The 144179-nt window shown below is 39.8% G+C and overlaps 1 long non-coding RNA gene across 1 annotated transcript; it reads left to right on the top strand.

Annotated features, from left to right (window-relative positions):
• Positions 1 to 35345: 35345 nt before the first annotated feature.
• On the top strand, positions 35346 to 112108 carry LOC140523915 (uncharacterized). The gene is made up of 3 exons (XR_011973507.1): positions 35346 to 35653; positions 96049 to 96174; positions 110990 to 112108. It is a non-coding gene; the product is annotated as an uncharacterized lncRNA (long non-coding RNA).
• The last annotated feature ends 32071 nt before the right edge of the window (positions 112109 to 144179 follow it).

The raw sequence follows: 144179 nt of genomic DNA, 5'->3' as shown, positions 1-144179 counted from the left end.
TATCTTTCCTATGTATTTCTGTCTTCCCTTCTGGGGAAGCTAGGTGATGCCATAGTGGATAGAATGCCTGGCCTGAAGTTAGGAAGACTCAGTTTCCTCATCTGTAAAGTGAGCTGGAGAAGGAAATGGCAAAACACTCCAGCATCTCTGCCAAGAAAATCCCAAATGGGGTCACAAAGAGTTGGATGTGATTGAAAAATGACCAGACAACCATGATTTCCCTTCTGGGTTCTAGTTTTGTTGTTAGTTGGCTATAGCATGATATAGTAAACTAGGAGACTCCAGTTCAGTCCTAACTCTGCAAATGACTAAGTAACTTTGGATGAATGAATCAGTTGACTTCCCTAGACCTCAGTTTTCTAAAAGGAATCTCTAAAAGGAGACCCTGGGCAAGGTACTTAACCTCTTGGCCTTAGTTTCTTCATCTATAAAGTGAGGGTGTAATAGGAGTTAAAAATCTTCCTGCTCACTGAAAGGTCTCAGGTGGGACTATTGAGGAAGGCTTGATAAGGGGAGGCTTGTTTCCTATGAAGGCTCACACCTTTTGCTGATTGCTAATGAGTCACTAGGTTACAAGGGGTTCTGCTCTCTGGCTCTAAAAAGAGTATATATACTCTGAGGGGTGGTTTTGCTTTGGGACTTAGGTTTGGAAGAAGGTTTGTGAGCCAGATGAGACTTTGGGAAGCCACTAAGCAGCCCTCCAGCTTTGAAAACACAGATGTTGGTGCTTCCCTCTCTGGTAGTTATGCATGCATGCATGTATGTATGTAATGGTCAGACAACTGGAAGCCTGTCTTGTTGCTCCCTGTATGTTGAATGTAATTAAAGTGATTGTTGATCCCTCAAAAGTTGCCTTTCCTTTTATAAATGCAGATCTAAGAACCTGTGATAACAGGCCCCTCTGTGTATGTCCAGGTGCTTACTGATACAGAGGGTCAGATTTGATGGACTCTGAGCCTCAGATTCTATGGACTAGGAGACCTTTTAACTGTCCTTTTAAATCCTTTGATCTTATCTTATGGACAGTCTCTTAAACTCTCTTCTGGGTCTAAGATTCTTCTGCTATGATTTTTTTCTTATCCTTGTTTAGACCTTAGGTGATAATTAATGTATTCGCCATGAATAGCTTAGGGTGTGATCCTTCCCAGGAGTGCTCACACTTTAAGAGAACATTTAAAGATGGAAAGTCCTTCTGCTACAAACCTTGGGAGTTCCCTCCCCCACCTCCCCCCACAGAGGGGTGATATTGACCTTTAAGGAGGAATGATGCTGCACCTCCTCATTTTACAAATGAAGGGACTGAAGTTCAGAGAATTTAAGTGACTTGTTCTAAGTCACAGCTGATTAAAAATGTACACTTTCTTATTTGTACCTCACAAAACTCCTTGATATTGGCACCACAGACATTATTAAGTCACTTTACAGATGAGGAAACTGAGGCTCAGACAAACTGAAGACATTCTTCCATGGCTATGTAGCTGGTTAGAGAGACTTGAATCCTTCCAGATGAGTCTACATGATGTTTGTTTCCCTATCGATTGAGCTTCATGTTGTCTCTCCCCACCCAACAATGCAGCCTTTATAAGTGCCTAAGGGGTAGAACTGAATTCTTGATTCAAAGCCCACTGTTTTTCCCATTCTTTCATGTTGTTTTTCCTAATGACTTGGCTTTACTGTCCCCAAACAACCAAAAACTCGGGGTCATGGGAATAGTACACATTTGATCTTTTGTCCCCCTTAACTGTTCTATGACTCTTGGTCAATTGGAAGAAACCAGGGATCATTGTGAACTTTCAGGGTGAAATCAATAGAAGTAATATGTAAAGTCGAAAGAATACTAGAATAGGAGGTGCCTAGAGGTAGCAATTCTAGATTCTGGGATCAAATTTTGTCCTTGCCACTCATTATCTGTGTGCCTTTGGATGAGTCAAATTTGATCCTCTCACTTTTCTGGGCTTCAACTTCTTGGAAGATGAGTGGATGAAACCAGGCAACTTTTATAGCCTTATTAGTTCCAAATCCTATGAAACCTACGGTAATAGGGCTTGCTAACCCTTGGGAGATTTGGAACTTACATATATACAGCATGACACAATGGACAGAGCTGAACTCAGAGGACTTGAGTTCTAATCTCAATTTGGCCATTTACTGTGGTCTCCTCATTTTATGAAAGGGAGAGTTTGGATTAAATGACATCTAAGGTTCTTTCCAACTCTGTAATCCTACGATCTTATAAAACTTTTGTTCTACCATTTTCCACTTGTGTGACCTTGGGCAAACCATTTGATTTCCATGGGTCTTCATGAGGGGGTTAGAACAGATGACCTCTGAGCTCTCTTACGGGTGTAAGATCTGATCCCAGGGGAATGATTATCTGGCAAGTTAGCCCAACCACTGAGATGTAGCTGCTTCCAAAAGTCTGAAGGTGGAATTGGTTTTTAAACATAACAATGGGCCAAACCCAGGGCAAAAGTTTCCCTGAAAAGTCTTGGATTGGGAAAGAGAGGCTTTTTGAAATGGGCTCCCAGTTTGGGTTTTATTTTTGTATGAGTCTTGAAGCCCTATTCACTTGTAGAACAGGGTAACTCCGGCTTGGGAGAGACAAGAAAATGCCATTGTGCCTCCACACTGCCAGGACTCATGGTTAAAAAAAGAAAAAAATTCTCCATTATGCTGATTCTTTGGTTTTGTGAAGACTAATCACTCAAGACTTCAGCTGGTTTTCTTTAGCTCAGTTTAAGTTTTTTTTTTCCTGATTTCAAAGCAGTCTGTGTCTATAGACACGGCCTGAATGAGATCCCACCACGTGATGGGGCCTGGAAGAAAGATGCTGGAAAAAGTCAAGGTCTCCAGCTTTGTTTAATAGGGAGGATCCATTCCTCTGCCTGGAAAAGAGATGAACTTGAGACAAATGCAAGCTCCACATCTGCAGAGGCTGCAGGGAGAGGCCAGGCTGTTCCCTAGCTGAAGCCTGAGGTCCTCTCTCCTCTTCTGCCTTATCTGACAAACTGGAAAAGGTTACCCATGTGAAGCATTGTTGCCTAATCAAGTTGCAGAATGTGGAGACATGTTCAGTGGGGATGAGAGGGCTAGTTGCAGCTCAGAGACCACACACTCCAAGGCTAGGGATGATTTATGAGCGGTGCTCTTCCATCCTTTCGCCTCTTTTCCCTCTGGACCTTTGGGAAAGGTTTGGCCACTCCATTTCAGCTCTAAATCACAACATTCTCCTTGACCCTTGGCAAACTATCCTGGGACTGGAAAGAGGCTGCCTCGGTTTGGCCCAGGACTGATCTATTTATCACAGTGGCCCAGAGGGTTATCAAGGAGGAGTTTGGGGCTGTTTTTGCTCACTCTCCTCTGGCAGCACAATCCTCTGTCCTTCAAGTGCCCTGTCTTCTTGGCTTCCTTTTCTCTCTGACAATGGCTGGACTTAGCCCAGAGGAAGCTGGGGGAGTAAAAAGGGAAGGGGTAGAGGAGAGTCGCATCTTGTCCATAAATAGATGCTTTAGTTTTTCTTCCCCTGAAAATGGTGATGGTATAATGGAGAGAAAGAGAATGTTGAAAGAGGGAAGAGAAGAGAAGGGAGAAGGGAGACAGAGGAGAGAAAAGAAAAGAAAGGAGAGAACAGAGCAAGACACACAGGGTCACAGGATCTGGAAGAGAGCTCTTCAAAGCAATGAATGGTCAGTAAGAACAGAGTGAGTTTTTTAAGTGATGAAAAAAGGAAAGGTTATTTTCATTCATATCAGCCCTTCCCAGAATGACCAAAGAGAGGGAGAGAATAAACTCCTGCTCTCTGTATTCCCAGGTACTGAAGGGTGGGAGTTGGTATGCCAGTGGCGACACCTTTAGGAATGGGCAGTCCTTAAGTATATGGATATGTGCATGACTGAAGGACCAGAGAGGTTAAGTCAATTGCCTAGAGTCACACAGCTATTTACTATTTCAGCATCTGTAAAATATGAGGAGGGCTTGACTTAAATAGATGGCCTTTTGGGTCCCTTCCATCTCTAAATGTACAGTCCCAGGATCCTGTTAAATGAGGAGTAGATTTATTTATTTATATTTTAAATTTGTTCTGTTGCTTCAATCCAGCCTTTGGTTGCAACGTAGAATCATGACAAGGGCAGAGTACCTGGGGCTTTCCCCAGGCACACTATTGCAAAGGCTATGCATTCTCCTTGGGAAGGACACACTCTTTCCTTGAAGTAGACTGGAGATGATCATCCAAGTGCTTTAGGGTCAGGGGTGTTATGAGTCTTAAATAAGATAGTAGATATAAAATACTTCAAAGCACCATATAAATGCCAATTATTATATTATTATCATTATCTATTGTTGCTATTGATGTCGTTAATCTCCAGTGGCCAGGCCTCCAGCCTTTATTCCTGAGCCTTCTACTGCCCCTACTGCTGAGCTTAAGCAATGTTTATGGAGCAAAACAGGGGCTGGCTGATCAATGTTTAAGAACTGGGCTCTCCGAAAAAAAAAGTCATTCATCCACACTTTCCAGTTTAATTCTCATTATGAACGTTTCCTTAAGTTTAGACAATTTACAGAACAATAAATCCAGCCCTGATTTGTAGCAATTGCTATTTTGGAGGCATAAATGCTCACAATGAACATTTAGCAGTAGGTGTCACAAACTGGTTAGAGCTGCCTCCAGCATATCCCTGCTTACAGTTCTCTATTAGTCCATGTTCCAAAAGGGGTTGAGGGAGAAGATAAACCCTGAATTTACCTGAAGAGGGGTCAGTGGATAATGGGGGAGGCTTAGCACAGAAAAGTTAATCACCTCCTCCAACTTGGCATTATTATACCCTTGATTCCATTTTCTCTTTGGGCCAGGCAGTGATGCTGCTAGTCCTTCTTGGATCAATTGAATTTGCCTCAAGGGCTGGTATTTCTAGTTCATAGGTCATAGGATCATACATTTAGAGTTGGAAGTCACTTCAGAGATGTGTTCTCAGAGAAGCCAGAACTCAGAGGTGTTCTACCAATCCAACTCTTTCATTTTATAGATAGGGAAACTGTCACCTAGCAAAGTGACCCACCCAAGATGACCCAGGTAATAAGAAATACAAACAGGATTGGGATCCAAATCTTTAGACTCCAAATCCAGCTCTCTTTCTACTGTACCATACTGCTTCTTTCCTAGTAATGATTGTTGTGTAACTAGGATGGAGAGACTAGAAATTCTCCTAGTGACCTCCAGAGTCTGCTTGACTTGGGAAAATCCTGGGAAGTGACAGTGGCTTGTTGGAAGTGACAGTGGAAGTGATAGATTTCTGTCTGTGGTTTCCTAGGACTGAGTATATATATATATGCATATATACACACGTTCACTTAATGCTTATGTAGTCCAAGTCCTGAATCCCATTGGTATGGGATTCTCTCCTCATTGTTGGAGATCAATGCCCCACACCTTTGTGAGGAGGTGGGAAGGAGTTGGAGAGAAAAGAGGAGAATCTCTTCAGTGTCTTGGTGTCCTGAGTCTCGTTAGGCTCTGTTGTTACTTTGGGACCTTCTGACTTCCAGCTTTAAGAGAGAAGATGGATGATATCAACCTCGCTTCAAGTTGCTGAAGGGAGAGTAAGACTCTGGGAAGAAGCCAACATGGGAGGAGCCGGCAGTCTCCATCATGTCCCTTTCACTGGACTATTTTATGGAGAACTCACACAGGGCAAATGCTCACATGGTGGTCAGAAGAAGTGATAGAAGGATATTTTCAAGGTCTCTCTTAAGAACTTTGAAATTGATTGTGTGACATGGGAGACACTGGCACAGGACCGCTTTGCATGGCATGCCCTCATCAGAAAGGGTACTGTGCTCTATGAACAAAGCAGAATTGAGACAGCACAAAGTAAACATAGGATGCACAAATCTGGAGTATCCACCCCAAATGTTCACATGGACTATCTGTGCCTGACATGTGGTAGAGCATTCTGAGCTCATATTGGTCTGATCAGCCACAGTCGGACACATTGAAACTTGACTCTAGCATAGTAATGTCAGCAAAGGACAACAACCACCCCCAGCTTGCTGAACTAGAGACTTCAGGGAATTTCTGCTTGGGTGAGATCTGGAACTCTTTTGGTTCAAAGCTGTTACCTAGCTCCCATTAGGAGAGCTCCTTCCCTATGTATCATCTAGCACACATTCTCCTACATACATGTTTTCTGATTTCTATTGTACTATTAGCTGGGATAAATGGGCTTCTTTGATTCTTTCTCTTCTTGGTAGGAATTATTGTGGTTGTTCCTCCTTCATTTTCAAAGAGGACCAAGAATATCACCATGGAATGGGCAGGAATTAAAGTCTCCCTTGGAGAATGGTGGGGGAAGGAAGAGGCTAGACAAGTCCACTATTGCCTTCCTTTGAGCCACACAACAATGTGTAGGGGACCTAGAAAAGCTTGGGTTTGCCCTACTATGTTAACTCAAAGGGTTTCTTCAAGTCAGAAAGCATTTATTTAAGCACTTATCCCATTCCAAGCACTATGTTAAACACAAGTAGAAGGACACTTCCTTCCTTTGGGAGATTATTTTCCAATGGGGAAAGATAATACATAAAAGAAAGCTGAAAGGGGGTGGGGGGTAGATACCCCTACAGTAGGTAGGGAAAGTCCAGAGGATTAGGAGTGGAGCCCAAAGAGTACCAAAGACATGCTTTGCCTGGGTGCTTTCTCCCAAATGCAAGTTCTGGGAGGAAAGTGTCATAGAAGCAGATTATATCTTCAGTGTGTGAGGTGAGTGAGGGACAAAGTGAATTTATCGTGTGAGGGGGCTGCTGTGGTAGCGTTGAGAACATCGCAGTCAGAAGGAGAGCCTGGAGAGGATGAGAGCTCCATTTCTGAGCCTGCCTGCCCCAGCAGAGTCTAACAGAAGGAGTGGATGAGAGGGAAGAGGATGAGGAGTAAAGGGCAGGGGCCATTGAGGAATTCAGAGGGAGGGCAAACACAGCCTTTTCCCAAGAGGAAGGAAGTCCGCCATGACTGCTCCGCATTTCTTCAGACTTGAAGTTCTGGGGACATGGAGCCAATTAGAGAGGCAGCCTTTTTCAGGGAACTCCCCTGGCTTTTCCTTGTTTTGAAGATGATGCCAATTATGTCAAATTCTAGTCACTTCTGCCTCTAACAACAACAGCAAAAAGGCAGTTAGTGTCAGCCTGGTTGTCACTGAAACAGTCTGAAAGGCAGAGTTGCCTCAGCCCAAATCCCCCGACAGGGGCTCTGGGTCTGCAAGAAATATTGCTCTCTGGTACAACAAGAAATGACTCCAGGGCCTAAGGAAGATCAGCTGAAGGAACAGAAGTGACAGACCCAGAAGGCAGTGGGGCTTGTGGTCTGTGTCTTGTGAGGTCACCTGGGTAGGCCTGGAGTCAGGAAGACCTGAGTTCAAATCCTGATTCAGATGCTTGCTAGCTATGTGACACTGGGCAAGTCACTTAACTGCTGTCTGACTCAGTTTCCCTATCTGTAAAATGGAGATAATAATAGTACCTATTGCCCAGAGTTCTTGGGAAGACTAAGTGAGATAATAATTGTAAAGTGCTTAGCATAGTATCTGGCACATAGTAAGTAAATGGTAGTTTCTATTATTATTAATTATCATCCCAATTATTGCTATTACATTGGACAATTTTAGGTAGGGGAGAAAGCACAAGGGGCTTGAGTCCTTGCAAGCTCTGTGACTGATTGTGTGTTCTTAGTAAGCAACGTTAATCCTGGAAGGGAGCCTGTCTTATATTTTCCTCATCTATAAAATGAGAGAGTTGGGCAAGACAATCTCTAAGATTCCTTCAAAATCTGGCATTCTGTGGTTCTGGTCAGTTGAGCTACTTATGTACATACAATGTATGTATGCATGTATACATATACATACACATATATGTGTACACATACACACATACATATCTATATCTATGGAGAGAGAGACCAAGAAAAAGACAGAGAGAGAGAGAGAGAGAGAGAGAGAGAGAGAGAGAGAGAGAGAGAGAGAGAGAGAGAGAGAGAGAGAGGAAAGACAGAGAGAAAGATTGAATTTGGCTTTCCCCACCCATTTTTGTAATCACAAAAAAATAAGGGGCATATAACAGAGATGATGAAGTATGATTATTAAGCATTAACACCATGTTATCTCCTTTTGAAGTGTGAAAAAGTTTTCCTTGAAGGAATTAAAGCTGCAACTGAGGTACTTCTCATCCCTTTAAGAAATGTGAAGGAATTTTCTTTGAACTGGAAGGGGCGATGCCATTTACTGGATGAAGATGACATTGGGGTCCTTTAAAAAGCTGAGCTTTACTAGGTCTGATGAATCCAAGCAAGGAAACAGTTTTTAGGAGCATGACCTTTGGCAGCAGGAAAGAAATGTCTACATATTTAAGAGAAGACCAACTTTGAAAGCTATGAATTGGGCTCTAGAGAGGAAATTGATCCAGAGAGGCCAGATGAGTGACCTGCCTAGCAGAGATGCTTTGCTCAAGGAGAATGAGCATGCACAAGAACTCTAAGAAAAGACATCAAAGTCTTGTAGTACTGAGGAGCAAGTTGCCTTGTCCACATGTTACTTACACATATATTTTGCTTGTATTCTGTGTGTGAATTTGAAGCAACATGTACCCTAGGTTTATTATGGAAGAGAGAATGCTTTACCGCTACTGTTCTTATTATATCATCATAGTAAAGTCTTTTCTGTGAGCTAGTTGTGGCTAATTGCTTGTGGGAAACTCAATGCTGGGGCTCATGACCTATAGTTTTAGGAGCGCAGACACACAAGGTGCCACTTGAAATCAGAGATAATACTCATTTTCCAGGGGACCTAATGGGTAAACCTATGATTGCCAAGTTGGGTAATAGCCCAAAGAGTATGATAACACACATATGTTTCTGAATTCTTCAAGTAAGAGATGAGGAATGGGAGATTGGCTCCTTAGGATGACTTTCCCTCTGATACATCGATTCCTGCTTCTTACCTTTTAGGTAAGAGTATCATGTGCATGTACTGTATGGTGACTAGGGATTACATAATCAAAAAGTAGATAACTTGAGAGAGGGGGTGTTAGATTCCACATTAATGAAGTGCCTGTTGTGTGCAAAGCACTGTCCTGGGAGTTGGGGGGTGATATAAAGTTTCATTAGACAGTTCTTATACTCACTGAGCTTGTAGTTGAAGAAAGAGATGGTACAAACACATAATTGTTATGTATAACAGTTATGTAATAAGTGCACTTTAGACTTGCAATGTGCTATCCAGACTGAGGACCAGGAAATTCATTACAGACTGAGGGGCTCTGATGTCCATGGTTTACATTTGTTGGTGGCAAAGCTGAGGACTCAGGTCAGGATTCTTTTCACTCTGCCTCATTGGCTTCTGCTTGTGGGGACCACCTGGAGGAATGGATGAATCTATGAAGGAGACTGTCCCTGCAATGACTAAAGTCTTCAGTGTCTTTTAGAATGTAGCCTATTTGGACTGTTGAGAGGATGCGTTGGCATGTCTTTATCTGGCGCTAATTACTCTGTTTCTCTGTATCCAGTCTTGTATCTAGGCATTTAAAATATCTTCATTATTGGATCATATATGAAAGTTGGAAGGGACCTTAGAGGCCATTGTATCCAACTTCCTTATTATATCTAGGATGAAACTGAGGCACACAGAGGTTAAGTGACTTGCCCAAGGTCACACAACTAGGAAGTATGAAAGGGAGAGATGTGAACCAAGGTCTTCATGACTCTAATTTTAGTGCCAGTCACCACCATGCTCCATAATTTCTGCTACATTGCTTTTCAATAACATCTGTGTCTTCCTGGATATGAATCCAGTTTCCTTGCAATTAACTTGAGATCTTGTTAAGAGCAGGAACAAGCCTCCTTCTTCCTGAGCATTTTCCCTCAGCACTCAGTATAGGATTCTGTATAAAGAGAGTATATTCAGACAGCTTTCCCTAGGAAGAAGAGCCATGGACCCTGACCTTTCCCCATCCTTGATGCTGCTGCTGGCTGTTTAGCAGCTGCAGGAGGGAGACAGCCAGCCTGGGGAGGGGAAGATTTTTCTTCAGTTAATACTGAAGAGACGGGAAACTCAGGTGACTTTAACCCTCCATTGGCATACTTTCTTGCCTCAGCTAGAAGCAAATAAAATGGTCCTTCCTTCCAAGATTCTCCACCCAGTTTATGTGAGCATACGTACACAAACACACACATACACACACATGCACGCACATACACACATGTCTTCTGGTGACTAATTTTTCTTTCCAAGTGTGTCCTTGGTGCTCATTTTAAGCTTGATTCTAGCTGCATACAAATGTTGGAGGTGAGGGTCTCACACTATGTGATTTGCCCCATGCCTGTAGGCCTCTAAAGCTTTCTCTGGGCTCAGTAGAGAGGCCTAACTGAACAACTGTCATGGTAAAGACATACTAGTGTTGTGGAATAGTAATAATTATTGAAGTATCTACACCACAAGGTTTGGATCCAGGAGGAATCGAATTTGAATCCTGCCAAAGGTACATACTAGTCTTATTACCCTGGGCAAGTCACTTAATTTCTGATTTCCTGAGTATGAGCATCTGTAAAATGTGGATAAAAATGACACCTACCTCCCAGGGTTATTTCCCCAGATGGGGAAATAGAAGTAAATTGCTTTGTAAACCTTAACGCACAAAATGTTAGCTATTAGTAGTATTTTGCAAAGTGATTTACACATACATTTCATTTGATCCTCCCAGGATCACATGAGGTAGGAATTACAGAACCAAGACTATTATGGGCATAAACATGGCTCAATTGAAACAAAATAATTGATTAAAAAAAATTGATTTAAAAGCTCCCCTCTGACAGTCACTACCTGCATGACCTCAGGCTAGTCTCTTAATCTCCTTGGGCCTGTAGAGCAAGGGGGCTGGGTCAGATGGCCTCTGAGGCTGTTTCTAGCTCTGGTTCTATTATCCTCATCTTTCAGATGAGGAGACTGAGGGTAAGAGAGATTGCCCATGATCACACAGTAAGTAAGTGATAGGCTGGATTTGAACCCAGGCTGCTAATTCCAAGCCTTTCCATTATATCATGGACCAGAAGGCAAGAGACCTGGACACTTGACTCAGTTTTGGCACATAGTGACTCTGTTATCTTGGAGAAGTCATTTTATCTTTCATGGGCCTCAGCTTCCTCATCTTTCAAATGAGGGGGCTGGGTTACATAGGATTCTAAGTTTCTTCCCAACTTTCACATTCTAGGATTCTGTGACTATGAACCAGTTGGAAGGATAAAAATTGCAGTGAATGAGGGAAGCCTCATGATGATGCTGCCCATGAGAGATTAGAGCTCTTCTCTCAACCAGCTTCAGAATTCACCTATCTACCATCTGCCATCTACTTAACATGGTTTAGAAATGCTACAGTTGAATACTATATCTACATGGGGATTCTGTGTCTGCCTTGTAAGCAGATGACTTTTTGGCTTATGGCAAAAGGCACTATATCAATGACATTTGGGGAGAAAAGAGGGAAGGGATGTGTGACTGTTTCAAGAGGTTGCGTTTACTTTTTGGTATTCTCTTTTAATAGAAAGGCAGTAATGGCCTCAGAGTCAGGAAGACCTGGGTTTGAGAACTGCCTCTGATTCATACTGGCTGTGTGGCATGAGGTGTTATTTAATCTCTCAGTGGTCCAGGAAATTTTCTAAGACCCTAGGTTGTAGAACAGTCACTGAAATGCATGGATAGAAGAAACCATAGATCCTGACCCTCCTCTCTCTACCCTCCCCCTTGCAAATCTTCTTTTAAATATCAGTCTGTGAAAAAAGGAATGATAATTATCTGTCTCAATGATCTATCACTTATCTTCCATTTATTCGTTGATTTTGGCAGTCCCATCCATCCCAGCTAATTACTCATACCCCAGTGGATTCCCTTCTCCTTCATTTCATCCCCTTCTCCTTGTCCATCATTCTTTCCACTTTGGTTCCTCTGCTTTTGCAAGTCATGCTCACTCATTGAAAAATATCAAGAAATACTCATCATGCATCATCTACGTCATGTGTTCTGCATTGTGCTAGGAGCTTTGGGGGGGATATAAAAGAGCGTGAGTTCTGATCCTTATATCCTAGCTTGTTACATAAGGGAAGGGGAAAGTGGAAAGGAATGAAGTTTATTAAGTGCCTACTATGTGCCTGGCACTGTAGTAAGCATTTTTATAAATATTATCTTGTTTGATCCTCATAGAGACCTGGAGAGGTTTTATTATCACAAGAAAAATGGAAAAATACTGACTGTTTTGTATCATTTTTGGTCCAGACGTGCTTCAATCAGTATAATGAGTTCCTGGTACAGATTATATGCTCTCCAATTTACAGCCCCGGAGGGTGTCCTGAGGCCACTGAGAGAGTACATAGTAACAAGCAGTAACTAATATGTGTCATATATATTATCTCATACAACTCTTCTTTGAAGTGTTATTATCCACATTTTATAAATGAGGAAACTGAAGAAGACAGAAGTTAAGTGGCTTGTCTAGGATCACACAACTAGTCAATGTCTAAAGGAAGTCCAGGGCTTTGAAATAAAGTCATTAGGATGCAGCTATGTGACCTGATGTCACATAGTTGCATCTAAAGACTTTTCAATTTTTTAAAAAAATTGATATTTTATTTTTCTCCAATTACATGTGAAACATTTTTTAACATTCATTTAAAAAAATTTCTAAGGACTTTTCTATGACCACATACTTAGAATATGTCAGAAGAAGACTTGAATACAGGTCTTGCACACTTCACTCTGTCAGTCTTTACCTACTTATATCATTGTGACACATAGCTTAGGATACCTCCTACCCCTTTCTGAGCTTTGGGCTCACAGGGAACAGGTTTGATTTTAGGGATTAACTCCAAAGGATCTTATAAGCTTTCTCTCATTATACCCCCCCATCTAGAGTGCACACTGAGTGATCATGTGGGTAGCAGGGGGAGCTACGCACTTGGTTACAAATTCATATTGGGTAGAGAATAAACTTTATTTTACCCCTACAGAAAAATACAGAAGGCACAAAAGAACTGTAGAATCCCTTAAACAGGTACAAAAATCTCATAAAACTTGCCTAGTAGTCCCTCTTGGAACATTATAAATTTGAGATTGCTATCTTGGCAAAAGTCTGATGAAGTCTGGTGAATCTCTTCTTCTTCCACTAAGTCTTAATATGTCCCCTCAAGGCTCATAGTGTCCTATTAGGCTTCAACTCCCCCCAAAAGGCAAATATACTTTGCATCCCTTTCCTATAAAGCCTGGTTTCTGTGATAGCAGGAGGTGACAAGGTTCAGATCCCTCCATGTTATAGCTTTAACTCTCATTGCTTCTTCAATGTAAGGACAAAATGGGTAATCTTCTTTCTTTAAGAGATACATTGTTAATGAAGTCCTCTTCTCCTTCTAAAAGGTCTTATTCTTAAACTTTTAAATTTGGAGCTACCCTTGAAGTAACCTCCAAGGCTTTCACTGCCTCCAAAACTCTCTTCTCTGCCAGAAGGTTAGATTCTGGCATCATGTTGCTTGAGAAAATTTTCTTGCTCTACTTGTGTTCAGGAACATTCAGCCCAATGGACTGCCCTTTCAGGTCAGCTGATCACTTCAGCCAAACCCATATTTCATTATGCTCTATTTCAAAAGAAGGGCATATGTGAAAAGACAAAAAAAGGGTTCTAAAGGATGAATAAATCTGTTTGTTCACTTTTAAGGGCCAGTGAAGAAGGGTGGCTTCTCCAACCAGAGTCCTGGTCAACCAAGTCATTTCAGCAGTAGCCTAAGCTCCTGGAAACCAATGAAAACCATAGCCATGGGAAATTTACCAAAGAATTATCTTTGTCTTCTTAACAAGGTGCCAGTGGAAATGTCTCTACTTTAAGGGAAGAAGCATGCTCAAATGTTTAGACATTGGCAGAACTATAGTCATGAAATAGTCCTTATGTTATCAAAGTTGTATCATTGGCTAAAATGCTACATTATATTACTTCTGACTAAAAGAGTCAAGGAAAGCTTCTTAGAAGAGGCAGAATTGGGGTTGGGTCTTGAAAAATAGGCAGGATTTGGGTAGGTGAAAAGGTTCAGGGAGTATATGAAGGAGGGGCATTCTCCTTACGTTTACATCATTGGACAGGAATCACCAAAGTATTGGAAAGGCATTTGACTTGGAGTCAGAAGAGATCTGAATTTCAGTGGCACCTCTACAACTTGCTACTTATGTGGTTATGGGCAATTTCACTTCAACTCTGTTTTCTCATCTGTAAAATAGGGATAATAATACTTACAGTACCTACTGCTCAGGGTTGTTGTGAGGATCAAATGAAATAAAATATATATAGCATGTTCAAAAAGTCTTAGTGCAGTTTCAAGCTATGAAAGCTTCTTAAATTATATAAAAATAGATTGAAGTAATCCAGCTTTATTAAACTACATTGAGACTTTTGGATCACCATGTATGGAACTTTAAAAAATCTTAAAGGATTATATAATAGTCAGTTATTGTTACCATTACTCTCTCAATCTCTATCTTGTCTTCTATTTTCCTTCTGTCAGTTTTCCATCTGGCTGTTCTGTTCCCATCTTTCTCCATTCATTGCTTTTATTTCTTTAGATCACTGTCCTCTCTTAGTCCTTCTTCATCTATCCCGCTTTCATTTGTTGGTTCTGTCCCTGACTGGTCTGTCTCTATCAGTCAATCTTCACAGCTTACATCTACTTGTCACCTCCTTTTCTTAGGATAAAGTATATATTTGTCACTGTGTGGACCTGGGTTAATAGGAGTCAGACAGACCTGGGATTGTGTATGTGAGTGTGTGTGTACATATATATGTATATATGCATGTATATGTATGTGCATGTATATCTATGTATGTATGCACGTATGTATCTATATTTAGGGCAGCCTATTCTGCTGTTTCCTCACAGCCTCGGGATGGGAAGAGGAGGTGGTAGTACAGAAAAGTACCAGCGTATCTCTGGTCTGGAGCTAATGAAAAGCCTTTGAATTAAATCATAAATAGTATCTTTTATTACCGAACTATTTCTCATTAGTGTGCAGAACTCTTCCCCCTCAGGCATCTGTTATTCAGTCACACCCATCAAGCCTCTTAATAAACTAACTTCTGGGAAAGAAAGCCCTGAGGAAAGTCTTCTACCTGACATGGCTTGAGTCCCTAGAGAGGATGCTGTCCTGGACTTGCTGGTGGAAGATAGAAAGAAATATCTAGGCAAAAGGGTGCTAGCATTCAGTGTCATGCCTAGATTCTCTTCTCAATTTGGAGCCAGAGACCTTGGCTCTGTTGCTTCTACCCTGTGTGACTTTGGGAAAATAACTTTATCTCTCCATACCTTGGTCATCTGTTCTGTAGTACAAGAGGATCAGACTTGATCGCTAAGGTCCGTTCTGGCTTTAAATGCTATGGTTCCATCTGTTTATGTTCATTGATGAGTGCCCCAAAGAGATTGATCCTTCAGAAGCTGTAGTTCTAGGAGATCTTAGATGACATCTTGTCCCACTTTTTCAGGATATAAATGAAGAAATTAAAGTTAAATCACTTGTCTAAAATTATGCACTTAGAAAATAGCAGAACAAAGATTTGAAACTAACTCTTCTGATTCCAAATTCACTGGTTTTTCCTCCATTATACTAGTGGTTGCAAGGGGAGAGCAGAGACTCTTTCTGCTTCTTTCTACTTCTGTTGCTAACACTTGCCAATCCTTTCCTGGGAACCCCTTTCTTTTCTGGAAAGGAATCATTGAAGTATTAGAAAATACTTGACTTGGAGTCTGGAGAGGTTTGAGTTTCAGCTACATCTGTAAAACTTGATCATTCAAGAGGGAGGGTGTGTTTAAAATTGGACTTTATGAAAACTTAAGGGGGAAAAAAATCAAGCAATATAGAACAAATTTACAAGGACCCAAAATGTTGAGTGGAGTGAGAGGCAGAGAGAAAGCAGTAAGCCTTTATATAGGGTCTACTATGTGTCAAGCACTGTGGTAAGCACTTTACAAATATCATCTCATTTGATCCTCACAACAATCCCGGAAAGTAGATGCTGTTAATCTCTATTTTGCTAATGAGGAAACTGAGGCAAACAAAAGCTATGTGATACGCCCAGAGTCACACAGCTAGTAAAGTGTCTGAGGTTGAATTTGAACTCAGGTCTTTTAAGATTTCAGATCCAAAGCTCTGTTCATTAAGGCATCACCTAGTGGCACCACCTACAGTTTCATTTACAAAAGATGGGCTGATATGTAGTCTTGGCTAACTAGACTGTTCACATTATACATTATAACATATATAAACGTAATATTATATAATATATGTTATTATATATCCTAGAATATGTCCGAGGACTAGCCTCTGCCATGTTATTAATTAACCAAAGGATCTGAATTAGAATCTTAGCTTTTTAACTTGGTACTTGAGTAGGGGGTGTTATGAGGCCCAAATGAGATAAAAAATGTGAAACACATTGCAAACCTTGAACAACAAAATAAATGGCAGTTGTTACTATTATTAGATTCCAATCACTAGGTCTTCATTCTAGGAATGACTTCATTTTCTGAGCCTTCTCCTGCACTCCTGCTGAGCTCAAACAGTGTTTATAGAGCAGTACCGGGGTGTACTGGTAAATGTTTAACAACTGGGCTGGGGGTGGTGGTGGTGGTGGTGGGGATGTATGTGCACATATTTTAAAGTTTAATCTGAATTATTAATACTTTCTCAAGTCTAGACAACTAACAAAACAAAAAATCAAGCCCATATTTGTAGTGATGGCCAGTTTCTAGGCATTAACAATCATAGTGGACATTTAACAATTTGTCTCAGCTCCAGCACACCCTTGTACCTGGGTGAACTTAGGCTATTTTTACTTTGTGGAGCTTAATTTATTCATCTATAAAATGAGGAGGTTGGGCTGGATTATCTCTAAGATTCTTTTTCCCTCTAAATTCTATCATCTCCCTATAACCTCTTCGGGGGTGCCAATCAGGGTTGCCTAGGTACAGTATCATAGCATACAGAACTGGAGGGGACTTTAGCAATCACCTGGTATAAAGACCAATGCTAGCATACCAGTCTAGGGCCTGACCTTTTGCTTTTTTAATAGATTGTTTATAGGCTACCTAAGGGTGGGAAGGTAACTGTCAGATAGATACAGCATTTGTGCTTAGCACAAGATGAAAGAAAGACAATCCTTGCCCTCAAGGAGCTTACCTTCTAATGGGGAATGATAACACCCATGGTGCCATGGTTCATAGAGTGACAGGCTTTGCATGAGTCAGGAAGACTCCTCTTCCTGCATTCAAATCTGGCCTCAGACACTTACTAGTTTTGTGACCCAGGGCAAGTTACTTCACCTTGTTTGCCTCAGTTTCCTCACCTGTAAAATGAGTTGGAGAAGGAAATGTCAAACCAGTATCTTTGCCAAGAAAACCCCAAATGGAATCATGAAGAGTCAGATATGACTGAACAATGAAAATACTCATAAAAGGGAGCTGGAAAGGGGAATAATATTAGAAGCATAATGTGGAAATAATGATGACATGGCATGGAGACCCTAGTTCTAGGTAGAATGAGGTGAAAGTTCACCTATCAGAGGTTGGCATACTAAGGGAAGAATGGGGATGAAGATGATAGCCAAAGTACCAACAACATGCTCAAACATGGTGAGAAGGGTTGTTGTCGGTGACCACTGCCTTCTTGTTCCCATAGCTCAACTTCCCTGCCTTTCTGGTGGTGCTTACACCACGTTGCTTCAAAACAGAAGCATTTTCTGGTCCTTCTCACTAACTTCTAGGGCTAGTGTTTCCAGGTGCAATCAGTCTTCCATATTTCAAGAGAGATCAAGACTTTGCCCTGGCCAAAATACAGCATCAGACTAATGAGACTTTGTTGTTGACATATATACATAATAATGTTGGGACTGTTGGTTAGATGGGTAGAGAAAATTCGAAATCTATGAGTTATAGGATCTTAGACTCAGAACTGTAAGAGATCTCAAAAGCTATCTAGTTTTATCCCCTCATTTTTACAGTTGAGGAGACTGAGGTCCAAGAGTGTAAGGGACTTTCCCAAAGTCACTCAAGCAGTATCAAATGAGATTTGAACTCAAATTCTCTAACTTCAGACTCAGTGCTATTTTCCCCCATCACAATTAGCTTTTGTTCTCTCTCAAATTCATTTATAGCAAAGACAGATAGGATCTCAGGATTTATGTAAGAGTAACTACCTGGGATTATGTTAGTTTTCTCTATCAGAAAACTATGCTCTCTGGCCCAGACATAAGGGTCAAAAAGGGCAGAACTAATTTTAGCCTAGGTGCACTCTGCTTTGCTATTGTTAGCTGGATGCAGTGTTCATGACTAAAGAGCTATTACCTGGGTAGGTTCTACTCAACAAAGTCTATCACAATAAAGGCCTAGCAAGGCACTAACTCTATCTCCAATAAGGAAGTTGCTCAGAAAAGATACCATTGCAACCTTATTGATCATCCTTCTTGACCTCTCTGCAGCATTTAATATTTTTGACCATATTCTTTTCCTAAATCTTTTCTCTCTTCTGTGGGTTTTTATGATTTTTTTAAATTTTTAAAAAATTGTCTCCTTATTTTTCTCCTACCTCTTTTGACTATCCATTTTCGATCTCCTTTGCTGGATCCATGCCCTTCTGCGAATTGTAGATGTTACTAAAATTTCTGTTTTGTCCCCTTTTCTTTTCTCTCCTTCTTACCTTGGTAATCTCATCAGTTCTTATGAATCTAGTGATCATTTCTATGCAGATGACTCTCTCTCTTGAGCTCTAATTACAGTTGGACATCTCTACCTAGATGTCCTCTAGCTATCGTAAGCCCAACATGTCCAAAATGGAATTTATTTTCTTCTCCCCAAACCTACTTTTCCAAGCTTTCCTATTCCTACTGAGAGCACCACCAGTCTTCTAGTCACAGAGATTTACAACTTACCAATCATCCTTTATTCATTTCCCCACCTCAGTTCCCTATATCCAATCAGTTGATATATCTAGTTGATTTGACCTTCACCATTCCCCTTCTCTCCTCATACAATGACCACACTAGTGTAGACCCTCATCAACTCTTGCCTGAACAACAGCCTCACAAATGGACTTCTAGTTTCCCCTCTCTCCCAATCTTCCTCCATGTACCTACCAAAATCTTCCTGAAACATGAGCATAACCATATCCCTGCTTTACTCAAAGAACTTCACTGGCTTCTGATTGCTTCTGGATAAAATACAAACTGTTCAGCTTGGCATTTAGTGCCCTTAATGATCTGTCTCCAGGCTATCTTTCCAGGCTAATTGCCCATTACTTCCCTTCATGTATTCTACATTCAAGCCAAACTGAGCCACTTGTTTTCTGAAGTTGGCAACTCTATCTTCTAACTGTTCTTTTGCACAGGCTGGCTCACAATCAGAAGTTAAGCTCTCTTATCACCTCCCTAGGTTCCTTCAAGACTCAGCTCACTTGACATCTGCTATGAAAAAATAATCTTATCTAGATGCTACCATCCTCTTCCTTTTTGAATAGTCATGCATAAACTCATCTGTTTGTATTACACAATATACAATAGAGTATAAGCACCTTGAAGGCAGGAATTATTTTATTTTGTTTAGGTATTTGAACACAAAGCTCCTGGCCCAGATCCATGAACACAGTGTGTGATTAGTAAATGTTTGTTGGATTGGATTAGACTGAAGTTTGGTAGACATTGTTCACAACCAAGATTAGCGTGCTGTTCAAGGATGTTCTTTTGTCTCTTCCTTCCAAAGCTCAGGTGCACAGTGATGCCCTGGGTTACTTAGCCAGGATGACAGTCAACACTGAATAGTATTTTATATGCAAAATCTGCTCTTACTACCAAGGTGAGAGATATAAGTAAAGAGAAAAAGTATAGGTTTTGCCCTAGTCTAATGGGGAGAAAGGGCACATGCAAAAAAAATAACCTATAGAGGAAGAAGAGAACGTAGCACATGTAACCTGAAAAAAAACATAGCTCATGTAATCTGACTCCCAAAGCCCACTCGTATGGGACCCTCTCCTCACTGGAGATTAAAGCATTGCACCTGTGTGAGGCATAGGGTAGTGCTGGAGAGGTCAGGAAGAGGAAAGCTCCAGCATCTTCAGTCTCTTTAGGTTTTGATGTCACATTGGACACATCTGACTTCTACCTCTGAGAGAGAAGATGGATTTTGCCAACACCACTTCAGAGTGCTGAATGGAGAATGAGAATCTGGGAGGAAATCTACAGGAGAGAAGCTGTAAGTCTCCATATGACATTCTCTTGGTTGAGTGGAGTTACCTGGCTTCTGATGACAGAGGTACTTTATATTGTCTAGTATATATTCTCCTACATATACTTTCTCTGATTTCTGTTCTGCCATCAACTTGAATAAATGGATTTCTTTACTACTTTCTATGTGTGTTCATTACGAAAATGGTACTTGGTAGGAAGAGAATCAAGGTTCAAACACAAAGCTTAAGTTCTTCTTTCCCCATCAATTAGAAGTTTAATTTGAATCTTAAAAACTATGTCCCCTAGACAAATACTATTTAAGGGAACAGGTAGATATAATTCCATCCTGGGACTCCTTTTACTTGAGGAGAGCAGAATAGTCAGCATCTGACTCTACCTCTTGTCTCCCTTTCTGGCAGGAATTAAAGTCTTCTTTGAAGAAGGGTGGGGGAAGAAAAGGCTAGAGATATCTATTATTGTCTCCGTGTGAACCATACACAATGCCCCAGAAATAGACTCAGAAGCAAACCTTGTAGAGCAAGAAAAAAAACATAGCACATATTGTGATTATTATCATTAAAAAAGTCTTGAACTATGATTTCCCTGGCAAGGAAACAACCTTTACCAGTGTAGACTGACAACTTCTTCTGTCACTTATTGTCTTAAAGAATTTCCAGGGGGCACTGAGAATTTAAGTGACTTACCCAGGGTCACACAGTCAATATGTAGCAGAAGTAGTACCTGAACCAGCATGCTATTATGTCACATTGTCCTTCCTTGTTATCATTCCTTTCATTCCTATCTTCTATTTGCATAGGCATTTTAAAAACATATTTTAAAGCACTTTCAAATCTATTGTCTCTTTTTATCCTCATAGTAATGTTCTGAATTAGGTAGTACAGGTAATATTGTCTGTTTCCAGATGAGGGAACTAAGTCTCAGAGACGTTGTGACTTACCTAAAGTCACATGGCCAGTGAATGGTAAAATCAGCACTTGGACCCCAACCTAATGATTTAGGATTTATGACTCAGACAAACTGAGTACCTTAAGTTTTGGGGTGGGGGGGAGGTAAGAGAGTAGTGATAGTTAAGTTTTAAATGAAGGAGATATACTTTGACATGAATCACTTTGAGAGGCAGTGAGTTCTTCCTCGCAAGTTGTCTTTAAACAAAGATTGGGTGATCATTTCTCAGACGTGTTGTAGAGGGATTCCTGTATAGGTTAGACGAAAGGGCACCTGAGGTCCCACAAAGCCCTGCTAATCTGGAGAATGTTTCTTAGAGCTCCTAACACAGTGTCTTGAACATAGTAGGTACTTATTAAATTTTGAATCATTGACTCAAACAGCAGAAATGGCCCATGGAAAGGCTAGAATGAGCCATCTTCTTTGGGCCACAATGAGTACAAGTGCTTGGTTGAAATGGAATCTGTAGTAAGGGTATAATAAGAAACTGGGCTATAATATAAGGTCATTGTGAAGAGAGAAATTGTCTGAGGAGCCTTGAAAATAATGCTGACAAGCTTGACTGTCTGGTCTCTGAATCCTGGTAGATGTTGCTTTTAAGACCAAAGTGAAGATGTGAATGATATATCCCGACCTGACATGGGAAGGAAGAGAGGCACCTGTCATTTGTTACATGGTACCTTGACTTGGTCCTTGTGACCAAGGATCTCTTGGTGTCTTGGTCCCATCACCTCACTGGGCTTTTAATGGGTACCTGACATACCCCTTAGTTTTCCTACTGCTGATTTTCATTCTTTTGTAATTATTAAAATTTATTTTTTCAATGAAGAAGTATTTATTTTTTCTCCCCCCCAACCTTCCACTCCTCCCGAAATCCCCAAACCCTTATAACAATCATGCATAATAAGGCAAAACAAATGCCCATATTTGCCACTTCCAAATATGTGCGTCTTATTTCACATATTCAGTTTATCTTCTAGATTTTGGTAGCATTCTTTAGAACTACGACTGGTTATTTCATTGACAAGAGATCTTAAATATTTCAAAAGTATTTATTTTTACATATATATTTGCATATATTTGTTTAGTATAGGGTTTTGCTGCCTTTACTATGTATCAGTTAATTCAAGTCTTACTAAGTTTTTCTGGCCATTCTGTTGTCAGTATTCTGCATTTTGACTCACTTCTCTCTTGTCTACATGGTTTGATCAAACGAGATAATGCATGCAAAGTGCTTTGCAAATCTTAAGGAGCTATAAAAATCCTAGCTATCATTATTGCATTTTTTTTTTTGGTACAGTTAACACACTTTGTGAGAATAAAGATTATTTTATTGACTTTTTAATATCCAGTGCCTAGTACAGTATCTGGCACCTAGTAGGTACTCAATAAATGTCTGACATCTTAACTCCCTGTCTCATTATTAACTTCCTTAATTGCTGATATCCCTCATATTGATTTTGACTGGCCATAGTGGTTAATCATTAATCCTGACAACTGAAAGTGAGACTGGATATTGGATGTGATGAATAGGCAGACAGGGAACCCTCGTAAGATTTGAGAGAAGTCCAGTTAAGATTTTCACTTCTCTTTCTATGTCTCTGAATCTGGCTCCCTGCAGCTATGTAGTGTCCTTATGTTCAGGATGTGTGTTACTAGAAACCCCTTAAGTGTCATTGGGATTTTCCATTCTGAGCCTGTTTAGGTCCCTAAGCCCCTGTTACTAAGATTCATTTGGACTCCTATGCCTTGTGAGACCACAGTCCTCAGAAAGAGAAGACCTTATCTGTTCTTCAGTGCTCTGAGTGTCTAGGACAGTACTTGGTAAAACTGTGGGTTTGGAAAAAACTTGGTTATCTGGCCCTGCCATTATGAGGAAATGCCCTTCTGCTGGTTCCATAGTCCCAGACAGAAAAAGAGGTTCTTAACATTCTTGAAATTTTCCAGTTCTGAAACTGATGATAAATTTTCTATCCTACTCAGAGGTTGCTGCCAAAGAAATTGGTTAAAATCTACATGTGTGGTGCTTAACACCTTCTGAATGAGATGTTGATTAAGGACCATGTTGGGTTCTGATTTTCACAAGTTTCCAAAACTGACAACTTTAAATTGCATGCAAAGGTCAAGACTTCCAACCTAAATCTAGCCATACTTTCCTTGGATGCTGGGGATTGGGAATGTGGCATTTTCACAGTGACTAGTGGAGTTGTGTATTTTACTGGGGAACAGCAGTGGCCCAGTCACTCTTTGAGGCTCTGTCCAGTGGCCTGGCATTCTGGGAGTTGACCTGGCTTATTTAGGGGCTGTATGTCTCTAAGAGTAGGGGCTAGGAGAAAGAAAGTTTGGCAGCAGCTTAAGAAGATGAGATAAGAAATAGCTGGAAAGGAAGAAAAAGTTCTGAGACCCACGATACTAATAGTAGAGGGTCTGCTCCCTTGTTCAGCCCCTCTGCCCCTCCTTTTAGTACCAAGAATCAGTGTAAAAAGAGGCAGCATAGTGTCGTACACTGATGATAAACCTGGAGGCAGAAGGTCAGGTTTTTAATCCTGATAAGATGTTGGTTAAGTGACTTAGCCTCTCTGGGCCTCAGTTTCCTTATCTATAAAATGAGGGGATTGTAATAGAAGATCTCTAAGGTCCCTTCCAGTTCTGTGATCCTATAAATGACTCATTTTGACTCCAACTCCTTGGAGAGGGGAAATAAACTGAGGCACATTTCTCAATCTCACCCATTCATGCTTCCTTATTTTGTGTCCTACTTCTGTCTGATTCTTTTTATTGATTCCATGAGAGCAGATGACGAATAATTACATAAACACATTTATATGCATGTAAGTGTTCAGTTCAATTCAACAAACATTTATTAAATACCTACTATGTGCAAGACATTGTGCTATGTGCCCATACAAAGACAAAAAATAAAACAAAATGATCTGTGCCCTCAGGAGATTTATATTCTAATAGACATACTCAGGGTTTGCACTTGTGTACTGCTTTAGAGTTCATTTATATAGAGAGGTTGTGTAGAAGAGTGGATAAAGAATTAGACAGGGTTAGAAAGACCTGACTTCAAATCCTGGTTCTCCATTTTCCATCAATGCCTCAGCTTGATTTTAACTCCAAGGACATTGAGCCTCTTCTGGGATAAACTTATTGCCTGAAATCTCATTATCATGAAGACTGACTCAGCTTTGATATTGCTGTTGGTTTATCAGTCCTGTCTGACTCTTCAGGACCTTTTTGGAAGGTTTTCTTGGCAAAGATACTGGTTTACCATTTCCTTTTTCAGCTCATTTTACAGATAATGAAACTGAGGTAAGCAGGGTTAAGTGACTCGCCCATGGTCACATAGCTAGTAAGTGTCTGAGACCAAATTTGAACTTAGGTCCTGCTGACTCAAAGGGCCTGCACCTTATCCACTTTTCAGCCTACCTGTCCTTTCTATTTCATAATAAATGGTACAGATGGAAGGACACAAAACTCACAGTCAGGAGACCTAGGCTTAAGTTCTTCCCCTGACACTTATTGCCTGTGTGATGCTGGGCAGGTCCTTTATGGTATTTTAGCCTCAGCTTCCTCATCTATAAAATGGACCAATAATCACTACTTGTTCTACCTACCTCATTGGGTTGTTGGGAGGAATGAATGAGAAAATGTATGCAAAGCACCCTGACAATTGATTTTGGAGATCAGCCAGCCCTTTGGATAACTGGTAAACAATGTTCAGTAATATTAAGTGTAGTTCTTAGTGAAGTATTAGCTGTAACCAAGGCAAAATAATGTGGTTGACAAGAGCATAGAATTTGGAGTCAGAAAACCCTGAGTTCGAATCCTGATTCTGCTTTTTGTTGTTTACTGGCTAGGTCTATAAACAAGTCATTTCATTTCCTCTGAGTCTGAGTTTCTTCACCTATAAAATAAAGGAAAAAAAAAACAATAGCCCTCTTTCCCTCAAGGAGCTTACAAGCTAATGTAAAGAAACTGAAAAGGGAGAGGAGGCCTGCCAGAGGGTACCTGGTGGCACAAGGGCATGATGTTTATGGAGTCAAAACCAAACAAAGCCCTGATGGAAAACAAAGAGTTATTGGGAAGCCCCAAACTCTTTATAAAGGAAGGTTTTGGTAGGAATTTGTTGCTCCATCCTGAAATTAGTGAAGAGAGGCAGCTGAGGGAACTGAGAGGGTGTTGAGTATCAAAAACTGGGGCAGCCAGGTGGCACAGTGGATAGAGCAGGACCTGGAGTCAAAAGGACCTGAGTTCAAATTTGGTCTTACATGCTAATTAGCTATGTTACTTAACCCTGTTTGCCTCAGTTTCATCATCTGTAAAATGAGCTGGAGAAGGAAATGACTAACCACTCCAGGATCTTAGCCAAAAACACTCCCAATGTGGTCATCAAGAGTCAGACATGACTGAAACGACTCACCTTGAGTGGTAGTTTTTAGTATTTTGGTTCATGTTGAAAACTAAACATTCAGTGTTCCCAAGGGTAAGACTGGGCATTAGCTTACTGTGGAGCACCTACAAGTCTATCCTTTCTTATTTCACAGGTATAGCTATTACACACACATGAGAGGCTGCCTGGTATGGTGGATAGAGTCAGAAAGATCTGGGTTTGAATTCTGTCTGACACATTGGCTACATAACTATGGACAAATGATACAACCTCTCAGTGCCCCGGGTTACTCTAAAATTATAAGTTGAAGATGAGTTGCCAGATGAGAGTTTTCTACATTGATGAAACCATAGGAGGCTCTCCCCTTCCCACCCCCAACCCCCACCCCCACCCCTACCCCCAACCAGGTTATCACACAGCGAATTCTGCACAGATACATGCATATATCCACATTCCCCCTCCCTTCAGAGCTAGTTGCTGAGTTTCTGAAAACAGACCCAAGGAAAGTATTGTAATTGCTATTAACCAGAGTGAATTGCTGGGCTGATAGATGCCGGCAACGTGTGACGGCCTGATAATTGTCTTTTCATCCCAGGATGGATGCGACACTCTCGTTCCCTGGCAAAGTATTTATTTGAACGGGATTAGATTTGACTGGGGAATGCTTCTCCCTTTTCTAAATTATTAACGTCTAATAAAAGGTTATAGCCAAATTCCCTGACAGCTTCGCGTGTGGAAATAAAACCATCATTTTTTACGCTGTTGCCACGGCTCCATTTTCCTTCTGTGGCTCAGAAAAATGGGAAGAAAAAAAAGAGGGACTGTGGTTATGCTCGGGTCATTGTGGGGTTACAATCTCCCTTGGTCTTCCGTTTTTTGGGGGTGGGGTACAACATAAGGGTTCCTGGTTTTGTTCTTTTCCCTGTATCTGAATATGGGTTTTTATCCCTTTGTACATCATGGAGACACCTGTCACCAGCCTAGGGCTGATTGTCTAGTGTGGTGAGGTTATGGGGGAAGGGGTTTCTGATGAGAAAGGAACTGATTGGTTCGAAGCAGCCAGTTATTGATTCAACATGGTTCAGACTGTTGTGCAAGATAGCTGAGGTGCATACTAAGTAGCAGACCAGGGGAATGTCATTAGGGAGCTTCAGGTTTGGTTTCATGGGGTGAACACAACCGAGTTCAACTTACATTTGTTTTAACTGACTTGTACAATCATTTGTTTGGATTCAATGAATCAGACACTTAAAAAAAAGTCATTCAGTCCCAATCCTTGCCCTCAGGGTCATGTTCAACAGGAAAACACAGTAGGCATATTCTTAATCAAGGCAGTATGACTGTAAGAAATGATGAACAGGAAAAATTCAGAGAAACCTGGAAACGCGTACAAACTGATGTTAAGGAAAGCAAGCAGGACCAGGAAAACAACATATGTAGTGACCATTACAAAGTCAACGGAAAGGACAACATCAGAAACAAAAAAGGAGGGCAAACCTTGTGGAATTATGATGACCAAGCTTATATTTGCAAATAGGATGAGAAATTATACTTGTCTTTCTTCTTTGTGGAGGTGGTAGGTGGGACTATGGATTTGAAACATTACCTATACTGTTAGCCTCAGTTGAATTCTTGGTCAGTTTGCTGAACCACCTTTTTTCTTCTTTGTTTTGGTTTTTATTTTTCTCTTTTTCCCTCCCTCCCTCCCTCCCTCCCTCCCTCCCTCCCTTCCTTCCTTCCTTCCTTCCTTCCTTTTTTCCATTGTTCAGTCATTTTGTCATATCTGACTCTTCCTGACTCCATTTGTGATTTTCCTGGAAAAGATACTGGAGTGGTTTGCCATTTCCTTCCCCAGTTCATTTTACAAATGAAGAAACTGAAGCCAACAGGGTGAAGTGACTTGCCCAGGGTTTCACAGCTTTGAACTCACAGGAAGATGAGTCTTCCTAATTTCAGGACAGGCACTCTATCTGCTGTGCCTCATAGTGACCCTGTGTGGAAGTTACAAAGAGGAAAATTTGGGTTATGGGTTCCTACACCTTGGTCTTCAAGAAGAGCTGGATGACCACCTGTTAGATATGTCTTACTGGGAATTTCTTTCAGGTATGAGTGGCACTAGGTTGCCACTGAAGTCCCTTCTAAATCTCAATTCTATGATTCCATAAAGAGATTGCTGCTAGAGGGAGGAACATGGCATGGCACCCTGAGGGAGAATTTAGTCCTATTTGGTAATTTCCTATTTTAAGAAATCATTCTTGCTGACTAGGTGCTAAATGGAGTTGTTTCTATCTACTGAAGGAGTATCAGTTTTTCTTTAATTTTCATCTCATCTGTATGTAAAAATTATTTATACCTCTACTAAAGTAACGACTTATACTCAAGAAATCTGGGCTGAGAAGATGTTGTTAAAACAAGACTTACTACATTGAAGGATGAGTTGGAAGGCATAATGGAAAGGACATCTACTCTCTTGAGGCAAGATCACAAAAATAGAACATTTCCACATATAGTGAAGTGAGAGCTAATAAAATTGGAAAAATTGATGCTGATATTTGTGTAGTGCCTGGTAACACATGCAACACTTTATATGTAGTATTTCAGTTGATCTTTACAACAACTCTGTCAGTGCAGGTTATAATCATTCTATTTTACAGATGAGAAAACTGAAACTCAGAGAGGTCATCATTTTCCAAAGGTTACCCAATTAGGAAGTGATGAAGCTAAGACAATTCATGTCTTTTAACTCAATATCCTGTGTTCTTTCCACTATATGGGGGTGTCAAAAGAAGTCAAAGTAATCAAAGGGTGGACTCTTTCCTCCTTTCCCCTGGTCCCAATGCAAACAAATGAACACAGGATAAGGCATGCATACTAGAGACATCAAGACAAGGGAGACATGGGCAGTAAGGGATACCTGACTCTGTCTGAATCATGTGGCTTCTCTACTCTGTACAGTGTCCTTTAGTGGTATAGTAAGTAGGCCACTGGACTTAGATCCAGGAAGAACTGGGTTCAAATCTCGCCCCTCTACTTACAAGCTGTGTGGCTGTAGGCAAGTCATTGGGCCTCTCTGATTCTCAAGTTCCTTATCTATAAAATGAGGGGGTTGGAGGACATAGCCTCTAATGTCCCTTCAGCTATAATTCTATGATCCTATAATCCTCCTTATGGTTTACCTTCCCATGCTGATCATTGATGTGTGCTCAGAGAATAAAAATTCCCTTCAGTATTAGCCCATGGAAAATGTAATTAGGCAGGTTTTTTTGCTACTTCAAGCAAACAAAAAACTAACAGAAAAAAATCACAGAAATAAATATTCCAAAATCAAAATGAAGTTGATTCTTGGGTTATCTACTGATTTGGATTATTGATTCTCTTGCTTCCTTCCTACCTGACATGGACATGGAGCTCCTCCAACTCTACTCTCTAATGTCCACCCCTTTCCTCATTACTAAAACATCCTTGTCCTAGACCCATATTTGATGTGAATTCTTCTCTCTTCGGCAAGGTATTGTTTTGATGTTTCAATTCTGCTCTCTGTATGTCCTGTTCATAGCTGTCTATGCCAATATGCTTGCCTTAGCACAGAGGGCAGGGGTAGTTCTCTATAGTTCTCTCAATAAACTGCTAAGCACAACGCTATGTGAAAGTAGGCGCTTAACCAAGGAGATGATGATGACAATGACATATTAGAGATGAAAGAGGCTCTAGGTCAATCAACTAGCTTTTTTTAGTACTTACCAAGTATCAGGCACTGTGCTAAGCCCTGGGGTACAAGAGTGGTAAAAGGCAGTCTCTGTTCCCAAGAACTCACAACCTAATGAAGGAGACAGTATAAAACAACTATATACAAACAAGATTTAGACACAATGAATTGGAGATAATCTCAGGAACTAGAAGAAGGGGATCACTAAAGGCTCCTTGTAGAAGGTAGAATTCTAGCCAGGACTTGAAAAAAATACAGGGAAATAAGGAGGTGAAGATGAGGAGGGAGAGTGTTTTAGGTGTGGGGGATAGCCAGTTAAAATTCCTGGAGTTGGGACATGGATGCAAGGAATAGCAAGAAGGCCAGTGTCACTGGACTGCAGAAGGAGTGTGTAAAGAAGAATAAAGAATAAGATGATGAAAAGATAGGAGAAGGCCAGGTTATGAAGGACTTTGAATACCAAGTAGAAGATTAGGGATCATATAGTCCAATCAACTCATTACACAAGATCATGTGTGTAGTGAGTAGCAACACTGGTATTTGAACCTCAGAACTCTGACTTCAGAGTCAATATTCTTTTCACTATATCATGCTGCCTTTCTCTGACAATGCTTAGGGTCATCTCTAGGACAAATGAAATGATCTAGACTGTTCATAGAATCATGGGATGGCAGTAAATAACTTGTGGTCACCTGGTTTATGCCTCAACATTTACTGTCAGGACTAGGAAGATTAGTTTGAGTTTGGATGATCCAAATTATTTATCTACATGGGAACACCTATGTACTTCATTGTCCTTTCTTCCCTTTCTTTCAGAAGATAGAGCCACGGGAAGGGTTTTAGAGCTCTGGATCCTTAGGCAAAGAAAGTTCATACAGGCTAATATGAGAAAACACCAGGAAGAACCCAGGAATGGACCCAGATCTTCGGTCTCTGACATCTTCACCAAGCAGGACAGAAGTTGGACATTTTCTCTTAGTCTATGGGGAAGTGATTTTTCCCCATGTTAAAATTTATTCAGGTTTATGAAGCACATAAAGACCCACTAAGTTGGCCTTTTGATGTAGTTATAATAGCTATAAACTTATACAGCTGGAATAATTGTATTTTAATGATTTCTTTATATTCCCATAATTGGTATAGTTAATGATCATGTCAACAGGAAGGAGAGGAAAGAGTATTTTCTGAAGACTCCTCCCCAACCCAGCCTTTTTTAAACCTTCTAGGATTCCAAAAAAGACAAATTTTTGCTTATTTCCCTTTAACAACAAATAATGGACCTGTCTGATCATCTCCCATTATACATCCCCTTACTCTCCTTGGCAATGCCTCCATTTGATCAATATATTGTATTTTTCTTCATTTCATAAGTAAACTTATTTACTGACTGCCTACAGAACAGGACTTGGTTGCGAGGTTGTCTGTTTCTCTTCCTATTGTGGCTACAGCTCAGCTGCACAGTAGTTTTCCATCTCTGACTTCATTATTAGAGAGAAATCTGGGAAGTAAAAGGCCTTTGTGCTTGTGTGTGCACGCACGCTTGTTATTTAATCATGTCCCAAGTGCCAAGAAAAAAGCCCCTGTGAGATCAGAGTGGGATGAAAGATCCCGTTTTTAGCTGGAGGGGAAGAGGGAGGAAAAAAATCAGCTCACCAGAAAATTCTTATAAAATTTGCAAAATCTAAAGAAGAAGGGGAAAGTTCTGCAGTGCGGAGGTGCCCGTCTGTCAATGGTGAGCAGGGTCATTTGCAGGCTCATGTAAATGGGTCGAACTAGTTGTCAGTTATGGGAATATTAGACTGGGGATGGTGGTGGGCGTCGGGGAAGAGTACATGTTGGAAACTTGATCCCCAAACAGAGTTTGGGGGCAAAATTGGAGTAAAAATAAAGCTTCTCTTTAGTGTTTTTTCAATAGTAATAGACCAAATGACCTGTAAGATCCCTCCTAGCTCAAACAGTCTTTGATTCTATGACTTCTACTCATTCCTGTCTACTTTCTGACAAACAGGAATAAAAAGGAGGAAGCATTTAACCGTCTCTGGTATGGATCACAGTGCTGAATTTCTGGACAGCTCCCAGAGAGCTGAAGCTGACTTCCTGGAATAGCGTGTACTCTCTCTTATGCAGTGGACTCTGTCTGTCTCTCTGTCTCTGTCTCTGTCTGTCTCTGTCTCTGTCTCTGTCTGTCTCTCTCTGTCTGTCTCTGTCTGTCTGTCTGTCTGTCTGTCTCTCTCTCTCTCTCTCCTTTTCCTCTCTCCTTTCTCTCCCCTTTCCTTCCTCCCTCTCTTTTTCTCTCTCTTTTCCCTCCCTCCTTTCCTCTCTTCCTCTCTTAGAGGGAGGGAGCATAGGTATAAGGTATTTTAAGAGTGTATAATCAATTCCAGACATACGACTGGTAATAATAATCTCTCTTGTATCTCACATAGATCTTTTCTTTACACCTTTCTAATCCACTTATGGTGTAACATTGTATGTTATAGTTAGCTGCATTTGAATTTTATCCTTCTAGACAGTAAAATCTATGTGGGCAGAGTTTGAAATTTATCTAAATTTTTTATCTTTCACTGTGCTTTGCTCAGAGCACACAGTAGATATGCAACTATATAGGATCAATAGTAGGTCCTTAACAAAAAGCATATTGATTGGTCTTGTAAATTATTTTTGGAATGCATCATATAATTCTAACCCTAACAAACTTCCTATCTTCCTTATGTTTTGCTTAGACTAATCTGAAAAATATTTTTCATTTTCTGAGCATCAGGCAACTTATTCTACTGTTAGAAAATAGTAAGCTGAAATGAGTCTTGCTGTAACTTTTACTTTTTGCTCCTGATTCTGCCTTTTAGGGCCAACCAAATTAAGTCTAATCCTTCTTTCACATGGCAATTCTTTAAATACTTGTAGACAGCTGTCATTCCCCCTCCTCCAATTTAATCTGGTCTCCAGATTAAATATCCTAATCTCCTTCAACCAATCCTCTTGTTGCATCATTTCAAGTCCCTTCTATATCTTGTTCACTTTCCTCTGGATATCTTCTAGTTTATCTGAAGTGCATCCTAAAATGTGTTGTCTAAAATTGAATGCAATACCCCAAATAAACTCTGAGAGTGGCACAGTAAAGCAAGATTACTCCCTCCTTACTCTAGATACTATGCTTTTATTGATGAAGACTAAGATAACATTAGAGTTTTTTTGGCTGCAACATCCAGTGTTGATTCATGTTGAGTTTGTGGCATAAATCCTAATGTTTCATTTCAACAGGTTCTCATTACATGGATAGGTATTATCTTTTCCTGTACAGTTGAGTTTTTGGACCCAAGTATAGGACTTTACATTTATATACATGTACATATACATACATGCACATGTGTGTATACATATATATGCATATATATCTTCACTTTCCTTTACTACAGTTATACTCCAATGCCTGATTGCATTATAGAGTTGACTAATGGAATGTAAATTTTAGCTTGTCCTAGTAAATGCTTCAGGTGTTGAACCAAGTGACAAACCTCTATCTCTACTCTCTAAGACCCAGTCTTAGTATGGAAGGCTCATAACTGCAAAGTTGGACACTAGATGAAAAATTATTTTTAGCCACATCAATTTATAAAACCATCTACTTTGACATGGAAGGTTTGGTATCTGTATCAGAAGATGATTTGCTCATACTAATGAAATTATTGATCCTTGGAGCATTAAAGTAAGTAAAGTCCAAATGTTTTTAGATTTCAATTTTATCATCCATTATAGTAGCTAATCCAAGATTTGTATCAATCCAAGATTTGTATCATGCACACTTTTAAAAAGCAGAGTATCTATGCCTCCATTCAACTAGATGACAAAGAGAGAATTAGTCATCAACCAGAGTGGGCTTTAGTCCATCAGTTCTCCATGTGGTGTGATTGAAGTGGCCCCTGCAGTGCTCTGTGGTCCAAAATATCTCTCACATTGCCTGAATTTTCACCAATTATGGAATAGTTTGGGGGTAAACTGTATCTTTAAAAAAATAGAACTACCACTGGATGAGTTAAGGGAGACAATCAGTCACATTATTAGGGTGGATTAATTTAATCAGATTGTCATTCTAACACTTAGCTTCAAGCACTGAAGGAATGGCAGTTTTGATCAATGAGAGGAGAATAAGGGAGACAGTTTTGGAACATCCTAGAGCCATAACTAGAGCCAGGTGGCAGGGTCTTTCCCTTAAGGCACAGAATTTAAAGGTTATTGGCAATACTTGAATCTTTCAGCAAATAGAAACACTGAGCTTATTAATTAAGAAGACCAGCAAGTAAAATGGGAAACTATCAGATGGCAACCTCCTCTCCAAAAAAGACACACTCTATAGGATCATCTTCTCAATTGGTGGACTCTCTAAGAGCAGCTTCACCATGTCCCAGGGTCTCTTCCTTATGTTTGATATCCCCTTCCCCCAGTGAATTACGGGTGTATTTTGTGGCACTTGCTTTGGATACCAAAATTTCCAGTTACATCTCTGAACATGGATACTGTGAAAGAAAGAGGATAAGTTTAGTGGGGAGCCTCAGGGAGTCAGGGGGAAACATCAGGGTACTGGGTATTTAGGGGGTGGGCAATGAGGGGAAGATTCTAGGAGGTGGGAGGTTTCATATTTGTATGGAAGTCTATTATCTCTGGTACATCTCTGTTCTCTACCCTAGACATCTTCACTTTGATTTAGCAGTAGCTTAATTCTTCTGCTGAAGCTTGAACAGGAAGAAAATGGATTAAAATGCAGCAGGAGGGATTTAGGTTAGATTGGTTGGACAACTTCCTGGCTCTACAGGGTGTCCCATAAGTCTTCATGCAGTTTCAAGGTATTAAAGTTATTAAGCTATTAAAGCTTAAAGTTGCACTTGGACTTTTGGAACACCGTCTATACTTTCTAATTAAATGAGTCATCCAGGAAGATCTTTAAGTCTCTCCCTGGAGTCCTTTCAGAGATGACTAGAAACAAGGGGATAGGCAGAATGGTTAAGGGGAGGGGGACTTGTTTTTTTATTATTATTAGTCATACACTTCTTGGGGACAATATAAGTACGGTCTTGAGAAGGACTATGAGGATTCTATGAATGTAACTGGCAAAAATCTCCAAGAAACCCACAGGGCCACAGTGAAAGGCCAGCCAGGTTCTTATGCACCTCGGACAGGAACGATTTTTAGATCTCTTTCAGATGGACGTGAATTAGTATCAATGATGATAAAGACCTTTCTCCTGTATCCACTTCCCTCTCCAGAGAATATAGTCTATGAATGTGAATGAAATGCCTGTTAGATGAATTAGGACTATTTGCAGTTAATTCTCTCTCCTCCCACCCCCCATATGGGCTAAGGAAGAGATGATGAATGCTGCAAATCAAGCCAGCAGAGACTTTTGCCTTAGTGTTTTTTTCTTCTCTCTCTTTCTCCCTTCTTCTCCTCTCCCTTCCCCTCTTCTCATTCTTCCTCTCTTCCTTCCCTCTTCCATTTCCTTTCCACTACTGTCTCTTCTCCTCTCTCTTCTCTTTCCTTTCTTTTCCAAATATCCCCTTCTTTCACCCTTGTCCCCCATTTTCTTACCTTTCTCCCTTTTTTAAACTCAACTTCCACCTTCTATAAAGACACCTTTCCTGATTTCCCTCAGATAGTAATATTTCCCTTCAGTTGTTGTTGTTGTTTTCAGTCATATCAGACTCTTCATGGCCCCATTTGGGGATTTCTTTTCAAAGATGCTGCAATGATTTGCCATTTCCTTCTCCAGCTCATTTGACAGATGTGGAAACTGAGGCAAATAAGGTTAAGTGACTTTTAGGGTCACACAGGCAGGAAGTGCTTTGGATCGAATCTGAACTCAGGTCTTCCTGACTTCAGGTCTGGTTCTCTAGTCACTGTGCCACCCAGCTGCCCTCCCTCTCTAATTGCTTCGTATTTATTTTGTATATATTTTTCATTTAGTTTTTTTTGTGCCCTTGTTTTCTTCAGTATAAATGTAAGCTTCTTAAGGGAAGAGAGTATGTAATTTCTCATTTTTTTGTGTCTGCACTGTGTAGTTCAGTGTATGTAATGTGTGTGTGTTTGTCCTTCATTGCTGAAGAAGACCATGTCATCAGAGAAATGATGACATGGCTTGCACTTGACTTTGTGTTGAGTGAGGGAGGGCTGTGCAGGTCACCAGCCTCACTTCTCCTCCAGAGTCATCGGAATCCAGTGACCAGATATTATCAGGATGACTGGAAATGACCCAGGATGAGGCAATTGGGGCTAAGTGACTTGTCCAAGGTCACACAGCTAGTGAGTGCCAAATGTCTAAGGTAAGATTTGATCTCAAGTCCTCCTGACTCCCGAACTGGTGCTCTATCCACTGCACCAGCTAACTGCCCCAGTGTGTATGTAATAGGTATTTAATGAATGTTTGTTGAATTGAATTGAATGACACTTTATCACACCTCCCTTCTCTCCTTTCTCTCCTCTCCTCACTCTCCTTTCCTTTTCTCATCTCCTACCTTCTCTTCCTTCTCCTTCTACTCTCTCACTCCTCTTCTTCCCTTTATTCATCTCTTCTCTTCCTTTTCCATCATCTTCCTCCTTCTCCTTCCTCCCCTATTTTTCTTCTCCTCTCCTTTCTTCTCTTCACCTCTTTCTTACCTACCTTCTTTCCCTTTTCCTTTTTCTTGATTTCTTCAAACATCTCCTCTCTTTCCCCCTCTTTGCTTTTTCTTTTGTCTCTTCCTCTTTTCTTTTTCTCCTTTTCTTTCTTCACTTCTTTCTACCCTCCTTCTTTTTCTTCTTCTTGATTCCTTCAATCCTTTTCTTCCTCTCTTCCCCTTTCTCTTTTCTTCTCTATCTTCCTTTCCTCTCTTTATCCCCTCTCCTCCATGTCCTTTTCCTTTCCTCTTCCCTCTTCTCCTCCTCTCTCTTTTATCCATTTATCTCTTCTTTCTTTTCCTTAGTCCCTCCTCTTCTTTCTCCTCTCCCTTTCCCCTCTGCTTTCCCCCACCCCCTCTCCTCCCCTTTCTTTTTCCTGTCTGAAGTATCACTCCAGATACATTCTTCTGTTACTGCCCTCCCCAACTGGCATTATAGGATATCTCTTGAAGTCTTTTCTCTTTCCTCAAAATTAAAACATTCCAAAATAAATCATGAAACAGAATCCCTCTCTTGCTTTAGCATTGCTCCCCAAAGTCAGACACTTGGAGCTGTGCATTAATAATGAATCCAGTGTAAATGAGTTAATACTCTTCCTAAAGTGACCACCTAACAAATAGGCCAATGCAGGTGGTGATGAACAGAGCTCCTGAGAGATAAGATTCTGACTAAATTTATTAGCACACAACACTACAAATAGAAGATACTAGAGAAATGTTTTGGGGGTCATAGAAATAGAAGATCTATGGTTGAAATGGATCTTAGAGATCACCTACTCCAACCATTCCACACCCCCATTTTACAGATGAGAAATAAAGCTTGAGGTAAATGACTTGTCCAAGGTCATAACACAGATAAGATTTGAACCCAGATTCTTTGACTCTAAATCAAGCACTGACAATGTTATAGTAATGAACTTGGAATTAGGGACCACTATGGACACCAGAAAGAGTCAACCTAGTCAACCAAGTATCTCTCATAACCTCAAGACTATTTACAGCATAGGCAGCCCTTGTGTCTGCTTACTAATACTATCCATTTACTCTCCCAAGGTAGGAGTAATGAGCTAAAGAAGAAAGAATACAAAGGAAAACCAGCATTGCCTTCTTAGTCCAGATGAGAGGATGTCAATATCAAGGGGCATTTTTCACTTTTCAGGCTCATTGCTCTGACATATAATAGGAGTGTGGGAACTCCTTTCCTCAAGGCAGAAAGTAACCCATCTATAACTAAGAATCTGAAGCTCTTACTGCTAATGATGATGATGATGATGATGTTAATGACATTTATATAGAGTTTCAAGCTTTGCAAAGCTTTCTTTATAGGTATGTTATCTTATTTGAGTTTCAGAACAACAATGTGAAGCAGGTCCTACTATTATTCTCATTTTAGAGATGAGAAATTGAGACTGAGAGAGGTTAAATGATTTTCTCAGGGTTGTGTCTAACTGGAACTCAAACTCAGGTCTTTCTGTCTCCAAGCCTAGTCTGAGTGACCTTCTTCTGGTTGGAAAGCAGCAAGTGGCAAGCAGGTCTTGCTGCTTTGAAGTGCCCCACATTATCCACTATTCCACATTGCTTTTCTGTTCAGTCATCATTTACCAAAAATGTGTACATACAATTTTCCTAACATGACTCCATACCTATTAAAATTGCAATGACAATGCTCATGCTACCTCCCTTACAGGGTTATGATGAAGAAAGTGCTTTGTAAATTTTAAAACACTTGAGGATATGAGCTGTTACCTCCCTCATTACTGTGCCAGAACACATCCTTCCTGCAATATAAAGTTGGCAACATTTTTGTTCATGTTTCAGAAATAAAGTGTTGTGAAGTCATGTTTAAATTCACCTTAGTTATGCTGAGGTGACAGCCCTTCCCTGACTGTGGGTGGAAATGTTCTATAACCCCTGTCTGTCTAAAATGGCTGTAATATTGTATTGTTGAAAGGTGGAATTTTGTAAAGCTAATTCCCCGGGGGATGGGAGACAATCTCAGGCATGAGTTAATAAGCCAGATTGTAGGTTCAGAATGTGTCTGTCATCTCAGCCCAGCAAAAAGATTCAGAATTGGGGCCTTGGGAAATAGGAGCTTGGTAGGAAGTTCGATCTTGGGTTGGAAACAGGAGGAAATCAGATGAAGGAAGGACTGAAAACATCATGGCAATGGTGATTAAGGACCATGTGGGAAAAGGGCCAACTAGATCTAGACATTAATTAGACATTGTTGAGACATTGTTGGTCCCAATATCCCTTGGTTTTTAGTAAGCCATTCCGCTCCTCCTACCCCCTTTTGATTGGGTGTTGTCTTCTTTTATTGTAGGTACCTTGAGGGTAGGGACTCTGTTTCATGTTTGTATTCCCAGCCCTTAGCACAGTGCCTGTCACATAGTAGGTGCTTAATAAATGTTTAGTGAAAGACTCTACCTCCTACTCAATATATAAGGAAGTCTTATTTATTAACTATTCCCCATTTATCCTTAACAAGCTTTTTATACCCCCTTAGGTATGTATTTCTCAAATTGGGAATTCCTCAATTAGAACAATTAAAATAGTTCACATTTATACTGCTTTATATAATACATATATCAAGTCTCAGCATATTACAATAATTCCTCAATTAGAGTCACAATGACTCACATGAAATTGATGTAACAATCCATACTGGAAGAGCTACATGGATGAATAATGCTATCTGTCCATATTATGATAGTCAGTCAAATGGTCAGTGTTTTTAGGTAGTCATTCATTACCTATATCCAGAAAAGTCATTACAGATGAACTGAACCCAGAGTCGAACAGATGGTAAAGAATGGGTTGGATTGCAATTAGGAAATTAAACAGTGGCTTTAACAATTTCACATTGCTTCTTTAGGGCCCATATTAAACACACACATACATACACACACACACACACGCATACACATGCACACACTATGTTTTCCTGGAAATGGTGCATAATTATGACTCTTGGAGTACTAGAGTTGCAAGGAATCAAAGTTATGGGTGACCCAAAGGGCATCAATTAGGTGTATGGTAGGCATTTCCTTCATCCTGCCCTCTCTTCCTTCCTTCTTTTTTTCTTTCCTTCCTCCCTCCCTTCCTTCCTTCCTTCCTTCCTTCCTTCCTTCCTTCCTTCCTTCCTTCCTTCCTTCCTTCCTTCCTTCCTTCCTTCCTTCCTTCCACTTTGTCTATCTTTCTCGGCTGTTTTCTGTTTTCTTGTTGTAGCCATTCAGGTGGTATATATCTGAGACTTGATATATGTATGAGATATATTGACTATAGCATACAGTATTTTCAATGATGACATACACAAGAAATAAAATGAGGGACAGCATCAAGGAAATATGTGACTGGAAAAGGTGATGGGCTGGTCATGTGTTAAGATGGCCAACATGTTCCTACACCCATGCGTTCCCATAATATGGATAAAATACCTAGAACGAGGCCTTCAGTATACTGCATGGATCCTCTGTGGGGAACTATGAAAGTATACAGGCAAGAGTCTCACAGGATGACAAGGGATAGATATGTCGTACTCTGTCCCAATGGGGAAAATGCCTAAATTAATGAGATTATAGGTCCACTGAAGTGTTTGTAAACATCTCTTTTTATTCTCGAAATAACACTGTGAGAATAGTAGCATAATTCGGAACACTTTCATTCCACAGATATAGATATGTTTTTGTTTTTCCTCCATATTCAGTCCCACTGCATGACTTGCCTTCAGGTCACTGGTCTAGGTATAGAAGTTGATGGATTGGTGGTGATGGTGGAAGTGCAACTTCCAGAGCAGAAGATATGGAGCTGTCCAGGACAAAGACCACAAAGGTCATTGTAAGGTCTGTGCAACTTAGTCTGAGTCCAGGGAAGGAATTTGGAGGATCAGCTATGGAGATGGGACCATCAACTAGGATTCCTCAGACAACATTGAGTCTACTTTATTTTGATAATGGTGGACATGACCTCATTGCACTTTGTCTTGGTCACACTACAGCTAGAATATCATATTCAGATCTTACACTGCATTATAAGAAAGACATCGACAAACTGGAGGATTTCTACATGAGAAAGATCAGGAAGGGAAAAGAACTAGAGCCAATGCCCCATGAAGATCGGCTGAAGTAACTGGGAATGCTTTGCCTTTGTGCTGATTTTATCCTTCAGAAGGTAGAAGAAAAAGTCAATCATTTATTAAGTTCTTTCTGTGTAACTGGCACTGTACTAAGTGCCAGGAATACAAAGAAAGGCAAAAACACTCTCTTTACTTGCATGGAGGCGATTATGCTTATATAAAATATATATATGGAAGATAATATGAGTGGTGAAGGCATTAGTGACTGGGAAGGGCTAAAAACTGGGAAAGGATTCCTCAAAAATGTGGGATTTGAACTGAGTCTTAAAGGAAACCTGAGAAATTAAAAGGGAGAGGTGGGAGAGCAGAATATTACAAGGACAGTCATTACAAAGGTTTGGAGCTGGGACCTGGAGTGTCGCTTTCAAGGAATTGCAAGAAGGTCAGTGATGTTGGATCATAGAGTTAATGAAGGTAAGAGAAGTGACAGGTCATGATGAGTTTTCAATGCCAAATAGAGAACTTTATATTTGATCCTGGAGGTAATAAATAGCCACTGGAATTTATTATGGGGTTAAAGGAGAAGAGAGGAAGTAGAATGAGGAGTAAGAATGGGTGAAAAGGGGACAGGAGTGTGTGTTTGTGTGTGTATGTGTTTGTGTGTGTGCGTGTGTGTATGACATGATCAGGTTTATTCTTGAGAAAAATCACCTTGCCAGCTGAATGGCAGATGAATTGGAGTGGGAAAACACTTGAGGCAGGAGACCAATTAGAACAGCTTTCACAATAGTCTGGATGATGAGGACTAAATTAGGGTTGCACCTGTAAGCATGGATGGAAGGGGGTGAATATGAAATGTTGTCAGTGTAGAAATGATGAGATTTCATAATAGATACATGGGGTAAGTGAGACTGAGGAATCATGGAAGAGGTTAGAATCAGGGAGTGTTTCTAGATCAAATTTTCACCAATAAGGAGGAGCTAATTGCTAGGGTCCTTTGTAAATAGAGAGGGTTGGATTAGTGACCCTCTAAGATTCCTTCCAATTTTAAATGTGACCCTATGATGATAATATGATAACACAATCAGATGGATTCATAACTGATTGGATGACTGGATTCAAAGAGTAGTTGTTAATGGCTTAATGGCAGGAGGTCTCTACTGGAGTATTCCATAATTTTGTGCTATTTTAACTTTTCTTCCTTCCTTCCTTTCCCTTCCTTTCTTTCTTTCTTTTCTCTTTTCTTCCCTTCTTTCTTTCCTTCTTCCCTTTCTTCCTTCTCTTTCTTTCTTCCTTTCTTTTCTTTCCTCCCTCCCTCCCTTCCTTCCTTCCTTCCTGTTTGTCTATCTTTCTCTGCTGTTTTCTGTTTTCTTGTTATGGCCATTCAGGAGGTTAGAGGCAGGCAAAGTGGTGAAGTCAGCCTGTACCTGGATGCTGCCAGGATAATAATGTGGAAGCAGGCTCTTTAAAAAACAAACCTATTACATTGTGAAATCTGTCTTGAGGGGGAGTCCAGGCAGGATATGTGCACCATATCTGAATCCAAGAGACATCCAAAGGGCATGAGCCCTTGCATGTCTTTTCACTCTCCCATATATACGTGTAGTACCCAGTCTGGCTTCTAATTACCTCAAAGTCACAGACATTTAGAGTCAGAAGATTCTTTACACCATAATGCATTGGAAAGAGGACAGAATTTCTCAAGTGAGTACCAGTCCAGGGTTCTATCCATTAGATTCCACTGCCTCTGTGTAAGCATGGTATTGACGCAGGCAAGGGTAAGGATGCCACTTCCTCAGAGGTCTCTTCCATGTCAGGCAGAGGGGCAGCAGAGGATAATCTGGCCATTGGAGACATAGAGGGGAGAAGGGGATTGAATTCAGTGATGCCCTAGCTAATGCAGACTCCATCCATCTTTCTTCCTGGGTGAGAGGGTGTGGAAAACAGTGATGCAGTGGTTTCCATTTCAATTAGCTCCAAGAACTTCTGATCATGGTCTCTCAGGCATGTGTACCCAATCACACCTGGGCTCATCAGGCCCATAGTCTATACTTGGTTTTGCTTTTTTATGTCAATGCTGTTCCTCCTGCAATATCATTACTGTTTGAGGACAGCCTTTCCAATCACGTTGCTTTCTGAGTAATACTAGTTTCTTGCCAGGAATGACAAACCAAGCTCCAAAGATTCTCTCTCTCTCTCTCTCTCTCTCTCTCTCTCTCTCTCTCTCTCTCTCTCTCTCTCTCTCTCTCTCTCTCTCTCTCTCTCTCTCCCCGCCCCATCTCTGTCTCTGTCTGTCTCTCATTTTTAACTACCTGACCTCAAAACACAGAAGTTTTCACCCTCTCCTTTAATGCAGTCCCTGTCTCCTACCATCCCGCCAGGCATTGTTCTACAATGGCAATAACCCTGGTTCTAGAGCCAGAGAATCTGAGTTCAAATCCTGTTTCAAATTCTTACTAGCTATGTGACTCTAGGAAATTCATTTAACTTTTCTGGAGCCTGATTCAGATTCTTCATCTGTAAAATCAGGTGAGATTTGTGTGGACCAAATGCCCTGAGAGTCCCTTCCAACTCTAGATCTAAGATCATTCTCCATCCTAGGATCTCTGGTTTGGGGAGGGCTGTTAGAGATCAGACTTAGGTGAAGGTGGCAGGCATAGGAAGGGGTCATTGATTTGGTATGGATAGATGAGGACTGGGAAAGGATTATCTCAGAAAGGATCATTAGACTGAGGCTAGTACACATGGCCAATGCTGATTAGATAGATGTGTGTGCGTGTGCGTGTGCGTGTGCGTGTGCGTGTGTGTGTGTAATAGACTTAACTAAAGGTATTAGGGTCTCTATTGCTTTTGCAAACTACCTCTTCTTCCCTGAACATTTTACTTCTGTCCTTTTCTTTTTTTGGGGGGAGGGGGACAAGATTTATGACCACTACCAATGAGTAACTTCTCTCTACCATTGCAGACTGGCACCTCCTCTTCCATTTGTAATGTTAGAGAGTTTCCTGGGAGGGGGGAGAGAGAGAGAGAGAGAGAGAGAGAGAGAGAGAGAGAGAGAGAGAGAGAGAGAGAGAGAGAGAGAGAGAGAGAGAGAGAGAGAGAGTGATGACTTCACTTGTTCGGGCTTGCCTAGTAGCAGCTTCACCAATTACTTAAAAGTTTACAAGGCACTTTTCCTATATTATTTCATCTGATCTTCACAGCAATCCTTGGAGGTAGGCGCCAGTATTGGCCCTGCACAGATGAAGAAGATGAGGATGAAAAAGGTTAAGTCCCTTGCTCAGGAGCCAACCCCATAAGTGGCAGAGACAGAATTTGAACCCAGGTCTTCTTGATTCCAAGTCTATATCTCTTCCACTGCTTAACATACTTCAGAGGTGGGGCTTCCTTGCCCTGAAACTGAATCTCTTTCTCCCTCTCTCTTTCTCTCCTCGCTGTCTCCACAAATACAGGATGTTCTAAAAGTCTTAGTGCAGTTTTAAGCTTTAGTAGTATAAAATTGCACTAAGACTTTTGGGATACCCCATATAAAAAAGAAAGTAAGAAGTAAAAAGAAAAGATGATTTTTTTCCCCCAATCATTATTTGTGTGACTGAGGTTCCTTAGAATGAGGGAAAAGCAGGACTCAGGTCAGATGCCATCTCCTTTGAAAAGCTATCAATGCTACAGTCATCTTCAAATTGCTTTGGATGTATGTGTCCTACCCATTTTCCTAGGCCAATGTAGTTTCCTTGAGACATGGGGGTTCATTTTTGTCTTTCTATCTATAAGTACCCTGCGTGATGCCTACAACAGGAGCTTGGTGAATGCTTGTTGCATTGCATTGCATTGTGTGTGTGTGTATGGGGGCATCAGTGAGGGGTTGAAGCAGTAGTACAGATAATCACTCTTGTAACTTGCAAATACTCAAATAAAGAATAACTTGATTTGAAAACAAATATCCAACAACCAAGGCATCTAGGTGGCACTGAGGATAGAGCTCCAGACCTGGAGTCAGGAAGACCTGAGTTAAAATCAGGCCTCAGACATTTACTAGCTGTGTAACCCTGGGCAAGTCATTTAAACCTGTTAGCTTCCATTTCCTTATCTGTAAAATGAGCTGCAGAAGGAAAGGATTAATCACTGAAGTATCTTTGCCAAGAAAACCCCAAATGGGGTCAAGAAGAGTCAGACACAACTGAACAACAACAAACTCCAACAACCAAGAATTTAAAATGACTCAGCCAACCAGCCTTAGGCCTCCCCTACAACTGAGTATAAATGTACAGTATCAGATCATTGCGACTCAGACAAATGTCTATGACAGGGTAGGGAACCTCTGACCTCAAGGACACATGTGGCCTTCTAGGTTTTTGGGTGTGGCCTTTTGACTGAGTCCAAGTTTTACAGAACAAATCCTTTTATTAAAGGAATTTGTTTTGTGAAGTTTGGATTCAGTCAAAGGGCTGCCCTTGAGGACCTAGAAGGCCACAGTTTCCTTGACCCTAGTCTATGGGCTTCTAAATTATGGGAAATCAAAGTCTTTGTGTAAGTGTGCACAACCAGGAAACCAATTTATGTAATTACAACAACATTGTAAAGACAAACAACTTTGAAAAACTGAATATCTCCAATTGATACAATGACTAGCCATGATTCTATAGGATAGAGGATGTAGCATGTTACCACCTTCTGACAGAGCGATGAAGGACTTAGGTTGCAGAATGAGACACCCATTTGTAGACACAACCAGCGTGGGAATAGGTTTTGCTTGATCATGCGTATTTATTGAAAGGGCTTTTTTCTTCTTTTTTCTATTAAGTTGGAGTGGGTAGGAGGGAAAGAAAATGAATGCTTGTTAACTGAAAAATAAAATAGAATGAACCCCCCCAACCCCCCAAAAATCTTTCACTGAAGTGTTTGGATTTGAATGACCATATTTAGCTGGATTTATAAGTGATGGGACCTATAGATATGAGCAGGAAGATTATTTCAGTTTGCTTGCTTGTAGTTCAAATACTTTGGGCTCTTGAAGATCAGTCTATATGTATTAACATAACAATGACAACAGGCATGTGTGAAACACTTGGAGGTTTGTGAAGTAATTTAATAAGTTATATTATTTGATGATAACAAATCATATTAATATAACACTTTGAGAAACAGGTTGGCATAGCGCATAGAGAGTTGACTTCAGCATCAGGAAGGCTCATTGAAAACATCTGAAGGACTAATCTCCTTTGAACCCTGATAATTCACGGCTATATGGAGTCATGTAGGTTTCATGCCTACTGACTGAGCCAATCAGGAGTCAAGTCTTTGTTATATATTTTGCTTTGGGGTTTTGCTTATGAGAAGGACATTTTGATTCTCTGAACTAGTGAATGACATATATATATATATATGAAATTAAAGAAGGATTGTTAACCCTTTGAAGTTGTCTTTCCTTTATAAAGCAGATCAAAGAACCTGTGCTAGCTGGCCACCTTGAGTGTGCTAGGGTGCTTGCTAATATACTAACACAAGGTTAGACTTTCTCTTCCTAAATGTATTTGAATTTTAATCCTAGTCTCTCAATGTGGAAGAAAAGGTCATATCAACTTCATAAAGTGATTCCTGACATTGTCAAGCATGAAGAAAGAGACATTGGGTGCCCATGTGTAGAAAGCCTGTAGCTAAGACTTGTAGGCTTCAATTTCACCATAAAGTTTCTTTACATGTTGCAAACACACTACTTGGAAGGGCTTGCCTGAAGCAGTCCTGGGTTTGGGGCTCACCTCCTGTAATACAGGAGCTTCTGAGGTCTGGAGTCTAGCAGGTTCACTCTGGATCCAGGCAGCCAGAAGGACAGTAGTGGAGAAAATTTACTTTATTCTTTCCAACGGTGGTGAGTCAGGAGTTTGTGGGGGAACACCAGCTCCTACAGCATCCCCCTAAGCCTTGATAGGGGCAGGTCGAGACAAGCACAGCATTCATATTCCCCACTTACTGATGAGTGCTTGCTTGATTTATAGAGGAGAATACGAAGGCATTTTGACAGCAGTAGGTTCACAAGTTTACATTAACTTTAGTAATATCATGGTGATTCAGCATAGCACAGGTATAGTAGGCTGTTTACAACTTAAGCTCAAGTGTTTATATTATTTTTGATATGTAAGTGCAATGAGATTGTTTACAGGTCATGATGCTAGGAACTCTTACCTTAAAAAAGAAAATAAATCAACCTTGCATACACCCTCCTTGCTTCTTTCCCCAGAGTCACAAATTTCAGTACACAACCAATTTGCTGATGTTTCTTCTTTTCTGGGCTCCAGTTTTTCTCTAAAGTTAGTGGAATTAACCCTGCTGAACTGGACATTGCTTCATTGCCATTCCCAGACTAGTATTTGGAATCTGGTCAGTTATAAGCATTTCCAGGCTATTTGATGAATGAATTCTTTAGAAGTACGATAGTGAGTAGCCTACTGGGCTTGGAACTATGTTGCCTCCTGTGTCTTTCCCCTCACTAGGACTTGGGGAAAATTCTTCCTTGATGGATTTTGAGGTGGTGCAGCGGATAGACTGCTGTGACTGTAGTAAGAAAGACCTGAGTTCAAATCTGGCTTCAGATACTTATTAGCTGTGTGACCCTAGGAAGCTGCTTAAACTCTGTCTGCCTCAGTTTCTTCAGCTGCAAAATGGGGATAATAATAGCACCTCTCTCCCAGGATTGTAGGGAGGATCAAAATAGATAATATTTGTCAAGTGTTTAGCACAATGCCTGGCACATAGTAGGTACTATATAAATTTTGGCTCTTATCGTAGTTATATTTTTTACTTCTTATTCTCTCCTCCACAAGAAACAACTTGCTGACTCTCCAAAATAGTATTTACCCTAATTCCCAGCATGTGGTTTGATATGAACTCTGTATGTCTGTGATTTACAAATATTATGTCATTCTATTCTCCCAATAACCCTGGGAGATAGGTGCTATTGTTAATTCCCATTTTATAGATGAGGAAACTGAGGCAGACAGATTAAATGACTTGCTCAGGGTCACAGGGTCAGTGGGTGTCTGAGGTCAGATTTGAGCTTATATCTTTCTGGCTACAGGCCCTGTGTGTGTGCACGTGCATGTGTGTGTGCATGTGCATGTGTGTGCGTGCCTGTGCGTGTGCGTATAAGGAGAATAGAAGGGAATTAGGTGATAGGTGCTGATGTCTATGTATGAGTAATGCACAGGAAAGGGATGTATGGAATTGCAAATCTCCAGGATTAGAGACTATATTCTAGAGAGATGGCTTTGGGAATGTCTGAGACAGTAAGATAGAATTTTTTGGCTGCATCTTTACTAGTCAAAAATTTCTTTGTATGGCTATATGTTGCCTATAACATTTTGTTCCTCAGACTGGGGTCTTGGAGCGCTGCCTTTCCTACCTCTAGATTTCTAGGAGGTAGTATTTTCCCCTGATAATGGCAGTCCATTAATGCATTGGAAGTCACTTGTTGTTCCAGAAGGATCCAAGTTTATCTTGGTATCTGTTTCTAAATTATTGGAGCTGATCTTTTCCAGACAAAAACCTCACCCAAAAATGATTTGCTAATAAACACTCTCTTCCATTCCCATTTGGAATGGAAACCAAGTAAGAAGGCATCTTGCCCAAATGCCATCCACTCTGGGCCAATGTAGCCGAGAAGCAGACATTGGCAGGACAGCTGAGCAAATTCTCCCTTGGCTTGGAGCCTCCATACACGACTGCTTCCACCTGCTGATATTGGTCTCTGGGGATTATTTGGAATTCAGTGAAGACCACTCAGGAGATTTTCAAAAACCATTTCACCAGAGAATTTTAAAACCATAGAATTACCTAAGAATTTTAGAAGCATAGACTTCCATAGAATATTGGATGGGGCTATCTAATTCCTTTTGCAGGGAAAAATATCAAGTACTTCCCTTCAATTGAGTTCAATAAGCATTTATTTAGCACATGTTATGTGGTAAGTGCTGTTGGAACAAGGACCAAGACAAATAATCCCTGTCTTCAAGGAGCTTACATTTTACTCTGTACAGAAAATAATCATACAGAGAAATAATTACAAAATATGGACGAGGTCAATACAATATAATTTTAGGGTGGAGGGAGGAAGCACCAACTAGTAGTAGGGGAGGGAGGCTGAGGAAAGGTAATTCTTTCAAGAGTTGTTGGGAGGGATCTGACAGTGGATGAGATTTGGATGGGTAGCTCTTGTTCTTCAGTTTCAACTAGGGAAGACTGAATGGAATATCTGAAATTCTCCTTATCTCCATCCCCAGTATCCTTCCTACTCAGTGAGTTGAAGGAACAGAAAGTTTCTCTCTTCTCGGGATTCCCAACAAATTTTGCTGAGATGTAATTAAGTTCCAAGTCCCTGGAAATCAATCACACTCTCAAGAACTAATACCTTGGCTTGGTGATTAAGAGTAAGGGGAAAATGTTCAGTTCCTGAAGCTAATTGTCAAAGGATCTATCTTAGGCTTTCCAAGGGGATGGGCAAAAGTAGTCACTGGGAGCCATGATTAATCAAGCATGACCTATTGGCCTTCTTCCTTCCTTCCTTCCTTCCTTCCTTCCTTCCTTCCTTCCTTCCTTCCTTCCTTCCTTCCTTCCTTCCTTCCTTCCTTCCTTCCTTCCTTCTTTCCTTCCTTCCTTCCTTCCTTCCTTTCTCTCTCCCTCTCTCTTTCTTCCCTTCTTTCCCCCTCTCTTTTTTTCTTTCATTTTAGAGTCTATAATCAGGTGAAGATCTCATTTCTGGACTCAGACAATTTACTGTGGAGTGGTATAGTCTCATAGGCATTATTGAGACTTGGTGGGATAGACCAGGAGAGGAACTGACAAATTATAAAGCAGACCTAAAGATTGGAGACCAAGATGGTGGGAGAACTGCAGACCCATACCATGTGATCATTGACTGAGGAACTGGGGATGATTAGCCTGAAGAAGAGAAGTCATGTTAACTATTGGAAAGTTTGTAAAGTCTAAGAGGGACTCAATTTGTTTTATTTAGCCCTCAATGGCAGAGCTTGGAGTTAACTAGGTGGTTCTAGGGAGGCAGAGTTTGGATCAGTATAAGGAAATATTTAATAATTAGATTTGTTTAGAATTAGAATGGACTATGGAGCTCCCCTTCACTAAAAATCTTCAAACAAAAGGTAGATGGCTGCTTTTTTGGAATGTTCCAGGTGGCATTCATTTCTTAGTTTGGGATTAGGAAGATGACCTTTAAGGAAGACGGTATGATATGGTAGAAAGGACTCTGGATTTGGAGTCAGGGGACCTGGGTTTGAATATTTGCTTTATCATTTATAATCTGTGTGACCCAGGGCAAGCCTCTTAACCTAAACACTCAGCTTCCTCATCTATAAAGTGAGGGTGTTAGAATAAATGCCCTTTGAGCCCTTTCTAGCTCTAATTCTATGATCCTATAAAGTGGCTTGAAAAGAGAGTCCTTTGTAATCCTGAGATTCCCTGATTATATTAATTATTCAGACTTTAGACCCAGAGACATCTGTGATTTCAAACTGCAGAAAAACCAAGCAGAGGTTTGGATAAAATTCCAGTGTTGAAAGTAACCTAATCCAGACATAATCTAGTTAATTGCCCTGCTTACAGACAAGGCTATTTCTAAAGCTTGGTTGACAAATATAGAATTATGTAAAAGAGAGAGACTTAAATTTGGAGTCAGAGTGCCTGTATGTGAATCTTTGTTCTGTACTTTATAATCTGAGGGACTTTGAATAAAACCCTCACTTCTCTGTGCCTTTGGTTTTTTGACTATAAAATAGATTAGATAAATTTTAAGGTTCTTGCCACCTTTGAATTCATAGTCAATGTCATTTCTGGTTATCTTAAATAATAATCATAATAATAATAGGTAGCATTTAAAAAATCCTTTAAGGTGGGTGGGCAGCTAAGGGGTGCAGTGGATAAAGTGCTGGTCCTAGAGTCAGGAAGACCTGAGTTCAAATCAGGCTTCAGACACCTAATAACTGCGTGACTAGGAGCAAATCACATAACCATGTTTGCCTCAGTTTCCTCATCTGTAAAATGAGCTGGAGAAGGAGATGGCAAACCATTCCAATCATCTCTGCCAAGAAAACCCTTAAATGGGGTTACAAAGAGTCAGACATGACTTAACAACAACAAAGTGCTTTACAAACATTGTTTCATTTTATCATCACAATAACCCTGGGAGATAGGTGCTCCTATTATCCCCCATTTTATAGATGAGGAAACTGAGGCATACGGAGGCTAAATGTCTCACCCAGGGTCACAGGGCTAGTGTCTGAGGCCAGATTTGAACTTACATGTTTCTGATTCTAGGTGTAATACTCTATCCTTTTTAATAGGTAGCTCGGATAGTGACCACACTTACCAGTGTCCCATGGTGCTCCCAGAAGTCCACCTTAATTTCTAACTTCATGCAACTCTCTCCTTTCCTCTGTTTCAATAAATGATTGCTTCTTTGGTCCCATGGCCACCACTCTTTTTTATAAAGGAAATGGAAGTATGGTTACTACATCACTCTTTTCTATGTTTTTTCCCCCCAAAACAATAAAGTGCAGATGATATATTATGCAATTGCTATACTTAGCCACAAAGAAAACAATCAGTCCAGAATGATGAGAGTTAATGGGACACAATCAAGTGAATTGATTTCAGAAAGGTAAGATATTGCATTAAATACGGAATGTCCTTTGTCATTAGGGAGGAATCAAATGGTAGTAAAAGTCATTTTATCAGATGGAGAGCTAAGTAGAGAGGATCAGGTGAGAGAAGTGGTCCAGTCTAGTCCTCCATGTCTGCTCCTGTGGCCTCAGTGGTCAGCACAATCAGTCACTTGGATCCTTGTCTCATCTTTCTTCTCCTTTTGAATTTCAGTGTACATGCACATACGCTCGCATGTATGTATGTGTATATATGTATGTATATGTATGCACACATATATATATGTGCATATATATGAATATGTATAGACACACACACTTGCACACATATACACACATTTTTGTTGTGCCATTTTTTAGTTGTGTCTGACTCTTTGTGACCCCATTTGAGATTTTCTTGGCAGAGATACCAGAATGGTTTTCCATTTCCTTCTTCAGCTCATTTTGCAGATGAGGAAACTGAGACAAACAGTGTTAAGTGACTTGCCCAGGGTCACACAACCAGTAAGACTTTGATTACAGATTTTAATTCAAGAAGATGAGTCTTTATGACTCAGGTCCACCATTCTATTCACTGCACCATCTAGCTGCCCCCACCTCCTCCATATTTCCTCTGTTTATTATTTCCAGCATATTGTATATTGTTTGTTTGTGTGTAGCTGTTTGCATGTTATCTCCTGCATTGAACTGTGTGCTCCTCTAGGGCAGGGCTTCTTCAATATTTTGCACTCATGACTCCTTTTATCCTGAGAAATTTTTACATGACCCTGGGTATATAGGCATATAAAATTGGTATACAAATCAAACATTTACTGATAATAAATCATAAAGAAATATATTTTAAAACAATTTTGGCATGCATATAATTTTACTATTCATTAAAGATGAAAGCAAATTTGCATACTAATGAGAAAGCTGTGCTTATTTATTTTTTAATTTAATTTTTAAATTTAAATTTAATTTTTATGTTTATTTTTACATAAAGCATTAAATCTTGGTGTAATATTTGATACTGTAGGATGTAGAGCATTTTCAACATTTTTCAGAGCTGGTTGATATTTGGATTTCATAATCATCAATAGTGAGTATGCAGCTTCACATGAATATGTAGTACAAAATGGTAGAAGTATGTTTAGGGCCATTTCAGAAATTGCTGAAAACTCTGTCTCAAGTCAAAATTCATTTAATGACTTATTTTAGGAAGCTCAGGTTTTAAACTTCTGTCACCTGATAACTCAGCAACTTGTGTGTTCAGAACCAAGGCTGCAGTGAAGTTGTGCATGTGAAGGGCAAGGGCTTCCAGAAACACCTCAGATTCAGTAAGGGTATGTTTTGAACTAATTTTTGGTTGTTGCATGTTTAGAAATCTTTGATTGTTGCCAGATATTTTGTGAACTTCACATCCAGTTGCTAACCCATTTGGGATCATGACCCACAGTTTAAGAAGCTCAGTGCTAGGGCAAGGATTATCTCTTACTTTTCTTTGTATCTGAAGGGCTTAGCACAGTGCCTGAAGCACAGTAGGTGCTTAATCAATGTTTATTGATCGACTGATTAACTTCTTCCTCCACTCTTGCTCTCCCAGTGGGGTGGAAGCTGTGGATAGAGAAGTAAATAGTAAAGTGAGTCAGGGGAGGATATGGAAGCACACACCAAGCTTGGATAGCAATGGGTAATACCCCTTGATAGGCATCAGGTAGTTGGAAGTGGTGGAAATTTCCCTGGTGGAAAATTATTGCAGTCATATAGCTGCTAGAAGGAAGAGGCAGTTTCCATTTTTCTTGTCTAGTCTGTCTTTCAAGCCTAACTTACCTTCTTTCAGACCCAGAGCCTGTATACTGTGTTCTGTTCACTTTGCAGCTGCCCTTACATCTAACTCTGACGTCAATGCTTCTCATTTGTCCAGGGGAGTCAGTAGGAAGGTTGTGGGTATGAGGACTTGGTAGATCTGATGATATACCCTTTAAGAAACAATCCTTTTCCTGGTTTGGTTTCTTGTCTTCCTTTAGTACAGCCAACTTCGGGGCAGGTAAGCTGACCAAAAGTCAGGCTAATTGAACATGTCAGACAGGGCTGTATGCAGGACTTTTGTACTAATGGGGTCCCAGAAATAGCTGTAGGATCCATAAAAATGCACACACATGCCCTAGATGCCAATCTGAGCTGTCTGCAATGGACAAAATGGATTGTTATTGGTTAATTGGTTGTTATACTGTTGCTGACTAGTCTGATAATGATTGACAGCTCAGTTAGCCAGTGTCCAAGAATGTAGGAATACTGTTTTCCTTACCTCCCCTTGGCTGATTCAACACAAGAAGAAGGTCTAGGAAGAAATCAGAGAGTGAAAATTGTCTCCTTGTGCTCTGGAAATGGCCAGACAGAAATAAACACAGTCTGACAATGGTTTGGAACCATTACAGCTGGGGCAGGTATCTCTGCAGTTGAAGGTGAAAATCACCTACTAGGGTGCCTTGCACATAGTCAGCACTTAATAAATATTGTTTGTTTGTTTGGATTTCATCATATAGTATATAGAGAGCTAGACCTAGATTCATATCACACCTCAAACGCTTACTAGCTGTGTAACTCTAGGAAATTCATTGAATCGCTTTTGAACCTTGGTTTTCTCATCTGTAAAATGGGGGAAGGCTTGGATTAAATGGCCTCTGAGGTCTCCCTCCTAGGTCTAGATATCAATGAGTTTGTGATCCAGAAACAATTGTAAAAATTTATAATGACTGCTGCTGATGCCCATAGGGAATATGCCTTAAGAAGTAATGGAAGGAAGCTATGCCTTCCAGCCAGAACTTGCTATGATTATAAGAACCACTAGGCTACTTTCTGCAAAGGTGGGGCTGGCGATCACCTAAAAGTTCAGACTTTTGGGAGAGGAAGATTCATACTTTCCTAGGGCAGGAGAGGCAGAGTTCAAAGTGGGAGGAACAATAAGCGTAGGCTATAGCTGGGTTAGACTGGTAGCTGTGTCTGTGGAGCTGAGAAGGAAGCTTCAAGAATAAGGAATCAAGGTAGGGAACTTGGTATTATTTCAGGAAGTCAAAGTAAATGACTATCTGAAAACCTGATTTCCCAAAGCTGTGGTCCTTCAATGTCAACTTGCTTTCCTTACCCTTGACTGGTAATGATATAAAATGTTGTCAAAGGTAGGATCGATCAAGCCTCCTCCTGTCTTACCCACCCCACCAGTCTCATACATATCACTTGACTGTGCTGGCTGTAAAGAATTTAATCCTTCATTGGATGGAGAGAATATTATAGATTTGTCTCTCTGAGAGAGAAAGCCCAGAGGCCTTGCATGAGGGGTTGGTAGACCTGATGATCCCTTTGAAGAAACAGTCCTTTTCCTGGTTTGGTTTCTTATCTTCCTTTATTGACCAGGAGGAGATTATTCCACCTTGCTAGGAAGGTAATATGCAAAGGATAGCAGCGCTCACTACCAACCTAATCTTTCCTCATATACCCCCCTGAAATGAATAAACAACCTTGGACCTCCTACACAATCGTGCCATGTGGAGGGAGGTAGGCTATGTGACCTCTAGAAAGATTTACAGATTAGTCTTTTGTCCTCATGCCAGCTCTACTGGTTGGCCCCCACTTCATATAATTTAAAGTTGAAATTAGATCTTTGGTACATTTTAGATGGGGAAATTGAGGCCTGGATAAGAGAAGTACTTGATTTGCCCAAGATCATACAAGCAGTTGGTAGCAGTACTAAAATTCCAATACAGATCTTTTCATTCCATTTCCAATGCCTTTTCCACTATACCCCAACTGCACTGATTCCTTTGTACCTGGCAATGCTTTATATCATGTAGTAGCTTCCCGTCATGACTAATCCTTTAAAATTTTTTAGTCTGTTCCCCATAATGCCAACTTTGTTGTACTTGTCCATTATTCATTATTATTATTTTTACCCCAGGCCTTGCCTCTTTCAGGGATTCAGGATAAAACCTTTAAGGGTACAAAGATTCCAATCACTTTTCTTTAGTTTTGTATTTATTTGGCTGAATGGAGTAGTGACTTTAAAAAACAGTAATACACAATACCTATCACTTTAACTTGTTGGAAATAAACCAGGGGAAGGAAAAATCTTTCTTCTGGATATCAGGCTTCATGCTCTTGACCAATCAAATCAATCAATGGTATCTGTTGTCCTCTTTATGCTCTCCATAGCTTCTCCCTACCTCTGTCCCTCAACTTTTACTTTCTTAATTTCTATTCTATGTCATTTATTAACTGTCATTTTCTAAATTAATTTCTTTCAATAAAAGGAAAGAAGAGCTGCAAAAGAAATAAACAAACCACTTGGCTGACTGTGGACTTAAATCACCACTGTTACCTTCTTAATTGACTTGAGTGGGTCAACTTCAAAAATCCAAAGAAGGCAGTTAAGTGATATAATGGATAGACACCATACTTAAACTATAGAAGACCTGGGTGCCAATATTGTTTTTGATAGATACGTGACCCTGGGGCAAGTCACTTATCTCATTCAGCCTCAGTTCCCTCATTTGTAAAATGGGGATAATAATAGTACCTACCTCTCAAAGTTGTACCTAGATTGTATCTGATATTCTAGTTTTGAAGATCAAGTGAAAATACACATGTAAACACTTTGATTTGGAAATCTTGAAGTACTATATAAAGGCTAGCTATTAAGAAGATTGGAAGGAAAGGGATTAAATGAGACATTTTAAGCCTCCTCCCCTTTCTCCTAACTCCTGCCATTCAGGAACACGTGACCTTCTTGTCCCCTTTCCTGTCCCTGCCCCCACAACACTCTGTCAGTGGTTTTCTTCCCAGCCCTGGTATGTGCTAGGTATGTTTGCTTTTCATGTTTTGGCAGCTAATGATTCATTTTCCTCAAATCATCTTGCCCCATTAGGTTGGATGATGAAGCATGGATAGGTTGATTCTGTTGGCTTAGCACATTCTGACATCTGGTTGGGCCTTCCCCCTGCCCCACAGCAGCAGGACTCAATGTCATAGGGCACATTGTCCTGGTAGTAGCAGCCCAAGCCTAGTGGGAAGAGCACAGGACTTGGAATCAGAGGGCCTGGGTTCAGAACTTGGCTCTGCTACATATTATCTGTATGACCTTGAACAAGTCCTTTACATCTCTGCAAAATGCTCATCTGTAAAATGAGCAATTGCGTTCTAGGTGGGGAACCTGCCTCCTCGAGGCCACACATGGCCCTCTAGGTCCTTGGGTGCGGCCTTTTGACTGAGTCCAAGTTTTACAGAACAAATCTTTTTATTAAGGGGATTTGTTCTGTGAAGTTTGGATACAGTCCAAGGGCTGCACTTGTTGATCCAGAAGGCCACATGAGTGACCTCTAAGGTACCTTTTATCTGCAAACATATGAGCTATGCCTGGAGTTATGAAATGTCTCTCCTCACAAGGATTTCAAAACTACTAAGGAAGGCAGAATGGTGGAAGAAGTGGAAAGAGGACTTGGAATCAAGGATCCTGGGTTAAAATCCTGCCTCTCATCCCATATAACATGTGTAACTTTAAACCAGTTTTCTTATCTATAAAATGATTGGACTAGTTGACCTCCAAGGCACAGTCCAGCTCCAAATCTATGATCCATTTAATATTCTACTGTCATCCTATGTTATTTTCTAGTCACTTTGCCCTCTTTTCTGTAGTGTTATATAAATAGGTTAGGGGCTAAACTTGTGGTTTCATTACTATAAGGAACTCCCAGGGGAGGAAAATCATTCTAACAATACAGGTTCGTCCCTTCTCTGAAACATTGTCTTAGAGTAACTGTCCTCAAACTTTTTGTTCCCTTTACCCTCTTAAAAATTATTGAGGACCCCAAAGAGCTTTTGTTAATGAGGGGGTTATCTGTCAATACTTATCATATTAGAATAAAAACTGATAAATGTTTAAAATATTTATTTACTAATTCATTTAAAATAAGAATAAACTCACTACATGTTCTTGTAAGTAACATTTTTAATGAAACTAGCTATGTTTTCCAAAACAAAAAATTTAGTGAGAAGATGGCATTGTTTTGCAGATTGTTGCAGATTTCTTTAATGTCTGGTTTAATAGAAGACAACTAGATTCTCCCATCTGCTTCTGCATTCAATCTGCTGTATGTTGTTTTGGCTGAAGAATATGAAGAAAATCTGTTCTTACACATATATGTAGTTGGAAGAGGGAGGAGTATTTTAATAGGCAAATAATGTCTTAGTATTATTATGAAAATAATTTTGACATTGCAGATTTCCTTAAGGGTCTTTGGGATTAGTGATTTCAAAACCAAATGAAAAACTGGCCACTGAACATTACATCAGAATCCCTGCAGGTATACATTGACTTAGAAAACCACATATTAACATTATCTATGTTTTATTGTATTTTATCTATTTTGTTAATTATTTCCCAATTACATTTTAATCTGGTTCAAGCCACACTAGGGAATGTTGAATTTGACCAGGGCAGTGAATTTGACACCTTTGGCTTAAAGCACTGAGACATTAAATGACTAACCCAGGTCCTATAGCCAATATATGTCATTTAAATACAGAGATGCCCTTGAATCCAGGCTTTCCTGTCTTATAGGCCAGCTCTCTACACCACATTGTTTCTTAGTAATAATAGCTTATGTAATTACTGACCACAGTGCTGACCTTCCAAGAAACCTGTTCCCTAAGCTTGATATATTGTTTTTTAAAAAATTTATTTGTTTTCAACATTCATTTCCACAAAAGTTTGAGTTCTAAATTTTCTCCCCATCTCTTCCCTCCCACACCCCAAAGTGCCGAGCATTCTAATTACCCCTACCACCAATCTGCCCTCCCTTCTAACATCCTTCCCTTCCCTTATCCCCATCTTTTCTTTTGTCCTGTAGGGCAAGATAAATTTCTATACCCCATTACCTGTATTTCTTGTTTCCCAGTTGTATGCAAGAATAATACTCAACAGTTGTTCCTAAAACTTTGAGTTCCAACTTCTCCTCCCTCCTCCCTCCCCACCCATCCCCATTGAAAAGGTAAGCAATTCAATATAGGCTATATATGTGTGCCAGGCCTAGAGGCCTGAGGGCTACCTGAGTCTTCCCTTACCTGTCCCAGGTCTTCAGTTGGCCAAACCGGATAAACGTATGAGAGAAGAGACTTTCTGGAGTCGAACAAGGGTTAGGCTTTATTCAGGGTCCTGGTTACATGTGCAGGGGGAGCTCTTCCTTAGGAGGGAGAGAGAAATCTCCCAAGGAGGCAAAGATCTTACGGTAAGAGATTGGAAGTAGAAGTGTAAGTGGGGAGAGAGGGGGAGGGGAGAGCAAAGAGAGGAAAAACAGAGCCTTCTGTCCTGTCAGGGCCCCTCCTAGCTAAGAGTGCCTTCAGGCTTTCCTGACCCTAATTAAGCTCTCTGGCTGTGTAGTTTGCACCTGAATACCGTGCCTGTTAGATAACAATAGGTGTGCCCAGATCCGGGACAGTCTCGAGGGCGGGGATGCTCCTCCCATCACGTTTCTCATGGGAAGAGGCGGAAATACACGAGATAGCTCGGTCTCACTCCTCGATTCCCTGGTATTTCATGGGGGGCCTCATGAGAACTCTAAGATTTAGAAGTTCCCACCTTTACCCGCCCGAGACTGTCCACATGGAATTGAGCTTCCATCCCCAACATATGTGTAGTTTTGCAAATGACTTCCATAATAGTCATGTTGTGTAAGACTAACTATGTTTCCCTCCATCCTATCCTGCCCCCCATTTCTTCTGTTCTCTCTTTTGACCTTGTCCCTCCCCAAGAGTGTTGACTTCTAATTGCTCCCTCCTCCCATTGCCCTCCCTTCCATTATCCCCCCTAACCTGCTTATCTCCTTCTCCCCCACTTTCCTATATTGTAAGATAGGTCTTCATACCAAAATGAGTATGCATTTTTTCCTTCCTTGAGTCAAATGTGATGAGAGTAAGTTTCACTTTTTTCCCCTCACTTCCTCCCTTTTTCTCTCCATTGAAAAGTCTTTTTCTTGCCTCTTTTATGAGAGATAATTTGCCCCATTCCATTTCTCCCTTTCTCCTCCCAATATATTCCTCTCTCACCCCTTAATTTCATTATTTTAGATATGATCCCTTCCTATTCAACTCACCCTATGCTCTTTCTCTCTCTCTCTCTCTCTCTCTCTCTCTCTCTGTCTGTGTGTGTGTATGTGTGTATAATCCCACCAACTACTCAGATACTGAAAAAGGTTTCAAGAGTTACAAATATTGTCTTTCAATGTAGGAATGTAAACAGTTCAACTTTAGTGAGTCCTTTATGACTTCTCTTTGCTGTTTACCTTTTCATGCTTCTCTTGATTCTTGTGTTTGAAAGTCAAATTTTCTTTTCAGCTCTGGTCTTTTCATCAAGAATGTTTGAAATTCCTCTATTTCATTGAAAGACCATTTTTTCCCCTGAAGTATTATACTCAGTTTTGCTGGGTAGGTGATTCTTGGTTTCAGTCCTTGTTCCTTTGACTTCTAGAATATCATATTCCAAGCCCTTTGATCCCATAATGTAGAAGCTGCTAGATCCTGTGTTATCCTGATTGTATTTCTACAATACTCAAATTGTTTCTTTCTAGCTGCTTGCAATATTTTCTCCTTGACTTGGTAACTCTGGAATTTGGCTACAATGTTCCTAGGAGTTTATCTTCTTGGATCTCTTTCAGGAGGTGATTGGTAGATTCTTTCAATATTTATTTTGGCCTCTGGTTCTAGAATCTCAGGGCAGTTTTCCTTGATAATTTCATGAAAGATGATGTGTAGGTTCTTGTTTTGGTCATGGCTTTCAGGTAGTCCCATAATTTTTAAATTTTCTCTCCTGGATCTATTTTCCAGGTCAGTTGTTTTTCCAATGAGATACTTCACATTATCTTCCATTTTTTTCACTCTTTTGGTTTTGTTTTGTGATTTCTTGGTTTCTCATAAAGTCATTAGCCTCCATCTGTTCCATTCTAATTTTTAAAGAACTATTTTGTTCAATGAGCTTTTGGACCTCCTTTTCCATTTGGCTAATTTTGCTTTTTAAAGCATTCTTCTCCTCATTGGCTTTTTGAACCTCTTTTGTCAATTGAGTTAGCCTATTTTTAAAGGTATTATTTTCTTCAGCCTTTTTGTGGGTCTCCTTTAGCAAGTTGTTGACTTGCTTTTCATGCTTTTCTTGCATCTCTCTCATTTCTCTTCCCAAGTTTTCCTCCACCTCTCTTACTTGATTTTCAAAATCCTTTTTGAGCTCTTCCATGGCCTGAGCCCATTGAATATTTATTTTGGATGTTTGGGATACAGAAGCCTTGACTTTTATGTCTTTCCCTGATGGTAAGCGTTGTTCCTCTTCATCTGAAAGGATGGGAGAAGACATCTGTTCACCAAGAAAGTAACCTTTTATAGACTTATTTTTCCCCCCTTTTTTGGGCATTTTCCCAACTCGTTACTTGACTTTTGGGTTCTTTGTCAAGAGTAGGGTATACTCTGGGGATATGCAAGATCTCAGTTCCTCCAAGGTGGCACAATGAAGCATGTACACTGATCTGGGAACAACCAGAAACTTTTGTGCCCAGAACTGTGAGTAGTAGAATTTCCTCTCCACAACCACCTGGTCTCCAGTTCCACCAAGCCAGCACTGGGGGCTGAGATTCAGATAAGCTGCTCAATTCCCCCAGGGGCTTTAGGTGGGGGTAGGGCCATCATTCAGTATGAGATAAAGATCAGCTACTCAATTCCTCCAGGAGCATTAGGTGGGGGCAGGGCCGCCACACAGGGCTGAGGTAAGGATCAGCTGTTCAGTTCCCCCAGGGGTTTTGTGATCCAATAATGGATACAGGCTTCTGTGGGAGCTGCTGCTACCCCATCCCATGCAGCCTCTTCCTGCACTGCCATCTGAGGCCAAAGCTATGGGAAGACCCTGCTCCCTTTCCAGACAGCTGAAAAAACCCTCTCACTGACCTTTGGTGCCTGTGGGTTGAGGGATCTGCAAATCGCAGCTGCTGTCACTGGGGATTCTGTCCCTGAAGCCTGCTCATGTCCTCCTCCCATGCTGTTCCAGGCAGCCAAGGCTGGGCTGGACTCTTCTCTGCATACAATGCTACAAACCTTTCCCTTTGGCCTTTCAGGTCACCCTGGGCTGGAAATCTCCTCCACTCCACTTTTCTGTGGCTTCTTCTCCTCTAGAATTTATTGAGAGTCTTTCTTTACAGGTATTTTATGGGCTGTGGGGGAAGAGCTAGTGTGTATATATCTTTCTACTCCACCATCTTGGCTCCGTCCCAGCTTGATATATTGTTAAACCAAGCTTTTGCTTGGATGCCTGGTTCCCTCTTTGCTCCAAGTGGCAGGCCAACTTAGGTGTTTTAAGGAGAGTAGTAGGGAGTCCTTCTCAGGTGAATCTGATTGGTTTCCCAACTTTGAGCTGAAAAGCAACGGTGTGTAATCAGCCAGAAAATTGCAAGATTCTAGTCTAGAAGTTTCTAACATTCAGATATAGAGAGTTCAAGAAAAAGGGCAGGGCAAGGAAGAGGAGTTTTGGCTAGGGCATTGGCAGTTTCTTAAAAAGAGAAAGACTAGACCTTGTTGTTTTTCCCCCAGACTATAGCACTAATAATGGCCACAAAGCTTATAAGCCAGAGGGAACCTTAGAACTCAGGTCTTTCGACCTCAGAACCAGTGCTTATTTTATATAATAATTGTACTAATAGCTAACATTTATCTCACTTTGTTAGTTTTGCCAAGTGCTTTACATAAATTAACTCATTTGATCCTCACAACAACTCTATGAGGTTCATTCTATGATCATCCTCATTTTATAGATGAATAAACTGAGGATTACAGAATTTAGGTGACATTTCCCAAGGTCATACAGCTAAGTGAGACAACATTTGAACAATTGTTTTCCTATCTCTAAATCTAGTGCTCTTTTCACCATGCCACTTAAGTTTATATATCATTAAAGAAGGAGCAAAAGTGATTTAAGAAGGAGTCGGATCTAATGACCTCACTGCCCTGACCTGCTACAGCCTTACAAATTGCCGATAATCATTGCTGTTGCTAGGAAGCATCTACAAGCATGAGGAATCAAAAGGTGGTCATGAGACATCAACTGGAATTGAATAGGTTAAGATGTCTAGTGTTAGTCCCATGTGCTTACTGCAGGTTCTCTGAATTGAATGTAAATGATTTGCATTGGGGGATTAGTAGAAGGCCTTCACTCGTCTCTCTCCCTCAAATATTCTCCCAGCATATTGTAAATTTTGCAATGTGTTGCATTTTCATATTGCTTTATGGTTTAAGAAATATATTCTTTGTAGCCATGCTGAGGTAGGTATTGTAAACATTAGTGTTATCATCTCTATTTTATAGCTGAGGAAACAGAGACTCAGAGAAATCAGTAGCCCAGGATCACACAGCTACTATGTGCCCATATTGGGACTTAGAACCAGATCTTTTGACTCTATGTCTGCTCTCATAGGAGAGGTCATCTAATCTAGACATTCTTTTTCTGGGGTCCCTTGAACTATTTAAAAAAATTTTTTAATAACTATATTTCAATATAATTTGTTTCCTTTGGAATCCCATATATCTTATTTTATGCATTTGAAAACATTATTGTGAGAAGTGGCCTATATACTTCACCAGATTGCCAAAAGGGTCAATGATACAGAAAGGTTAAGAACCCTGATCTAGTCTAATGCCCTCATTTTATAGATGAGGAAATGGAGGTCTAGGGAATCTAAATGACCATTCCAAGGTCACATAGATTCTAAGTAGCAGAGGTAAGGGGTTTGTGCCCAAGTGAACTCCACATCCAGTATTCCTTTCTGATATACTATACTTCTTTGCATTATGTAGCAGGAAAATGGAAATTCTTTATTTTCCTATTAATAGTGGATTAAATTGGAGCCCAGTGATGGCCATGTAAGAAAATCACAGTTCGGTCAATTCATTCCTGGCTCAACTCATATTCTAAATTTCTCTACTTCCTTACCAACTACTTCTTGAGGGAAAACAAACAGCAAAAAAACAGCCTTAACACTAAAGCTGGTTCTAATTCAGACTGGCAGCTTCCTCTCTTGGACCATTATTTCTTAAGGGACCCTGATAATGCTCACTTTACTCTTGGTGCAACTCATTTTCTGTACTCCCTCCTCTTTCCAGTGCCCTTTTAGTTTTTGTTCTCCCCAATTAGAATATAAATTCCTGGAGAATAAGTATTATCTTGTTTATGTTTTATCTCCAGCACTTAGCACAGTGCCTGGCAAATCCATCCATCCATCCACCCATCAATCCATCCATCCATCCATCCATCCATCCATCCATCCATCCATCCATCCATCCATCCATCCATCCATCCATCCATCTATCTATCTATCTATCTATCTATCTATCTATCTATCTATCTATCTATCTATCTATCTATCATCTAACTATCCATCTATCTCTATCTATCTATTCATTTCTATCTATCATCTATCAGTCATCTATCTTTCTTTTTCATTGTCTATCTCAAAAATAAAATTCTTATAGGATAAATGTTCTTAATCCAGAGCCATTTAGAAATTACTTTGGAAAAACCTATTATTTTTAGAATATTCATCATCCCATCCATTAGGGTAAATTGTCTCAGATTTCATTACTTCTTCATGCCTAATTTGATCTAATAGCTATTTCCTAAGTGAGTTTGGGGAGCATAAGATGCCAGACATCAAGGGAGATACATAGCTGAACAAGGCACAGCACCTGCCTTCATGGAGTTTACAGTCTAGCTGAAGGGCACAAAACAAACACAACAGAGAATGATATAAAATGAAACATGCTAAGAGCATTCCAGAAGCACAAACAGAAGGTGATGGGAATACTGAGGGTAGAAAGATAATTTCACAAGAGAGTGGAGACCAAGGAAGGCTTCCTGACACCTGAGTTGGGTCTTGAAAGATCAGTTGGAATTAAACAGACTTCAGTAGCAATGGGTAGGAAGAGTTTTCCAGTCTCAGAAATAGAATTAGCAAAGAGACCAAGGTGGAAAAGTGGGATGTATCAGGGGGATCATGAATCCTGGGCTATAGAGTGTATGGAAGGGAATAGTGTCAGGTAAGACTAGGAAGGTAAAAAAAGTACTATTTTGGGGAAAACTTTAAAGGTCAAGATGTTTAGATTTGGGGGCAGAATGGTTGAATGAAAAATTCATATTGATTTTGTAGTTGGAAGACATCTACCTGTTTGACTTTGGCCAAGTCACTTACCCTCTCTAGGCCTCAGTTTCTTCTTTTGTAAAATTAAAGGGTTGAACTTGATAACTTCTAAAATCCTCTCTAGCCCTCAACCAATAATCCTATGACCCCACTCTGGTCAACCATAAGGAGATATTGAAAGGGTTTGAACTGAGAAGCAACAGGCCAAACCTGTGTTTAGGGAGGATAAGTCTAAATGTGGTGTAAGTTAACCAGCAGTTTTGGACAACAAATCAGTTTGTGATGAGGAGATCTTGCTTCTCCCTGAAAAATAGTCTTCATTTCAAATGATTCTTGCTTCCAGGCAAGAGAGCTGACAAGAAAGCAGAACAAAGCTATGGATACATGGTCCTGCTTTCAGCTGTGCCTCATTCTTTTATTTTCAATTCTCTTTGTGTCTCCTGCTTCAGGGGAAGTTCCGAGCATGAAGGAACAGAGGTGTCCAGTCTTGTGGCCAATTTCAAAATTATGAATGAGCTTTCCTGTCACCCATCTGAAGGCATTTACTCCTTACAGGAGACATTTTTCTGCTTCCCAAAATGGGGTCATATCAGAGAGTCTGCCAAGTGGATAGAGGTACCCAACCAGTACTTTCTTTGTCAGACCCCCCTAATGTGAGTGAATGTATGTGTCTCTTAGGGGTGGGGTTGGATAGACAGGTTATCTATCTAATCTGTCATCTATCTATCTATCTATCTATCCATCATCTATCTATCTATCATCTATCTATCTATCTATCTATCTATCTATCTATCTATCTATCTATCCATCCATCTACTTATTTTCTGATTCACTAACCATTTCTTATTTTCTGTTTGGAATAAAATTCAGAGTATTGGGAACCCTCACTGATCCCTTTACTTTTTCAGAGATAAAGAAAATTATGAAGGAAACAAGTTTAAGAATGTATCCGCTGATCTACTTTTATCAAAGAGTACTTCCCTAAACGTGTGGAGGAAATCAGAAGTCTCCTATCACAAACATATCCTGTCTCTGCCTCACCTCTGTGATCTGGGGAACGAACTCAACAACTCAGCCTCTAGTTAGCTGGAAGGGTTATAGCATATTTTACTCCTTGATATCATCTCTGTTTTTCCATTTGATCTCAACCCAAATGTTCTCCATCATGTTTCTTTTGCAGAATATCTTCTTGATATATTATGCTAACTTGTCTTCCATTCCATAGGATCTGTTCCTTTGGAACAATGAATATACTTCCATACCATACAACATGCCATTGATGAAACTCTCACACAATTCTTAATTATACCTGTGAGATCCTATTTAGCCAAGACAAGCCAACAAACACTCCCAGGATGCTCTCCATCAGCACCTCCACCCTTGGATGCTCTACTTCCATTCAAGTTTCATTTCAAGTGTCACCATCTACACAAAACCTTCCATGATTATCCCAGTTTTTAGTGCCTCCCTGCAGATTTGGGAGGGTTGGCCAATGTGCTGGATGTCGGGATCCTTTAATTTCTAACACATTGGAGGGGTTAGTCCATGCAGTAATGACATTATATAAATGATTTAGTTATTTTAACTTGGCATTTCAAGCAACTACAAGCCAGCTGTATATGGGCTTTCTACTTTTTTTTATGGCCTGGACATATTATCTCATTGTGCTAGGTATGTTCTGTGTGGAAACACCCAAATAGTCTAAAAATGAATACTGGTAACTCCTCTTCAGTTGAGTCTTACAGAATTTTCTGTAGCCCCATAAGGTTACCAATGATTTACACAGGGTCTCACAGCTAGTGTGTGTCAGTGGGGGAACTTGAACCCAGTAGACCAGACTAAAATCTGGTTCTGTCCACTTTACTGAGGAAGACAAAATACCTCCCACCCTCCACTTCCTATATCATTTGGAATTACAGAAAATTTGATGACAGAACTAAAGCTCTGTTTAACTAAGTTTGTATAAAAAGCAATAACCTTTTACTTTCTGCTAGACTTTAGAAGCAGCCAGGTGTTATCACCAGGACTGGAGTCAGAAAGACATGAGTTCAAATTAGACTTCTGATACTTACTAGCTGTTTGACCTTGGCCATGTCGCTTAACCTCTATCGGCCTCAGTCTCTACCTGTCTCTTTATCTGTATATCTGCACCTCACAGAAGGTCTCCCATTGCATCCTGGACCATCTCCAGTCATCCTGATGAATATCTTGGCACTGAATCCAGAGGATTCAGGAGGAGAAACTGAGGCTGGTGACCTTGCACAGCCCTCCCTCACTCAAAACAAAGTCAAGTGCATTTCTTTGATGTCATGGTCTTCTTTGAAAATGAAGGATCAGCATAACCTGTGAGTAGGCCAAACCTTAAACCCACTGCACTCTGAAGCCCATAGACTGGACAACAAGAGGTCCCTGCCCAAGCTCTACTTAATGACTGTTTTCTGGACCCTCCTGGCTTAGAGTGATTATCGATAGTAACTGTTTCTCTTTCCCTCCCTGTTTGATTTAGTTATTTTTTTATTTCACTCATTAAAGGGGCCATTCCCTGACAACTTCTTAAACAGGCCTATTCACTGAATGGGCATTACCTCACTCTAACTGAGTACCTGAAAAGACCTTAGCCAAAAAAGGCTAAGATCTTCCGTTGCATCCTGGGCCATCTCCATGACAATTCTGATGAATATCTGGTCACAGATCCAGATGGCTCAGGAGAAGAAAGTGAGGTTGGTGACCTTGCACAGCCTTCCCTCACTCAAAACAAAGTCAAGTGCAAGTCATGTCATCATTTCTCTGATGTCATGGTCTTCTTTGAAAATGAAGGACCAGCACAGCCTGTGAGTAGACCAAGCTGCCTGAATGGGGACCCAGCTAGCTGGGTAAATCAGTGCATCCTCTCCCTTTTGTCTCCCTCTCCCCTTCCTTCTCCTCTCCAAAGGAAGGTAAATTTGGATGACCAGAGGCTGCCCAATTAACTTGGGGCTTACTGAAATAAGAAATACTGAAAAAGAAATACATTTTATTTTAGTAAAAGAAAATCATTTTCTTTTACTGAAAAAGAAATACATTTCTTTTTTCTTTCTTTCTTCCTTTCTTTCCCTTCCTTCCTTTCTTTCTTTCTCACTCTCTCTCTCCTTCCCTCCCTCCCTCCCTTCCTTCCTTCCTTCCTTCCTTCCTTCCTTCCTTCCTTCCTTCCTTCCTTCCTTCCTTCCTTCCTTCCTTCCTTCCTTCCTTCATTCCTTCCTTCCTTCCTTCCTTCCTTCTTTTCTTCCTTCCTTCCTCTTGTCTTTCCCAAAACCTTAAATCCAGTGCACTCTGAAGTCTATACATTGGACAACAATAGGTCCCTGCCCAAGCTTCACTTAATGGCTGTTTTCTGGACCCTCCTGGCTTACAGTGATTATCAATAGTAACTGTTTCTCTTTCCCTCCCAGCTTGATTTAGTTATTTTTTTTTCACTCATTAAAGGGGCCATGACCTCACTACTTGTTAAACAGTTCTTCTTAAACTACTTCTTCTGTTCACTGAATGGGCGTTACCTCACTCTAAGTGAGTACCTGAAAAGGTCTTAGCCAAAAAAGGCCAAGATCTTTCATTGCATCCTGGGCCATCTCCACTCATCCTGATAAATATCTGATCACTGGATCCAGATGGCTTAGGAGGAAAAAGTGAGGCTGCTGACCTTGCATGGTCCTCCCTCACTCAAAACAAAGTCAAGTGCAAGTCATGTCATCATTTCTCTGATGTCATGGTCTTCCTCAAAAACAAAGGATGAACACAACAGCAGGATGTCAGGATCCAAAGGAATTTTGTATTTTGTATTTCTTTTACATATTCTGATCTGTGCACTCATTATTTCCCCTGAATGAATATAAGCTCTCTGAGGGAAGAGATTTTAATTCTTTTGTCTTTATCTCCACAACATCTAGGGCAGTGTCTGTTACAAAGAAGGCATTTAATAAATGCTTGTGAGATTGAATTGAATGCAAAATCTATCTTGGTTTTTTTTAGGTGAATAAATTTCTATGAAAGCCTCTCAATTACATTTTTGTGAAGTTCATTTTTTTGAACTCAAAGATAAATGTTTTTCAGGTAATATAAAACTGGAAGGATAGAAAACACAGTGACAGAATATAACCTGTTTATTCCTAGAAATTTAAATGTCTTAATGAAGTCCAAAACCACGAGTTTTTTTGTTTTTTGCCCACTTAACACTGCTGCTTCATTGAAATCCCCTGAAACCTTAAATGGTTTGTAGGCAAATTACTATCTAACTATGACTTCCCTATCTTGTATTGTCAAGTTGAGTTTTTGAACCCAAAAGTGAGATGTTACATTTGTCTCTACATAATTTAATCTCATTAGATTCAACCAAATGCTCTAGACTGCTAAGATCTCTTTGGATTCTGATGTCCAGCACATTGGCCAACCCTCCCAGATCTGCAGGACCCACAAATTAGGTAACAATAAATTAACAAGCATTTGTAAAGCTCTTGATGTGTGCCAGGTGCTAAGGATATAGTCCCTATTCTCAATCAATTTATATCCTGTCTGAAGAGTTAATGTATAAATATGCAAATATATGTAAAATAGGGTCAGCTAGGTGGTGCAGTGGATAGAATACCGGTCCTAGAGTCAGGAAGAATCATCTTTGTGAGTTCAAATCTGGCCTCACTTACTAGCTGTGTGATCCTGGACAAAGCACTTAACCTTGTTTGCCTTAGTTTCCTCTCCTGTGAAATGAGCTGGAGAAGGAAATGGCAAACCACTTCAGTATCAGTTTTCAGCTCAAAAAATCCCAAACAGGTTCATGAGAAGTCGGACGTGATTGAAAACAACTGACCAACAACAATATATGAAATATGTACAAACTGAATGAATGGTTCAGTTTTCAGGGAGTGGCATTAGCTGCTATGGGAATCAGGAAAATCTTCATGCAGACGGAGGGGCTTGAGTGTAGTCTTGAAAGAGACAGGATTCTGATCAGTATAAAGGTACAGAAATGGGAGGTAGAGTACTGTGTCTAAGAAACAATAAGAAGATTCTTTTGGCTGCACTACAGAGTGCAGGTAATAGGTAATAAAACTGTAAATGAAGGCTATGGCCAGTTTGGGAAAGGCTTTAAATTACAAAAAGAGGAGTGTATATTTGATCCTAGAAATAATAGGAAGCTACTGGACTTTATAGAGTAGGTGAGTGACATGCTTATAACGTTGGCTCAAGAAATTCCTTTGGCAGTTGTTTGGAGGATGGATTGGAATGAAGAAAGACTTGGAACCAATCAAGAAACTATTGCAATAAGTGAATAGTGAATTGCAGTAATTGATGCGAGCCTGAACTGGAGGGGTTCTGTGACTGTGTGAGATTTGTGTAGCTGAAAGAAATGTGGAAGTAGAACTGAATGTGAGTGAAAACTAGGAGTCAAGGTTAGATAGACAGAACACTTTTTTTTTGAGACAATCAGAGTTAGGTGACTTATCCAGGGTCACACAGCTACTAAATGTCCAAGGTGGGAATTGAACTCATGTCCTCTTGGCTCCAGGGCCAGTGTTCTAGTCATACTGCCACCTAACTGCCCCAGATAGAACATTCATTATGTGCTTACTGTATACCAGGCAGTGTACTAAGTTGTGAGAATACAAAGACAAGTAAATAAGAGAGTCCTTATTCTCAAGAAACTTACATTTTAATAGAAGTGGTAGCCAGGAAAGGGAATTTTGGTCTGGGGAATCCAGGGATTCATAAAAAATGTTAGTCAATAATCATGGAGGATTTATTAAGTACCTACTATGTGGCAGACACTGTGCTAAATGCTGTCAATTGTTTCCATAGGTAATAGTGTAGTTAATTTAATTACTATGTCCAGAACTAGAGTTGGAAAGCAGGAAGTGACTGGGATGGTGGTAGTCAAATAGGAAAATGGCCTTGATGGTATGGCATTTGGCATGGAAAGGTGAAGTATAGTCTAGAGTTTGGGGCCTGCTAGTGGATTGGGTAAATTTATATTCAATCAGTTACCAATCAAGATAGGTAAGTCTTAGGCCAAGAGTTCTAAAGATGAATGGACTAAATTCATGAACGTGCTAAATAAGTCTATGGGAATTCATGAGTTCACCAAATGAGGGATTATAGAGGGAGAAGAAGAGTCTATGACAAAATCTTGAAGTTTCTTTATAACAAGTAATGGGATATGGGTTATGAACTAATAAGAGATAGGGAAGGAGTAGACAGAGACATAGGAGGATAGCCAAGAGAGTATAGTGTCAATAAATAAAATAAAAATAAAAAATAAAAATAAAGGAGAGAGAATCCAGGGAGAAAGGATAGTCCATTATTTCAAATGCTTTGGAGAAATCAAAGATGGGTATCAAGAGAAACTCATCAGATATGTCACTATTCAGGCTAAATATCTCCTATAATTCAAAGAATCTCTGGACTTTCTCCAGAAAACATTGAACCAAAATTGAGATGGAAGAGATGAGTACTGTGGAATCAAGTTGTCACCAATATATGTTCGACTCTACCATGTGACTGACACTCAAATTTTCCTTTCTCATGCTCCTAGAGGGTTGATAATATTGTTAATCTTAAGACAAGGGTAGACAAACTTCACTTTCAATCCCGAATCTCCTGTGGCAGTTCTCTAATGGGCAGAAAATTGTGCATCTTAGTCTGCCCCTCACTATGATCAGATCTGTTCACTGCTACAATTCATTGGAAGAAGAGCAGGATAAGATTATCTGTGATTTACTAGGCATCCACAAGGCAATAAGATTTGGAAATATCCAGTTGTCCAACTATCACTATTGGTTATTTTCTCTTACAATGTGCTCGAGGAGCATGGGCCAAGAATCTCACTATAGACACACACACACGCATCCTGATATTTGTTCCTACACAGCTTCAGAAGTCACCACAGAGGGAACAAGGACAATCCTTCAAATGCATTTGTAAAGCAATATTTATTCTAAAATCTGGTTGCAGGGCCACATGAGGCCAGTCGAAAGTTTCCAGAGGCCATAAGTGCCACTCCCTTCCAGGGCTATCTCTGTCTTTTCTGCTGAATATTCTTGGTGAAGATGACAGGGTTCAATTAGATTCAGTAGAAACAAAGAACTAGAAAAGAAAAAAATCAATAAATTATCCACAAAGCTTCTCAATAATTAAAGGTTATCTTGCAAATCACTGGAAAAGTTTCTTGCTATTGAGGTACATGTAAAAAATAGTCTTCTTATTTCACGTACCTTCATGTGCTCCTTGGGAAAATTCTGCTGGCTTTATAGACTAAAGAACTGAATTAAATTAAGCCACACTGAATTATTTGAGACTTTGTTTTATTCTGCACTTTATCTTTTTTCAGCTTTATTGGATTTTAACCAAAGTTTAGGTTGTGAAATATTTAGAAACTGGATTCAAATGTAACATTTTTTTTGGCCTCAAAGTTGAAATGCTGAGAGTAAAATAAAATTAATTTAATAAAGTAATAAAACAAATTGTAAAAACCTGAAACTTCTTGACTTCATTTTCTTTCACTAGTCCAGGACAGTTTTTATACTTTACATGATAATTAGTAAATATAGCTGATCTGAACTCTGAAAAAGATTCACTTTCAATATTAGTGTGGATGGCAGTGGTGCTCAAAAGGTCAGTAATCTGCTTTCAACCAATTAATTTTTTTTTTCTTTGTGCCTGACTCCCTATTTCACTCAGCCTGGAATTTCAACAACCATTCGTAGGCCTGATTCTACTGCTGATTGACATAGAACTTTTGACTTTGTTTCTGACCTGGACTAGTTTGCCACTTCTTATCCTGGTGGCCTTGCATGCTGTGGGGTTTATCATATTGATGTTGAGCTTAGCACAAATGCCTAATCAGGGTTAGCTCCACTGCAGCTCAGAACTTCTAGGCTCAAGAGTTTCCCCTTGCCTCTACTTCTTGGTAGTACAGGTTACAATAGTTTGCCATCAATTGGGGATCCACCAGTTGATTAGTGAATAATATTTACAATTATTTTAGACCTATATACCTAATAATCACTTAGTGTTTCCTGCAAGATTCTATAAAGACATTGATCATACATTTGAAGTCTATAGCACTATAGAACATTCACGTTATTAGTGGATCAAAAATTCCCTCTAAACAGGGATTTACAATCCTTTGTACATGTATTTGAAGATAGACTGAAATGTATGGAAAATAAGGCCTCCTAACTCTGTGGCAACCTTCAGGAAATTCCACTGCTCTGTCCTATTAGGATTATCAACTCTTTCCTATTTCTCTCTTCTACTTATAAAACAGAATGAATGAAAATGCATGAAAATCAATGAAAAATTCATTTATTTAGCCCTTACTATGTTCAAAGCTCTCTTAAATTCTGAGAGCACAAACAGGAGAACAAGATACTCCCTGTGCAAGTAGCTTACATTCTAACAGGGGACACAATACATGTAGAAAGTTTCCATTACAGTTCAGATGAAAAGACCCCATTGTACTTAGAATGTAGCACCAAAGTTGATTGTGATGCACCATCTTTAATGTTATTCCCATTGATATAGCCATATCCATTTCTGATGTTGAACTATTTGATAATGCCAAAGACTTCAGCAATGAAAACTTTCTTTTCCAGGTCTTCACTAATGGTGACTGTTGAGGAGGCAGAGACCACTGCATTGTTGCCCTGGTTGCTAGGTCATATCTCCTTTGGATTGATTCTACAGATGATGGCTGAAGAGGCTGAGCTGAGCTGGAAGCAAGCTCAGTGGCCTCGTGCAATGTTGGTGATGGTGGCTGTGCTGTGGTTCTTAGAGCTCTTGTACTATGATGATTGTCAAGATGTGGCTTGCCTGGCACATGATACCTCTTGTCTCTCCTTCAGTGTCTTGTTGCTTTAGTTAGGTTAGTTTTTCTATTCTTTCAGAGACATTTGCTTGACAGTTGATAGGGATGACTCTATAAGAAGTGCTCCCTTGTTTGATGGTTGGGGGGGTCTGGGCTAGAAACAGCATCAGAGGTCTGGCATGCTTGAAGGTATTATGGGATGAGCTAAAGCCACCACTGGAATGCTGTGTGCTTTTATGAGCATCAGCTTGTTTTAAAAGCTAGATTTTACAAACTATTTTCATTTATTTTAATATTCTGAGGTTATATTCAAGTGATATAAAGATAACAAACTTCCACAAAAATTCACATTATGGATTCAATATGAGGTTCTTATGCTATTCCTTAATTTTGTAGTTACATAAGAATACACACTGCTCTCTGCCTTGGTTATACCACATCTGTAGTAATGTGTTCAATCCCAGGTGCAACATTTTGGAAGGAACATTAACAAACTAAACGTTAAGAAACTAAAGTGCATCCAGAGGAGGATGACTAGGATGGTGAGAGGATTTTAAGTCATAGGATATAAAGACTGGTTGAAGCAACTAAAGAACTTTATTCTGGAAAAAAAGAAGACTTAGGAGGACATTGTAATTATTTTCAGATACAGTTACAGGGAGGTAGATTTTTGTTTTGTGATAAAGGGGAGAAAATCCATTTTTAATAATTAGAGCTTCCCCAAAGTGGATTGGACCACTTTTAGAAGTAATGAGATCCCTGACACTAGAGGTCTTTTAGAACTGGCTAGATAGCTACTTGTGAATGTTTTAGGGGGTATTAATGGTTTTGATGGGGGTTTGCATAAGAGATCTTAAATGTCTCCTCTAGCTCTGAGTTTCTGATTCTTCACCTTGTTTCACAGGTAGTGAAACACACAAGGGGTTCTGCAAGCATGGTCTTTTGGGGACAATATGACAGGTGGCAGATAATAAGTAGTAGGTAATTCTTCTTAGGCTCTGAGAAGCACAAGGAGCTCTCAGACATTCTGGGTTCTGCAAGTTCAGAACCATGGATAGCTCTTGGTTGCTCTACGTGTTGTAAAACTGAAAAAAACAAATTCATAATCTCACAGTTGGAAAACCTCTTAGAGGCCATCTGAACCAGCCTATATCTGAAAGAAACTCTCCTCTGTAACATTTCCTATAGGTGGATACTTGACCTTCACCTGAAGATACCTAATGAAGTTGAAGCCACTACCTCTTCAAGCAGCTCATTCCACTTTTTGGACAGTTCTAATATTTAGGACTTACCTTACCTCCAAACTTAGATATATCTTTCTGTATTCTTAACACTTAATTCTTTCCACTGGGCTCAAGCAGAGTAAACCTAATTCTTCTACATTATATTACACATTACAAACATGGGGAGACAGCAATCATATTCCCTCCTCCAGGTTACACAGTCTCAAATCCTTCATCAGACTTTATATGGCATTTGTTCATAGGGGCAGAGATTTAGTTCTAGAAGGGACCCTAAAGGTAATCTAGTCCATAAACCTCATTTAATAAGCCTCCCCTCATAATTATTTCCTCTATATTTAATATAGTTTGCTTGTATGTATATTTGCTTGTCACCCCTATTAGATTGTGAACTCTTGAGGGCAGGCACCTTTTTGTATCCTTGGTGTTTAGCACAGACTCTGGTACAAAGTGTGTGCTTAATGAATGTTTATTGCCTGCCTGACTTGCCTGAAATTGCCCAGGTGGCAAGTGGCTAAGTAAGATTCAAACCCAGGTTCTCTGACTTTAAATCCAATGTTCTTTCTACCACACGATGCTGGTTTGAGTACCTTGACCAAATTTGTCACCTTACATTGTATACTTCCAAGTTTGTCATCACCCTTTCTAAAATAATTGGTTTTCTAGTCCAAAATCCATGTCTGGCTTCAGCAGAGGGTCTCCCTTTCCAAATGCATACTATTTACTCTCAGCCACCTCATATACCCCTTGTATCCATTTACTGATTCAATGTTAAACAACTTTGGGACTTGCAGCACAGACAGAAGTGGTAAAATGACATTAATAAATACGAGTTATTACTATCATTTTCAAGGTTTATAAGTACCTTCTTTATGATGACCCTGTGAGGTAGGCAGTGAAAATATTATTTCTATTTTATAGATAAGAAAACTGAGGAATGCTAAAAGATTTGCTCGTAGTTACTCAGTAACTTTTGCAGTCCAGGATTACACTCAATTCTTCTGACTTCAGATTTATCACACTTACCAGTTCAGCAGGTTGACTTTTCAAGTACAATAGACTGGTGGGCATGACCCAAAATTTGGAAGGCCAGAGGGTGGGAAAAACATTAGCAATCAGGATTAGTGAACTCTGATGCTAAAACAGAAAACATTTGTTCCATTCTTCATTTCATGTGGTTTCCTCAGGTAAGGATGACCTTGGGCCCACAAATATTATTTGAAGTCAGAAGAATGCAAGGATCCTGAAGATAAACCCTACCCATGAGAGCAGTGCCAGAAATACAAGGACAGAGTCAAAGAATTCCTAATTATTTCATATCTGTGCATGTCCCCATCTCCCAAATATTCAGTGGAAATAATAGCTGCCAGAGGAAGCAAACTTCCTTGGGGGAATCTAATCACAGGGCTGGATGCAGGTGTTGAGCAGTAGAATTGTCAGGTTTTCATGATGGTGTTGGGACTAAAGTTGTCTGATACTGGCTTTTGATTTGAGCATTTAATTCTGCCTGCTTAAAGCAGAGCATGATATTCAAATCAGATAGTGGTCCTGGAGGAAATGGGAGTAGAGCAAGCCAGTGGTGAATTTATAGAAGGAGATTAGCCCAATTTGCATACTAAACAGCATGTAAATTATGTTATTTCAACCCATAAGTTTAGACATGTCCAGTGAAATAAAAATTTATGAGAGTGATATGATATATGGTTGGTGTAAATAAGCTATTCAAAGCAAAATATGCTAAAATATTATGGAAAATGCTCTGGAGACAATGAACAATAGGAGCCTCAGTCTTCAGCCTTGAGAATAGAAAGCTAACTCCCAACCTTTTGGGAAGTGGGCATCTTTGTGTTGCTTTCTCTGTCTGATCTCTTCCAGGCATGATGTGTAGGGTGAGAAGGGATGGGTGATCTTGTCTCCACAGTAGAAAGGATGAGACTATGAACCTTGGGGGAGGAGATCTGCTTTTCTGCGATCACCCTGTGAGTCTGCAGCAGAGTCAGCAAAGCCCAAATGAGAAATCAGTAATGCTGACTCCTGGTCCAATGTGCTTTTCATTAGAATCATAAGATTATAAAGTATTAGGTAATGATACATATACGTAATCTAGTGTTTTTTATATTACAGATGAGGCAACTTAAATCTTTAGGCTATATGTAAAGTTATTGTTTCTTCTCATTATTATTACATAGGGGCAACTAGTTGGCACAATGAATAGAGCAGTGGGCCTGGAATCAAGAAGACTGGAGGTGAAATCTGGTCTCAGTCACTATCTGTGTGACCCCTGGGCAAGTCACTTAAACTTTGCTTGCCTCAGTTTCCTCACCTGTAAAATGGGGATAATAATAGTACCTACCTCCCAGGGTTATTGCAAGGACCAAATAAGACAATAATTACAAAGTATTTAGCACAGTGCCGAGAACATAATGAGATTATAAAGTTCAGTCATCGTTGCCATCATGATCACGATTATCATCATCTCCCCATCAGAATGTAAAACTTCCTGAGTGAAGGGATTGTTTTTGCTTTTTCTTTCTATTACCAGTGCTTAGTATAGTGCCTAGAGCTTAGTAAGACCTTAATAATGCTTGTTGATTGACTGATTGATCATGAAGTCCCCCATTCCATTCTTTCATCAGGAAGCCCAAAACTTGACTCATTGGTAGGTCTGATTAGCTTACAGCTACCATCCAATTCTTTGCTTTGTATGGGCCTACTCTTCCTAGCTTAGAGAATATAGGGATTGCCTTCCTATTCTTTCTGTAAACAACATGTGATCCTTTTTAAAGGTCTTTTAAAGAGTTTACTAAGCCTTTGGTAAACCTTAATGAACTATCTAAATGTGACTTATTACTGTTATCAATAATGATATTGAACACTACAGGGAAACACAGAGGAGAATGATGGTAGCAAATCAAAGATGGAAATCACAGTTCTCTTATTGGATGGTCTTAACTGTCTCTGAACACTTAGAGGGAATTATACCGCACTCTTTCTAATTGTTACTACTTTTATTTGAATGGTTGACATGATTTTGTCCTCAGGGTCCCATGGTTCACTCTGTGAATGTCAGGGTGCCACAAATTCTGACTGCTAAGATCTCTTATCTTCTGGCATAGGCACACACTAAAGGCCAGAGAGTGGTTCAGACTATTTTCAGGAATGTAGCTTCTGTGGACCCTGGGCACATATTTCATCACAGCCCTTTCCCCACAGGTGCAAATGTATCCAAATTCTGAGTAATGAACAGAACAGGCACAGATGTACATAGTACCTCAGAGACAGACAGCATAGTACCCTAGACTACTATTCCCAAGGCAAGGAAAATAAATAGTGTATATAATCATAGAGAAGAGGAACCCATCTGGGGTCCCCTGACTGCCATGCCCATGCTGTCCTGCCATGTCTATAAACCTCCCCTGGCTCCTGCCTCACTGAGTTGTCACTCACTATTTCTCTGCAAATCCTATAATTTTAATGACCAACTTTCTTTAAGGATACACTATTCATTCTGTCTCCCTTCCCTAATATTATTAAAATATTCTGGGTATAGCAGCCTTGCATAAGAGAGCCAAGGTCAATAGCCAGACTCATGGCTGCTTTCAGCAGTCTCTTGAGATTAGATGTCTTCTAGAACAGTCTCCAGAGCACACACACTTCCATTTGCATGCTCTCCTGCCTCCTTAGCCTGCTCTACTTCTTCTTTCCCCATTTCCCCACCCTCTATGCTGACACTGAATGAGGTATTTCCTTAGTTGGAACCTTCTAGTCAATAGATTTAATTTGACCAAATAATAGTCTTCTCAGTCCTAGAATTCACTTCCCAGCTCTCAGCTCCTTAGCTGAATCTAGGTGCCCTTGACAGATGCCTTTCCTTCAGTGGTTACTAGTAATGAGTTCTTTGTTTCTCTTTGTTCAAGAATTTGGACATGGAACAGATTATTTTTATCACCACTACCAGTGGAAGATAGGGACTTCAGAACAGAAAGGTAGATTTAAGAAGTAAACAGCTGGATATGAAGTTAGTGTCTGAGAATGGGATTTGGATTTTTCCATCATAACTCAAAATTTAGGAATGAAAAACTCTCGATCGTGAATAAAGTACACCTACCACGGGATAATTCAAGCATACTTGATTGGAGTCTCCTAAACTTCTTCTCCACTTTGGTGCCCACTGCCTTCTCACCTATTGGAGAAATCTTCATGCTGAAACTCCAACTTTCTTAATTGTTGATTTTCTGGCTTGGATTCTTAGGGGTGGCAGCATGCTTGCTTCATTCTTGAGAATTCTCTACCTCCTCCCCAGCTATTTTGTTTCCTTCTCATTCCCATCCCCAACTTCTAGTTCCTTTTTATATGTTGTCTTCCTCCATTAGAATATAAACTCTTTGAAGGTGAGGACTGTTCTCTTGGGTTGTATTTTTTATCACCAGTGCTTAACACAGTGTCTGGCACATATTAAGTGTTTAATATCTATCTATCTATCTATCTATCTATCTATCTATCTATCTATCTATCTATCTATCAATCTTCTTTCTCTCTCCTATGATTAAAAGGGTATTGAACTGAAAAAATATGAGTGGGGAAGGAAACTTCACAAATATCAATCTGTCAAACCTGACATAATATAGAATAATAGGGTTGACATCAGAAAGAACAGCAGAAAAGAGAACTAGTAGTCACTCATGAAAGACATTATCTCAGAAGAGAGTCAGAAAAAAGATAATATAAATAATAGAGTGAGCTATAGATTCTAATTTCATACTTCAAAAGGTAAAATGAAGGGAACTGCTATTCTTGATCTGATTGAGACCAGCATGAGGATATGGTTTCTGGAATAGGAATGATGGGAACCTTTTGGGTTGTTTCTTTAGGTTCATAAAATTGTTTCTTATAATGGACAAAAGAATTGAGCAGATTCTCCTATTTTAATTCCAACCTTTGATAGCAAGAGCCTCTCTAAATGAATGATACTTTGGCAAATCAGTGTCCATTCTGGGGATGGAATGTGGGGAGAAGAAGAAGAGAGAGACCATGGCGATAATTTATATGATGATATTTGTTGAAGGAAATTCTTGATAGTTGATTAAGGATTCTGAAGGGCTAGAGACTAGGGATATTGTAAATTTCCAAGTTTGCAGCCAGTTCAATTTGAGGGGAGGATTAATAGGTCCAAAGATGACTTCCCAGCTTTACCTTTTTTTATAGGAAATATCTCATCTGTTATATTTGCTGGTCAGTTTTTCCTCACTTTGTAAAGATTTGAGGGTAATGATTATTGGGAAAGTGGTTACCAATTTGTTGCCACATCTAACTTGGGGATCCTTGGGCAGTTAAGTTAAACTGGATGAAGGACACAGGATTGGAATGCTGGCTCCCATTATCACCGTTTAACAAGGGTTTTCTAAGGTATGCCATGTGTTATCTCAAGTGCTAAGGGACTGTTTAGACTCAGTGGAGACATCTACAAAGTCATGATCTCAGCTGATTTAGAGGTATGAGGCAAAGAAAGTGAGAAACAATGAAAAATGCTTAAATATTCAGAGTAATGAACAGTTGGTATAGATACGTGTCAGAGGGAGTTCTCATTATCTCTGAACTGGCCATTAGCTTAAAATAGGCCTCATGGCAAAACTAAAAACAAAGGTGCCATAATTTGTTCATGACCAGAATTTCTGATTAAATTTGAACTTCCCTAATTCAGTTTCCAGACTCTAATACATACTGTACATGAAGAAAAAAGGTTAACCTTGACTTAGGTTCTTTTATTTTGTTTTTTCTATATTGGAATGTCTTACATCTATGAGATGAGCTAGTAAATGTTTACCAATACGCGTATGCATATATACATTTTCTATCAAACAGCATCAGAATATTTACATTAAAAAATAAAGGACAGTATTTACCCTTACAAAATTTCTAAGTAGCAAACACACTTATATACCATCCTAAGTAGCAATTGTATTCTTAAATAGAGGATATCCCAAAGTCTCAGTTTAGTCTTAAGTTATTGAAGCTTGGAGACCTCAATTGGTTTAGAGATCTGAGTCAATATAAGAGGGAAACAATTTAAAATACCTAAATATTAAAGCTAAAGACTGTGCTGAGACTTTTGGGGCACCCTGTATAATCCTAGTTGTTTAGTCATTTCAGTTATTTCTGACTCTGTGATCCCATTTGGGGTTTTCTTGGCAAAGAGTGATTTGCTATTTCCTTCTATAGTTCATTTCATAGATGAAGAACTGAGTTGAATAGGGTTAAGTAACTAGCCCAGGGTCCCACAGTTACTAAGTATCTGAGGTCAGATTTGAACTCAGGAAGATGAGTATTTCTATTGTACTCTACTGTGTCACCTAGCTGCCTCTAATCCTTGACAGGATTAATAATAATCCTAAACAGGAAACGAATATTTCTATACATTATGAGAAGGGTCATAACAACTCTAAATCAAACTCTATGAAATTAATCAAATTAATCAATTATCAAGAATTTATTAAGTGTGTTCTATGTCGAATGATTTGTAGCAATCACAGTCTTACTACATCCACCATTGTGGTTTTTAGAAAGAAGGAATGACTCTAAGAAGGTGTTACTTGCTCAGTTATGTATACAAAGGAAATAAGGTTTGAAACTGACTCCAAATTTGCTGTGTTTTCTCTTTCATCACGGACTAGAATAAGTCATTGCTCTTGTCCTGTAATGTATGATGGACAAAAAATTAATAGTTGGTTTATTCACAGTAGAGGACATGTAGGATAATTAGCATCCATTTAAGTATGAACGTTGACCTTTATTTTTGAAATGGATCTAGAATTTCATTGTTATCCAGATACAGTTGATGGTGCAATGGATAGAACACTAAATCTAGAGTTATGAAGATGTGAGTTCAAATCCAGTCTCAGACACAAGCTATGTGACCCTTTGCAAGTCACTTGACCTCTGTTTGCCTCAGTTTCCTCAACTGCCAAATAGGAATAATAACAGCACCTACCTCCCAGGGTTGTTGTGAAGATCCAATGAGATGATATCTGTGAAAGCACTTAGCATAGTGCGTGGCACATAGCAAAATATTTGTTCTCTTCCCTTTCCTCACTGGTATAGCTTTACTGGTAAGGAACTTCCCTCTACCAATGCAATCTATACCTGCCATGAAACATGTAGTGTTGGAAAGTGGCTGTAGGTACTGCAGGGTATGTTAAGTGACATGTCCCAGGTCATCTAGCCAGGATTTGTCAGAGGTAGAACATGATTCCTCAGTCTTCCCTCTATCCATTATACTACACTAACTCTTTCATATAGAAATACTGTAAATATTCTTTTGTTAATGCTCATGATGGATGATTAAGAAAAATCAGAAATTTTGACAAGGAAAGAAAGTGGAAATCTTAACAACTAAAACTTTTATGATGAAACAAATTTCCAACAACTTCATTATGGTATCAAATCCCAGGCCCAGAAGACATGCAAATGTGTTGATTCTCATGTTCAATTTAGATTTACTTCTGGGGATCTTAAAATACAACATCTTTTATGCTACTAATGAAAATACAGAGTTTGGCTGTTTTGGCAAAGTTATAAACAAAGCACTATAAATTAATAAAAAGCAAAATTCTTGAATTTGAAAGTGAACAGGAAATGAGCAATACTGGCTTATGTATGCAGAGGAGAAAATGAGAATTGTGGTGAGCTATCATAGACAATAATGTTCCCAATTATAAAACTTATTGAAAGCAGGCAAGCACATGCTTCTTGATAAGTACATTACTTATGGTATTTAGATTTAAAATTAACTTGATTTTAAAGCATAGAATTTAAAAGTCAATCATTTGTTACTACTAAAAGTATTTAAAATTTTTCCCATTAAAAATCTGTTTTCTTTTCCTCCCACTTCTTCACACTACCTTGAAAAGGAAACAAATCCCCTATAACAAATATACATAGTTGAGTAAAATAAGTACCAGGACTAGTCATATCCAAATGTATATATCTGTCTGTGTGTGTATGTGTACATATATATGTCTCAATTAGTACTCTGAGTACTGATTGTCTTTGTCAGGAGGTGGGTAGCACATTTCTTCATGAGTCCTCTAGAACGATCTTTGATACTTGCATTGATCAGAGTTCCAAAGTCTTCCATAATTATTTGTTTGTATAATTTTCTGATTGCATAAATATTTTCCTTGTTTTGCTCACTTCACTTTCTTTGCATCTGTTTACAGAAATCTTTTCAGATTTTCTCAAGTCAATAAGCATTTATTAAGGCTTATTCTGGGCCAAGCACTGTATTGAGTTTCTCTGAATCTCTTTCATTATTTCTTATAGCACGAAAGCATTCATTCCATTACACTCACATACCATCATTTGTTACATCATTCCTCAATTGTTGGTCCCTCCCTTAATTTCAAGTTCTTTGTTACCATGAAAAGATATCCATATTTACATACTTATGGGTCCTTTTACTATTTCTTTGTTCTCTTTGGCAAACATGCCTAATAGCAGAGTTGTTGGGTCACTGTTTAGTAACTTTTGGGGCATTGTTCCAAATTGCTTTCCAAAATACCTAGAGTAGTTCATGGTTCCACCAGTAGGACATTAACGTACCTGTTTCCCCCAGCCCCTCCAGCATTTGTATTTTCCTTGTTTGTCAACTTTGCCAATCGAAGGGTGTGAAGTGAAACCTCAGAGTTGCTTTTCTATTTCTCTAATTACTAGTGATTTGTAACATTACTTCATAAGATTACTGATGTTTTGGATTTCATTTTCTAAAACCTGCCTACTCGTATGTGAGTATGTCTCAGTGACAGATATACAAATATAAATATAGAATATATCCTATTCTTTTAAATTTGGATCAGTTTCCTATATGTCCTGGAAATGAAACCTTTTACCCAAGAAACCTGGACAAAGATTACTTCCTAATTATCAATTTCCTTTTCAATTTTAGCTGCATTGATTTTGTTTGTGCCAACATTTTTAAATTTTTATATAATCAAAACTGTCCATTTTATCTTCTATGGTTCTCTATGTCCTTTGTTGGTCATGAACTCTTCCTCATTCATAGATCTGAAAGGTAACTTTTTTTGTTGCTCCTAGGGTATTTTTACGATGTCTTTTTATATGTTAATCACATGTCATTTAGAACTTATTTTTGTAAATGATGTGGGATGTTGGTCTATATCTATCTTCTGTCATACTGATTTTTAATTTTCCTAGCAGTTTTTTATTGAATAGTGAGTCCTTACCTCAGTATCTGGTATCTTTGGATTTATCAAACATTATGCTACCATGCTCATGTACTTTTGTATATTGTATAATTAATTGATTTCACTGACTGACCTCTCTATTTCTTAACCAATATAAAATCATCTGATGAATATGACTTATTAAAAAAATAAACTTTGAAATCTGGAATTTCTAGGCCCCCCTTTAAAAAAAATTATTTCCCTTGTGATTCTTGACCTTTTGTTCCTTAGATAAATTTTGTTATTAATTTTTCTAGATCTATAAAGTAATCCGTTGGTTGTTTGACTTGCTTAACATGAATAAGCAAATTAATTTAGGAAGTATTGTTATTTATATTATATTGACTCAATCTACCCATGAGCAATTAACATTTCTCCAATTGGAGAATTCTCCAATGCTCTCCATTTCCCACCTGGTTGCACTTCATTGAGACTTCTCTGGCTTCTCTACTAGCTGTGTGACCTTGGGCAAGTTACTTAACCCCAACTGCTTTGCCTCCCTTCTCAAAAAAAAAAAAAAACAACAACTTATTGTTATAGCTGATATTTCTGGAACTGTATCAAATAAAACAGGTGATAATAGACATCCTGACTTCATCCTTGATCATATTGGAAAGGCTTCTAGTTTGCTATATTTATAATATACTGCATATATATAATATACATATATTTTAGGTAGATACTACATATAGTAAGAAAAGATCCATTTATTCTTATGTTTTCTAATTTTCTCAGTAGGAATGGATTTTATATCTTGTGAGGATTCCTTACTTTTTCAAATACCTAGTGTAATATTGCACTTAATTGTTTTTTAAAAAAAATTTGATAGAATTCACATGTAGCTTTTTCCTTTGGGAGTTCATTTGTGACTTGTTAATTTTCTTTTTCTGACATTAGGTTACAGTTTATGTTTTTGTAAATATTAGTCAATAATAAAATCATCTGTTTCTTTAAGTTTACCAGTTTTATTGGCACATAGTTGTGTAAAATAGTTAATAATAAGCTCCTTTGTTTCTTCTCTGTTGTGAATCACTTTTTTCACTTTTGGTGAATTTAGGTAATTTGGGTAATTTTGGGTAATTTGGTTTTACTTTTTCACTTAAAAAATTTAATTGTGTGTCTATTTAAAAAAAAACCCACCTAGTTTTATCTGTTAATTCAGTGGGCTATTTTTGCTTTCATTTGTATTAATCTTTTATTTTTAGGATTTCTATTTTGGTGTTTAATTGGGGTTTTTAATTAGATGACTTTCTATTTTTTAGTTGGATGTCCAATTTATTGATCTATTCTCACTTGTTTTGGTTGATAAAAAAAGTGTTTGGAGATACAAAATTTCCTCCAAAGACTGTCTTGACTACATCTCTAAAATTTTGGTGTTTTGTCATTATCTTTAATGAAATTATCTGTTGTTACTATGATTTCTTATCTGATCCACTCATTCTTTAGGACTGTTATTTGTCTTCAATTAATTTTAATTTTTCTTCAATGGTCCTTTATTGAATATAAATATGTATGGGTTCTTCAGGAAGAGCTAACACCTGTGATGGGAAGGCTTGGTAAACCTTTTTCAGGGCTGCTCATCTACCTTTGGTGTCCACTGGTCGCCCAGCTCTCATCTATGCCTCCAAGAACCTGCAGCATGTTCCAAAGCAACACCCCAGTAATTGTTGTTTGTACTTTATTCTTGAAGAGGACCAATGACATCAGGAGGGTGATGTCTTGACTTGCAAATGAATTGGATTTAAGTGAGTCAGGGCTATGCAAAGTCATCAGCCTCAGTTTTTTTCTCCAGAGTCATTGGAGTCCAGTGGCAGGACATAGGTCATCCCACTAAACTGTCTTGACAGATGTGTTAAACCAGGTTGAAGGTAGTTGACAGGCTTTAAACCTTTTGTCAAGTAAGGAGGGTGTTTATTCCAAGAATGTGAAGACTTCTCCTAGCAGTTTGGGTGAATGAAAACAATTTATTCCAGTGACCTTGAAGGCAGCTAAAGTTAGCATTGTGTAGTGCTCAGAGCTTGGTAAGACATTGAAGATGCAAAGGTGTCCACTACATCCTACGCTGCCAGTCGTTCTAACTTTTCTCTTGCCACGGGGCTTCCATGACATTGGAGAATGAGGCTGACAATTTGTGTAACTCCTTTTCTTTCTTCTCTCTTCCAAGATTATAGAGTTGGCTGTTAATCTTGTGTGATTCTGACTGGTTTCTCAGTAACAGATTTTTTTCTTTTTGGCTGCTTGCAGAATATTTTTCTTTGTCTCGAAGTTCTAGACTTTGGCTATAATGTTCCTCAGAGTTTTCATTTTGTAGAGTCAGGAGGTAAATTTGCTTTGAGTTTATTATTATTCCTTTTGGTGATTTTTAGAACTTTGCCAGCGTATTTGTGGGGGAATCTCTGCCCTTCTAGCTTCTAGTACACAAAAGTCTTCCCACATTTCCTATTATAATTTATATTAGAGGTATGGAAGCTTCCCATTTTGAGTTTAATCCACTCTCTTTCATTGAATTGGACTTTGTTCAATCATACAGATAACTAGAATGTTTCTATATCCTCCTTTTTGGAGGGAGTCTCTCTCTTTTTACTTGTTTCTCAATTCTTTAAAATAGGGGCTCTTAACAGTAAGAGTCTGTGGATTTCAGGAAGTAGACAAATTTGAATGCAAAAAAATTCCAAGCCTATTTTTACTAACTTCTAACTGGAACTTAGTCTTTCCTTCAATTATTTAAAAACATTTTTCTGAGGAAGGGTCCGTAAACTTCACCAGACTGTCAAAGCAATTGAGGATACAAAACAGATTAAGAACTCTTACTCTATCATAATTTTAATTGATATTTAATTAGTTTTTGTTCTTTGCATCACTTAGACTTCTTGTATTCCCTTAAACTTTTTGATTTTCACTTTCACTTTTTGTTTGAGCATCAAGTATTTCTCTCATACATTTGTCTTCTAAATTCCAGTCCACGTCTTCCTATTTTGCTGCCTTTATAATAAGATAATACAATTTTCAAGTTTTCCATGGTATGTATCAGAAAGATAATTATATAATCTTAAAATGTCTGACAACAAGTCTACAATCATTATCAAAAGTCACTACTATCATGTTGGTATTTGACACCTGTCCTTTGGAGTATTCCTACATGTTTTTGTTCCTATTCTTTTATTGTCCTCTTGTTCTTGATGTGGGAACTAATTTTCTTTTAAAGGCGAGGTCATACTGGAAGTTCAGGGTCTGCTCATATGCCTGATCCCATTCTGATCAGTATGGAAGCATTGACTGCTTAATTTTAACCTAGGTCAGCTCACCCCTTCTCAGAGATTTTGGTGCCTCTCTAACTTTCTGGGAGACCATCAGTGTTAATGCCAAACTTAATGAAGATATCTGACTGGCTTAGAACTTTAGCACAGAACTCCAGAACTCAAGAAATCCACCAACCTAAACCTTCCCAGTAGCAAGCATCACAACACCTGGTGAAATATAAATTAATTAAGGGAGCAGTGACAACATCTGTTATGGAGGAGGGTCTTCCTTGTGTCTGCCTCTTCCTTAGCATTCCCCCTCCCAACCATTTTAGAAAACATCCCCTCTGCTGCTTTGCCATTCCTGTTTGTAAAAGGAAAATTATTCACAGCTTCAAATCAATTTCAGCTAAAAAGGATAGTTTCTAAGTACACGCCACTCGGGAATCATATAATAGCAACACTTTGATTTTTTACTACAAATGCTCAGGGACAAGAGCAGAAGTAAATATACTGTCATGTTCAGCAATAGAAAATATTCTCTGCAAGCTAATTAGGCTGTTGACTGGAATGAACCAATAGCTTGGAGACAGTGCCCAAATCCTAGCACAGACACAGATCTTGTGACAATGGACTAGGCAAGTACAAGTCATCTTCACTGATGCCCCAGCTAGGAGGTTGGGGTTTGAGATGAAGAGGATGGAGAGAGTAGACCAGGGGTGGGAAACTTGTGGCCTCGAGACCACACGTGGTCCTCTAGGTCCTCAAGTGAAGCCCTTTAACTGAATTCAAACTTCACAGCACAAATTCCCTTAATAAAAGGATTTGTTCTGTAAAACTCAGACTCAGTCAAAAGGTCACATTCAAGGATCTAGATGGTCACATGTGACTTCAAGGCTGCAGGTTCCCCACCCTTGGGATAGACAGTGTACGAATATTTGGATATTACAGTGAAGGTGAGCTTTATGATGTTAAAGAATAGGCACTCTACCACCAAATGAAACACATTTGGCCTTTGGAGCTGAAGACTTGGATTTGAATCTTATTAGGTGGAGGACTTTGGGAAGATCACCTATAATGTAGGAGCCTTAGCATCTTTATCTGTAAAACTGGGATAATAATTCCTGCCTACCTACTTCATGGAGTTGTTATAGAGATCAAATGAGAAGACCTCTTCATTCTTGTCATCCTCAATTTTCCACTCAGTCACAACCGTATGTAATCATTCATCAAGTTTTGTTGATTTTGTCTCCATGTTTTGCATTTATCCCCTTCTCTCCACTTATACAAACACTACCCCAAATCAGGCCAGCATAACATCATACCTGACCTACTGAAATAGCCCTAACTGGTCTTCCCACTGCAGTCTCGCCCTTTCCAATCCATCTTCTTTTTGTTCAGTTGTTTCAATCATGTCTGACTTTTCATGACCTCATTTGAGATTTTCCTGGCAAAGATACTAGAGGGGTTTGCCATTTCCTTCTCCAGCTCATTTTACAGGTGGGGAAACTGAAGTAAACAGGGTTAAGTGACTTGCCCAGGGCCACACAATTAAATGCCTACTATGTGTCAGGCGCTGCTCTATACACTTGCCCTCTTGATAATCTCATCAGCTTTCATGGATACAACTTTTTCTATGTAGATGATTCCTAATTCTCTGTGTCTAGGCTTACTCTTTTTCCTGGACTTCAGCTTTGCATCACCAATGTCACTTTTTCATCTCTGCGTTATAGAATCTCTTTTTGTGTCTCTTGAGAGGAAGCTCTAGTGACACCTTCTATTTGGAGCTTTTCTTGATTTCCCAATTGCTTGTGCCCTTCCTTTCAAGCTATCTTGTGTGTAAGCACTTTGTATTTATTCTTTTTACACATACATACATAAATACATACATACATAGAAGAATTTCCGTTAAAATGTAAGTTTCTTGAGAGTAGAAATTTTTTCATTTGTTATCTTCATATCCTCAGTGACTGGCTCATAGGTGCTTAATGAAGTGGAATTGGATCCCATTTACCCTGAGACCTGCTTCCCTTCCAAACTGGTCTATTTCTATCAAGGGCATTTCCATAATTCTAACCACTCAGGTTAGCAAACTCAGTCACACTTTCTCTTTCTCCCTGACTTTCTCCCTCTGGCATCTCCTAAGCCTTGTCAATGCTATATCCCTAACATTTCTCCTGTCTATCTCTTTCTCTCTACCTACGTGGCCATTAACCTCATTAAGGCCCTCATTACCTCTTGCCTAGATTATTCAGACAACGACTTAAATAGTCTCCTTGCTTCCAGTCTTTCTCCCTCATTCATCCATCTTCCACATGACTTCAAATTCATATTCCTAAAATGCAAAACGACCATGTTACTCCCCTACTCAAAAATCTTCAGGGGCTGCATATTGCCTCCAGAATCAAGTACAAACTCCTCTATTTATCATCTAAAGCACACAGTCTGTCTCCTACCCTGTCTGTCTTTCCAGATGTTTAACCCTACTCCTCTTCATGTAGTTCCAATAAGACAAGCCTACTAACATTGTCATAAACTTTTACAATATATCTCCATTCCTGGACTGTGCCCCCTCCTCACCTCTGCCTCTTAGAATCCTTAGCTTCCTCACCTTTCCCACAAGAAGCTATTCCTGATCCGCTCAGTTGTTATTCTTTCTCTCTCTGAAATGATTTTCTATTTACTCTTTTTGGTCTATATTATATGCCCCAAGTGGAATATAAGCTCCTTAAGGATGAGGTGATTTCATTTATGCCTTTATATCCCTAGCACCTGACAGTACCTGTCACATACTTAACACTTATTTAATACTTTGAGTTGAAGTGAATTGAATTGAAGTTGTCTTCAAGCTGAGTTATTGACTTAAGCTTCCTTATATCTCAGGTTTTTTCCAAGACTTTTGGACAGGTCTGAACCAACAGAGGTCAAAGGGCTCCCAGCAGTGAAAGTCACAGTAATTCACTGGCTCAGCATCTTCAGTCTCATTCCCAGTCCCATTCTAACCTTGGTACTCCAGGGTTCCAGTAACTGATCTCTTAACTGGTTATGCTACTTTGTGCTCACCTTTGACTTGCATTTGCAAAGCAGAGAGATATTGATAATGAGAGACTGGGCTAAAATTTCTTGGGAGAAGCAAGCAAGTATGACTTGAGCTTTGGTTGAGCAGCCCATTTAATTATAATAGTTATGTTTGCATAGTCCTTTATGGCTTAAAAATTCAATGCAGCACACATTTCTTTTTTATTTTTTTATTTTCTTTTTTATTATTTTTTAATGTTTAACAATCACTGCCATAAAATTGAGATTTTATCCCCCTCACACCTACCCCCCACTACTCCCCTCCCTCCCCACGACTGCATACAATTCTGTATAGGTTCTACATATACTGTCCTACGGAGTACATTTTCACTATAGTCATGCTATGTAGTCGGACTAAAATAAATGGAAGAAATCATATAACAAATCAAAACATGATACACAAAAACATACACATACACAAACATGATCTGCTACATTCTGCAAATGACTTCCATATTTCTTTCTCTGAGTGTGGAAGGCATTTTGCCTTAGAGAACCACCATTGGGATTTTTTTTTAAAGAAGTTCTTGCATTATTACAAAATTCCAAGTCTACCAGAAAAAACTCTCGCACACTGTGGTCGTTGCTGTGCACAAAGTTCTCCTGGTTCTGCTCCTTTCACTCAGCATCAGGTCATATAAGTCCTTCCAGGCCTCTCTGAAGTCTTCTTGTTCATCATTTCTTATGGCACAATAGTACTCCATTACATTCGTATACCATAATTTATTCAGCCATTCCCCAATTGATAGACATCCCCTTGACTTCCAGTTTTTGGCAACTACAAAGAGTGCAGCACACATTTCTTAAGTGCTTACTATGTGTACTTAATAGGGCTTATAGACTAATTGTACATTACTCCCTTTCTACGAATTCTATATTTCAGTCAAACAGGTTGGTTCACTATTTTCTTTTAGAAATACCCTGTTTCTGATGGTATGGGGTACTGGTGGTAGAAGTAGGATGACCTGGGTTGAAATCCTGCCTCTGATACACATAGTGGCCATGTGGTCCTTGGCAGGCACTTAACTTTTGGTGCTCCCAGGCTACTCTCTAAGGCTATAAACTTCAAAATAGAGCAGTGAGGAAAGTCTGGCTGGCTGACTGACTGAATGGATCTCACAGGTAAAAGGAGCTACCTCATTATGAGGTTTCCTACACTGGTAAAATTATAGTTCTGGAGAGAGAGATAAATAGAGACAGAGAGAAGGAGAGAAAAGAGATAGAGATAGGGAAACAGAGACAAAGATATATAGAGAGACAGAGACAGGGAGATAAAGAGACAATGAGATAGGAAGAGATAGAGACAGGGGGACAAAGACAGAGAGATAGAAATAGAGACAAAGACAGAAAATAGAGAGAGAAGAGATAGAGAGACAAAGAGACACAGACAGAAAAAACACAGAGAGGGAGAGGGAGAGAGGAGATAGAGACTGAGAGAGCAGAAAGAGAGAGCTAAGTCCTATGGACACAAAGATAAAAATCAGTCTTTTCCTTCAAGGAACTTCAGTAGCATGCAATTCTGTTAGAGAGATATAACATCGGGGTCATGCTGGAGCCAGCTTCAACTGGCTGGCAAGAGCTGATTGTTAAATTTTCAGGGAGAGCTTCTACACTTTGGAAATTGCTAAATGCTACAAAGCAGGGCTTGGTTGATTTTTGTTATTGTTGATTGTCTAGACTTAAGAAAGTCTTGGAGAAAATGTTAATAGTGTAAATTAAACTTAAAAGTGTGCCGTGAGTACTCTTTTTCCCCTAGAGAGCTAAAAACATTTCCAACTCACTTCTGTAGAATATGTTCAAAAATAAGAATGATTAGAGGTAATTTAAGGAAGAAAAGAGCATTAGGTAAAAGAATAAGCATTTCTATGGTACCTACTATCTGCCAGGGGGCAGCTAGGTGGTGCAGTGGATAGAGCACCAGTGCAGGAGTCAGGAGGACCTGAGTTCAAATCTCACCTCAGACACTTGACACTCACTAGCTGTGTGACCTTGGGCAAGTCACTTAACCTCAATTGCCTCATCCTGAGTCATCTCCAGTCATCCTGATGAATATCTGGTCACTGGATTCAGATGGCTCTGGAGGAGAAGTGAGGCTGGTGACCTGCATAGCCCTCCCTCACTCAAAACAAAGTCAAGTGCAAGTCATGTCATTATTTCTCTGATGATATGGTCTTCTTTGGCAACAAAGGATGAACACACACACACACACACACACACACACACACACTATCTGCCAGCCACTGTGCTAAAAGGTGTTCTCCTCCACTTTACAAACGTTATCTCATTTGATCCTTATCACAACTCTGTGAAGTTGGTGCTATTATTTCCTCAGCTTTATCATCGAAGAAACTGAGGCAAATAGAGGTTAAGTGACTTATCCAGGGTAACACTAACATCTGGGGGAAATTAGGGAAGACTACATATAAAAAATAGCACCTAACTTGAGCCTTGAAGGAAGTCATGTATTTGGAGGAGGAGGCAGCAGTGGGTAGAAAGGAATACATTCCAAAATGGCAAATGGTTTGTATGAATGCAGAAAGGCAGAAGAAGGAATACCAAGCCAAGGGCAGAAGTTTGCCTGGAATGTAGCATTCATGAATAGTAGGAAGTAAAGATGGAAGGGTAAACTGTTGCCAGATGGTGGAGGGCTCTCGTTGCCAAGAAAAACAGCTGATCTCAGGGGCAATGGAGAAACGTTGAAGGTTTTTTAGAGTCAAGTCAACACACATTTATTACACACTTACTATGTGCCAGGCACTGAGCTAAGACCTGGAAGTGGCACAGTCAGAGTTATGCTTTAAGAAGACTGTTTTGGATGGGTTGGAGAAGATATTGAGAGAACCCTTAGAAGGCTATTCTGGCAGTCTTGGAGTACAGTACATTGAGTACCCTCTTCTCTTTTAGAAGATCTTAGATGTGAGCCAAGCCCCAGTTCTAAGTGATTTTCCCTGGGACTTGGGCTGAAGCATGAAGAGGGCTAGAGGTAATGAAAAGATAGAGTCCAACCCCTCTTTTTTGAGTGTGAGCCCCTTGATGATCAAACCTAGTACACGAGCAAGCCTAGAATTGGGAGCCTTAGTAGAAAAGGGCATCCCCAGTCTCCTGGACTAGCAGTGATCTGTTGTTGCATTAAAAAGTTAAATAAAAATACATACACAACATTGACAGGCACTACAAAATGGAGGAGACCAGGATAGGCTTATTGAAGCAGGTTATACTTGAGTAGATCTTTGAAGAGGTTAGGTATTCTTTTGTTGTGCTGTTGTGTTCATTCTTCGTTGCCAAAGAAGACCATGACATCCAAGAAATGATGACATGACTTGCACTTGACTTTGTTTTGAGTGAGGGCAGGCTATGCAGGTCAGCAGCCTCACTTTCTTCTCCTGAGTCATCAGGTATTCTATAAGGAAGTAGTGAAGAGGAAGGACATTCCAGGCATGGGAAGCAGCCTTTGCCATAGCATTCAGATGGGACATGAATCGTTATTCTTGGGGAATATTAAGTTATTCCATTTGGCTGCAATGAAGAGCACATGAAGGAAATGGATAGGCAGTAAGTTTGGAAGGGTAGGTTGGAGTCAGATTTTAATGGGCTTTAAAAGCCAAGCTGAAAGAAGAAAATTAAATTTTATCCTAGAGGCAACAGAAAACCCTTGGAATTTCTTGAGTGGCATGGACAGACCTGTGCTTTGATAATTCCGAAGTATCAAGAGGATAGAAGAATTCCAATGTATCTGAGTGGCATTGAGTTAGAATGCCTTGGTCTATGGGGTGAGGGACAGGGAGGAGTCAATTATGATTCTGAGGTTTTGAGTATGATTGAGTTGGTGATACCATTAACACATTGGAAAGGTAAGAGAAAGAGCTGATCTCTTTAATAAGTTCAATTTTTGCTATTTAGAATATTGAGCATCTATAGGGAGATCCAGGGGGAGCTGTTTAGCAGTTAAAGATTAGAGCTCTGAAGCTTAGGGGAGAGGTCTGGATTGGAGATAAATGCCTGGAAGACATCTACATACATGTCCAAGCTTTGGGACTGGATGGATTGATAAAGAAGAGAGTGCACAGGATGTTTCAAAAGTCTTAGTGCAATTGTAAGCTATTTAAGCTTAAGATTGCACTGAAACTTTTGGGCTACCCTGTATTTTTTTTAAGTGGGACCAAGGGCAGAGGCTTGAAGACTAGGGCCTGGAGGAGGAAATGAGAATCAGGAAAAAAGAAAGATGTTTGGGGAGAGGAGTTTTCACCATAAGAGTGAACTATAGTTCAGGGCGTCATCCTAGGAGTCTGAATCCTTGGAGATGATCTACATTTCCAGACTCTACAGATTTACCCCAGTGTGTTGAGATGAAAGCATCTACTTCTGAAATCAGAAAATAGTGAATGTGTAAGCATCAAACCACAAGGTATTATATTGAGCTAAACTCTATACTAGGTACTGTAAACTAGATAAGATAAAAAAAAATGATGAGATCCTCTGGTCTCTTAAAAATTAGTTTGGGAAGATAATGCATAGATAAGAAACACTCAGAAAACAATGGAATAAGTCAATTGTGTGACTTACCCACAATAAGAGCTATAGGACAACACTCTTTCAAGACTAAGTTCCCTGAGGATAAAAACCAAGGAGCCCAGAGCTGGGGACCAGAGCAGGGAGACAGAACGTGAGCTGAGGAAGTTGGGGAAGCCTTCAGGGATGAAACAGGACTTCATTCTGTCTCCAAACTGGGACTTTGGCTTTTGGATGTGAGCTCAACAGAAAAACGAATGCTGAAGATACAGTGGCCTCTGAAGTCTTGCTTTCTGTGTTTTAGTCTGAGCAAAATGCACCCTTTCCCACAAAAGAATACACCTGACTCTCTTGTCTGTTGGGTATCTATTTAAGTGGAAACATCTGGGATGTGGAGGCAGGCTCTTATATTCAGAGAATGTTGGATATGGAAAGGGTCCTAGAGTTCATCTCTAGCCCAACACCTTCATTTTACAGGTAAAGGGATTAAGGATGCCAAGGGAAGGGATTTGTCCACGGCTGTAACCTGTTTATAACTAGTAATCCCCAGAACTGGGACTTCTTTCTCTCATTCTTTCCAATACTGCAGGCACAAATGCCTTTGGGGGCTTGGTAGAAGCTGGGGTATTCCTGTTCCCTGCATCTGCTTCAGCTCTCATAGACTTAGAGTTGGAAGAGATTTGCTTCCTTGGTGATAAAGAGCTCACAACCCACTCCATTTCTGGACAGAGGTCCTCTAATCCAACCTCTGATCAAATAATGGATTCCCTTTGTATCTATTGCCCTGGAATAACCCCATTTGGAGTATTGTGTCCTAGATCTGAGTGCACGTTTTAGGAGGGACAATGGGTAAGTTGGAATGTACCCAGAAAAGCATGGCTAGCCCTTTGACATAGCTGGAAACTAGGCCATAAGAGTATCCTTTGAATGAACTAGGCAAATTCAGTCTGAAGAAGTAAAGACTTGAGCATGGGAGGGGGATGACAGTATATCCCTCAGGGTTTAAGTACCTGAAGGCCTGACCTATGGAAAAGTGATTATTAAATGCATTCTGCTTGTTTCCAGAGGTTAGAACTAGGAGCACTGGGTGGGAGGTACAGAGAGTCAGGTTTTGATTTAATGTAAGGAAAAATGTGCCAACAATTAGATGTGGGATGGGCTGACTCAGGAGATAACCATATACCAAACATTTTGAGTAGAAGCCAGATATCCACCTGGAGATTTTATAGAGGGGGTTCCTATATGAGTGATGGTGGGACTACATGATTTCTGGCACCCATTTCAGTTCAGTCATTCTGTGATACAATGTATCTGCCAAGTGGTCATTCATCTTCTTCTTGAAGAGAGGAAACTCATTACCTCCTTGACATAGTGTCCACTCCTCTAGGAAAGGTAGCTGGGTGGAGTACCAGACCTGGAGTTAGTAAGATCTGAGCTCAAATCTGGTCTTAGACATTGCTAGCTGTCTGACCCTGAGGAAGCTACTTAACCTCTGCCTGACTCAGTTTCTCCATCTGAAAAATGGGGATAATAACAGTACCTACCTCCCAGAGTTTTTGTGAGGCTGAAGTAAGATAACATATGTAAAGAATTTATAAATGTTAAAGTGCTGTTGAAATGCCAGTTGTTATCATCATCATCATCACCGTAGCTATTTTTCCTTACAATTGAGCTGAAATCTATTTCCTTGCAACTTCCATCTGTTGGTTGTAGTCCTTTCCTCTAGGGCCAAGTTGAATAAACCTGTGCCCTGTGGCCCTGCCAGGTTACCATCTGCCCTCCTCCCACACCCTACAAAAGTATACAGACCAGCCATGTGTAATGCCATCAGAGGAAACGATTATGGGTTATTCAATAATTCAGGCACATTTTCTAAATGAGTGCTATGCCCAGGAAATTATGCTGTAGATGCCTAAGTGTTGCCATAATGTGCCCACTGCCAGCCACCCACAGGAATTAGCTGAGACAAATGGTTTGCTTTTTAGGGATTGGAGACACAGATCTTCACCTTTGGAATTGCTCACAGCTGTCAGAGAGACAGAGAGAGGTAGAGGAGTGGCTCACCATTGCCAATTCAAGAGATCTCTCCAGCCAACACTCTTCTCCCCCAGGTAAGCCCTTAATAAAGACAGGAAAAGGTACATAGCAAAAATGACAACCTGCCCATGTTCATTCAAGGCTCAGAAAGCCCCAAATAGGAATTCTGTGGTTGAAACTCCTCCTGGCTTCTACCCTAGTGGGAGGGTGGAAATGAACCCTCTCCTGCCTTTTATGTTTGTTTTCTCATCTTTTAGGCTAAAGAGAGAAATAAGAGGGAGGTGGGCAGAAGACTCCATGCATAGTATTTTTTTTTTTTCTGGGGACAGGAGCACGGGTCGCTATCTCTTTCCACATGCTTTCTTCCATATTATCCCACTCCCCAAGGAGGACAGAAGTGAGGAACCTCCATGTGGCTACTCAGTTATGGCTTCCAAAGAAGGGGGACCCAGGCCAAGGATCAATTGGGCTACCTTTGGAAGTGAACTTGGTAGAATTAAAGTTATGTAGGAACTGAGCTAAGTTTGAGTTCCTTCTTCCCAGACAACAAGATGTTATAGGGGAAATTGTGTCCCAAGGTGCTGAGGGGGAAATATTTATACTTTGTTCTTGCTATACCTTCAAATTAAATATTCCTTTGTGAATCTAATGATTGATGTTAAATGGTACTGGAGTGCTATTCACTGGAAACACAACAATGGGGGCTTAAAGAAGATGAACAAAGGGAAGAAATGTCTCCAACCCCTTAGGTCACTCTGGGTCCCTGAGGGAGAAATATACTCTGTCCAGCTCTGGGAAAATGAGCGAGAACATATTTTCTACACTGAGTTGGAAAGACCTGGATTCAAATTCTGCTTCTGATACTTACTAATTAAGTGATTTTGGTTGAGTTACTTAACTTCTTCTGGGACTCAATTTCTTTATAAAATGATGGTGTTGGACTTATGACCTCTAGTCTCTTTCAGCATCAAACCCATGATCCTATGATTGGCATAATGGGGATTTAAGTACATACTTTATAGTGTTATTATGAAACTCCAATGAGATAATACGTATAAAGTGCTTTGCAAACTTTCAAGAGCTATATAAATGCAGATAATGGTGAAGATGATGGTGATGGATGACGTAGAAGTAGGCTCAATTCTTCTGACTCCAAATTTCTGTGTTATAACTTGGGGCTAGAAACAAGATGGAGACAATGGCTATGGAAGCCAAATTTGGTCCCAATCTGGTGATTAATGAGAGTTGATATGGGTATGATACTTTAAAGTTTAGGGATATACATATATTTACATCCATATCTATATCTAATCTATATCTACATTTATATCTACGTATCCCTCTCATTTGATCTTCCCAATTGCCTTGAGGAAGCTATTACAGATGTTACTATTATTGTCATCCCATTTTATAGATGAGAAAACTGAGGCTTAGAGATTTGACCTTGAGCTCTCTTCCCTCAAGGAACTTACAGATGGGATTTCTAGAACTCTTTATTCGACTCCAGTGCTCTTCCAATTACACAACATTGCCTCCCCCAAGTCAATTAAACAACTACATTCCAGAATAGCAATGCTGAGAATATTGTTGCTGTCCAGTCATTTTAGCTGTGTCTGACTCTTCATGACCCCATTTGGGGGTTTTCTTGGCAAAGATGCTGGAGTGGTTTGCCACTTTCCTTCTCCAGTTCATTTTACAGAGGAGGATACTGAGGGTGAAGTGACTTGCCCAGGGTCACACAACTAGTTAGTGTCTGAGGCTAGATTTGAAGTCGGATCTTTCTGACTACAAGCCAGGTACTCTAACCATTTTGAAATTTGGCCCATCTCAAATTAACTCATCTTGTTTTTATAGTTAAAATCCATTAAGGTTTCCAACATGTCCGGATTTTATGTCATTTAATCTCCACATGGAGCACCCTAATTCAATAATGTACAATCTGTAAGGTTCAAGCCTGAATCTTTACAATTCACTGAGTCTGTTTGGATGATCTGCCACACACATGAATTAAACATCATGAGGAGAGGAACAGAAGCTCTCAGCAGAGAATTTCTTCAGGAAGCCCTTCTTAGCTAAAGTTGAAACTGTATCCAGACCAGTTAGGAATTATCTTTATCAGCCCCAGTTTTTAAGGTAGCACTGAAGCGAGATGTAAGGAACAATTTTAGAGAGAAAAGAGAGCAGAACTGAGAAACAGGAGGACAATTGGTAGATATAGGGACAGAAAGAGAGGAAAAAAGAGAGACCAAGGGCTTGTCTCCTAGAAGTCACTAGATTCACCACTGGAACCTAACTGATTGTCATTGGATGGAAGGGACGACTTGCTGGACTGATCAATCTCTTAATTTGGTTAAAAAAAAAGAATGCCACCAGTTAGGCTTGTAGATGATCGGGAGGGACTGTTACTGATTTACTGTGTGTCCCTTGGGCATAATTTTCTCAGAATCTCAGTATTTTACTCTGTAAAATAGGAGGATTACACAAAATTATATCTAAGGTCCCTTCAAACTCTAATGTTCCATAAACTTCTATGAAAGAGAAACCCAAAAGGAAAGAAGATGGTAAAAGAGAATAGAAAGTACAAGATGGAAGAGAGAGATATAGGTAAAGAATACAGAGAGGGAAAGGTCAAAGAGAGAGAGACAGAGAAAGAGAGAGACAGACAGAGATAAAGAGACAGAGACAGAGAGAGTGACTGAGAAATAGACAGAAATAGAGAGAGAGAGGAGACAGACAGAGAAAAAGACAGATAGAGACAGAGAGACAGAAACAGAAAGCGACAGAGACATAGAGAGAGGCAGAGAAAGAGAGATAGAGACACAGAGAGAGCCACAGAAAAACAGACAGAAAGAGATAGAGAGATGAGAGCCAGAGAGGGAGATGAGAGAGATGAGAGCCAGAGAGAGAGAGAGAGAGAGAGAGAGACAGAGACAGAGAAAGAGCAACAGACATAGAGTGACAGAGAGACAGAGATAGAGAAGAGAGAGAGATATGAGAGGGAAGGAGGGAGAGACAGAGAGAGAGAGAGAGACAGACACATAGAGATGGAGAGAGAGAGAGAGAGAGAGAGAGAGAGAGAGAGAGAGAGAGAGAGAGAGAGAGAGAGAGAGAGCCCAAGAAACTAAAAACACTTTATATTGAAAAAAAATATTGGTTCAGATGAAAGTGGATATAACCTGGAGGAAGAAGTCAATTAGAACATGATGTGAAGATGGATCAGATCTTATGAAATTTCCAGAGGTGGATAAGGCAACTTTCTGTTCTATTTCCCTCCTGTCTCTGAAGTTCCTAACATCTGTATTTATTGCTGTTCCTGCCCCTTACCAAATAATTCCCTTTCTCCCCAGTGGAATTACCACCCCATGGCTCCTCGAATCTGGTCCACAAAGCCTCTGGCCCCATGGGTCCAGGCAGACAAAGTGAGAGTAGAAACTGCATAGTCTTTTGAGACTACTGGGTAGAAAAAGGCCAAGGATGAAGTATTCAGAGAGGAGGGCAGGAAGAGGAGAAAGGAGGGAGAGAGAGACTGGGGGGGAGAAAAACAAACAGAGAGACAGAGACAGAAAGAAAGGGAGTGAGGGAGGGAAAGAAGGGTGAAAGAGACAGAAAGAAGGTGAGAGACATAGGCAGAGACACACAAAGAGAGACAGAGACAGTGAGAGAGGGAGGAAAAAAGGAGAGTGAGGGAGAGAGAGAGAGACAGACAGACAGACACACACACAGAATGAGAACCAGCATAGCCATCCTGCAATTATCTGAGGTTTATAACCTGGCACAAGAACTGTTCCTATTAGACATTCAATTTCCCTGTACCTGCTCTATGTTTTCAGAGAAACTTCACTATCATCCTTGTTATTCCTGGATACCATAAAGCAGTTCAGAAAGAAAGGCCGTTTTTCCACTTAAGAAAGCAGGACAACAACTGACAGCATGATATAATTTTTATCCCCTTGTTTGATTGTATTTTCCAGTCTACCAAACAGGGTGATCAAGGAGATTCTGTTCAACACTGACTGTGGGTTTTTGTGAGAGATGCTAGGCAGGTTTGAGGGAAGGGAGGAGAGAGAGAAAAGGAAACTCTGAGGTAAAACAAGGGGAAAGCAAGAGAGGAGCAAGAGGGGCAGATGGAGGAGACGTGATGATATGGTGGAGAGGGCACCGGACTTTAAATCACAAATTTTTGGGTCAATCCCTGGTTCTACTGTTTATCACCTGCGTGACTGAGAACAGCTTAATCTTAGCCTTGATTTCCTCATCATGTAGAGAAGAGGATTGGGCTCTAGTCAATCTGGATTAGATTCTAAGGTCCTTTCCACCTCAAAGATCCCATAATCTTATAAAGAGGATACTATACCAAAGTCTCCCTTGGAGGAATTTATAATTGAATTGAAAAGACAAAACAGTCTGAAACAGATAACTATGAGATCTGGTGCTCAAATGTGCTTCAGATATTAGGTGTTATGGGAGAAGGTAGATATCAGACTGAGCTAGAATGGACAGGAAACTCTGTGGCTATCATCACTGGATGACACCCCTAGTTCTGCAAAAGAAAGACCAGTCGTTATCGACGACTATAGAGTGGGTCAGGGAGAAGTCATATGACCAAAGAATTGAAACCTTAGAGATCAAATCCATAGATTCTTAACTTTTTCTATGTGTTATGAAGCCATTTGGTGGTATAATTTCTTCTCCAAAGAATATTTTTTAATACATGAGATAAAATGCATAGGATTTACAAAGAGAACCAATTATGCTGAAATATAGGTATCAAAATATTTTTGAAAAACTGAAAATTACTAATGCCAAGGGAAGACCTTTGATTTAGTCTAACCTGTCTTCTGCCTACTTCCACTTTATAGACTGGATAATTAGAGCACAGAAAAAGTAAATGATTTGCCTACAGTCACACAGATATAGGAGGTAGCTAGGTGGCTCAGTGGATAGAGAGCTGGACCCTGAGTCAGGAAAGTCTGAATTCAAATCTGGCCTCAGGCACTTACTAGTTGTATGACCCTAGGCAAGTCACTTCACTTTGTTTGCCTCAGTTTCCTCATCTGTAAAATGAGCTGAAGAAGGAAAGTGGAAAACCACTCCAGTATCTTTGCCAAGAAAACTGTAAATGGAGTCACAGGGAGTTGGGACTGAAGGAATTTAGGGAAGCTAGGAGGCAGCTAGACAACTCAGTAGACAGAGTGCTGTAATCAAGAGTTCAAATCTGGACACAGACACTTACTAGCTATGTGACCCTGGGCACGTCCTTCACCCTGTTTACCTTAATCCACTAGAGAAGGAAATGGCAAATCGTTTCTGTACCTTTGCCAAGAAAACCCCATAGACAGTATTGGTGTGCTATGGGGTCACAAACAGTCAGACATGACCAAAAAAACTGAACTACAACAACACAGACGAGAAGTACCTGAAATGGCAATCTCTGACTCCATATCTAAAGCACTTCTGGGATCACTGACTAAATGGGGGAGGAAGGCAGTAGGAGGGAAAAGAAGTCTGTGTAATCCATGCCTCAGAGAATCAACAATCAGATTGCAGAGAGCTGGCTAAGGGTCTTGTTCTCCACTGGAGTCTTCATTGTCCAGTTCCCTCCAGTCCTTTTCCTCTCCAATGAGCCTCTACGTCAATAGATTCCATGGTGTGGAAACCAGCTGGTTTAATCCCACGGACCAATCTGGATTCACTTCAATTCCAAGATTGTTTTTCCTTCTGTATCCTGCTCCAGGGTCCATATGGACATTTTTGGCATCCTGAGCCTGCAGACCAATAAAGACAAATGAAAACAAAAGGGCTTAAACCATGTTCTATCCGTCTCCTGCTGCCTGGGCCTGGTGACAGCTGCAGAGGAGACAGGAGTCCTCTTGAGGCTTTTATTGGCTCTCTGGAGGTCCTCACACCATGGATAATCCCTCCTAATTGTGTACAGCTCTTTCTGTCAAAGGTACACGCATCTCACTGAGCTCTTGCCTGGGGAAGTCTCCCCACTTCAAAATGGGGGAACAGAACCCAGTGAATCTGTCTTATTGATCAGGATCTCTCTACTATTCCAACTCTGACACTTCCTAGTTTAATGCATGGTGCGTCCATAGACAAATAAGTCAGTATACCTCTTTAATATATAGTACAATGTATGATGGAGAATGAATGAATGAACATTTCCTCAGTTCTTGTTATGATCCAGGTACTATGGTAAACACTGAGGGATAATAAGAGGTGAATAGGTTACCTCCTAAAGCAGTTAGGGAGAAAATGCTTTATAAACCTTTGAATATTTTAGAAATGTGAGCTATGCTGGGGTTTGGCTGGTGATGGTCTTTGGAAAGTTCTCTTCTGAGGTCTCAGTCCTAGAAACCCATACAGGAAAATCCAGCTCTCACCCAGTCCTAGAAAAACTGAATACTCCCTTCACCAGATCAAGTTAGCTGTTGGTTTTGGATAAAGAGCTTTCATGACTGTTGGGAGGAAACTGAGTAAGAATTATGGGCTCACTGGCAATAGAAGGAAAACAAAACAAAAGGTCGTCTAATCAAATCTGCCTCAATTTACTCATGAGGAAGGATTTTCTGCTCTATGCTAGGTTATTAGAGCAGGTAACTCAAAGGAGTGTATGGAAGTGCTTTCCCTCAGAGGCTGCTTGTAAGAGCAAAACTTTTTATCTGAGATAATTTAGTTGCAGTGCTGTTTGGAGACAGAGTAATGGTGGTATGGATAGAAAGAACATTGTGCCTGGAACCATGAAGAACTGATTTCAAATCTGGCTTCAGATATTTATTTGCTATGTGATCCTGGGCAAGTCATTTAACTGTTGCTTCAGTTTCCTCAACATTAAAATGGGGATAACAACAGTTCCTGCCTCCTAGGGCTGTTGCAGAGAGCTGACTAGGGGCCTTGTTCTCCACTGGAGTCCTCATTGTCCAGTTCCCTCCAGTCTTTTTCCTTTCCAATGAGCCCCTATGTCAATAGATTCCATGGTGTGGAAACCAGCCGGTTTAATCCCATCAAATGAAATATTTGCAAAGCACTTAGCGCAGTGCCTAGAACATAGTGAAGGCTAATTAATGTTAGCTATTATTATTATTATTATTATTAAAACTACCAATCAACAGATTTTAGTGATAGAAAAACAGTACAAAGAGCACTGGATTTAGATGGCAGAAACTCTGGATTCAAATCCCACCTTCTGTACTTGCTAACTATGTGACTCTGGAAAAATTATTTAACCTCTCTGGGCCTCAGATTCTCCATCTATAAAATGGCAATAAAAATACATGTAGTGTCTACTCCATGTCTCTTGTACTCATGAAATAATGCATATAAAATGCCTTGTGAACATCAAGGTTTGATATATATACACACATACACATATATACATACATACATATATATATATATGTGTATACTGGAATTAGAATTTCATTGATATATGGAATTTCCAAAGGAAACCTCTTTACCAATGCAAATCTGCATTTGTTCTCAACTTAGAGTCTGATAGAGTTTTTTGGAACAGTGACAGGTAAAGAGATTTTCCAAGGGTTACACAACTGGTACATGTCAGTGGTTAGACTTGAACTGGAGGCTTCACAACTGACACTTTATCTACTGAACTGCCTCTAAAATGCCAGTTGTCATTATTATTTTTAATAAAAATAGCTAACATTTATATAAACTCATACTATGTGCCAGGCACTCTGCTAAGTGCTTTACAATCGTTATCTCATTTGATCCTCACAACAACCCTGAGAGATAGGTGTTATTATTAGCCCTATTTTACAGATGAGGAAACTGAGGATAAATGACTTTCTCAGGGTTACACAACTAGTAAGTGTCTGAGGTGGGATTTGAACTCAGGTCTACCCAACTTCAAGCCTGGACCTCTATTCATTGTGCCACCTAGCTGTCTCTAATGACTCCTACAGCTGCTACTACTACTACCCAGTAGGAGGTGGGTCCCCTTTCATTCTGAAAATCTAATCTTGCCTTGCTTCTCTGAAGTGCTTTTTCATTTCCAAATCTTGGCAAAGCTTGGAGGTTATTTAGTTTTCCAGTAGACAGAGCTTGTCATCTTTGCTCTCAGCTGGAGGGGACTTTTTGAGAGCTGTGCCTGGTATTGATTTAGAAACCAGAAGAGTTTTACCCCTGCTTCCCTGGGTTCTGACCCGGATCGTTTCCTGGTCCATGTCTTCTTCTGGCTGAGTTACTAGAGGATTAGGGCTTAGTGAGGGAATTAGAGACAAGAGCAGATGCAGCTTTGGGGAGCAGGGAGGGGAGACAGCCATATTCCCGAAGGAATTACACTGTAATCAAAGAAAAAAAATTATCACAAGAGAAAATTCAAAGAGTGCTAGCTATAGCCTAGGATGGATTTGAAGAGACTTAGAAACTTTGGAGTTGATCCTAGAGTTTAATCCATAGGGAAACTAAGAAACAGTTTTCCAGTGGTCTAATGGGTTCAAGGCAGGCATGTCAATGTAGCTAAGGGAGGGCTCCTCCAGAAAGATGTGGGTCATTTGACCTTTGCCTTGTGAGTATGGTAGAAAGATGGTGGAAGGAGTGGCAGATGCTAGAGCCTTGGGAATTTTGGTAATGATAATAACAGTTGACATTTATATAAGATTCACAGACTCTAGGCACATTATCTTTTTTGATTCTCACACATAGTTATAGGTGCTCGTCCAAGAAAACCCTCTGAGTTTTGGGCACTGCTCTGTTGTGAGTGCTTAGAGCAGTCCGCCTGTCTTCTGGACCTGTCCCTCCCCATCCTCCCTTTTCTAGAAACTTCTATTCCCCCATACTGGAAATTTCCATGCTGCATACTTGCACAGCCAGAGATCTCATCAGACAGTCCCTATTATCTCCCTGCCAATGACATCAGAGCTGAGTAATTAATCAAATGTAGCTTACTGAGAAACTACTCTCCTTCCTATAAATTCCATGGTCCTCAAAGATATTCCAGCCACTTATTGAGTGGCAGAATGAAGAACTGGTAAAGCTTGGTCTGCCAAGCATGAGGGCAGTCTCTCAGAAGGATCATTACTGATCCTCTTTCCTCCTCTTGCTTTGGTTGAAAGACTATCACATTGAGTCTCGTGACCACTCTGGTTGTATCTTTTCCTTGTTAACTAAGTCGCCATGTGTTTAAATTTTCTTTTCTAAATTAAAAAAAGCCATAATGAAAGACTAGTTTTTAAAGCATTACTGTCTTGTTTTGACTCTTTTGGGGAAAACCTTTTTTAAGTCCTCAAACTGCCCAAATGGACTAGGTACTATAGCTATTGTTACCCGTATTTTACAGATGAGGAAACAGGATCCTAGAGGTGACTGACTTGCCCATGAGCACACAGCCAGTAAGTGCCAGGTGAAGGATTGAACCCAGATTTCTCTAGGTCTACCACCCTTTCCACTCTATTCACTGCCTCTGGTATCATGGTTATTGACTAGACTGCTCTGGCTTGTTTGGTTATTTGCCTAGCCTGCCTAGCCGCATCCCATTTTGAGTCTCTACTGGGTACCTCAGTTACATCCTTCTACCCCCACCCTAGACTTCTCAACTCTCTTCTTCATTTTGTCTTTTGGTTGAAGACAGGAGGGGTTTAGGCAATGAAAAGACTTTGGAACTGAGAGATAAATATGGTGGTAATAATGGATTGAGGGATAAGAATGGGGAGGGAGAAGAGGAATAAGCATTTATTGAGCACCTAGTATAGGCACTGTGCTAAGCACTTTATAAATTTCACTTCACTCTAAACAACCAGTAGTTTGTTCTTTATCCTCGAAGACGACATGACATCAGGAAAGTGAGGCCATGCCTTGCAAATGTGTGTGTGTGTGTGTGTGTGTGTGTGTGTATTTAAGATAACTTCCAGAAGTTTTATTCAGTTACTAAGGTATATCTATGTCTCTCACACTTGATCAATACTTGATCTTGGAGAATTCAGGAGAGATGATTCTACCTTGGTCTGCTTTGTATGGGGGCATTGTTGGTTCTGCATTACTGGTATAATCTTTGTGTAGAGTGCTGAAGTCACAAGAGTTAGCCTTCTCTTTACCTCCTGCTTGGGCATTCTGGGAAGGGAAAATCTATGAGGATATGAAGCCCTTCATCTCATCTGGGACAATCCATCTAAGCTCTTTGAACTGAGCAAGGCTAGTCCTTGTAGGACGTACCCAGAGTTCATTTCTGAACAATATTCAAAGACTTTACAACTGACTAGAACCCACTAGCACTGGAACTTCTCTGAAATAGATTTTGGAAACACAGGACTATTTCCAGGGCATGGTGGATTTTAATGGAGGAATTCTTTTGCACTTCAAGAAGTTGTGATTACATCCATTCAAGCAAAAATGAAATCCCCTATGCTTTTGCTGTGGCCAAGAAATAAAAAAAAAAATTACGTCTAGTTGGCCATATCCTCCAAACTTTGCTAGGCTTGCCCTCTGATGACAAATCTATTATCCATCACCAGATTCAATCTGGGAGCTTTTCTAGTCTGGTGGGAGATAACAGGTTTTGTGCCCCATTGATGTAGTTTTCAAGATCCTAGAGTCACAGGTGATGCCACAAGTGGAAGAGGGCTTTCATGGAGCAGTAGGGAAAGCAAACAACCAATCAACCAACAGATGTCAAACACCTTCTCTGGGCCAGGTACCATGCTAGAGGATGACAAAAAGAAACAGATCCCTATCCTCAAAGAACTTATGGTCTATTCAGGGGGAGAGAGAGCATGTACCCATCTAAGTGTAATGGATTCAACCAAGCCTGGAGCATTTTGCATGAGACTTGTTTGTACCAACTTCTTCTTTCATACAAGTAGGCAGTGTTGAACCAACTCTCTCTCCACTAATGAGAAAAGTCTCACACAAAGGGAAATGTATTGAAGGGGGTGCCAAGTGCCTTGGTCTTGAGTTTAATGCTCCAGGTTGGGCTGGAAACTTGCGTTACAGGAGAATATGTGAAATATATGCAAAGTCAAGTTCTAGGGGATGGGGTCTGAGGGGAGGAGCAGGGATCAGGAGCTAGTACTTGAGCTGAGCCTTGAAGGAAGCTAGGGATTCCTAGAGGCAGAGATGAGGAGGGAGCACATTCCAAGTGAAGAGGACAACCTCTACAGAGGCACTGAGGTGGGAGGTGAGGTACTCTGGGTGAAGAATGGAAGGGTGCCAAAGTGGTGCTACTGTAGAGTTTATAAAGGAGAGTAACATGTAATAAGCCTAGACTGGAGCCAGGTTGTGAAAGGTTTTAAATACAGGAGTTTTGTATTTGATCCTGGGGTTTATAGGGAGGCACTGGAGTTTCTTGAGCAGAAAGAGTGGTGTGGTCAGAGCTATGTTGTAGGAATATTACCTTGGCAGCTTTACAGAGGGTGGATTGGAGAATGAAGAGACAGGAGAAAGGGAGTCTAATTGGAAAGGTATGGTGATAGCCTAAGTGAGAAGTACTGTGAGTACCTGAAAACCAGCTAGTGAGAACTGGAACAAACATGTCACCAGTAAAAAAAAAAAAAAAGTGGATGGAGAAAGAGACCAAAAGACAGAGAAGAGTGTTTCAGGAAAGTGAGAGATCTCAGCTTGGGGTTGGAGAGACAGGGATTGAGAGCCAGGTTGTGGTTTGTCCTTCATTCTCAAAGAGGACCATCACACCAGGAAGGTGATGCCATGACTTGCATGTGAATTGAATTTAAGTGAGGGATGATCTGTGCAGTCACCAGCCTCACTTTCTCTTCCAGAGCCATCTGGGTCCAGTGATAAGATACAGATCAGGATGACTGGAGGTGGTCCAGCAGGAAGGAAAGAGGGAAAGAAAAGAGATGAAATGATAGGAAGAAGGTAGAGTGGAGTGGAGAGGAGGGGATGGTAATGAGGCATCACATTTTGCTGGTAAATCTTTGAATGAAAGCAACAGACTTCACCCTTCTGCTCTGGATGTCTCCTGTGGTTTCCAGTGAAGACTGGCATACTTGAGTAATAGTCCCCAGGGAGATGTATTTGATGGAGAAACCAAATGCTTAGATCTTGAGTTCTCTGAGTTTTGAGCTAAATCCTTCTTCCTCTTCCTTCCTCAACTCCCCAGGGTACATGTAAGAGGAGATGGAGTAAGATCACAGGGCTCTTTTCACTTCTCATCCCTGGGATGCAGACAGAAATGATTATTTGTTTACTACTAAGTCACCAAGCTTCAAGCTATGGGTTGAACTGTGAAGAACCATTAATTTCTAGTTTGTATATAATTTTTTTTCCTGTTCTGATATCAATTCCCTCTCCCCCTTATGCCTTCTATTCCTTGTCTTTCCTTTAGTTTTTTTCTTTTGTTACTTGTGAAGTCCTGAGGCATGAAGCTTATTTAAAAGGCGTGAGGAAAATAAAACAGAAACGAGCCTGTGCCAACTCCCACTGATCATAACACCTCCCTGACTTCTCTTTTCCTCATCTCTGAGCACTGTCACAGTGAATATAATACTGGAGTTGCAATCAGGAAGGCCTGAGCTTAAATCTTACCAGCTGTGTGAACCCAGGCAAGTCACTTAATTTTTCTCAGTCTCAGTTTCCTCATTTATGGAACGAAGATAATCAAAGCATCTACCTTCTAAGTTGTGCGAATGAAATAAGCTAACGTAGGTACAGCAGCTTGAAAACCTCGAACTATTATATAAATGCTTATTATTATTACTTCCTGGTGCCCTTTTCTATTTTAAAATAGCATTTTATTTTTTTCCCATTACATATAAAGACAAATTTTAACATTCATTTAAAAAAAGTTGAGTTCCAAATATTCTTCCTCTCTCTCTCTCCTCCCCCCCCTCCTAAGATGGTAAGTAATTTGATGTAGGTTACATATGTGCAATTATGTAAAACATATTTCCATATTAATTATGTTGTGAAAGTAGAAACAGACCAAAAGAAAAAAATATGAAAAAAAGAAAGCAAAAATAGTATGCTTTGATCTGCGTTCAGACTGTCAGTTCCTTCTCTGGATGTAGATAGCATTTTCCACCATGAGTTCTTTAGAATTGTTTTGGACCATTGTATTGCTCAGGATAGTTAAGTCATTCATGGAAGATCATTGTACAATGTTGATGTTACTGTGTACAATGTTCTCTTGGTTTTGCTTACTTCACTTTGTATCTGCTCATGTAAGTCTTACCAGGTTTTTCTGAAATCCTTTCTCTGAGCATAATAGTATTCCATTCCATTCATATGCCCCAACTTGTTTAGCCATTCTCCACTTGATGGACATCCCACCAATATCTAATTCTTTGCCACCACAGAAGGAGCTGCTATAAATATTTTTGTACAAGTAGGTCCTTCCCTTCCCTCCTCTCCATTCCTTTTCTTAATCTCTTTAGGATACAGACTTAGGAGTAGTATTGCTGATTCAAAGAGTATGCATTTTATAGCCCTTTGGGTATAGTTCCATAATGTTCTCCAGAATGGTTGATTCAGTTCACAACTCCACTAACAGTCCTGGTGTCTTTCTCTACTATCACAAGTAGTTTGGACAGTACAGGTCTGGTGGGAAGGAGACTGTCTCTCTAGCAACTGTAAGTTCATTTTTTCCCTGGGGCAATCCAAGCCCTCAGGGTAGCACCATAAGGTAGAGACCTATACAGATCACTAGGGTAAAAGTAGGATTCACCAGAATATAGGGAGTGGAGAGAGTCAGTGTTATTTGTCTAGCAAACTAAACAAAGAATGCAAGCCATGAGAATAGGATCATAAGGTCTGAGACCTACACGAGTGTCTGGGACAAAAATGGGACCACTGAAATGTTGGAATTGTCCCTTTAGTGACCTCAAGTTCATTTCTCTTCTGAAAGGAGTTTAAGTCATACAGTGATACTATAAATATGGGGGAACTATAGAGGATTCTGAAGGAAAAGGTAGGATTTATCTGAAAGGGAGGAGAATTATATTTGTTGCTTATGGGCTATTGTGAGCCCTTTATATGTTATCTGCATTTTCTATGGTGTAAAAGAGTGTCCTGTATCCAATGCATTTGTGACTTTGAATTACAGGAGCTAAGTACTATTTAAAAATATGTTCATCTATATCTATGTACTTCAAACATATGACTATTTTTACCTATGAGGAGTTATATATTATTATATATAATGTATATTAACTTATTATATTGTAGTTACATATTATGTAATTATATATAATTACAAAAATGTATACAACTTATATATAAAATAATTCTATATTTATATAATAATTAATGATAATATGTAATTATATATAACAATATGTTATTAACTATATTATATGTATTTTATCTCAACCTAGACTTGAACTATATTGTCTGATTTCCCAGAAGGAACTTTGAGTAGGGAAAAATCAGTCAAAGAGACATGAATGGCAGGGCTATCCTCAAGATTAGCCTTGATCCCTGAAAAAGAATGTCAAAATAGTATCCTTTGATCTGCATTCAGACTCCATCAATTCTTTCTTTGCATATCAAAGCATTTTTCTATATTAGTCCTTTGGAATTGCCTTCCAGAGGCTAGGATACTGAGCCATGAGTTTCATAAGCATCCACTATATGTGAGGCGTCTAGTGATCAACACTAATGACACTAAGGTGAAAAGCCTGAAACCCTGAACTCTTGAACTTGGGGTTACAACCATAAAGTTAATGCTGCTCAAGGGTTCCCTTTCCCCTCCCGTAAAGTTTGCATCTTTAAACTTAGCGTCCAAGATCTCTCTTCTTGGGTCACATGGATGATTGTACTTGTAGCCCTTCTGTTGGTCCACCCAGGGTGGACATTAACAACTCGAGGAAGGACTGTGCATATGTAGACTTCCCTCCCCCCTCCAACTCAGTTCTTCTCTCTGATCTATCTGGAAAGGGAAAAATGGGTTTTTAATGTCATTTCCTTTTCCCACAGACTCTCTCCTGCCTTCATGTGCACTGCTCTGTGAGGACCTATGGGAGAAAGAAAGAAGAACCCCAGAGAGGGCTCACTATTTATAAAGAAGGATTGAGATTTCACAGTGATGAGAAGGATGGAAGGATTCGTCTCATGATGAAGGGGAACTAATGACTGAGGAGGGGAGGCAACCATCTGGAGGGAAATAGCAGTAACTAGACCTATGAGACCATAAAACATTAAGGTTGGAAGGTACTTAGAAATTATTTAGCCCAACATCTTCTATTTGTAGGCTGATAGGTGGCACAGTGGATAAAATTCTGGACCTGGAGTCAGGAAGACCTGAATTCAAATTTGAGCTCAGACACTTACTAGCTGTGTGACCGTGAGCAAGTCACTTAACCTTGATTACCTCAGTTTTCTTATCTGTAAGGTGAGCTGGAGAAGGAAATGGCAAATCATTCCAGTATCGTTGATAAGAAAGCCCTAAATGGGGTCACAAAGACTCAAACTGACTGAAACAATTGACAATAAACTAAGACCAAGGGAGGGGAAGTGAGTTGCCTAAAGTCACCCTGGTAGTAAATGATACAATTGTGATTCAAACACAGGTCACTGGCATTCAAACTTTCCAGTACACTCTCCTCTCCCAAGTTAGAATTCCCAGAAGTGTCAATGATTCCTTTCTAGAAGTGGATCAGGAAAGAGAGAGAGAAATTCTAGAAAGCCAAGAGTCTCTCTGGCCACACCTTGTGTCAATTTCTTTGAATTTCTCTCCCAAGATTGGCTCAGACTTGCCTTGCACATCTATTTCACAGCTCCTTCCTGGAAGCCGGATCTTGTCCTCATTGACCAGCACATCAAAAAAGCCTTTCAGCTTCCTGTCCTCTTCTTTTTGTTTTCTTTGTGTCTGGGGGGAGCACCCAGGCCCAGTGTTGGGGCCAGGCCATCATCAATGACCTGAGGAACAAGGAGTGGCCTTTGGGAATGACTTTTAGGACCCAGACTACTCGAGGGACCCACCTAACAGTAATGCTGACTTTGGAGATGAACTTGTTGGGACCAATGCTATTTAGAAATTAAGCAAAGTTTTGAGCCCATTTCCCAAGAGAATTAGATATTGTAGGGGAAAGTATATCCTTGATGTATTGAAGGAAATACTAATTTGTTTGTTCTTGTTGTATCTTTGAGGGAAATATCCCTTTGTAAAAGCTAATTGATGCTAAGTGGTCAAATGGAATTGGGGCATTAGTCACTGGCCCCTAACAAATGGGAGTTAGATAGTCTAGGGGCTTGGACCAATGGGTATGAGAAAAAGGAGACTTCTAACCCCTTGAGGATATCTGAGAAGCCTGGAGTGGGCCTAGTTCTGGGAGTGTAGGGCCAAAGCATACATCGTGCACACGCTGTACTCTGATTTGTGTCTACAAAATGTCAAATACCATGCTAGCTATTAGGGATCCAATAACAATAGAAGATGCAATACCTTAGCTCAGAGAGCTAGCAAGCAAGCCAACACCCATGAGACCATGGGAAAAAAAAGAAAGGACCAGTACAGTAGAGTATAGAATTGAGGACTGAAATTGGTGGTACAGACTACAAATTCTATAGGACTGCAGATGAAAGAACAGCTGCGTGACTAAGCAATCAGAGAAGTCTACAAGGGGGAGAGTGTCTTGAGTTGAGCCTTGAAGAATGGCTGGGACTTTGTTTATTCATTCACTCAGTCACTCATCAAACATTAGTGCCAACAGTGTACCTGCAAAGCCAGGTGCATGGGAGGGGGATATAACCTTTAGATAAGGGAATCCCTAACCACATTAAATGCATGCATGTATGTGTATACATGTATGTATACACATGCAAATACACACATATACACATATGTACAGACATACATACACACATTATCTATCTATCTATCCATCCACACACACATACAGACAGAAACAGAGAGGCACCTAGATGGTGCTCAACCTGGAGAATCAGGAAGTTCTGAGTTCAAAGGTGGCCTCAGATATTTTCTAGCTTTTTGACTGTGGGCAATTAATTTAACCTCTGCCTCAGTATCCTCAGTGTAAAGTGTGGATCGTAATAGTACCTACCTCCCAGGGTTGTTGTGAGGATCACATGAGAACATATTTGAAAAGCACTTAGCACAATGTCTGGTATATAATAGGAGTTTAATAAATGCTTGTTTCCTTCCTTCCTTATATCGAGGGGGGGAATAAGATACCAACCCAGATAGATAGCTATAACAGATAACTTTACTTGTTAAGTGCCTAGAAAATGATAAAACAAAAATCTGTGTGGTATCCAAGGAGGAGACCATGGTTTGGTAATGTTAGGGAAAGAGACAAGGCAGAAACAGGATTTAGTTTCAATGTTAAAGGACCAGTGGGATGAGGGTAGGGGACTTCAGCAAAACTGTGTGAGACAGGAACAATAATGTGCTGGATTGGATGGAGCATGTCTATGTTGAGAAGTAGTGGGTGGAAAAGAAATTGATTAGGTAGAGTGGAGTCAAATTAGAGAGATGCTTTGAAATCAAGACAAAAGGTCTGTAATTATGTGATGGGCCATTGGGAGCCACTGAAGAATATTGAACAAGGAAGGAATCTCAGAAGTCAGCCAGCTTAGCTTCTATCTGAAACATGAAGATATAGGATTGGAGCACAGGTGAGAAGAGAGAACTGAAGCTACACATTCATGGAATCATAGATTCAGAGCTAGAAGGGACCTTAGGGGCTATTGAGTTCAATTCCCTTACTTTATAGGTGATGAAACTGAGGCACAGAGAGGTTAAGTGACTTATCCATAATGATGCAGCTGATATATATATATATATATATATATATATATATATATATATATATATATATATATATAAATATGTATATTTGAATGTAGGTCTTTCTGACTCCAAAATCACTGCCCTTTCTACTAAATTAGGCTGCCTTTTAAAAATCTTGAGTTTAGTCTCTGAGAGCTTGTCCTTAGTTTTCTGGGTGAACATAGGAAAGTTGCTCTTCCCTCTCTGTGACATAGTATATTTCTCTATAACATGAGGAGAATCTTCCCTGCTGCCAGGGATTCATTGAGGATCCATAGTAGGGAACTGCCTCATAGAATCGTGGAATTGTCAAGAATTAGGAGCATGGAAAGGATCCAAGAGGCCATCTAGTCTAACTCCCCCATTTTACAGATGAGGAACTTGGGTCCAGAAAGGCCATGCCACATGCACCAGGTCACCAAGATAGTAAGTGACGGTACTGGGATTCAATCTCAGGCACTTTAATTCAAAATCCAGCACTTTCCCCATTGTACCCTGCTCTCTACCTAATTCAATGAGAATTTTGAGGGTATCTATCCAACCCCTTTTTCAATTATGAATCTGTCTACATATTCTTAATGCATAATTATCAGATTTCTGCTTGAGGACTTAATTTCTTGACCTATGAAATGGGGATGATAATAGCACCTATTTCTCAAAGTTGTTGTAAGCTCAAATGAAATTCAAAGACATAACACATGTAAGGGGCTTTGCAAATCTGAAAGCACTTTATAAATGCTAGCTGTTATTGTGATGGAAAATTCACTGCTCACTTACTGTGTGGCAGTGAAAAAGTCATTAGCTTCTCTGTGCATCAGTTTTTTCCTCTATCAAATGGACCTAATACTTGCATTAATGACTTTTCATGGTAATAGCTAGAAAAACTCTTTGTAAACTTTTAAAAGTTGAATAAATTTGGGTTGTTAGATTTATTTTTATTTTCATCCACCCACCCTGACGCAGCCTGTTCCATTTTGGGAAAACATTTAGAAATCCCTCTGGGCTCTCTGTCACTAGGAGGGGCAAAAAGATTCTTCTGTTGAAGAGTGAGTAGGCATCAAGAGCAGCCAGAAGGACAAGTCTGCAGCTGTCCTTACCTCTTTCCTGGGGTTCCTGAGCAGCTGCTATCCGCCCTGGTGGGTCTGATTTATGCCTTCTTCCTTTCTCTTTTCTCCTCTACCTTCCTGAGTTGGCTGGCTCTCACAATGGGTTTGGTCACCTAGGCAGTGGGTATCATCAATTAGCCTAATTGTTGTGAAAGGCTTTAACTGGAGGGTTAAACTCCCCTGCTGGCCCATAAAGTCGAGCATGGGGCTCCAGCTGTGGCAGGGATGAGACCCAACGAAAATAAACAGACAATCTGCTCAGGGTGAAAGCTGCCCTGTCTACACCTGGCTGTTAGCTCCAGGGTCCAGGAGTTTAGTGCATCTGGATATTCCCACAAGGAAATGGCTTTCTAGGGTTGTTTATGGAGTCTTACTGTTAATGATCTTCCAGAGAGGCAAGCTGGAGAGAGTTTGGTCTGAACTTGGAGCTCAGAAATAAACAGATTCCAATTCTGACTCTGTGACTTCTTCAAAATGATAGGCAGGCAAGTCACTGAACTCTCTGGACCTAAGTTTCCTCATCTGAAAAAGTGAGGAGAATGTTAGCACTATGTATTCACTTTATACACTAAAACTTAAAGTGCTATAATAAGAAGAAATACTAACATATTGTGTTCCTGTTGGGGAGGAGAATGGGGGAGAGAGACAGAGGCAGAGAGGTAGAGAGATATGGAGGGGGGGAGAGGGAGAGAGAGATTGAGAGATGGACAGGAAGAGAGAGAGAGAGAGAGAGAGAGAGAGAGAGAGAGAGAGAGAGAGAGAGAGAGAGAGAGAGAGAGAGAGAGAGAGAGAAGAGAGGAAAGAGAGAGGAGGGACAGGGACAAGGACAGGGAGAAGGTAGATACCAGGTCCAAGGATATGTCCAAGTAGAGACACCAAAATTTAGCAACCTATTGTGTGACTTAACGGGAAAGACTGATCTACTGGAGGAGAGGTGCCAGGCTTAAGGCAAAGGGACCAGCCCTTGAGACAATTGTCAGGAAGGGAGGGAGAAGAAAGGAAGAATGAAAAACAATTAGATACAGAAGACAATACAGAATCTTGAAATAGTTACGAATGTATTCTAACCTTTTCAACAGCCTTTTCTCTCTCAGAGCAGTTTGCTATACTCCTCCTTGTTCATGTATTATTTGTATTATTGTTATATCGATCGATCAATCAACAAATATTTATTAAGGTCCTATTAGCTGCTGGAAATGGAAAGAGAAAAATGAGCTAACCTCCTCCCTCAAGGAGCTTGGAGCCTATTAAGGGAGATAGTATATTTTGTGGGTTTTTTTGAACAAGTATTTGTTAAGTGCTGACTATTGAGGCACTATGCTAAGAGCTTTCTAAAAGTTGCCTCATTTGATTCTCACAATAACCCTGTGATTGTAGGTGCTTTTATTACACTCATCTTACAGATGAGGAAACTGAGGTTCAAAGAGATTTGCCTAGGGTCACGTAACTAGTCTGCCCAGATTTGAATTCAGGTCTTCCTGACTGAAAATCCAGGACTTTCCCACCTGTGTGTATAAAATACAGGAAATTTGGGGAGTGGTACTACCAGCTGGAGGACCAGGAACAGTTTGATGTAGGAGGTGAAATTTAATTCTGGGGCAGAGGTGAGGAAGGGAGTGCCTTTTAGGCATGGGGTACAACCTATGCAAAGGCATGGAGATAGGAGATGGAATGTGGTATGTGAGGATGTATATATGTCAGACATATTCCCTTCCTAAGCCATAAACTGCAAGAATGCAAGGATACTTCACTATGAGAGAGATGATGGGAAGATCTCTGTTCTTGGAATCAAGAGATCTGGCAATTCTAGTGCTTAATATCTTTATGAACTTAGGCACATTATTTACCCATTCTGAACCTCAGTTTGCAAATATATAAAACCAATTCTTGTAATAATAATACTAATCTTTAAAAATAATAATACCTAGATAGCTTCCCTCCTAGGGCTCCTAGAAGGAAGAGTCTTTGCAACCCTAAAAGATCTTAGAGAGTTGTTTGGTCGTTTCAGTTGTGTCTGACTTTCTATGACCCCATTTGGGGTTTTCTTTGGGGAGATGCTGGAGTGGTTTGCTGTTTCCTTATCCAGCTCATTTTACAGAGGAGGAAACTGAGGCAAACAAGGTTAAGTGACTTACCCAGGGTCACACAGCTAGTCAGTATCTGAGGCTGGATTAGGGCTGGTGCTCTACCTACTGCACCTGCATTTAAAGAAACCTTGCAATTTCCCCAATCCTAGAGGCTCTATCCATTCCGAGTGCTTTGTGTTTATTGAATTGGACTTTATACTTAAGCTCTGAACTTCTTGTTTTGCTGTGTTGGTCTTACATTTGTTACCCTATTCAATATGTATCTGACCTTGGTCTAATGAAAAGATCTTTTAACCTCATTATGTCTTTGATTATTGATCTGAGGCAGGCAGGTGGAGGTACTTCTCCAGTGCAGTTCAGATAGTCAAACATGACCACTGGTCTAAGAATCCAGAGCTGGTCACTGCTCCCTCTTGCCTATAAGCTGGGGCATGATCTTTCACAAGCCCTTTGGACCACTCAGTTTCTGCGTCTTCTCTGGGCATTTTTTCTCTGGAAATTATTTTTTGCCTCTCTCGATGATATATTAAAGTTTCAGAAAAATGAACCCAAACAGAGAATGGGAGTTATTGCCAGAGTTGGTGGTTTTGTAGCCCCTTGGTCAATAGAGCTTCATGAACTACTCTGGGCCTCAGTTTACAAATCAGTAAGTAGAGCAAAGGAACATCTTCCCACCAGGTGACCCCCACTTCTAAGTTCTGTCCTTCAGCCTATCGTGGTGTAGTGGAAATAATGTTGGGTTTAGAGTTAGAAGAACTACATTTAATCCCTGGCTCTGATATTTATTGTCTGTGTGACCTTAAACAAGTCAATTTACTTCTTCAGTTCTCCATTTCTTTGACTGTAACTAGGTGGACTAGGTAAACTCTAAGGTCCCTTTCAACTATCTATCTATCTATCTATCTATCTATCTATCTATCTATCTATCTATCTATCTATCTATCGATAAATATAGATATATAGAGATATATCTATATATATGTTCATATATATATATATATATATAGATATATCTCTGTCTCTCTCTATAGATATCTACCAGGTTTATCTTCTTAAATCAGGGTGTGACATTTCATCATAGAGACCCACAACTATGAGCTACTGGGATCTCATCACTGCTGAAGCGGGCATGCCAGAGAACCCAAGGATATTCTGTGGCCGAGGCTGTGGTTGTCACTGACCTTGAAACATAGCCCATCCAGTCTTTTGGTCTGCCCAAGATTTCAGTCACCTTATAGCAGGACTCAGTATATTGAAATCATCTTGGTTTCACAGAACACACATTCCAAATCACAGGAAAAAACACTCGGTTAACCATGTTCCCCAGGGCTGAATAACTCTGTCTTAATAAAGCTTTACCTGAATCTCATGCTCTTCCATATATAGACAGCACCATACTTACAGCACAGGAAAATGCTTAAGATCATTGATTTAGAATGAGGAGAATCCCCTCATTCTATGGATGAACATACTGAGGCACTGACAAGTTAAGTAACTTGTCCAGGGATACACAGCTAGCAAGCCTCTTACTTACAATTTATACCCTTCCTGAATCCAAGTTCAATTCCTATCTATTACATCTGTCTTTGTGGAAACACTGGCACTGAAGCTTGGTCTCTCCTAACTTTTATATATTCCTTATTGTTGATCGTCATACTCGAAGAGGACCAAAATGATATCACTATGTCGGGTCAAGGCGCAGTGTGTCTGACTGTGATTCATCAGACCAATCCAAGCTCAGAAGCCTCAACCACATGTTGAGCACAAATAGTCCATATAAGGGCTACAAAAATGTGCATGCCCTTTGACCCAGCAATATCACTTCTAGGGCTGTATCCCAAAGAGATCATAAAAATGGGAAAAGATCCCAGATGTACAAAAATGTTTATAGCAGCTCTCTTTGTGATGGCCAAGAACTGGAAATTGAGGGAATGTCCATCTATTGGGGAATGGCGAATAAATTGTGATATATGAATGTAATGGAATACTATTGTGTGATAAGAAATGATGAACAGTAGGACTTAGAGAGACCTGGAAGGACTTGTATGAACTGATGCTGAGTGAAATGAGCAGAACCAGAAGAACGTTATACACAGTAACAGCCATAGTGTGTGACTACTGTTTCTGATAGACTTAGCCCTTCACAACAATGCAAGGACCTAGAACATTCCCAAAGGACTCTTGAGGCAAAATGCCATCCACATCCAGAGAAAGAACTATGGAATAGGAATGCAGAATAAAGCAGAATATTTTCTCTTGTGTTATGTTTTGGTTTGTTTTGGTTTTTCCTCATGGTTTCTCCCATTCATTCTAATTCTTCTTTGCAACATGACTAATGTGAAAATGTGTTTAATAAAAATCTATGTGTAGAACCCATATAAGATTGCATGCTGTCTCAGGGAGGGAGGAGGGAGGGGAGGGGGAGAAAATTTAAAGTGATTGTTGAAAACAAATTAATTAAATTAAAAAAATAAAAAAACTAAATAGTCCATATGAATATTTGCATTTTAAAATACTATCTATGGGCAATCAAAGAGACTGGGTCATGGATGCCCATGTTAGTGCTATTGGCTGCAGATCCTGTCTTCCTGCTGCTGCAGGTCAACTGACCTGACTCCCTGATTAAGGCAATACCTGGGCAACAGCCTTCCATGTTTCTCCATTCTCTCTCACATAAAGTCAGAGTTCTCTATCCAAGCATTCGATGTCTTCCACAATCTGATTCCAGTCTACATGCTCCATGAATCTACCTCTATTTACACTGTCTCTTGTATCTGGAATGTCTGTTCGCCTCCATAAGCACCTTTCCATTGATCAGCAAGCCTAGCCTAGTGGGAAAAGCACTGCTCTCAAAGTCAAAAGACGTGTGTTTGAGCTCTGGCCTTGCCACACACTAACTGTGTGGCCTTGGGTAAATTACTTTGCTTCTCTGTACCTGTTTCCTCACCTCTAATGTGTATACGTTCTATGATTCTTCTTTGAAAAAAAGCCTTAACATATGCAGGATTATTGGATCATCAAATATCAAGGCTTAGAGGAGCCTGAAAGAGCATCTGACACAACCCCATCTGGAAATTCAGTTTCCTCATCTGTAAAATGAAGATAATAATACTTTCCTATCCTTCAAGGCCACTTATGAAGGAGCCACCTTCTCTATGAAACCTTCCCTGATGAACCTGGCATGGACCTAGAAACCATCTTTCTCTCCTATCTATTTTCTTTTTGGCCTTCTATGCAAACAAGTTCTAATTTGCATCACCATTACCTACATTCCTGTCTTATCTTTCCTGCATCCCACCCTACCTTGTATATTAGGTACCTAATTAGATATTAGTTATAATATAATCTATTAGTTATCTAATTAGATAATTAATATTTGCTGACCTTGTTGAATTCAATATACAGATTCAACACAATAAGGCTGGCACTCAATTTCTCACTCCAAGTCAGTTGTTGTCCAAATAAGATGGAGCTCCAGGTTGTCACAAAGGTTGGGATGGATTGCCCTCAGAGAGTAAACGGGCATTTCCCTTGCATGACCATGATGCTTCTGCTCTTTTCTAAAATGTCCCTAGATATTTTGCATCCTGGCTAGGCAAACTGGACCTTTTCTGAGATTATCCTTATGCATACACAGAATAAGTGTCCTCATTTTCCTCATCTGTAAAACAGGAATAATAATAATAGCCCTTACTTCCCAGGGTTGTTGTGAAGATCAAATGAGATAATATTCATAAAAACTCTTAGCACAGTGCCTGGCACATAATTGGTGTTATTCTAGCTATAATTATTATTATATCTTATATTATTGTATATTATTATATAATATAATATATATAGCCATACAATTAGCTATCATATCATCACACTCATTGTTTAATAGAGGATGAAGCCTTTCATTTAACTAGTGAAGAAAAAGATGAAAATGTTGGCATCAGAAGGTCTCCTCTAATGTTTTGACTGTTGCTGTGTGACATGAAGCAAAATCCCTTCCAGCTTCAGCACCTTATGAACCTGTAAGACATTTAATTTCTCTGACCTTCAGTCTCTTCTTTGGTAAAATGGGGGTAATATTACCATTATTCCTAAATCATAGATATATTATAAGGAACAAAGGCCCTAATAAAGATAACAACTCACGTTTAGGTTGGGCTTTGGGGGTTTACAAAGTGCTTTCCTCACAACCTTGTGAAGTTTTGAAGTATTGTTAGCTTCATTTGACAGATGAGGAAACTGAATTTCAAGATGGGGTTACACACATAATGTAGCAGATCATGTCTGTGTATGTGTATGTGTTTGTGTATCATGTTCTGATTTGTTATACGATTTCTTTCATTCATCTTAGTCTGACTACATAGCATGACTATAGTGAAAATATACTCAATAGGAAAGTATATGTAGAATCTATACAGAATTGTATGCAGTCGTGGGGAGGGAGGGGGGTAGTGGGGGGTAGGTGAGGGGGATAAAATCGCAATTGTATGGGAGTGATTGTTAAACATTAAAAAATAAAAAATAAAATAATAAAAAAAAAAGATGGGGTTGTATCAGATGCTCTTTCAGGTCCTTCTAAGCCTTGATATTTGATGATCCATTAATCCAGCATATAAGCTTTGTCTCAAAAAAGAATTGTAGAATCCCAGAGCTGGGCAAGCCCTTAGAGGTGAGGAAATAGGAATAGAGAAGTGAAGTAATTTACCCAAGGCCACATAGCTAACATGTGGCAAGTCCAGAGCTTGAACCCATATCTTTTGATTTCGAGAGTAGTGCTTCTCCCACTAGGCTAGGCTTGCTGACCAAAAAAAGTGTGTTGATGAAAGGAGAGGGCATTTGAATTCTTAAGGGGACACATTTCCAAGGAGACCATTTGACTGCTATGGGATAGTATCGCCTTCCTGGGAGGATGTTTGGCCAGTGGAGTCAGGAAGACAAACCTTGGAATTGGGGACATAGGAGCAAAAGAGAAGTCCAAGAACTTTACCCTTCCTTTGTTTAAGGAGCTTGGCTCACTCTAGTAGAAGGCCAAGGGGTCATAAGTGCCATAGGTCCCTTGAGCAAGGAAATGGAAGAGAGAGTGCAGCGCAAGTCAGCCAGCCTTGTGTCTGAAGCCATCTGGGTTTCATTTTCCCTGAGGTCCAGCCCAGTTGCAAATTGGGCTCAGGATACACTGTTGTTTTCCGTTTTTTTGTACATTTAAAACTCCCTCTGGAACCCAAATGTCTGCTCTGCTGCTTCCCTCCCAGCGTCTCCAGCCCCATCAGCCCCACAAGGACCACTGATGTTTGCTGTGGCTTCATTCCATGGGGAGGCATCTGGCTTTGTCTGATGATACTTCTGTTGATGTATGGGTTCTTAGCTAGAGCAGAGGCACCTTTGAAGCTGGCTCTCCTACTTCCTTCATGCCACACAGCCAGGCTGGCAGAGCAAACTCACTAACAGCAAGGACTAATTAGTTAATGTCTCAGAAGCCCAAGACTCAAACCCCTTAGCTCCTGTTGGTCAGGTTTCTTTCTTTTTTAATTTCAAAGAGAAGTACACACATGGAGAGAAATAGGAGAAAGAGAATAAGCAGGTCTTAGCTGATTTTACTGATACATTGTATATTCTCCTAGACAGGGAACCGGGAGCTATGCAGGCCTGGTCTTATTGACAGGATGATAGTCCTTAGTTCTGAAAGAAATCTCAAGGGAACTTTGTGTTGCCCAGCTCTCTGCTCTTAAGAGAGGAAGACATTATTACATCCCATTTTATAGAGGACCGCATTGAGGCTCAGCAGTATTAAACAGCTGGCTTAGGCCCCAGCAGCTATTCATTCATAACATCATAGACTTGGAGTCTGAGGGGGGACTTCAGAGATCATGTCGTCCAACTGCCTTGTTTTACAGAAGACAAAGCCAAGGTCCAAAGAGATGAATACATATTACAATCGACAAACATGTATTGTGCCTACTATGTGCAAGCGGCACAGATATTTATAGCATAGACCCTGTTCTTAAGGATCTTACACTCTAATGGTAAGGGTAGAGAGTAAGAGGAGAAAAACACAATTATTGTCTCTATGATATAAGAAAAAGTGAGATAAAGTTGAAAAGAAACATCTGGGCCAAGTACTACTAGAAAAGTGAAAGGGAAGAGGTCCTTTGCACCTTGAGAGCTCAGGGGAGGTTTCATGAAGATGGTGGCATTTGAGTTGGTCGTTAGAGGAAGAGAAGAATTTTAATAGAAGGAAATGGAGTGTGTGTGTGTGTGTGTGTGTGTGTGTGTGTGTGTGTGCGCAGTCCATTCCACAGACAGGAGATGTCTGAACAAAAGCATGGACGTGGGAGAAAGGCAGATGACAAAGACAGACTGAAGAGTAAGAAGTTTAGTAATAATGTAGGGCATTTGAAAGGTAGTAACATGAGAAGAAAATCTGATGGATGGGAGAATAACATGAGAATAAAATTAGTCTCATCCTGGGGCCTTTAGTCAGCAACAATAGTGACCATTTATATTTATATATTTATAAAATATATATTTTAAAATAACTAACAATATAATATTACATGCCATAATATAACATTATAATATAGTAAATATATAAATATATTTGAATTCATATATGTATATGTAAATATACTATGGTAAAGTATTATAATGTAATATAGTCTATTGTAATATAATAATAATATAGTTATATTTATAACTTTAATGTAAAGTGCCTTTTTCCTGTGGTCTCTCATTGGATTCTCACAACAACCTTGTGGAATGAATAGGTGCTATTATTATGCCCATTTTACAGATGAGGAAATGAAGGCTGAGAAAGGTTAAATAACTTAGCCAGGATCACACAGTTAGTAAGTCCCCAGAGGCAGGATTCAAATTCAGAGCTTCCTAACATCAAGCCAGAACTCTGCCACCTACCTAGCTGATTCTTAGTCAAAAAGAATTCTTCCTCTCTGGGTTTTACATTCAGACCAGGGACTTTTGCATCCTTTTTTTCCATCCATAAAATTGTCAAACACTGAGAAATGTTCAGTGCAAAGGTCTGTGTAAAATATAAAGCTATTTGATTCTCTCCTTTCCATCTGAATTTTCTGTATGGTTAGGTATACAGAAAGTGGGTGTGAATCTTGGGCTTGTGAAAGTGAGATGCTACTGTCAAAGCACTGGTTTTCATTGGGGTCAATCTTCTCCTGTCTCCTCTTTCCTCTTGGGCTTTTTACTTCACTGGTTAGGCCAAACCACCATTTAGACAGTGCTATGAGGTTTACAAAACGCTTTGCATGCATTATCTCATAGGATATTCCCAACAGCCTAGAAGGAGGGAAAAGGAAGGCTAGATCTTACAGGCATTTCTCCTCATTTTACAAGGAAGAAACTGACAGAGACTTTGAATGATTTAACCACAGGCCAAGTAGCTAATACGTTTGAAAGGCAATATTTGAACCCAAGCCTCTCTGATTCTGAGTCCAGGGCTACTCTGTTCGCTGTACCTTGAGAGGTGGCTGGTACCAGTGTGGTAGAATTTGAAAAAGGCTTCCTTTCCCAAAAGATTTCCCAGGTGCTTGAAATCATAGAATTAGAAATCCATTCTTTTGGAGGCATTGTGTGCTTAGATGTTCACATGCAAATACCTCAGATGAAGGTAATCATGAGGCATCATTAGTCAATATCTTTCTCTGAAGTAGCTTTTGCCTCAGTTTCTTCCTCTGTAAAATAAGAATGATAAGAGCACTTCATCCCAGGGCTATTGTGATGACCAAATGAGATAATATTTGTAAAATACATAGCACACTGCCTGGCACATAGTAGGCACATATCAAGTTAACTATTAGTGTTGTTATAATTATCATCATTATTATTCTATCTCAACTTCATGTGTAAAATAGGATTAATACTTGTATTACCTCTATCACAAGGCTACAGTGCTGGATCAGATATTGGGGGTCATTTAATCCCATCTTCTCATTTAACAACAAAAAGTTGAATTTAAAAAATTTAAAAATTAAAAAGAAAACAACCTGAGGCCCCCAAAAGTCAAGTGAATGGCCCAAGGTCAGGCCGATATTGACCACAGCAGGATTTGATTTCTGAGTAGAAGCCCAGGACTTTCCCCACTCTACCTTCCAAGACTTTGCAAAGCATTAGCATGCTATTTAAATGTAGTACTGTTGCTACTGTCTTGGTTTTTGTTACTGTTGTATAGTTCATGGGCCAGATTCTCCCAAAGGCTTGTTACGATCTCATATCTTAGGGGCTATGAACTCCGAGTATCAGCTACAATTTTGTTCTTTGTCCCTACCCGCAGTTAATCCAGGAAAATCTAATTGAAACTATAGGCGTAGCCATGTCTAGGTTCCTCCAAATATGGGTCAGTCAATAAACGTTTATATTAGAAGCCAGGCTCTGGGGATTCAAAGAAAGGTAAAAACAAAAACCAAATTAATCTTAGCTCTCAGGGAGGTCACCTAACAGTGTCATCAGCTTCCACGTTGTGCAACATGGATGTTGGGTATACGACAGCCTTTACCTTGCCTTTCAGACGGTGCATGAGATGCTTAAATAACCCATTTTTTTCAGTCATTTTCAGTTGAACCTGACTGTTCACGACCCCATTTGGGGTTCTCTTGGCAAAGATACTGGGGTGGCTTGCTATTCTTTTCTCTAGCTCATTTTACAGATGAGGAAACTGAGGTAAATAAGGTTAATTGACTTGCCCACCATCACACAGCTAGTGAGCGTCATAAATGCAGATGCATAACATGACCAACTAACCTCTCAGCTCCTCCCAAAAGAGAACTGAACGTGAAGGTTTTGTTGACACAACCCTTGGTCATTCCACTGAGTTTCTCTTTCCTGCAACATCCTACAGTCTTCTAAAGACACCTTATGGTTTAGACTTCCTGTCTCCCAATCCTGAAAAGTGAGAGTGTGTGACCAAATTAGGCTATAAGGAGAGGTGACTGATTGCTGTGTCCTATCAATTACCTTCAGACAATGTCCTATGCCCTTTAATCTCATTAGATTGATGGGGATGTGGGCAAGCATTCTCTCTTCATCTACTCCCCTTAAAATGATTACCATCATCTAGGTTTAGAACAGCCCTATTATCTAGGAACTGCCAGCATTATTATGCCCAATTTGTAGATGATATCACTGAGACTAAGAGAGATTGAATGCTTTGCCCAGGATCCACCAGCTAGTAAATGGCAGAATGTGAACTTGAACTCAGTACTTCTGGGGCAATGGGTGTGCAGTGAATAGAGAGCTGGCCCTGGAGTCAGGAGGACCTGAGTTCTAATATAGCTTCAGACCCTTATAGCTGTGTGACCCTGGGCAAATCACTTAACCCCGATTGCCTCTAAAACAAACAAACAAAAATCCCCTCAAACCTCAGCATTTCTGACCCTGAATCTGGAGTGTATACTTTCCTCCCAAACCAGCAAGTATAACCTGAACATGATCTGTAATTGTTATAAGGAACATGATCTGTAATTGTTGTAAGAGTCAACTAGGTGGTACAGTGGTTAGAGACTGAACCTGGGGTAAGGAAGACCTGAGTTCAAACATGAATTCAGAATAAGCTGTGTGACCCTGGGCAAGTCCTCTAACCCAATCATCCTCTGTTTCCTTCTCTAGAAAATGGGGATAATGATAACCTCTACCTCCCCAGGCTGTTTTAAGGACAAAATAAGAGAATATTTATTAAGTGCTTTGTAAATCTCAGGTGCTCTACAAATGCTAACTATTATGTGGTCAGTGTTTATTATTGTTGTTTTTGTTCAGCTGTTTCAGTCTTGTCCAACTTTTTCTGACCCCATTTGGAGTTTTCTTGGTAAAGATTCTAGAGCTATTCATCTTTTCCTTCTCCAGCTCATTTTACAGATGGGGAAACTGAGGCAAACAGATGTTAGATGAGTTGCCCAGGGTCACACAGCTAGTAAGTGTATGAGACTGGATTTGAACTCAGGTCTTTCTGACTCCAGTCCCAGTTCTCTATCCACTGCGGCACCACCCAACTGCCCCTTGTCAGTGTTTATCTACATATATCTTTTATTTTCTAAAGATGCATCTATAAAACTATGGGGCCAAACTAGATGATTATTAAAATTTGGGAATCATTTCAGCTCCACGTTGTTCTAAGATATGATTTTGGGAGTACAGCTCATTTTGGGGGGCAGTGACTTACAGTCAGTACAATGCCAATTATCATTTTTTTTTATGAACTAAGAAATAAGTTTGGAAGCTATTGATGGGAGTAAAAGGGAGGAGAAGGGGTTGAGAAGAGGTTTAGGTTGTAGAAGAGATTGGTATGCTAGGCAAGAGGTTGGCTCAAATGACTTCTGAGGTTCCTTCCAAGTCTAAGGTGCCATGACTCTAGGTCCACAGCATGAGTGGGTATCAGGGAAAGTAAGCCTTGTTAGGGTACCAGAGAGAAGACCCTCTTCATATATGCAACAATAGCAAGGAAGATGTGTTTCCATATTTTAAGAATTATGAATTTAACAATCATTAACAAACATCAACATTTTAATATATAAAGAATAATGAACAAGTGGGTCATGTACTCTTTGACAAGGTACAATGCTCAATTATGCTAAGACTGTACAAAGTATAGGTATAGAGAGATTCCTTTTAATATCATAAACTAAACTAAAACTAAAAACAAGCATTGGGAGCAATGGGGATTAGCTAGAAACTTCCTCATTAATTAAGGGCATAAAGCAAGGATACCTATTTCCTGTCCTCACTTTTATTTGACATAGTTTTGGAAATACTAGCAATGTCAGTTAAAAAAGAAAAGAGAATTGAAAGTGTAAAGATGGGCAAAGAGGAGAGAAAACCATTCCAGTTTGCTGCTATTGCTGGTTTGGTTAGAAAATCCTATGGAATCATCAAAGATATTAATTGAGAACATAAATAACTTAAGTACAATTACAAAGTTAAACAGAAACTCTCAAAAATCAATAACATTTCTAGTAATGATAACAGAAATCCCATTTCAAATAAATACAAAATGCATGAAGTATCTCTAAATCAAGCTATTAAAGCACAAAAAGTACTTGTATAGATTCAGTTACAAAGTACTCATTAGAGAAATAAAGAACAACTTAAATAGCTGGAGGAATATTCAGTACTCATGGCTGGGCTGTGCCAACATAACATAAATGATAATATTACCAAAGTTAATATATATAGTTAATTTAAAGCTATACCAGTTGATAAAATAATAGCAAAATTCATTTGGGAAAAATAAAAGATTTAGAATATCAAAAGAAATTATGAAAAGAGGTAGAGAGGAAGTAGAAATGGCACTGTTAGACCTCAAATTATATTTTAAAGCAGTAGTCTTCAAAACCATCTAGTGTTAGCTGAAAGATAGAGAAGTAGATCAGCGGAACAGGTTAGACAAAGAAGAATCAGAAACAAAGGAATGCAGTAACCCAGTATTTGATGAACCAGAAAATATAAATTATTTAGGAAAGTATTCCCTATTTGATTGGGAAAAGTAGAAAGCAGTCTGGTGGAAATTAAGTTTAGATTAATATCTTATACCATGTTCCACAATATATTACAAAAGGATATGTGACCTTAATATTAAAGAATATAGCATTAAAAAATTTAGAAGAAAAGAAAATTGGATACCTCTTACAACTATGGGTAGGAGATGCATTCTTAACCAAACAAAGGAAAGAGGCAATAGTAGAAGATAAAATAGATAACTTTGATTACATGAAACTAAAAAGCTACAATACAAAAAAAATATTAGTGTATCTAGAATAAGAAGGGAGGCAAGTAAATGGAAAAAAATTTGCATCAAATTTTTCTGTTAAGGAATAGGTATCCAAGTGTGTATATACACACACATGCACATACATATACACACACATACACATATATACATATATGCACATGTACACATATGTATGTGTTGACTATGTTATTTATAATTAAATATTATGTGTGTTTGTGTGTGTTTGACTATGTTATTCATAATTAAATATTGTGTGTGTGTGTGTGTGTGTACACACACATGTATATATCAAACCAAAAGCCATGCCCCAATGGATAAGTGGCCAATAATTGCAAACTATTAACAATCACATGAAAGAATGCTCCATGTGACTAATAATAAGAGAAGTACAAATCAAAACAAGCAAAGATGATAAAAATGGGAACAGTCAATGTTGGAGGGATTTTAGGAAGATAGGTACACTAGTCATTGTTAGTGGAGCTGTAAACCAACACCACCATTTTAGAAAGTGGTTTGGAATTACACAGACTACCAAAAACTTTGATACTCTTTGACCCAGAGATTCCAAGACTAGGCTTATACTCACACAAAAGAATAAAAATCAAACATGAATATAAAGATTAAGCATTTTTCAAAAGAGGAGTTATGAGAAGACACTCCTATCCCACCTCTTTGTAGAGGAGGGAGGTCCACAAATGTAGTATGGTACATTGCACATCTTTCATAATTTTTGATGAACTGATTAGTTGTACTGGGTTTTTCCTTCTTTTTTGTTTTGCATAGAAATAAAAGGGAGGAGAAATTGACTTTGGGAGGGACCATGGATAGTGGTACATTCTTCGACTTTATCAGTGGTGGTTCTATGAATGATGGTATTTGATGCTTGAAGAGAACACTTACTTCCATTTCCTTCTCAGATGAACCATCTGTGTGAAACTCCCTATTTTTCCTGGCACTAAAATAAGAGACCCTGTTTCTGTAGTGTCATTTACTTTTCTTGGCTGATGGAAACTTTGTCCAAGACAGCTAACATGTTAGCTCTGGGGCCAACCCTATATGCCGGTGAAGGACGTGGTCATCTATGGAGGACACAAATTTTTTTTTTTCACCTTTTCTCTTTTTTTTTTTTTTTTTGAGGACACAAAATTTGAAGGACACAAGAAAGACTTCTTCCTATCAGCCTGTGGGAACCTAAAAGTTCCACTAAAATAGCTTGATTTTTTAGTGTTAAAAAACCCCTTTAAAAAAATAAAAATGCCCTTGGGAAGTATAACATTCTAATCTAGCTATGTATCATTCACATGTCAGTGTGAATTAGTTAAAGAATCAATATTCTTGGAGTCTGAATGCAGATTGAAGCATACTATTTTCTCTCTCAGTTTTTTTTCTTTCTCATTGTTTTCCCCTTTGGTTCCAATTCTTCTTTACAACATGACTAATATGGAAATATGTTAACATGATTGTACATGTATAGCCTATATCAGATTGCACACCATCTTGGGGAGAAAGAGAGGAAGGAGCAGGAGAAAATTTAAAACTCAAAATCTTGTAAAAATGAATGTTGAAAACTGAAACAAACTAAATAAATATTAAAAAATAAAAATAATTTTAAAAATCAATATTTTCTAAGAGATGACAGATCAGTTCATGGTAGGAATGAATGTTGTGAGAGAGGAGAGGAAGGAGTAAGGCAACACTGGATCTTCATTGGTGTAAGGGAGCTATATCAGGGTAGGCACAGATTCTCCAGACTATATTATCCACAAAGCTTTGGGACAAAGATCTGCATTCACTGAGAGAGTGTCTTTAAATGTTCCATTTTCAGAGGGTAATGGGCAGGACATAAAGTGCATCTCAGAGTGGAGTGGAAGATGAGATGGAGATTTTGAAAAGAGTTGTGAAGAAGAAACTAGGAGGAGAAGATTATCATTGCCACATCTAATCTATCAGAACTAGCAGGGGATGAATGAGAAGCAGGGGTTAAGTACCTGTTCCAGGAGTTTCTCCATCCCTGTGTCTGGACCATAACATTGTAGACCATTTCTGATAGGAGTGGTTTCAGGAACATTTTACCCTTTCACTTGGTTCTCATCCCTTTTGAAAACTGTTGCACCCATCCAAGGGGCAGCTAGGTGGTGCTGTGGATAGAGCACCAGTGCAGGAGTCAGGAGGACCTGAGTTCAAATCTCACCTCAGACACTTGACACTCACTAGCTGTGTGACCTTGGGCAAGTCACTTAACCCCAATTGCCTCATCTTGGGTCATCTCCTGTCATCCTGATAAATATCTTGTCACTGGATCCAGATGGCTCTGAAGGAAAAGTGAAGCTGGTGACCTGCACAGCCCTCCCTCACTCAAAACAAAGTCAAGTGCAAATCATGTCATCATTTCTCTGATGGCATGACCTTTGGCAACAAAAGATGAATACACACACCCTATCACTAGATGCTCTCCAGAAAAGACACACTGTCAGCTAGATGGAGGTATGAGGAAGAGGCTTGCTGACTCTGTGGATGAGTATACTTTTGTATATGTGAGAAGAATTTCCTTATCATTTAGTTTGCTATGATATTCATTTAAATATCTTTTGCTCTGAATTAGAACTCCTTTGGTTAGTCTGGTAAAAGCAATGTTGTTAGGGGGTCATGAGTTGAGTTCTTAAATGGATGTTGACATGACACACTGGGAAACTGGAGGTAGCTTTTAGGGTGTCTGTCCATGAGGGAGGGATGGAGTAAACTTTCCAAGTTTTACAGAACCTACTCTGCCAGAGTCAAATTTTTGGCTCATGCAGTATTTGGCTAATATTATTAAACGTCATACCCAGTATCTGATGCTATGACCCTCCAGACCACAGAAATTAATGGGCTGGTGGCTGCCAACACCAGAGGAGGCACAGTGGCTACCAAGTCCTGACAATTTGAATTTAAATTTTTGTTTGTCCCCAACTCACCCTTGTATTTCTAGAATAAATAGAGAGAAAGAGGATATAGATAGGAGGGGATTTGCAAAGAATGAGGAGTATGGGGGTTTTTTTTGGACCCTGTGAATATTTAATGCTGAAATGATTGCTTGTACTTGTTGTTAGCACTTGCTGAGAGTAGATCCCAAGACCAACCATTATTAGAGTGGATCTTCATTAATACTGCACCACTGCAGGATGTACTCATGAGTCCTGAGCAGCACATTTATTGCTGTGTCTTTGCTTCTCCCTTCTGCCCCGCAAAGACCATTGTTTATCATGTCTCCTGCATTCAAATGAAGGTTGTCCACCTCTTCCCTACCCAAGGGAAATGCCTGGTATGACACATGGTAATAATAATAACCGACGCTTAGATAACTCTTTATGATTTCCAACGTGCTTTACGTACATTCTCTTATTTGAACACCACAATAACAAAGACATTTTTTATGTTCGTTTTAAAGATAAGAAGACTGAGGCTCAGAGAAGGTAAGTACCTTACCCGGGATCACCTAGATAGTAAGTGTTGGAGGTGGGACTGTAGGCAAGTCATTTAACCTCAGTTTCCTCATCTGTAAAATGGGGATGATAACACCTACCTCCTGGTATTGTGAGGATCGAATGACATAATATTTATAAGGTATTTAGCACAGTACCTGGCACATAGTAGATGCATAAAAAATGATTGTTTCCTTCCTTCCCTCCCTTCTTCCTTCCTTCCTTCCTTCCTTCCTTCCTTCCTTCCTTCCTTCCTTCCTTCCTTCCTTCCTTCCTTCTTTCTTTCTTTCCTTCATCTGCTCTCAGGAAAGTATCTGAAAAACAATCGTACTGAGGTAGAAATGTGGGCTTAATTAACTAAGAACCAAGAAGTCTCTCTACCTCAGTTTCCTCATTTGCAAAATAAAAGTATTGGATTACATGGCCTACGAATTTTTTTTCTAACTCTAAATCTATGAGCCTGTGAATCTTCTATAAATAGGGAGTCTAAAGCATAAACAAAATCTAAAACGGGGAGATCTTTTGTGGAGGAGGCAGAACTAGGAATCTCTGACTTTGCACTGGTTGTCCATGCCTGGAGTGTTCTCCTTTCCCTGGTTTTAAACCTCGGCCCAAACTCTACCTTCTATGTGAAATACTTCCTGGTCCCCTCCACCTTCCCCTTCATCTTCCCCTCCTTCATCTGCAGCTCATGCCTTTCCCAAACTATCTTGTATTCATTTGTATATATTCTGTATAATTTCTATATGTGCACATTGTCTCCCCTATTTGAGTGAAAGGTCCTTGAGGGAGCAGGGATTGTTTAGTGTCATCTTTGACTTCCCAGTGCTTAACATAGTGCTGGGCACCCAGTAGGTACTTAATGAATGCTTGTTGATTGATAAAATCTCATTCCTGAGGCTTCTAAGAGTAAGATAGATAGATAGAGGCCTACGGGGGAATGGTCAAATTAGGCTTCTAGAATTTGCCCCCTAGGCATGTGTGTGTCTATGTGTGTATGTATGTACACCTATGAATTTGTGGAGGAGATATATGCCTTAGCACCTTCTGTTTATATGAGAGAGAGAGAGAGACAGAAAGAGAGAGAGAGAGAGAGAGAGAGAGAGAGAGAGAGAGAGAGAGAGAGAGAGAGAGAGAGAAAGAGAAAGAGTGAGGGGAAGACAGAGACACAGGAAGACAGAGAGAGTTTTCAGAAATTTCTAGAACAATGAATTCGCAGAGGAATAAAAACAGAAAAAAACATCAAAGTGCAACGCCATCAAATAGGGACCTGGGCTCTGTTGGGAGACTCGTAAGCTGGGTCCTAATCCTGGAGCAAACCTTAGAAATACCTGCTTGAGGTCCGACATATTTGGAGAATTTTGAAAATGACTAAAGTACCTCATGAACACACAGCAAGATAGAGCTCCAAATAAGCTCCCTGTGTCAGGGAGAGGAGACCTAGACAAAGAATAAGCTAGAGAAAGGAAATGAATAAATAAGTGGGGCCAGAAATGCTGGCACCAAATTCATTCACATTCTAAAAAACTATCAAATTTTAATGCCCACAAATGTGTACTCTACTGACTCAGCCTCTCATCCATCTGCGGGAGCAGACAAAGCCCATCTATTCATTCAACAATATTTACTGGGCACCTACTTGAAATCACGCAATTTCAGTGTTAGAGGAGAACTCTGGTCTCTTGGGATCCCTCTACTTAGGCTATCTTTACAGCAATATAAACTCACCATGTCTCAAACAGAATTCGTCCCCTTCCCCCCTAAACCTGCCTTTTCTCCCCACTTCTCTACTTCTGTGGGTGCTGTCACTCACCTACTCACCCAGGCTAAAAACTATGGAGCTACCTTTCATTTTCCCTTTCTCTCTCTTTCAACGTTCACTCAGCTGCCAATTCCTGTTGATTCAATCTCCATGACATCTCCTCCTTCTATTTCCATCTCTCCTACCACACGGACACCACCATAGTTCAATACCTCATCATCTCTTGCTAGGACTATTGTGATAGTCAGCTAATGGGTCTCTGCTTCCATAGCTCTCTTTTCTCTGATATATCTTTCACATAGGTGCCAAAATAACTTTTCTAGTAAATAGGTCTGACCATGCCACTTCCCTGATCAAAAACCTTCAGTGACTCTCTATTACCTGGAGTATTATTCTGCAATTTTTCTCTTTCACACACTAATAAAGAGGGAGGGAATATCTACAAGGATATGTATAATTATACTAGAATGTGAAGGGACAAAGAAGAGATCTAGTCAGAGTGCCCTGGATAAAGAAATATAAAGGAGAGAATATTTTTTTGGAATGTGATATGGGAATGAGGGAAGGTTTCATAGGCTGTAGTGGCACCTGGACTGGGCATTCTTCTTAATAATAGGGATTACTATTAAGTCCAACACTCAACCAACTGGGAATCTTTTTCACATTTTCTTGACATTGCATTAATAGCAATGAATCATGTAGGTTCTCCATTGGTTCTCTCTCACTTTAGATAGATGACCTTCCCAAGTCTGTTTTTCAGTCATAGCCCTTTCTGAGACAGGGTCATGTTTAAAAGGTCAGGTGCTATGCTTAATGACCATTTCACTGTTTGGTGGTTCAGCCTGGGAGCATTTGTTTTCTGAGTTTTCATTTTTTTCCTGTTGCCTTCTGGAGAGCATTTGTGATACTAGATGAAGATCTGACCACATGGGTCAACCAGGGGAAATTCCCCAGAGCCAGGTCACAGAAGGAGAGTGCATCTGAATAGTTCTTTGGATTCTGGCTGCCTTACCTGGTGGAAAAGGGGAGAAAGAAGCTAACCATTTGAGCAGCCTGGAGGGAGGGGATTGTCATAGGGCCAGCTTGCTGAGTTCAGTGTTGAGCAGCCTTCTAGGAGCACCAAGCTGAGTAGCAAATTTGCCTGACAGTGAACTAGTAGCTGAATGCAGCTTCTATAACAGCAGTGAGACAGAATGAGCTGGAGTATAATGAGACAGTCTTCACTTCTCCTGTGACTCTGACATCAGGAATGTTTGGAAGTACTTCTCTATAGGGGCCTTTGGAGTTTTTTCTCTCCTCTATAAGAATGAAGGGACATGAGGCAATAGAGGGTGTGTGTGTGTGTGTGTGTGTGTGTGTGTGTGTGTGTGTGTGTGTATGTGAGATTTAAAATTCAATATTGTCAGGAGTGGATATTCTCATTTGCTTTGGAGCACACTGTTGTATTTTGGCATCATTGTTAATTAAATGTATTAAATGCTACTTAGTTTTTATATCAATGATGTTCTTTGGGCATATGCTAAGAAGGAAAAAGTGACTGGCATCCACTAGATAGAGGCATAAGTTGAAAGAGAATTATTCTTATTGGAATAGCCTTCCCTCTAGAACTTAAACACTGAACCCAGTAGCACTAGAAGGGGAAGGCTGGGTAGGGTAGGGTAGGGGCAACGGGGGTGGGGTGGGGTGGAGTGGGGATACTGGTACTTCCTGCGCATGCACACTGTAAGTAAGGTGGTGTAGCAAGTTTCAAGCACCATCTAGTGGTTTGAGAAGGTATGGTTCTCAAGACTATCTACGAGTGGGTGGAACACTCTTCTTGTGGACCCAAACTACATGTGTGTACATGCATGCACGTGTGCATGTGTGTGTGGTACCAAGTGTTTCACCTTTCTTTAGTAACATTTTTTACATTTCTATTTATTTCTCTGTTTGTAATGTTTTGCAGTCTACATATTTCTACCATGTAGCACTATATTAATGTTTATAGTGATCCCCAACCTTAGTTCTGTGGAGATTGTAACTATATGACTTGTAACCATAAAACATCATTAGATAATATTAAGGTTAAAAAGGAGTTTGTTTCATGAAGATGCTTGGGCTTGTTAGTGGAACTTTAAATTTCCCAAAAGCAATTAAGTTGGCTTTCTTCCTTCTGTTCAATTCTGGATCTAGATCATTTTTCACTTGCTGTTTATCTCCAAGATACCTATATCTCTATGTCTTTCCATATGACATGCAGTTAGCTTTAATTGCATATCATAATTGAAACAATAATAATTTTTCATCCATTTTGTTTTTCTTGTGTGAATAGTTAGGCTGTAATCTCTTGAATGATTGTGAATTTCACTTGGGAGTCTCTACAGTGTTCTTGGTTTTTAGACAATCAAACCAATGTATCTGGAGAACCTCATTATCTATAGAGATCCTCTCTTCAATTTACCTACATGACAGTGTCAGACACTTTTGGTGAGCATCCTTTTTTATGCTTCACTAGATATTAAAATTAGGGTGCTGCTGAACATGTTATCTTTTATTATATCCTTCAAGAAATATTGTAATAACTTAGATAACTATAATAATTTAGGGATATAATTATTACATTATTTATATATAATTATAATAATTTAGAGATACCATAACCTTATAATAATAATATAGATGATAATTGTAATAATTTGGAGATAAGGAGTATGGCATAGTAGATTAAGAGTATCAAAGGAAATGGATAGTTTAATTCCTTTACTAGCATAATTTAAAATTGCTTTCCAGAATGGTTAGGCCAATTCAGAACTCTACCAACAGTTTCTTATGAAAGAATGCCTCAGATTCCTATTATTACAAATACAAATAAAACAACTCTGAGTTTCCACTTTATACCCATCAGATCATTAAAGATGGCAAACCTCCAAAACCATAAATGTTGGAGGTGCTTTGGGAAGACAGGCACACTCAAAAGTCATGAATCAATTCAAACATTCTGAAAAGAAGTTTGGAATTGTGCTTAAAAATTCAGTAAACTATGGATATCCTTAGACCTAGATACCAATTGTAGATAGATGAAGATCATTGTATTGATCATAGAGATCAAAGATATAGGAAAAGGTATTGTCTATTTAAAAATGCATTTATTTTAGCATTTTTTATTATAGCCAAGAACTGGAAAGAAAGTACATTGGATGAACTTGAAAATGTCTGAACAAATTGTGGTTTTTAAATGTAGCATAATATTTTTATGTCATAAGAAATGATCACTATGAAAAGAAACTTTAAAAGACTTGAATGAACTGATGCAGAGCATCAAGTAAGCAGAAACAGGAGAATAATTTACATGATGATCACAATGATATAAAGGCAAATGATATTGAAAGACTTCAGGATGCTGACCAATGCAGTAATCAATTGTAACTTCAGAGGATTTGGCATTAAATGAAGCATCTTTGTGCCTATCAACAAAGAGGAGGTGGAAAATGTATGCAATGTATGCAGTCATACATTTTCAAATGTGACCAATGTGCTTGAACATAGTTTTATTTGTTACAAGAGAGGGTTTTATTATTGGACAAGGGTGGAGGGGCAGAAAGATGGAGGAAACATTGGGAAATGACTAATTTTTTCTTTTAAAAGAACATTGACAATTTTTTTATTTAAAAGAAAAATGACACGCATTTAGTCTTCCTGTCAGTATTATGGCCAGTGTCAGCTCAGGTATAAAAGTAGGATTAAACAACTGCACTTAATCTCATTTAGATTTTGTTCATCTTCTTTGTTTCAATCTCTTTTAGAGCTACCTTCTTAAATCTCCTTTGGGTCTCTAGAGGAGAAAAATCATTATACGCATGAGGAAACTGATATCAACTGAAGTTTCTACCAGTGTGTTTGCCTCCAGAGTTATCAGCTGAGAAATATTTCATCAGCTGGCTTTCTGTAGTATTTAGAAAGAGGTATTTACTTAGGGAGCACAAGCCTGCCCTTACAGGAGCTTTAAGCTATCCATAATTTTGAAAGTATGGGACCTGACATCTATTTAAATTTATTTATTTAAGTTTTCAACATTCATTCCCACAAAATTTTGGGTTCCAAATTTTCTCTGCATTTCTCCCCTCCCCCACCCCAAAACGCCAAGCATTCTAATTACCCCTATCACCAATCTGTCCTCCGTTCTAACATCCCTCCCTTCCCTTATCCCCATCTTCTTTTTGTCCTGTAGGGCAAGATAAATTTCTATACCCCATTACCTGTATTTCTTATTTCCTAGTTGCAAGAACAATACTCTACAGTTGTTCCTAAAACTTTGAGTTCCAACTTCTCTTCATCCCTCCCTCCTCACCCATTCCCTTTGGGAAGGCAAGCAATTCCATATAGGCCATATCTGTGTAGTTTTGCAAATGACTTCCACAATAGTCGTGTTGTGTAAGACTAACTATATTTCCCTCTATCCTATCCTGCCCCCCATTTCTTCTATTCTCTCTTTTGATCCTATCCCTCCCCAAGAGTGTTGACTTCTAATTGTTCCCTCCTCCCACTGCCCTCCCTTCCATCATTGCCCCCACACTGCTTATCCCCTTCTCCCCTACTTTCCTGTATTGTAAGATAGGTTTTCATACTAAAATGAGTGTGCATTTTATTCCTTCCTTTAGTCAAATGTGATGAGAGTAAGCTTTATGTTTTTTCCCTCACTTCCCCCCTTTTTTCCTCCACTGAAAAGTCTTTTACTTGCCTCTTTTATGAGAGATAATTTGCCCCATTCCATTTCTCCTTTTCTCCTCCCAATATATTTCTCTCTCACTACTTAATTTCATTATTTTAAGACATGATCCCATCCTATTCATTCACCCTGTGCTCTCTGTCTCTGTATGTGTGTGTGTGTGTGTGTGTGTGTGTGTGTGTCTGTGTGTGTAATCCCACCAACTACCCAGATACTGAAAAAAGTTTCAAGAGTTACAAATATTGTCTTTCTATGTAGGAATGTAAATAGTTCAACTTTAGTAAGTCCCTTATGACTTCACTTTGCTGTTTACCTTTTCATGCTTCTCTTGATTCTTGTGTTTGAAAGTCAAATTTTCTTTTCAGCTCTGGTCTTTTCATCAAGAATGCTTGAAAGTCCTCGATTTCATTGAAAGACCATTTCCCCCCCTGAAGTATTATACTCAGTTTTGTTGGGTAGGTGATTCTTGGTTTTAGTCCTAGTTCCTTTGACTTCTGGAATATCATATTCCAAGCCCTGTGATCCCTTAATGTAGAAGCTGCTAGATCTTGTATTATCCTGATTGTATTTCCACAATACTTGAATTGTTTCTTTCTAGCTGCTTGCAATATTTTCTCCTTGACCAGGGAACACTGGAATTTGACCACAATGTTCCTAGGAGTTTGCCCTTTTGGATCTCTTTCAGGAGGTGATTGGTGGATTCTTTCAATATTTATTTTGCCCCCTGGTTCTAGAATCTCAGGGCAGTTTTCCTTCATAATTTCATGAAAGATGATGTCTAGGCTCTTTTTTTGATCATGGATTTCAGGTAGTCCCATAATTTTTAAATTGTCTCCCCTGGATCTATTTTCCAGGTCAGTTGTTTTTCCAATGAGATATTTCACATTAGCTTCCATTTTTCATTCTTTTGGTTTTGTTTTGTGATTTCTTGGTTTCTTATAAAGTCATTAGCCTCCATCTGTTCCATTCTAGTTTTGAAAGAACTATTTTCTTCAGTGAGCTTTTCAACCTCCTTTTCCATTTGGCTAATTCTGCTTTTTAAAGTATTCTTCTCCTCATTGGCTTTTTGGACCTCTTTTGCCAATTGAGTTAGCCTATTTTTAAAGGTGTTATTTTCTTCAGCATTTTTTTGGGTCTCCTTTAGTAAGGTGTTGACCTGCTTTTCATGCTTTTCTTTCATCTCTCTCATTTCTCTTCCCAATTTTTCCTCCACCTCTCTTACTTGATTTTCAAAATCCTTTTTGAGCTTTTCCATGACCTGAGACCATTGAATATTTATTTTGGATGTTTGGGATACAGAAGCCTTGACTTCTATGTCTTTCCCTGATGGTAAGCATTGTTCTTCCTCATCTGAAAGGATGGGAGAAGATATCTGTTCACCAAGAAAGTAACCTTCTATAATCTTATTTTTTTCCCCTTTTTTGGACATTTTCCCAACCAGTTACTTAACTTTTGGGTCCTTTGTCAAAAGTAGGGTATACTCTGGGAATCTGTAAGATCTCAGTTCCTCCAAGGTGACACAATCAAGCGTGTACTGGTCTGGGTGCAGAGAGGGATTTTTGTGCCCTTTCCACAGCCACCTGGCCTCCAGTTCTGCCACGTCAGCACTGGGGGTTGATATTCAGATAAGCTGGATGGGCAGGGCTGCCATTCAGTGTGAGACAAAGACCAGCTCCCCCAGGGCCTCCACACAGGGCTGAGGTAAGAATCAGCTCCTCAGTGCCCCCAGGATTTTTACACTCCAAAAATGGATGTGGCTGCTGTGCCTGCCAATGTGGCCTCTGTGGCAGCTGCCTGTTGCTGGAGCTATGGGAAGGTCCTTCTCCCTTCCCAGACAGCTGAAAAAACCCTGTCACTGACCTTTGGCACCTGTGGATTGAGGGATCTTCAAACCCACTGGTGCTGTGACTGGGGATTCCATGACTGGAGATTCCATCCCTGATGTTTCCTACTCCCAGAGCCATGGTGTGGCCAAGGCTGAACTGGGCTCTGCTCCACGTCTGGTGCAACAGATGTTTCCCATGGGCCTTTCAAGTCACCCTGGTCTGGAAATCTCCTCCACTCTGCTGTTCTCCACTTCTACTGCTCCAGAATTTGTTAAGAGTCCCTCTGTCCAGGTATTTTATGGGCTGTGTGGGGAGAGTCTGAGTATCTGTGTCTTTCTACTCCACCATCTTGGCTCCCTGGGACCTCAAATCTAGAAGACTAAATTCATACAAAGCACTAAAAATTAAAAGGGAGGGCACTCACAAATGAGGGAATAGCCCGACAACCTATAATAAATGAATATTTAATGGAATATTATTGTGCTTTAAAAAATGAAATGAAAGGGATGGTTTCAAAGAATCTTGGGAAGTTTATATGAACTGATACAGAGTGAAAAGAACAGAAACAGGAAGATGATTTACATAGCAATAACAACATAGTAAAGACAAACAATTCTGAAACCCTTAGGAAGCATGATCATTGAAATGACCAACAATTCCAGAGGATCAGTGATAAAGTAGGCTACCCATCTCCTAACAGAGAGGTGATGGACTTAAGATGTAGAATGAGACATATACATTTTTTAGATGTAGGTATTTACTTTGTTTGACTATACAGATTTGGAACAAGGTTTTCTTTTTCTTTATAAATTATATCTATATATGTATGCTATATAGATATAATATATATCTGTCTCTCTGTCTATTTCTATCCATCCATCTATCCATTCAGCTATCATTCATCCATCCATCCATCTATAATCTATCACCTACCTATTTATCATCTATCTATCTTATCTGTCATCTATCTATCTATCTATCTACCTACCTACCTACCTATCTATCTATCTATCTATCTATCTATCTATCTATCTATCTATCTATCTATCTTTCTATCTATCTACTGAGGCTCAGAGTATTTCAGAGTATTACCTAAAATCATGCAACTACTAGGTGATAGAGACTCATGTTATTTCTCAAGACAGTAAGTGGCATTGCTGAGACTCAAACCCAGGTATTCTGAGTCCAAATTCTAAGCATCTTCCACCACACTTTGCATGGGATAGTACTTGGAAGATTATGGGGAAGAAGGAGGAGTTTGTTGGGAACTGGAAGCCAAGTTGAAGGAAAATGTTCTTTTAAGTATAGAGGGAACCTGAGCATGCTTTTAGGCAGAATGAAAGCATCTGGGAAGAGGAAGATGTTGGAGAAAGAGAAATAATTGACCAATGTTGGGGATGGAAGCTCAATTCCATGTGGACAGTCTCCGGCGGGTAAAGGTGGGAACTTCTAAATCTTAGAGTTCTCATGAGGCCCCCCATGAAACACCAGGGAATCAAGGAGTGAGACCGAGCTATCTCGTGGATTTCCGCCTCTTCCCATGAGAAACGTGATGGGAGGAGCATCCCCGCCCTCGAGACTGTCCCGGATCTGGGCACACCTATTGTTATCTAACAGGCACGGTATTCAGGTGCAAACTACGTGGCTGGAGAGCTTAATTAGGGTCAGGAAAGCCTGAAGGCGCTCTTAGCGAGGAGGGGCCCTGACAGGACAGAAGGCTCCGTTTTTCCTCTCTTTGCTCTCCCCTCCCCCTCTCTCCCCACTTCCACTTCCACTTCCAATCTCTTACTGTAAGATCTTTGCCTCCTTGGGAGATTTCTCTCTCCCTCCTAAGGAAGAGCTCCCCCTGCACATGTAACCAGGACCCTGAATAAAGCCTAATCCTTGTTCGACTCCAGAAAGTCTCTTCTCTCATACGTTTATCTGGTTTGGCCAACCGAAGACCTGGGACAGGTAAGGTAAGACTCGGGTAGCCCTCAGGCCTCTAGGCCTGGCAGACCAAAGCAAGACTCTTCAGGGGAGGAACCAATCAACAGTCATTTATGAAGAGTTTGCTCAGGGTAGGCACTATGCTAAGCCCTAATGATATAAAGAAAGACAAAAATACTCCCTACCCTCAAAAAACTCACATTCTGATGGGGACACACCATATAAATAAGGATGTATATCCAAGATATATATCAATTGGATTGAAATTAATCTCAGAGGGAGGGCACTGAAGGTTAAAGGACCAGGAGGATGGCACCAGAAACAACCTCCTCCAGAAGGAGAGGCTTGAGCTGAGTCTTGAAGGAAGCTAGGACAACTAAGCTTGAGATGAGATGGGATGGCATTCTAGGAAAGGGCACAGCTAGGGCAAAGTCAGGGAGTTAGGAGATGGAGTGCTGTGTGCAAGGAATAGCAAGTAAGCATCATAGCTAGATCACTGAAGGAATAAAAGGGAGTGAAGTATATGAAGACTGGAAAAGTAGGAAGGAGTCAGGTTGTGAAGGGTTTTAAATGTCAAATGGAGGACTTTATATTTGGTCTTGAAAGCAGCTTGGTGGTATAGTGAATGGAAACCTGAACTTGGAGTTGGGATCATGGCAGACACTTACTACATGCTCAACCCTGTTTACAACATATTTAACCCAGTTTCATCTTATCTGTCCTAGTAAAATGGGATTGATTATAGCACCTATTTCTCAAGGTTGTGGTGAAGAGAAAGTGAAATGATATCTCTGAAGCCCTCAGCATGGTGCCTGGCACATGGTAGGTGCTTAAGTAATGTTTGTTACAAGTTTTAAAAGATTTAAGTCCCCAAGAGGTATTCATGCAAGAAGAAAAGCCATCTCATTTGCCAAAACAGTAGGTATATAGAAGAGGATAAGTAAGAAACTTAGAAATCTTAAATGTTGAGACAAGGGTTAGAATAGTTGGCCAGGAGAATAGATTAGGGATTTTGTTTCAACTAACTTTGGTCTCAGTCAGTCAGTCAACAAATGTTTAAGCACTTACTCTATTTCAAGCTGACAGCTAGGCTGGGCCTGGAGTCAGGAATACCTGTGTGTGACCCTGAGCAAGTCATTTAACCCTGTTTACCTCATTTTCCTCATCTGTAAAATGAGCTGGAGAAGGAAATGGCAAACTACTCTAGGATCTTTGTCAAGAATACCCCAGATGGGTCACAAAGAGTCAGACACAACTGAACAAAACCAAGAATTTAAATTTAATTTTGGGGTAGCTAGATGGCACAATGGTAGAGTGCCAGACCTGGAGTTAGGAAGACCTGAGTTCAAATCTGGCCTCAGATACTAGTTATGTGACTCTGGGCAAGTCACTTTACTCTGTTTGACTCAGTTTTCTCATCTGCAAAACGATCAGGAGAAGGAAGTGGCCAACCATTCCAGTATCTTTGCCAAGAAAACCCCAACTGGGGTCATGAAGAGTCAGACAGGACTGAAACAGCTGAATACCAACAATATGTACCAATCAAGAATAACATGAACTCATTTTGCTCAGAGTGAAGGAGTGATGAGGTTAAAGATGTAGAATCATAGATCTCGAGGAGAAGAGATTTGAGAAATTTTACAACCCAATCCCTTCATTTTACAGATGAGGAAACTGGGGCCCTGAGAAGTGACTTGTCCAATATCACACAGGTCAGTGAATGGCAGGATTTAGATTCAAACTCATGTCCTTTCATATGCCC

This window comes from Notamacropus eugenii, chromosome 2 (assembly GCF_028372415.1).
Source record: "Notamacropus eugenii isolate mMacEug1 chromosome 2, mMacEug1.pri_v2, whole genome shotgun sequence".
Lineage (NCBI taxonomy): Eukaryota > Metazoa > Chordata > Mammalia > Diprotodontia > Macropodidae > Notamacropus > Notamacropus eugenii.
This window is presented reverse-complemented; position numbering and strand designations above follow the sequence as displayed.